Raw genomic sequence first — 135974 nt, forward strand, 5'->3', positions numbered from 1 at the left:
AGGCAAAACGCAAACACTGACGCATTAAGACAAGTATGGCGTCCTGCGGCAAATGTGGTGCATTCATATCTATATCTGCCGTATAAGCAGCCATCCCTTAATTACAGCGCATCCTAATCGTCCAATGTTCGACAAAGTTACGCACATTCTGCGCTTTGCGGCAAAAAATGGCGCTTTGAGACAAACGTGGCGCACTGCAACAAACATGGCGCATTCGTTCATGTCGCTTAACAATTCATCCACCCACTAAATTCTAGTCCAATCGGGCTTAAACTGACAAAGTTATGTACATTTGAATATTTTACTATAAAATATCTCCGCAACGGAGGTGCCCGGATTTGCACGTGTGCCACGTGACCACCGGTGGTGCAAGCAGGACTTGTCCCCTCACCGATTGCACCATTTCAGGCTTCCTGACTGGTGCTGTTTTCGTGCTATAGGGCCACATATCGGCAAACACACGATAATCTGGGAGGTACGCGACTCAAACACGTGGCCACGTGGCACGTGCCGGACCTTTGATAGCTTCACCGTTCACGCCACGTGATGACTCATCGACGTGGCCATCAGCATGTAAAAGATGACCCCGGCCGGTGTCACCGTCCCTGAACAGTGGACGGCTAAACTCGAAAAACGGGAAAATTTAGGGAAATTTCACCTTTCGAATATATAATTTCCCCAGAATTTTAAAATTTTTCATTTTACAAAAAATCCGAGATAGCAGTTTTTTAGCCCCCTTCATTCTATGCCTACACCCGTTTTCAGATCGACCCTATCATAAAACCTGACGGCCTGACGGCTATTTCTCCCATTCCTTGCATTTCACAATGCTAGTATATTTAAGCACCAAAATTGACCCCGTGCCACGGCACGTGCAATAGCACGTGCGCCACGTGACCACTAGTGCGACAAGCTGGACTCATCTGCTCACCGGCTGCGTTGATTTGGTGTCGCTAGGTGGAGTGGTTTCGGAGCCATAGGACCCCCAGTTGGCCAATGTCGGATTTTCCCGGAGGTTACCCCATCAAACACGTTTGCACGTGGCACGTGCTTTTCAATCGCCCCATATCTGACCCATACCACGTGGTAGCCGACACCCTGGGGCACAACATATTGGAACATTTTCAAAATCTAACGTGGAAATTTTTTGCAAAATCGATTTGAAAATAATTTTTCGAATTCGCCATAGGCTCAGCATGGGGTAACTGTTTGTGAAGATTACCCGAAATTTTGTCAATTATATTGTCAATAATTACCACCGTCAGTTGGGGTACCTGCCCGAGATCCGACCCTAAAAATATCAACAAATATAATTGACGAAATTTTTCGCAAATCGAATTTCCAATTTTTCCCCATGTTAACCCTATGGGAAAATGCACGTGCCGATTACCCCAAAACGTGTCAATTATATTTTTTGTAACTTTGCCACAAGGTAGCTCCCCGATACGGGACCAAACGCTGAAAATGGCAAGAAAATTAATGGAGCCGTTTCGGCGGCGATCAAAATGTCCTAAATCGCGGCCGAAACGCTAAACACCCCCCTAGAGAGGTAGCTCAGGTTGGGATTTTCAATAGAAAATCACAATTCTAAAGAATAGTGATTGTCTTATTGAAAAGTCCCAACCTTCGGATAAGCGCTTGTCGAACAGCACTGCGGATCCGAAGGTTGGGACTTTAATTGTGAAAACCGCCCGCCCGCCGCAAAACGAAAAACCGCAAAACGCGCAAAACGCACGCGCAAAACGCCAACGCAAACTTCGCGAAAAAACAATCGCCCGCCCGCTAAAAACCGCAGAAAAAAAAACTAAAAAAAACGCCCCCAAAAACGGCCCGTCCGCCGCAAAACGCAAACACCGCAAAAACGCAAACACCGCCGCCGCAAAAAGAAACCGCGTCGCCCGCCGCCAACCGCGAAACGTCGCAAAAAAACGGCCGCCCGCCGCAAACCGCAACACCGCAAATAACGGCCGGCCGCCGGCAACCGCAAAATGCCGCAAAAAACGGCCGCCCACCGCAAACCGCAAAACGCCGCAAAAAAACGACCGCCCGCCGCAAACCGCCGCAAAAAACGGCCGCCCGACGCCAAACGCAAACACTGCAAAAACACCCGCATCGCCCGCCCGCTCGCCGCCAAACACAAACACAGCAAAAAACGCAAATACCGCCGCAAAAAAAACGCCCGCATCGCACGCCCGCCCGCCTCCAACCGCAAACCACCGCAAAAAACGGCCGCCCGCCGCGAAACGCAAACACCACAAAAAAACGCAAAAACGGACGCCCGCCGCAAACGCAAACATAAAAAACGCAAACACCGCCGCAAAAAACGCACGCCGTCCGCAAAACGCAAACAGTGACGCATTAAGACAAATATGGCGCCTTGCGGCAAGTGTGGTGCATTCATATCTGCTGTTTAAGCAACCAACCCTCCATCAGCGCATCGTAATCGTCCCATGTTCGATAAAGTTACGCACATTCTGTGATTTTCGGCAAATATGGCGCTTTGAGACAAACGTGGCGCACTGCGACAAACGTAACGCATTCGTTCCTCTCGCTTAACAATTCATCCACCCACCAAAGTCTAGCCCAATCGGACTTAAACTGACAAAGTTATGTTCATTTGAATATTTCACTATAAAATATCTCCGCAACGGAGGTGCCCAGATTTGCACGTATGCCACGTGACCGCCGGTGGTGTAAGCAGGACTTGTCCCCTCACTGATTGCACCATTTCAGTGTTCCTGGCTTGTGCTGTTTTTGTGCTATAAGGCCACAAATCGGCAAACACACGATAATCTGGGAGGTACGCGACTCAAACACGTGGCCACGTGGCACGTGCCGGACCTCTGATAGCTTCACCGTTCACGCCACGTGATGACCCATCGACGTGGCCATCAGCATGTAAAAGATGACCCCGGCCGGTGTCACCGTCTCTGAACAGTGGACCGCTAAACTTGAAAAACGGGAAAATTTAGGGAAATTTCTCCTTTCGAATATATAATTTCCCCAGAATTTCGAAATTTTCAAAATATAAAAAATCCGAGATAGCAGTTTTCTAGCTCCCTTCATTCTGTGCCTATACCCGTTTTCAGATTGACCCTATCATAAAAAGTGACGGCCTGACGGCTATTTCCCCCATTCCTTGCATTTTACAATGTTGCAGCATTTAAGCACAAAAATTAACCCCGTGCCACGGCACGTGCAATAGCACGTGCGCCACGTGACCACCAGTGCTACAAGCTAGACTCATCTGCTCACCGGCTGCGCTGATTTGGTTTCGCTAGGTGCAGTCGTTTCTGAGCCATAGGACCCCCAGTTGGCCAATGTCTGATTTTACACGAGGTTCCCCTATCAAACACGTTTGCACGTGGCACGTGCTTTTCAATCGCCCCATATCTGACCCATACCATGTGGTAGCCGACACCCCGGGGCACAACATATTGGAACATTTTCAAAATCTAACGTGGAAATTTTTGGCAAAATCGATTTGAATATAATTCTTCGAATTCGCCATAGGCTCAACATGGGGTAACTGTCCGTCACGATTACCCGAAACTATACCCTATGATTTTTAAATAATTACCCCCAGAAGGTGAGGTGCCAGCCGAAGAACTGACCCTAAAAAAGTGGACAAATATTACTGAACAGATTTTGCTCAAATCGAATTTTAAATTTTTTCCCATGTTAACCCTATGGGAAAATGCACGTGCCGATTACCCCAAAACGTGTCAATTATATTTCTTGTAACTTTGCCAGCAGGTAGCTCCCCCATACGGGACCAAACGGTGAAAATGGCAAGAAAATCTAACTATCCGTTTTTGCGGGAGTCAAAATGACCCAAATCGCGGCCGAAACGCTAAACACCCCCCTAGAGAGGTAGCTCAGGTTGGGATTTTCAATAGAAAATCACAATTCTAAAGAATAGTGATTGTCTAATTGAAAAGTCCCAACCTTCGGATAGGCCCGGGCAGCGCTTGTCGAACAGCACTGCGGATCCGAAGGTTGGGACTTTAATTGTGAAAAACCGCCCGCCCGCCGCCAAACGCAAACACCGCAAAACGCATGCCTAAAACGCCAACGCAAACTTCGCAAAAAAACAATCGCCCGCCCGCCGAAAACCGCAGAAAAAACGCACAAAATGCCGCAAAAAACGCCCGTTCGCCGCAAAACGCAAACACCGTAAAAACCGCAAACACCGCCGCCACAAAAAACGCCCTCATCGCCCGCCGCCAACCGCCAAACGCCGCAAAAAAACGGCCGCACGCCGCAAACCGCAACAACGCAAATAACGCCCGGCCGCCGGTAACCGCAAAACGCCGCAAAAAACGGCCGCCCGCCACAAACCACAAAAAACGCCGCAAAAAACGGCCGCACGCCGCAAACCGTAAAAAGCCACAAAAAATGGCCGCAAACCGCAAAACGCCGCAAAAAAAACGGCCGCCCACCGCAAAACGCCGCTGAAACAGCCGCCCCCCGCCAAACGCAAACACCGCAAAAAACACCCGCATCGCCCGCCCGCCCGCCGCCAAACACAAAAACCGCAGAAAACGCAAACACCGCCGCAAAAAACGCCCGCAACGCACGCACGCCCGCCGCCAACCGCAAAACGCCGCAAAAAACGGCCGCCCGCCGCCAAACGCAAACACCGCAAAAAAACGCAAACACCGCCGCAAAAAACGCCCGCCGTAGGCAAAATGCAAACACTGACGCATTCAGACAAATATGGCGCCCTGCGGCAAATGTGGTGCATTCATATCTGCCGTTTAAGCATCCATCCATTAATTACAGCGCATCCTAATCGTCCAATGTTGGACAAAGGTACGCACATTCTGCGCTTTGCGGCAAAAATGGCGCTTTGAGACAAACGTGGCGCACTGCAACAAACATGGCGCATTCGTTCATGTCGCTTAACAATTCATCCACTCACCAAATTCTAGCCCAATCGGACTTAAACTTACAAAGTTATGTACATTTGAATATTTCACTATAAAATATCTCCGCAACGGAGGTGCCCAGATTTGCACGTGTGCCGCGTGACAACCGGTGGTGCAAGTAGGGCTTGTCCCCTCACCGATTGTTCCATTTCAGGCTTCCTGACTGGTGCTGCTTTCGTGCTATAAGGCCACTTTCGGCAAACACACGATAATCTGGGAGGTACTCGACTCAAACACGTGGCCACGTGGCACGTGCCGGACCTGTGACAGCTTCACCGTTTACGCCACGTAATGACCCATCGACGTAGCCGTCAGCATGTAAAAGATGACCCCAGCCGGTGCCACCGTCTCTGAACAGTGGACGGCTTAACTCGAAAAACGGGAAAATTTAGGGAAATTTCACCTTTCGAATATATAATTTCCCCAGAATTTTAAATCTTTCATTTTACAAAAAATCCGAGATAGCAGTTTTCTAGCCCCCTTCATTCTGTGTCCATACCCGTTTTCAGATCGACCCTATCATAAAAACTGACGGCCTGACGGCCATTTCCCCCATTCCTTGCATTTCACATTGTTGGTGTATTTAAGCACAAAAATTAACCCCGTGCCACGGCACGTGCAATAGCACGTGCGTCACGTGACCACTGGTGCGACCAGCTGGACTCATCTGCTCACCGGCTGCGCTGATTTGGTTTCGCTAGGTGCAGTCGTTTCTGAGCCATAGGACCCCCAGTTGGCCAATGTCGGATTTTCCCGGAGGTTACCCCATCAAACACGTTTGCACGTGGCACGTGCTTTTCAATCGCCCCATATCTGACCCATACCATGTGGTTGCCGACACCCCGGGGCACAACATATTGGAACATTTTCAAAATCTAACGTGGAAATTTTTGGCAAAATCGATTTGAAAATAATTTTTCGAAATCACCATAGGCTCAACATGGGGTAACTGTCCGTCACGATTACCCGAAACTGTACCCTATGATTTTTAAATAATTACCCCCAGAAGGTGAGGTGCCAGCCCAAAAACTGACCCTAAAAAAGTGGACAAATATTACTGAACAGATTTTGCGCAAATCGAATTTTAAATTTTTCCCCATGTTAACCCTATGGGAAAATTCACGTGCCGATTACCCCAAAACGTGTCAATTATATTTTTTGTAACTTTGCCAGCAGGTAGCTCCCCCACACGGGACCAAACGGTGAAAATGGCAAGAAAATCTAACTATCCGTTTTTGCGGGAGTCAAAATGACCAAAATCGCGGCAGAAACGCTAAACACCCCCCTAGAGAGGTAGCTCAGGTTGGGATTTTCAATAGAAAATCACAATTCTAAAGAATAGTGATTGTCTAATTGAAAAGTCCCAACCTTCGGATATTCTAAAGAATAGTGATTGTCTAATTGAAAAGTCCCAACCTTCGGATACCCGGGCAGCGCTTGTCGAACAGCACTGCGGATCCGAAGGTTGGGACTTTAATTGTGAAAAACCGCCCGCCCGCCGCCAAACGCAAACACCGCAAAACGCGCAAAACGCACGCCTAAAACGCCAACGCAAACCTCGCAAAAAACAATCGCCCGCCCGCCGAAAACCGCAGAAAAAACGCACAAAATGCCGCAAAAAAAACGCGCGTCCGCCGCAAAACACAAACACCGCAAAAAACGCAAACACTGCCGCCGCAAAAAAAACGCCCGCATCGCCCGCCGCCAACCGCGAAACGCCGCAAAAAACGGCCGCACGCCGCAAACTGCAAAACGCCGCAAAAACGGCCGCCCGTCGCAAACCGCTAAACGCCGCAAAAAACGACCGCCCGCCGCCCGCCGCTAACCGCAAATAACGGCCGGCCGCCGGCAACCGCAAAACGCCGTAAGAAACGGCCGCCCGCCGCAAACCACAAAACGCCGCAAAAAACGGCCGCCCGCCACAAACCGCAAAACGCTGCAAAAAACGGCCGCCCGCCGTAAACCGCCGCTAAAACGGCCGCCCGCCGCCAAACGCAAACAGCAAAAACACCCGCATCGCCCGCCCGCCCGCCGCCAAACACAAAAACCGCAAAAAACGCAAACACCGAAGAAAAAAAAAAACGCCCGCAACGCACGCACGCCCGCCGCCAACCGCAAAACGCCGCAAAAAAACGGCCGCCCGCCGCCAAACGCAAACACCGCCAAAAACGCAAAAAACGGCCGCCCGCTGTCAAACGCAAAACCCGAAAAAAACGCAAACACCGCCGCAAAAAACGCCCGCCGTAGGCAAAACGCTAACACTGACGCATTAAGACAAATATGGCGCCCTTCGGCAAATGTGGTGCATTCATATCTGCCGTTTAAGCAGCCATCCCTTAATTACAGCGCATCCTAATCGTCCAATGTTCGACAAAGTTACGCATATTCTGCGCTTTGCGGCAAAAATGGAGCTTTGAGACAAACGTGGCGCACTGGAACAAACATGGCGCATTCGTTCATGTCGCTTAACAATTTATCCACCCACCAAATTCTATCCCAATCGGACTTAAACTGAAAAAGTTATGTACATTTGAATATTTTACTATAAAATATCTCCGCAACGGAGGTGCCCAGATTTGCACGTGTGCCACGTGACCACCGGTGGTGCAAGCAGGACTTGTCCCCTCACTGATTGCACCATTTCAGTGTTCCTTGCTTGTGCTGTTTTCGTGCTATAAGGCCACAAATCGGCAAACACACGATAATCTGGGAGGTACGCGACTCAAACACGTGGCCACGTGGCACGTGCCGGACCTTTGATAGCTTCACCGTTCACGCCACGTGATGACCCATCGACGTGGCCATCAGCATATAAAAGATGACCCCGGCCGGTGTCACCGTCCCTGAACAGTGGACGGGTAAACTCGAAAAATGGGAAAATTTAGGGAAATTTCACCTTTCGAATATATAATTTCCCCAGAATTTTGAATTTTTCATTTTACAAAAAATCCGAGATAGCAGTTTTTTAGGCCCCTTCATTTTGTGCCTACACCCGTTTTCAGATCGACCCTATCATAAAATCTGACGGCCTGACGGCTATTTCCCCCATTCCTTGCATTTCACAATGCTAGTATATTTAAGCACCAAAATTGACCCCGTGCCACGGCACGTGCAATAGCACGTGCGCCACGTGACCACTAGTGCGACAAGCTGGACTCAACTGCTCACCGGCTGCGTTGATTTGGTGTCGCTAGGTGGAGTGGTTTCCACGCCATAGGACCCCCAGTTGGCCAATGTCGGATTTTCCCGGAGGTTACCCCATCAAACACGTTTGCACGTGGCACGTGCTTTTCAATCGCCCCATATCTGACCCATACCATGTGGTAGCCGACACCCCGGTGCACAACATATTGGAACATTTTCAAAATCTAACGTGGAAATTTTTTGCAAAATCGATTTGAAAATAATTTTTCGAAATCGCCATAGGCTCAACATGGGGTAACTGTCCGTCACGATTACCCGAAACTGTACCCTATGATTTTTAAATAATTACCCCCAGAAGGTGAGGTGCCAGCCCAAGAACTGACCCTAAAAAAGTGGACAAATATTACTGAACAGATTTTGCGCAAATCGCATTTTAAATTTTTCCCCATGTTAACCCTATGGGAAAATGCACGTGCCGATTACCCCAAAACGTGTCAATTATATTTTTTGTAACTTTGCCAGCAGGTAGCTCCCCCACACGGGACCAAACGGTGAAAATGGCAAGAAAATCTAACTATCCGTTTTTGCGGGAGTCAAAATGACCAAAATCGCGGCAGAAACGCTAAACACCCCCCTAGAGAGGTAGCTCAGGTTGGGATTTTCAATAGAAAATCACAATTCTAAAGAATAGTGATTGTCTAATTGAAAAGTCCCAACCTTCGGATACTTTAATTGTGAAAAACCGCCCGCCCGCCGCCAAACTCAAACACCGCAAAACGCACGCCCAAAACGCCAACGCAAACTCCGCAAAAAAAACAATCGCCCGCCCGCCGAAAACCGCAGAAAAAAACGCAAAAAAACGCCGCAAGAAACGCCCGTCCACCGCAAAACGCAAACACCGCAAAAAACGCAAACACCGCCGCCACAAAAAACACCCGCATCGCCCGCCGCCAACGGCGAAACGCCGCAAAAAACGACCGCCCGCCGCAAACCGCAACAACGCAAATAACGCCCGGCCGCCGGCAACCGCAAAAAAAAACGGCCGCCCGCCGCAAACCACAAAAAACGCCGCAAAACGGCCGCCCGCCGCAAACCGCAAAACGCCGCAAAAAACGGCCGCCCGCCGCAAACCGCAAAACGCCGCAAAAAAACGGCCGCCCGCCACAAACCGCAAAACGCCGCAAAAAACGGCCGCCCACCGCAAACCGCCGCTAAAACGGCCGGCCCCCGCCAAACGCAAACACCGCAAAAACACCCGCATCGCCCGCCCGCCCGCCGCCAAACACAAAAACCGCAAAAAACGCAAACACCGCCGCAAAAAAAACGCCCGCAACGCACGCACGCCCGCCGCCAACCGCAAAACGCCGCAAAAAACGGCCGCCCGCCGCCAAACGCAAACACCGCCAAAAACGCAAAAACGGCCGCCCGCCGTCAAATGCAAACACCGAAAAAACGCAAACACCACCGCAAAAAACGCCCGCCGTAGGCAAAACGCAAACACTGACGCATTAAGACAAAGATGGCGCCCTGCGGCAAATGTGGTGCATTCATATCTGCCGTTTAAGCAGCCATCCCTTAATTACAGCGCATCCTAATCGTCCAATGTTCGACAAAGTGTTACGCACATTCTGCGCTTTGCGGCAAAAATTGCGCTTTGAGACAAACGTGGCGCACTGCAACATGGCGCATTCGTTCATGTCGCTTAACAATTCATCCACCCACCAAATTCTAGCCCAATCGGACTTAAACTTACAAGGTTATGTACATTTGAATATTTCACTATAAAATATCTTCGCAACGGAGGTGCCCAGATTTGCACGTGTGCCACGTGACCACCGGTGGTGTAAGCAGGACTTGTCCTCTCACAGACTGAACCATTTCATTGTTCCTGGCTTGTGCTGTTTTCGTGCTATAAGGCCACAAGTTGGCTTACACACGATAATCTGGGAGGTACTCGAATCAAACACGTGGCCACGTGGCACGTGCCGGACCTCTGATAGCTTCACCGTTCACGCCACGTGATGATCCATCGACGTGGCCATCAGCATATAAAAGATGACCCCGGCCGGTGTCACCGTCCCTGAACAGTAGACGGCTAAACTCGAAAAACGGGAAAATTTAGGGAAATTTCACCTTTCGAATATATAATTTCCCCAGAAGTTTAAATTTTTCATTTTACAAAAAAATCCGAGATAGCAGTTTTTTAGCCCCCTTCATTCTGTGCCTATACCCGTTTTCAGATCGACCCTATCATAAAAACTGACGGCCTGACGGCTATTTCCCCCATCCCTTGCATTTCACAATGCTAGTATATTTAAGCACCAAAATTGACCACGTGCCACGGCACGTGCAATAGCACGTGCGCCACGTGACCACTGGTGCAATAAGCTGGACTCATCTGCTCACCGGCTGCACTGATTTGGTGTCGCTAGCTGAAGTCGTTTCCGCGCCATAGAACCCCAAATAGGCCAATGTCGGATTTTCCCGGAGGTTACCCCATCAAACACGTTTGCACGTGGCACGTGCTTTTCAATCGCCCCATATCTGACCCATACCATGTGGTAGCCGACACTCCGGGGCACAACATATTGGAACATTTTCAAAATCTAACGTGGAAATTTTTGGCAAAATCGATTTGAAAATAATTTTTCGAATTCGCCATAGGCTCAACATGGGGTAACTGTCCGTCACGATTACCCGAAATTGTAACCTATGATTTTTAAATAATTAACACCAAAAGTTGAGGTGCCAGCCCTAGATCCGACCCTAAAAATATCAGCAAATATAATTGACGAATTTTTTCGCAAATCGATTTTTAAATTTTTCCCCATGTTAACCCTATGGGAAAATGCACGTGCCTATTACCCCAAAACGTGTCAATTATATTTTTTGTAACTTTGCCAGCCGGTAGCTCCCCCACACGGGACCAAACGCTGAAAATGGCAAGAAATATAATGGAGCCGTTTTTCTCGGAATCAAAATGTCCTAAATCGCGGCAGAAACGCTAAACACCCCCCTAGAGAGGTAGCTCAGGTTGGGATTTTCAATAGAAAATCACAATTCTAAAGAATAGTGATTGTCTCTATTGAAAAGTCCCAACCTTCGGATATTCGGGATGCATTTTGTTTGTCCGTTTCAAAAATTATCGTAAAATCATTTCAGTTTCTTATGGTTCAATGAAATTCAGAATTCTCCTACTCCAGGCCTCTTCTCTGCAGTTCTCCAATGAGCTCGTGCGTGGCCCGAGCATCTATCCCGTGCTCCTATCCTCCGGCCGTAACGAGGCACTGCTCTTTTTCAGAGGCCGCATCTCAGATGCTCTGGAGGGTGCTTCGTCAGCATGGTTGGCACAAATTGGCCTGTGGCTCCCTACAGGGTCGGCCGGGGCGGCCAATCATCGGGTGCGGCCCTGTGGTTCACTTCTATAGGGACGAGGAGGTAGGACGAGGGGCGTGGAGACAGCGAGAGGAGGATGCCCGAAGCTGGCCCGAGGTTCTAAACCAATGACACGTTTCTTGATAGTATGTAGATGAATGTTGTTGCTGTGAGGGCAGTAGTTATTTCATCAAGGATATTTCGTAAAATGATACTGCTTCTTAAAAATAAATATGAAGTCGGCAAGCATTCAATGAAATCCATAAAAGTCGTTTGGCCCTTGAAGAGTTTTAATTGAAAACAAAACTCCAACAGAAATATATCTGCTTGCCTATTTTTTGTTATTTAGGGCAAACTCTACTCACACTAAGTATGACCCGACTTCTCACTTATCGCTCATACGATAGATATCTCCACAAACAAGCGCCTTGACAGCGCGGCACTTCAGCACTATTATTTACAGTCAGATGAGCTCAACATGGCTCGATAGTTGTCTATAAATCAGCTCAACATGGCTGATGGCTATTCATCCACCACTGCCACTGCCGGCGCCCCAAGAAAACAGCTGGACCTCACGTGTATCCTGTCCAAAACGTGCTCCAAAACGCCCCTGTGACGTCAGCAAACATGGCGGCATGCAGAGCGATCAGCGACTGACGTCTGTGGAACAGAAATGAACGTCAGGCATCACTGACGTTTGCTCAGGAGATACGAACGGCATTGGCTCGTGGCAGCGCAGAGAGACATCAGCTAACTCACGTCATTAGCATAGAAAACCATGAAAGAAAAAACACTGTGGGATACAAATTGCAAAATCAGTCGCACACTTTTAATGCCTAATGGGTATCCCATAGGCATCAGACAGGATGCCTAAAGCGCGTGGTATCTAAACATGGACTAACGTTGGAGAGCCTCAATGATAATCAGTGACGAAAATTTTCTAACATAAGACTTGTTATTAGGCCTACGTATAATTAACCAAGCCCGTAACAGCGGTAATAAAATTCTCTCTCTCTCTCTCTCTCTCTCTCTCTCTCTCTCTCTCTCTCTCTCTCTCTCTCTCTCTCTCTCTCTCTCTCTCCCTCTCTCTCTCTCCCTCTCTCTCTTTCCCTCACCCCCCCTCTCTCTCTCTCTTTCTCTCTCTCTCTCTCTCTCACTCTCTCTCTCTCTCTCTCTCTCTCTCTCTCTCTCTCTCTTCCGTTCAAGGCCACACACAGAGGCCCGCTAGATGACCCCTGTGTTTCATCCCGACTGACACCGGACCCGTTTGAGCCGATCTTCGAGACACGGCCGTCGTAAATCATGGTTTTCGCGCCAACAAAACAACGCGACCTGACAGGCGGCCGGCGAGGCGCGCTTTTGTTTCGCGCCAAATGTCGCCACCTATCCGGAGCGCGCCACAAATGCCGACGGCGGGAAGAGCTGGCACGCTGCCACCGCCTATGTGACATATGATAGGAACAGTGATTCACATTTGACAAAGAACGTCGATGCGTGTTGGAAAAATAAGGCCTAAGAAATATTGCGATTTTCAAGGTAAATGATTGGTGTCGCTTGAAAAAGTGTGATCATCATAGTAAGAAAGTTAGGGGGAATGTAGGAACAAATGAAGAACAGCGATATGGAGAGGCAAATTACCTATTTACTCGACTTTCACCGTGAAAGAATAAATCATGTTATAGCAATGTGCTTTCATCTGCAAAGGCTATTTTACCAAGACATCGGTATCCAGGGACCCATTCGCGCGATATTTACTGGACAGTAAAAATGGTTTCACATTCACATTGAGTGAGGCATTGACTAACGTATCAGAAGGGGGCGAAGGAAGCGCACACTGGACGGTACTGCGTGGCATCGCGTGGCTCGGGAGCTGATCTCACAGGTCGGAGCCTCAGGGGGCTATGTGGAAAAATGTTGTGGTCAGAAAAGCTCCATTCCCTCTTTATGCCTTTGGTTGAAGGAGCTCGATAAGCTCCATTTTTGTGGTCAGAAGAGCTCCATTGGCTCAATGGCTGGTCCGAGTAGATCCATTAGCCCTCCTTCTACATAACGGTAGTCATGGGAGCTTCATTAGCTCTCTTGTTCTGGCTGTCAGAGAAGCTCCAGTGACTCCCCATTTCGGTGGTCAAAAGTGCTCCATTATCTCTCTGTTCCGGTGGGCCAGCTCGGCATCAGTGATCCACCGAGCGTGAAAAAGCCGCACTGCTCACACACCATGTCAAGAATAGGGCCATTGAAACCGCAGGCACCACGTCAGAGAAGGGTCATGAAGTCAGAGACAGGAGGTCGATGAATATGCCGGGGACTTAGACTCGAGACGTGGGCTTTGGAAGTCATATGGAGTCATATGGATGACTCTGTCTGGAGTCATCCTTGCACTGGTTAGCATGGTTAAGGTCAATGGCGATTCGATAACGTTACAAAAATGCAGTCCTTTACACACCACGGTCGAACATAGGTTTTGAAAGTCAACTCCACTCTCCTCAATGAAGATTGAAGACTTGCAGAGTCAGTTGAAAATAATGACACATTTCGTCAGAATGTCTCCGCTTATGGCGCACTAGTCACGGTCCACCCGCCTCGACAGAATACGCCTGCCCACATCCGTTCCAGAACCGCCCTCAGACAATGCAGCTCAAACTGCGGCTCAAACTGCGGCTCAAACTCTGAGCCTCTGTGTGTCTTAGTTGGCGCGTGACGGACGGACGAACAACTTGGGTCAACAGGCGTCGAGAGTTCCAGAGGACCACCGCTAAGTTGCAGAAAACCAACAGCTACTCTTTTCTAACCGAAAGTTTTTGTTGTAAAAGGAAGCATCGAGGAACTGTTATCGTAGATCACCAGCAAATACGCAGTTGACAAGCAGGTTGCCCTGATGGATTCCGGGCGAATTCTGATTCATCAGGAAGCATTTAATCAATATTTTCTTCTCGTTGATGGACAGGTTCTGCACTTACACTTGCAACGCGTCACAAAAGTCGAATCGCAAAAAGCTGCAATTGTGTGTTCAGACCAAGGTTCATACTAGCAATCAGCTAAACCGCGCGTGGAAGGTTTCTTAACTGTCAAAACGTTTTGCTCTTTTCTCCTGTAAGCAAGGCTCTAATACAACCTTCTGGCCTCTAACCAAGATATATGGATGTTTGAAGTGTTGTATCTTTTTTTTTTTTTTAAATTTTAAATCGTTTATTCATTCAATCAGACGAGTCCCACAGGGAACACACATCTGACACATCAGCAAACAGTTCCCTGTCCTCACGACGCACAATGGAGGACAGAGGCGGGTAAAAAAAAAAAAACTCTCCCGGTGACACTTGAACGCTTGAACGCAGTCCCAGTTCTCATGACACGCGGAGTAAACACGAAAAACAAGAACGGTAAAAAGAACATTGCGCGATACAGCTCAAACCAGCACGGGCGGCGGCGGCGGCAGACGCGCCAGCGGGCGCCCCGCGAAGGGCGGCCGGGGCACACGGACCACCAGGCAGCGGCTGCCACCCAGCGCCAACCACCGGCCCCCGCCGACGACCCGCAGCGACCGAGACGTCCCGCGAGCGCAGGCCGACCAAAGAGTGCTGGAGAGATTGGCCGGCCAATAAGGATAGGTAAAGAAGTCTAGGATGTAGGTTGGTTGTGTGCGGAGGGAAGATTCTGTGACAGAATATTCGAGACGTTGCCCCACTTGGACAAAAACTTGTCAGTAGACTTATGCCTTAAAGAGAATTTACTTTCATTTTCAGCCTCTCTTTTAAGTATGTTATGAAAATGAGGTATGCTGGGAATCTGAGTGTTATGTCTTGCCCTAAATATTACTTGTTTTGCTAATGTGAATATTAATATATTTATTTCGCTTTCATCCGCTAGCCTTGGAAATATCCACGACTGCGCTGAGATATTTACTATAAAATTGTATTCTTTTCGAAAGTATGCTACTATATCTTTTATAAAGTCTTTTACTATTCTACATTCCCAAAGTATATGACATAACGTTTCATCGCGCTCGTTGCAAAAAGTACAAACTGCACTTTCTGCTTTTCCAATACGATACAAAAAGGTGTTGGTAGATATTATTCTATTTATTATACGATAATGGAACGTTTGTAAGTATGTGTTTCTTGTCGCATGGCGAATATCATACATCGTGCCCTCATGCGTACACCCTATATCTCTATTCCACTTACGCTTAATATGATTTTGCGTTGACTGGTTTGTTTCTCGTTTTAACAGGGCAGAAACGAATTCATTATATGCTAAGCGTGAAGTGTTTGTTTTCTGGGAGAGTAGCGCTATTTTATAAGGTATTATTGGGTAATATATAATACTGAACGAGGCCGGTGTAAATAAATTTTCAAGACCGAGGTCCTTACTGGATTTTTGAACGAGGCCGAAGGCCGAGTTCAAAAATCAGTAAGGACTGAGGTCTTGAAAATTTATCACCGGCCGAGTTTGGTATGTATTTTACTGTATGCCAACGATAAATTTATTTTCTGGACCGAAGCTCTTAGCCGACTTAGGAACGAGACCATCCCAAAATGTTGGCTTAAGTGCATTCTGGTAATGCATTTTTGACCGTGGTCAATTTGCTTACACCAGTTATTACCACACCCCTCTGGCTAATGTATTTGAATAGGCCAGGCATACAGTAAATGATTTTACAGGCAACAACAGTATTATCCACATGATGCGGTATACTTCTGGTTAAAGATTCATAGCATAGAAACGACATTTTGATGTTAAACGTTTCACTTAGAGTTCGTTTATCTAAAAATGATCCGCTATCCTTAGAATACAAATCTGCAACAAATCTCAAACCCTTTCCATCCCAATCTTTTACAATGCTCGTTTGGAATTTACTGTGATCTGAATACCACAGTTTGTCCGTCAGAACGTTTTCTGGTGTTGTTCGGAAGACCGCACAAAAATCCGCCCAGGCGTTCAGCACATCTTTCCAAAATGTATTACGTAATCTATGATTCGAGATGTTTCTCAACTTCTCCGTACCGTAGCAAACTAGTTCACAAATAGGAGGTAAAGTTTTCTTGATTATGTTAGCCCATACAACATCAGATGTTGACCAATATAGTCTTTTTATCCAGTTAACTTTTAGACTTTTTATAAACGACCTAATATCGACCATTTTCAAACCCCCGTGATCATAATCTTGTACCAACTTGTTTCTTTTAACTTTATCAGGACCATCGTTCCAGATATATTTGAACAATATATTATTAATGTAAGAAATGTCCTTTTCGTTTGGGGTTGGCAATGACGATACAATATGTACTAGTTTAGAAATAACCATTGATTTTACAACTGTTATCTTTCCTATCAGGGTGAGATTTCGTCGCCTCCATTGGGCTATTTCCTGTCTTACTTTAGGTAATACTTCAGACATATTTTTTTCCACGATGGTGTTGGTTGTATTGCAAAAGATTATTCCCAATACTTTCAGTTCGCTTACTTTCTGCAACCCTGACATATTCAAAAACGAACAGTCAACTGTTTTGCCGATTTGAAGACATTTTGTTTTATCTATATTAACACGTAATCCAGATACTTTATGAAAAATGTCTAGTTCATTTATTACCGCATTTATAGATTCCGGTTTTGCGCTTGAAAATACTATTAAATCGTCAGCGTATTGCGATAATCGTACTTCTAATCCTTCGCCTATAGGTATCCCCTTCATCTCCCTCGACTGCATTAGTTGATTTGTTAGGGGCTGCATTATCATATTAAATAAATATCCAGATACGGGGTCTCCTTGTCGTATACCTCTCTCCATGTTGATTTTGGGACCTAAATATCCATCCAAAAGAATCCTAGAAAAGTTGCGAGAGTTTAGGTAAAATGTTTGGATCATATGAGCAAAATGTGGCCCGAAATTATAATAATTGAGAGCTTCTGCTAGGAACTCCCACGACACCGTGTCGAAAGCGGCTTCGAAGTCAACTGCCATTATGATACCGGAGGAGGAAGAAGCATTCACGTGTTCAATTACATCGTACACTAGTCGCGTGTTTTCCCCGATATATCGTCCCTTAATGTATGCCGTCTGAGTTGGGGATATCAAGTGATTCATTATCTTTTTAAGTCTATTAGCGATGGCTCCAGATATAATTTTGAAGTCAACATTAAGTAAAGATATGGGCCTCCATCCTTTTACGGAATCCCTTGGCTTGCCCTGTTTCGGGATAAGAGTTACTACGCTTTCATGGTGAGTCATAATTGCACTGTTATTTACTAGACCTTCTTTAAACCCTCGATAGAGGAATATGCCTAACAGTTCCCAAAAATGTTTGAAAAAATCTGATGTAAAACCATTAGACCCCGGTGACCTGCCTTTTTTCATGCTCATTAAAGCTGTTTGTAGTTCTTGTAACGATATTGGAGTGTCTAGAGCGATCCTTTGTTCGTCGGATAGCACTCGCTCGATGTTTTTTTCAAGGTATTCTTTTATATTGTGCTTATTTATATTTTTTCGGTATTTCGTTTGCAAATGTTTTGAAAGATGTTCAAGAATATCTTTGTTGTTTGTTATTTGCTTATCACCGTCTTGAATGACAAGAATTGAATTTCTCATTGCGGTCCTCTTTTCTAAGGAGAGGAAATACTTCGAACATTTTTCTCCTTCTTCGAACCAGTTAACTCTGGACCGTGTTATTAATCCTTGTATTTTGGGCAATCGCATCTGCTCTAATTTAAGTTTCATCTCTTCTAATCGCTTTAAATTTTCTTCTGTTTCGTTAGTATTGAAACGAGCATTTAGTTCGTCTATTTCATTTAATATTATATTTTCCTCGCGTCTGTTTTTTCTCGCCTTTTGTTTTGAAAATCGTACGGTTTCCCCTCGTATCATCATCAGTAATGTCTCATAGAACAAGCCACAGGTCACTGTGAATTGAATATTGTCAAAATTGTTTGGGTCTGATATATATTCATTGTTATAAATTGGTAATGCATATTGCTTAACTATGTTTATTGTTACTTTTCTGATAAGTTCGTTATATTCTTGATCTTCAAGAAGTGCGGCATTAAACTTCCAAAGACCAGGGCCTCTTTTCATAAGTGGCTCTTTGACGTTTAATGATACTATGTTATGGTCTGACCTATAGCCAACGTGAATGTTGGCTGATGCAATTGTACTGACAAGGTGATTCTGAATATATATTCTATCTAATCTACCGTACTTTAATGGATTCTTCTTAGCCCAAGTATATCCGCTGCTCAATGGGTTCATCTCTCTCCACGAATCAATCAAGCTAAAGCGTTCAATGATATTTGAAAATGCACACTTTGCAGCCGGGTTGTTTTGACGAACATAGTTCGAATCACGCTGGAGATCTGCGACAAAGTTGAAATCTCCTGCGATAATCAAATTATTCGTTGGCAGCTCTTCAAGCTTATTGTATAATGTATGAAAAAAAGCTGGTCGATCATCGTTGGGTCCGTATATCGCGACGAGTATATAGGTGTTGAGAAATATAGTGCATTCAAGTATCACAAAGTTTCCTTCCGTGCAATATTCTTCATGAAGTATGCTGTGCTGTACCTTTGTCTTAAATATAATCGATACTCCTCGGCTGTTATTTGTACCAAAGGAATGATAACAGTTGCCACCCCAAACGGTATTGAAACATTGTGCTGTTTTTCTGGTGAGGTGTGTATCTTGAATAAAATATATGTCAAAATCAAGATTTTTAAGAAAGTTTATAACGTCTCTCCTTTTCTCCTGACTCCCAAGGCCCCTACAATTATATGTCATAAACTTAAGGTCTGCCATAGCTTAGCGACAAACTTAGAGTGAAGTGTGTACTTACTTGGGTGAACGGTGTGAACGGTGCTGTTACGCACGGGAGAGGGTAGTGAAGCGCTGGTTGAGAGGAGCAGGAATGCTGGATTGGTATGGAATGAGCGCGAGCCGGACGCCCCGGCCGCCGAGGCCGCCAGCAGGAACCACAGCGGCGAGCGCGGGCCGCAGGAGAGATGACGCCCAAGACGAGCACCACCGTCTCCACCGCCGTCCCAGCAGTCGCCGGCCCCGACGCAGAGCCCGCAGGAGCGCCCAGGAAGGCGCCGCCGCCGCGCGTCGCGCCGATCCGGCCTTGTCGCATACAGAAAGGACTTCCTGAGCCCGACTCGCGCTCCACGACAACACCTACCAACAACAGGGAGGCACAGACAGAAAACAGAAACACAATATAACATGCATGCACAAACATATGATTGGGACAACGACCATTTCTCAGTGTATCTGCTTGGCGCCAATCTGTTGTAAACTTCTTAAGCATTACAAAGCGAGGTGGCCGTAGACAAGACATAAACAGACTACAGACAAACAAACGACGGCTCAGAACTACTAGCAAAGTAGCCAAAGGTGGCACCATACGAGAAAAAAAACTCTAGAGCCTGCCTTCATTTAGAAATACTCTCTTATATCCTTACTGCTAGGGCGGTTCCGTGTCCCACCCGAGCTTCGGGAGCTCACCGAGGCACGGGCATCGCGCCCTCGAGAAGAGGTCCCCCCGGGTACCTCCCCACCACCCCTTCCCACGCCCCCCACCCTGCCCCCGCCCCGGTTCGGCGACACCTCAGAAAGGCTCACCCCATCACCAGGGCCATCAACCGCCGGCCGCAGCTCACCGAGCGACGACACCCCGCCCATCCCTCTCACCGCCTCATCCTGTTGACCGCTCCCGCCGGGCGCTCGAGCTGTCATCGGTGGCGGGGCAGCCCCTGACGTCACGTCCATGGGCGTCTCCAGATCATCAGTCCCGGCAGGGCGGGCGGCCGCGGGGCGGACACCAGGAGACACCGAACAATCCCGAGCCCCGGCGAGCCCGCGATCGCCGCCGCCCGCCGACCGGTCAGCCGCAGCGGCGGCGTCAGCCGGCGATACCGGCTCCAGGGGCGGCGAAAGCCGCACCAGACTGGTGGGCGTCACCCGGGCACAGTCCAGCAGCGATGATGAAGTCGAGCCGACTCTCCGATGGTTCGCCGCATCGTCCGATCCACCAGGTCCCGGATGGGAGTCCGGAACGGCTGATCTGGGTGCGCCGCTCGGGCTGGGAGCCCCCCGCTCCACGGCCCCACTGAGCCCGGACGTCATGCGCGCTCTCCCCAGTTCGGACCTCCATCCCTCTGTCCGCGGGCCAGGCGAGACGCCTCCTCCTGCGGCGGTCTGAGCGCGCCCCTGCGCGGCCGCGGGGTCGCGAGCCGCTCCCGCTCCCGCCAGCTGACGCACCGCCTCGGGGTCCGTGATCCGAATCGGGGCCGAGTCGCGAGACCGGCACGCGAGAATAAGTCCCGACCTTGTAAAAACGGAGAAAATGATGCCCTCCTTCTTCATCCTTAGCAGGTCGGAGAACATGGCCTGCCGCCGTGGAGTTAGAGACTCGGCCACAAACAGACCGGTACCCCTCAGCTTCGTCTTGTTCCTGAACAGGACGTCCCTGTCGGAGCCGGGCGCGGCCGTGGTGAAGTCTATGAGGACTCTCCCGTTTCTGAGCCGGATCATGGCCTTCACCTGTGCGCTGTCCAGGGCGTGCTCCATACGCTGCTGCACAAGTGACCGGATCAGGCGAGCGGCGTCCTCCCGGCTTGTCTTGGATTGCAGCGCCGGTCCGGAGAAAACGAGCGAAGTGAGACGCTTCTCTTGTTGCTCGCGGTCTTCGCTTAACTCCAGGTGCTGGAGCCGCCGCCGTAGCTCAGCCGTCTCTCGTTGCAGTTGCAGGATGTCTATGTCTGCTGAGCGCTGTCTCTCGGACATCGCAGTGAGCGAGTCCATCGCGAATGAGAGCGACTCCTCCACGGCCGCGATTCGTCTGTCGTTAGAGTCTCTTATCTCCTTCACGCACTTGGAGTTCTCAGACACGATGAACTCCTTTAGCTCTGCACATATGTCACCATCACTCGGTCCCTCCTGGGACGGGGAACACACCTTCCGCCTCTTCCCCATGGCTGTATAGCCCACTGTCACTGTTAGCCGGGCTCCCTCGCTCGTCCACCTGGCCGCGCACGCGGAGCACCGGCGCACGCGTCCGACCCGGCCGAGGTCAACCGGCCAACTGAAGTGTTGTATCTTGTGGTAATGAAATCATCGGAAGGCCTCGATTGTTTTGCCCCCTTTAAATTCATTTGGACTTGGGTGGCAAGTTTCCTTTTGCTCGAGCGCTTCCTTTTTGGGCTAAACCAATTACGTGTCTCTAACCAATGTGTTTACCACGCCTTCCATTCGCCACTGTATAGCAGCGCTGGTTCGATTGTAGTCAAACTAACAGCCTGTTTAAAATGCCACTGGCGGAACTCGTTCCAAACAGAACAATGACAGAAACTAAGAGCTGAGCCAAACATTCGTTTTGTTTTTAGTAGAGTACCATCAGTATACCATTCTGATCTCACTGTCGTTTCTGTCCTTTGTTATCAAATAAAAAGCAGGTAAAAAGGTCCAATTATTCAAATTCAGATATCGTAAGTTTCTTCATCCTATGCCATTTCCTGTTAAATGGAATTTTATCGAATTGGGCTTGTTTCCCATAGATACTTTTTCCCTTACGGACTACGACTCATTTAGGTAAAAGTAGGTATCTATATCTTTTTTATTTCTATCATACCTTTTAAACTAATAAGCTGAGTATGTTACAAGTATTACCGATCTGACAATTCTTTCAGTTGTTTATGTCAAGCTTCGACCCTACATCTTTTTCTTCCGATTCTTTCTTTCTCGCCAATCCGTAAATGGGGCCCAAGGGAGGCATTTCCATTCGGAGTCCACCCATCGCACCCATTCCACTTTCGCGCTGTATTTATAGTTACCGTTTCCCATTATCAACCAAAACGTTCCGCGTCCTTTGAATTTCGGCGGGCGCGTGCTGTGATTGTTTCTCGCATCCGTTCAGTAATTAATTCAGACGATCCTCGTGCGCCAGGCTAAATTCAGAGCCCTTCCGTTTAAACGGATACAGCGTAGTGGCGCCAACACGCGGGATTATCTCGGCATTTCTGGTTTCGACGGAGTGGAAGCCGGTCTCTGCTAGCGGGGGTGTTGCTGTGTGTTTGTGAAATGCAATCTGTTTGATGTACTGGCGACTATGTTGTGGTGGGACCAAATCAGAGCATGAATTAGCGACGGGGTTGAATAAAACGGTAGCAAGTCGGCGAGCAGCATATTACTGAAATAAGAACTTAGTTACCGATGAAATTCGTATGCAAAGAGTCGTTATGGTGGTTCACCACAAATAAATCGTGAACTTTTTTCGCTACCACTCCAGGTTTTTTTGTTTCCTACAAAACGAGATTTCTGAAGACTGAGAGTATAAGATAAGTATGCACAGCTTTGAGGTTGTACTGGCTTGTAAAATCATTTCAATTTCATTGTAACTTGAAGTCACATGTTTCAAACATTGATTTTGTTTTGAAAATGTCGTTGAATCAAAATGCCAAACCAAAATATGCTGCATGCTCTCACTGCAACCTAAATGAAACCGGACACAGGGGGAGGGCAAAATCCGCAGGCTCGTGGAAGTCCTGAAAACTCTCCTATAATAGCTGTGCTCCGAGTTGCCGGTTGATGTGTTTATCTCCCAGTCCACCTGAAGTAAACGATCTTTCCCTCGCTTCTCGACGCTAAAAATTCAGGCGTGCTCGACCATATCAACTTCCCAATGTCAGGGCCACCTAACGGTATCGTATATTTCGGAGACTGACGACACCTAAGGCCGAGCGTCGACCATCGCGGTCTCTTCAATATGGAGGCTCCCGTGCCGCTCGGTAGGCCGAGGCACTGCTTCGGGTCTCTTCAGCATGGAATATAAATTCTCCCTCTTGCTTCTAAGTCTCCGTCCCTGTCGCTATCTATTCAGTATGAGGTCGCGATCCTGCGACTTCACGTGGTAGCTATAAAATCCGTTCTGCCCTGAGGCAGTCGCAGCGTAGCCAATCAGAGAAGAGGATCACTCCATGGCCCGAGCGACCGACCAGTAAGGTGTCATGGCCCACGGACCCACCTGTGACGTAGATATGGATCGGCCAATCAGAGAACACCAGGAAAGGCATGAACACCAATCGTCTTCCTAGCTTTTAACCCGGCAGTTGCTGGGGTATTTCGCCACCCACCGTTTGCTGGGGGGGGGGGGCGTTAAACGCCCCCAGCCGATAACTCGAGAACCAATAGGCGCAGCGAAACGCACGAGGCGGCAAACGAAAGAACGCGACGAGACGCTTTAGATGAGTACTTTAAAGTTAAATTTTGAGGTCACAGGTCGGGTCAAGGTCAGGTCAAACACCTGAAATCGGGCTTTCAGTAGCATGGACTTCAGGACTTCGCAATGGGCGCCTCTCGTCATAAACTCTGTCAAAACGGTGCACAATCCATCATATAAGGCCTACAAGAGTGTCAGCTCCATGTAGGGGTCAGTCAAGCATAGGTCAGGGTCAAGGTCAGGTCAACCCGGTAGGCACATATCCTCGAAAATCAAAACTGATATTCGCAGCCTGTGACACATGTTTTATGGGTAATTTGGGGCGTAGAACACGATGGTGACATTCATATTATCATATGTGTACGTGTTTGGCTAAAAAAGTTCAATTTAAGAAATGCATGTATCATGGTCGTGAAGTAGGGGAGAGCGGGGCCAGTTGAAATACGGGGTCAGATGAAACATGGCTTTATTTTCAACAATATCCAACATATGGCGTTGCCGACACCACTGCGCATCCGCGCTCGACCACTTCCTTTGTCAACGGCGTTTGGGCGGCAAACGGACGGTAATTTTGATTTGACACTTGTTTTTGTGTTTTTGAGAGGCGTTTGGGAGAAATCGTTTTTATGAATATTTTGTGATATCTCATATACCTTTGTTTGCTGAAAGAAAAACTCCTGGCTCCGGAATAACACCATATTTGTCCCTTCATTCAGCATGATGCCGTCCCTCCAGCTCGTTTGACATGTGCTTTACGGCGCGTGCGAGATGGCGGGAGCGGATGGGGTCAATTGAAACGCTTCTCTGAGCGTCAGTTGAAACAGGGCCACAGGCCGTTTCAATGGACCCCGGTGACCTTTGCAATGGTTAGTGTTCAGGGGCTGTAAACATTAAAGGAAATAGTCCACCTTTGAAATGAGCTTTTAAACTGAAATAGTAGTTTAATAGAGCTCAATTTTTGACCCCTTTTTCTCCAGCCTTTTGCTTGAAAGCACACTATAGCCTGAGATATTTCTCATTTTTCTCATCCGCCCATTTTACCATAGTCTATGTACTTTATGTCACCTATTATGAGGAACTTTGCACTTTTAGCTTTCCAATGACCTATTGAATGTAGCATTTGGAAAAGTAAACCGGACAAAATATCTCCTTAAGAAAGTGGCCTAAAAGAGGAAAACATCCCATTGTTAAGGATAGGTGCAATTGACCCCATGGGCTGGTTCAATTGACCCTCGCATCGGGGTCATTTGAAACGCGCGTAGAGCTGTTTTATAAGCATGCGTTTGGCAGCAAAATATGTTTGAAACATAATTTTACATACCTTAAAATAACGCCAAAAGAGCATATTTTTTCATGGCATTGTGCATTTTTCGATATGACAACTAGATCTCGCTGTGCATGTCATGATATAAAAAGTGGTTCAACTGGCCCCGCTCTCCCCTAGTCACGAGAAATTGCCAAGATTCAGTTCAAGATTTTGGAAAATGCGGAACGATAATCAATAATCGAAGATAGCCATTTGATTGTTCATGGTATTGGCAGTCTAATGGCGTTTAAGGCATGTCTGTATGTCTATTTTGTGATTTTATATGTTTTTTTTAACATATGCCGTTTTTAGTCGAAAAGTCACAAACCATGACGTCACTAAAACCTCGATATCTCGAAAATTTTCTGACCGATTTTTTTGAAACTTTGTCACAATAAACTTCAATCAATTCCCTACAGGTACCCAAAATTTGAGGCGCGCCGTTTTTATGCTATGGCCCGGCGAAAAAAGTGGGGGCGTTTAACGCCCCCCCCCCCAGCAACTCGCGGGTTAAAGCAGATGCCTCCAATGCCTCAGGGTCGGGTGATTGGGCTGGGCTGTCACTCTCGAACAAATTGCTGTGTCATAAAATCATTTTAGGCATCAGGCTGCAGTGGCTACCAAGGTGGTCGACATTCAGTGAAACACAAGGGATCCGGTGAAACACGCACTTAACATGTACACGTGCCATTTTTGGGTGACAATGGATGGTCAAATTTTCCTTTTCTGCGACTTCTTGAATCGTCCAATACCAAACTATAAGCACAAAAAGTAACAAGCTCGGCGGCGTGTTCACAAAACTCGTAAGTCTAAATGTGCCTCTTTTTGACCCTACCCTCACCGAATTTATCGATTGTCTTCATGTCGAGGCTGAGGGGGAGAGTTGTTGGACCACTACCCGTTTTACCCCGAACCTCTTCAGAAGAAGCATGCAACGTTAAAAACGCAGCGAGTGTAGGTATCTGATTTTCAGATGTCACTTCAACCGGTGCCGTCTGAGGTCCGGTCAAATGCCCCAAAGGTGGGGTTTCGTGTTTTGGCGAATGCCCTTGCCAAACATGATCGCAGAGCCTATATTTGGGCCAAATCGTGTTCGTCATGCGCTCAGACGGATCGAATAATGTACTATTTGTTCGGAAGAGGTTAATTTAGAGTGCTGACATCAGGTCAAGGTCAGGTCGGAGCCACTCAGGTCACGAAGCTGATCCAAGGAGGTCTTTTCTTCCAACCTTTTCGATTTGGTCGCCGTCTTCCCGAGTCCGTCGGTGGCTTCCCCGACTGACTCGCTAGCTCAAGTATTGACGGAAACCTCCGATGACCTTGGTGCTACCATCACGCCATGGAAGCCCTGTCACCAGAATAATCGCAGTCAACTTTATCAACACAGTCTTCGCCGACTGCGTTTCGAGGCCAATAATGCCAAAAAACTTGCAGTTTTTTACCCTTGACCTGACGTTGACTTGGCTGTGACCTCCTAAAGATTGTTTTGCTCCAAAGCGTTCGTCTTGTTGAAAGCGTTCGACTGCCGTTTTCCTCGTCTTTCTACGACCATTGGTTTGGAAGTTGGACAACCGGTGGGCGAAACTTGCCCACCCGAGCAGGGCGCATATGACTGAATACTGAATAGCCCAGCGGGGTGCGAATTAGCGCTCCGTTGAGGGGGCTGGAACGCCACCCTCCCCACCTTTTTATGTCAATATTTTCTGAAGCATTGCAGATATCGTCATCAAGCTATTGAGGACCAATCCGGGCGTCAATTTTACACCTTGAGGCCAAAAAGATTTTAAGGAGGTTTGATAGGTTGGCCACAAATGACATCAGAATGACGCCATGCTGTCATTTTAGACCCCAAAAAGTTTTGCGGGAAGAGCTGTTTCTGTTATGCCTGTTATGTTCGCAATAAACCTGGTGTCAAAATAGCCATTTTCACGACGGGCTATCTGGCGAATGCACAAAAATTGACTGACTAACCCGATCTCTGAGACAGAAAATACAGGGCGTCCCAAAAATAATGTCACACCTTTCCAGCGTCATTTGCATGAAAATAACAAGCATGAGATGTGCGCTTTTTCTTACATATGCATCCCACCTTCTCCCTGATACGGGTAAGCAATAAGCATGCTGTCCGAGACATCAGACATCAACATGTCCAGCTTCTGTGGACTGATCCTGGACCAGACAAATCGAACGTTCCTGGTCAGCGTGCATTCAGGTTGTCCTGGCACCATTTTGTTCACCTCTTGAAGGACGATCGCCCTAAGATTTTCGATCGGCGACAGGTCATGGCTATTCCCCGGCCATTTGTCCTCCCAGAATGCTGGGAAGTGCGACCTGGACCAGTCCTGTGTCGTTCTAGCTCGATGAGCCGCGGCGCCGACCTGTTGAAAGATGGCCCTGGACATGTTTAACAGAAGTTTTCGACTGGAGACGTGATTTGGTGGGGTTCAGCTTTATAGACAACCTCAGTTACCGATGGATTATCGACTTGGAGACTGGATGACTGTTGGCAGTCAGCCTCCTTGCCAGTTTCCTTGTGGATTGGCCCATCTTTAGCACCGCGCTTCGCGATGACGATTTGCGCTACCCGGCTGGCGGAAGTCTTCCTGCCGCGACCTAGCTTGTTCTCAGGCATCTATCCGCTTCTGTCGCGTGACAATCAGCGCCAAATCGTGCAGGAGCTCATGCCCAGTGCCTCGGTGACCTGGCTGTGGGTCATGCCGCCGGTAACCATGCCGACTGCCCCGCTACGGGACGAGTTGCTCTGCAGTTTTGCCATCCTGGACACCTGGTCCGCGCGTGCTGGGTACTGCCCCGGAAATGACCTCCGTACACCCCTTGACCGGTCAGGCTCGTAAAAATTCGAAGTCACGTGACTAGAATGTAGCAAATATGGTCGGGAAGCCAGTAGCGGTGAAATTATATTGATATTGCGCCATAGAAGGCAAAATAAAGGTTGTGGGAGGGTGTGACATTAATTTTGGGACACCCTGTATTGATATATTCACAATTCACATGAATTTATTTCAATGTTGTATTGAAAAATAATGTTTGATAACTAGATAAATAAGGGAGGGGACATATCAGTCATACAGCGACCCAAGCTGAAAACTACTGAGAATGAGTTATGGACCTAAATTGAACAAATCGTACCAAACGAATACCTAACTGATAACAGTGCGAAGACGCGTGTTATTATGTGCGTTTTTGAGCGTATTACAGAAAAGAGGCACCACCGAGATTCGAACTCGGGATCTCCTGTTTACTAGACAGGCGCTTTAACCAACTAAGCCATGGCGCCGCCGCACATACGGAGGAAATCGTAAATTGTTAATTTAATGCAGCAACTTCAGCAGCAAAAAATAAAACATTTTACAATTTTTCATATTATCCAAATACATCCATGCAAATCCATCTTCTGATCCCCATGACCTTGCATCCAAGTGGAAATCAGTCCTATATGCACTGGACAGCTAAATAGCAGCTTTCCTCTGACGTTGCGCGACATCTATCTCCGAAACATTGCTGCACTAGCGCCACCTGCCCAGCAGCTTGAGCTCCAGCCTCCATAAAGTAATCCACCTCAGATTCGACTTTTGAGCAAACTTGAGGTGACCCTGCAACGCAAAATCAGAATAAATCACAGCTCAATGTGTGCGCCCTTGGTAGATAAAAGAGTTAAAAAGGTTGGTAAAACGATTATTCCGTAGCAAGATCTCGCCGGACGGCTGCAGCGCTTGGCGGCCCGTCGCCCTCCCTCCAAACCCTCCCAATGGCCGTGCACATCTCATGACGTCACAGTCGATGACGTAGCACCTAGCGCGGCGCTGATTGGGCTGAACGCTCCAGAGTTGACTGGCGACTTCGTGAGGTGGAGGGTTACGACGCGAGCCGCTCTGTGTTTTCTACCGGCCTGTGGAGGTGCGATCGGTGAGGTTTATCAACGTGTGCGAGCATGGACGGCCATAGTCGATCTGGTGCGTTCAGAGAGGAAGGTGGACAAGAGAGTGGCGATCCATTCGATCGGATGCGACATTTTGGGAGCATGGGAAGAGGAGCAGACATGTTTTCGCCGTGGGGAGGATTCGCACACGGCAACACCGGCGATTCTTGGTCCATGGTAAGTTCCATGTCCTGCTACTTTTGTCCTACTTCAATTTCAGTTTAACTTGGTTTATGTGGTTTCTAGGTTTGGGGTGGGTTGGCGGTCATGACGTCCTTGAAATGCCCCTGTAAAATCGATAAATTCTATCGATCGTAGACCGTAGTCGATGCACGGGTTTTGGGTCATTTGCTGGCCTCTGCTGGTGCCAGAAAATGTTAAATAGTTAGCTAGAGCTCGTCTCACTGCCCACCCATCGCTGGTTGATGCCCCACCTCGTTTCAGTCTGATTCAGATGAGCTTATTTACTGAAAGCGACTTTTGCGACCGGTATTTTGATTTGTTTCGACAGTACTTCAGAGTGTCAAAATTTCACTCAATATACCCTGGTCAAAATTGGGCATGAAATTTACCTTTCTTTAATTTCACGGTCTTGTGGCAGTGGGTAACTCAATGAATATCGTCGATTTTGGTTGTCTGGCCTCATAGGTAACTGGTTTAGCATCATGGACACGAGTACGTTTGCCACGTGCATTTTATGTGGTCACGAAAAGCGATCAGCATATTTAGGGACCCCGCCCGTTTTCCCTTGCACCTGTCGGCAATCGAACGCGGTGTTTGGCCGCCGGTTGACCCCGTTTGCAGTTCGCCCAATTTTCGCCCGGCCGCGGGCGTTGGTCGGTGGCCGCCGGCCGGCGTGCCTGTGACGTAACAGTGTGACGTCACGTTCACACAGCCGCCGGTGTTGATTGGCACCGTGCCAGCACCTGTTCGGCCGGTGCACTGGGGTGACAGAGCTCACTGTTTGCCGGCCAAAACTACCAGCCGGAATTAATCTTGGTTTAATCGGTGTAATTGAAAGCATTCGGCCAAAATTCAGCCACGGAGCGTATTCTGGGACTGTGAAAATGTCCAGAAATTCCTTGGCTTTCCTGGTAAACACTTGCCCATTTCTATCAGGCATTGCCCGCTCTACGAAGCCTGTTGTGCCCTAATTTGAACAACTGTCTCCCAGCCGTGGGCACGCCAGTCGTCTGTACTCTCCTTTACGCCCAAGATTCTTTCGGCACGCCCACAACCACTGACCGGAGAGGCTAGACGGTTCGGCTTTGTGACCCGCCGGGCCGAGTAACGGTCTCCCGCCTCTGCCTCCGCGTGCCACGGGATAGAGGACAGAGGCCGATAGGTGTGGTCGGTGTGGGCGGTCTATCATCAGTGATCAGAGTTAGAAATTCACTTGGCTAGAGCCCAGACGGATTGTCTTATTTGCCGGCGCAGGAGTGAACCGTGCTGCCGTGCAGTGACAGCGACTGGTTCGGGTAGTGAGACGAGTCTCTATGCACCAGCTAACACAGACCGGGGCAAAGGTGCGACTATAATATAAATTCCTGTCAAAAAGCAATTCATCTGCTAGGCACTAGGATTGGTTTTAGGGTTGATTGCTAGCAATGGGCCGTTTCCCAGTCGTCCACTTCCCTGACTGATCAATTCATACTCCTGTTAGTACTTCGACCCATGAGTCTGACCTCTCTTTTTTCTCTGTCCACAGGATGATCCGATGGAGGGCATGGAGTCGATGCGGCCCCGACAGCGGCCCAAGTTCAGCAGTGCCACCACCATGATGGGCCCTCGCCCGTTCCGGAGGGAGCGACGAGCCTCGGCGGGCACACCGGACCAGGCAGCTGCCGCGGCGGAGAGCGGCGGTATGGGCCGGGAGCGCATCATTCCTATCCAGGTGGAGCGGGATGAGGCGGATTCGAGGGCTCCCCAGCAGCAGCAGGTCCCTCAGCAGGCTCAGCAGCCCGCTCAGCCTCAGCAGCAGGCCTCGCCCCGCCAGCAGCGGCCTTACGTCCGACGGGGCACCCTCGACACTCCCGTCTCGTCGCTGCAGACGGAGGAACTCCAGCGGGACGCTCGCGCCCGCAGCGCTCCGCCAGAAGCCGAGCCGGCCGCCGCCGCCGCGCGCGTGCCTCCGCTCAACGTACAGGCCGCCGCGGCGGCTGCCACGCCGCACAAGCCAAACTACTTCAACTCGTCGCCAAAGCCGTTCTCGGCTCAGCAGAAGCCGTTCCAGTCGCCGACGTTTGGGGCGCAGGGACAGATTCCCATTCCTGTGCAGGTGGAGAGGGGACGGGGGCAGCAGCAGCATCAGCAGCATCCTCACCAGCAGCAGCAACATCCCCAGCAGCAGCAGCAGCAGCCTCAGCCGCCAGAGCAGCCCAAGCAGCCTCCGCCACCTCCGCCCAAACCAAAGTCGCCTAAAGAGCGGGCTATGGAGGCGATCAGTGCCGTACAGGAGCGTGTGGCTGAGCTCGGGGCTGAAGTCGAGGCCTTCAACGGCCAGCGCGGAGAGAAACAGCATCTCTATCTCGACGAGATGCTGACCCGGGAGCTGCTGAAGCTGGATAATGTGGAAGCCAATGGGGATGAGGAGATCCGCACTACGCGCAAGCAGACCATCATGAGCATCCAGAAGTGTCTGGCGCAGTTGGAAGCGAAGGTGACTACGCCGGAGGAGGCGGCTGCCAAGGCGGCGGCGGCGGCGGCAGAGGAGGAAGAGGGCGTGGAGGAGGGAGAGGCTCCGATGGAGGCAGAGGAGCAGCCGGTAGAGGGCGGAGAGGGCGCCGCTGAAGTGGAGATGAAACCCGCCGAGGAGGCTCCGTCCGCGCCGCCGGCAGCTCAGGAAGGCGAGGCGATGGAGGCAGCCCCCGAGTCCGCGGCAGCCGAGCAGCCCGAGCCTGCCGCTCCCGCTCAGGAAAACGTCCCGTCCCCCGCTGCAGGCCCAGAGGGGGAATCCCCGGCCGCTGTGACTGAGGCTCCCCCAGCCGCGGCCCCTGAGGCGCCCGCTCCGGCCGCTGATAGCGCCTCTGTGACTCCGGCTGCCCCGGACGCGGCGGCGGCCCCGGCTTCTCCGGCCGCGCAGAGCTAGCCTCCGGACCGCGCTAGGGAAGCTCTGTTGTATGACCGGGCGCGGGCTGGCGCCGGTTCGTTGGACGCCGGCCAGGCGGCGTATTTTTAGCGTCCCGGCCCGCCCGACCGACCCACTGAGGTCGGTTAGACCGGCGGCGAGGGAGGGATTCCCAGGCTGGGCGCTGTCAGCCGCCCACCGAGCCAGCTAGGCCCGTGTGTGGGCCCACGTAGGCCCCGGGTGTGGGCCCATGTAGGCCCCGCGTGGGCCCGGCCAGTGATGTCACCACCGTCAGAGGGCTGCCGATGCCGGCGTACGGCGTTCGTCTGCACAAAAGCGGCTATCTGTGTCTGCACAGTTAACTGTTATCTGGCGGACGGATGCTGCAATTCTAGTCGCGGGGCGACTTTGGTGCCCGCATAACTCTTCACAGGCTGTTAGCATTGAAGAAGACTAAGGAATGTGTGACTAGGGATGCCGTGAAGACTAAGGGATGAATAACTAGAGATTTTGAGGACTAAGGAGTGAGTGAATAGGAGTGGTGTGGGAAAGAATGAATGTGCTTTTGTATGATGTGTTGGTTGCGGTATGCGACTTATAGCCAGTAGGTATGTTGTCTCATGAATCAGAGAATTGAGCGATGGAGCGACTGTCTCTGTAAAGCCTGTGTTTTGCGTTGGAAAATGGTTGTGTTGTCCGTTTCGAGTCCTGTTTATGGGCTGTGCCTAACACAGGCGGTGATACATGTCTGAATTCACCTCGATTTTCCTATGTTATCGCTATCATATCGTGTGATGTTGATAATACGAATAAATGCTTCGCTACTCAAGAGCTTTATAGTTTTATGGGTGAGATTTTGCACTGGGAAAATCGATAGCGTCATCAGTCATACCCGATTGAACATAAAAGTATAACTGTTTACAACAGCTTTTCTAAAATAGACCCTAGCACCTTCGTTCTGCGGAGTATGGAGAAGAATTGGGGCGGGCGTCCAAGCACAGACCACATTTGCTAGAACATTCCAGTTTACAGTTCACTGCAAATGATCGGACGAACCCGCTGACCGTTCAAGACAAAAATACATTTTCCCGACCGTTCCAAGCTGCGCTGGCGTGCACAGAAAGCTGACGTGCACGACTAAGTGTTCCATAAATAAAGAACCCGTTCTGTCTTCAGTCTAGTACCAGGGTATGAGTCACTATCCATCACGTGGCTACTACACCCGAGACCGGCTCTGAAGCGATCCCATCTGTCTGTCTGTCTGTCTGTCTGGCGATCAGCTGACTGGGTACATCGGGTAGAGCTGCCGTTTTTGGGGCGTCGTACCCCCCGCCCTGCCCCTGGTGCGATCCGTTCGGCAGTGTCTGACGGTCGCACTGCTCCCAGCACGCGACCAAGGCCGAACCAAACCACGCCGATCACATCATCCTGTGACGTCACGTTACGTCACAGAACGATGACATCACGGGTCGGCGTTGGCTTATTTGGAGGTCGAGGATACACAGCTGCCTAAAATAGCGTCATGTCAATTGAGGGGTGGGTGAAACGGGTGAAACTGCGATGAGATCATCGTTATACAATGTAACCAACGATCGCTTCTCACATGTCTGTGACTATCGTTTCGAGGAGAATGTCTGGTGGTACTGCTTTCTAAATCGATGTGAGCATCCAATGCAGCTCGTTTTGGTGATTTTCCTCCAAACAAGAGGCGTTGAGTGAATCTGTAGGCGCGGCCATCCCACACACAGCTCCTCTGCAGTCAGCATATTGCATGATTGATTATGCAATCGTTCCCGAAATTGGCCCGATACTCAGCAATGCTCCATAAATGTCCCACCTCTACCGACACTGTCGTGACTTTTGGCTGTAGTACTCTCAGCACAGCGGATATGTGCAATCTATGGACATTGTCGGGCCTTTTCTGGAAGAGACGGGGTGAGTGGCAGTCGCTGAGTCACGGAGCGGTCGAGTATGACTCACACTATGACTCAGAAGTCCTGTAAGATCTCCGGGCTATATTGGGCTAAACATACAAAACAGGGTATTCGTTAAAAAAACTACGATGTTCAGTCGAGTGGTAACGTACCAGAACAGCGTCGAAGGCCACATTAGTTCAACGCAAAGTCTAAACAAACGGCGCGGTCGGGGAAATATTCAGTACCTACCGGCTACCATGCACTGTGAAACCGCCGAACTCAAAGAATCGAGAATGAGTCCACATTACATGTAAACGAATGGCTTCAGAATCGAGGTTAAGCAAACGTTTACACAATACACAATGGTTTACAGAACCATTCAATCAAATGTCTCGAGGGTTACCTCGCATCTCAGATACCGTTTTCTACTAGCAATCAAATGTCAAGAGGAACAGAGACGTAAGCATCAACAAACTCGAGCCCAGTTCATAGGGTTTAGGTAGACGACAGAACGATAAGCTATGCACAACCCTACCCTACCACCTTTTCTGAGGTCTTCTCACACAATGAAATTTCACAATCACGTCGAAATAGATCGAATTACTCAAACCATTGTAAGGGCTAAAACTGTATTTTGTTGGCATGTCTGTGAATGCTCTGAATTCTCCAACGATCAAAACAAATGTACGATTTCACCTCAATGTCGAGCATTGAATCAAAGCAAACACGAACAACAGAACGCATGCTCTGTCTTCACCGGCACGAAATCTGCGCCGAATCTCTCTGGAAACGGTGCCAGCGGGCGGCACAACACGACCGGGGCGGGGGCGGGGGCGGGGGCGGCCGGAGTCGATAGCCACGGCGCTCCGGGTAATGACATCAGGACCGGGCGTCACAATCGGGCCAAAGTCAGCACCGCTAAACGTGGCGGGCAAAGGGAGAGGGAGAGGGAAAGGGAGGGAGAGAGGGAGGAGGAGGAGGAGGAGGAGGAGGAGGAGGAGGAGGAGGAGGAGGAGGAGGAGGAGGAGGAGGAGGAGGAGGAGGAGGAGGAGGAGGAGGAGGAGGAGGAGGAGGAGGAGGAGGAGGAGGAGGAGGAGGAGGAGGAGGAGGATGCTACAAGCTATGGACGCAATCGCTTCAAGACGGAGAGACTCTTCGCGAGTGCAAACTAGAACGGCGTAAAAAAAGGAAAATCCCGTTAGAATGCAAATAATTTAAGCTCTCGACTCACGAGGGTTCGGAAAAGTCATTAACACATCGGTTGTTACATAGAGTAGAAACCACATGGACGCAGCACTAAAACCTGGAGCAGCCGGGCCCTGTTCGTCCATAGGCCGTATCGATTGGGGCAGGGTACTTTGATGGTTGGGGCCAACGCTTTGGCTACTGGTGGGTAAAAAAGGTCCTTCATAATGCAAATCCAATGCATAAGAACTCGTTACCCACGCAACACGCAAGGTTCCTCCCAAAATACAATACATCTGTATTGGTAAACGTGAACAAGAACTACCAAAACGATCACTCTATTACAGCATCCTCGTATTGAAAACACATCTTTATCAATTCCCTAATAAAAGCACACATGGATGCTGGTCCCTATGGTAACACAGCTCAAACATTGGTCCCGATCTAAACTATAAACGTCTGCCATACGGCCATCGGGCAGGGCTATCAGAAACAAAGTTGTATCACATGTCGCCTCTATCCGGCTCGTTTGGGCGGGAGCGCCATCAGATCTGCTGAAAGTTGGCAGTTGCAGAGAAGAGTTGCAGAAAAGATAACTACCTCCCCCACCGATGGAAGAGTTCATTTTACCGGAGGCTGTCAGGACGGCTCAGCTTGGACCGCAGATTCCTGGCCTCCCCCATTGCCGGGAGAGTTCATTTTTGAGGTCACTGATTGGTCGATCAGGCCGCTACTTATTTGCGCTGCCTACCAAGAGGAAAGAAATCGGTTAAAAATTTCCTCTGAGGACTGAATATGATCGCATATTGCATTAACAACAGCTAGAAGCCAACGTTGTAATGAAACGAGCCAGTACATTAATGCCTACAAACCTAACATATTCTTTCTTCCTGGACTGACCTATGGCAAAAAAAAACTGACACAGAGGCTTTTAACACCGGATACTTCGACATGTCAACCGGTCTTCGTTTTGCAGGGTTAGGCACTTTCGGTATAGGAAGTCGATTCCCGGGGCGTGGGATATAGTATAAGGTACGAGGAAGACGATGGGTTGAGTATAGCACGGGATGGTACGTCAAAAGCTGAGCCCATCCCGTATATGGCACAAGGGCGGCACGCAGCCGCCTGTAACCCCAGCGAGGCACGCGTCTCCTAGAACTGCCATTCCCTCCTGCTGCCTTGGTCAATCGGGCCCGTCGGCCCACACAGGAAACCAAGGATGGTAATGGACATTGGGTAAGTCATGTGGATAAAGGAGTGAGGATGTTACGATCTCAAATAAGCGCCCAGTGCCCTGACTCACCAAGCCAGCTTTGCCGGCCATCTCCAGCGACAGTAACGCCACCTGGGACTGCAGCAGCGCCATCTTTTCTTCGGCGGAGCGCGACTGTAGCGCCATCTGCTCACGGTGAGCCGTCTCCTCAGACTGCGGGATAAAGCTCAATCAGTAAAACACGCGCCAAAGCGCGGGCTGAGGCGAATGCCTGCCGTGCCTGTCTAGCGAGGAGGACAGTTTTCTGTTACCTTATAGCTTTCATATCTTGTAATAAATACAAACATTTTCAGATATAATACCAAACACGATGTGTGGTACAAAATGGCAAAGGAAGACCAAACACTTGTGAAACGCTTTCGACAAAGTTACGTAGATCTATAATTCGATAGACATGTATGAATTTTCTATATTCTGTTTCCGCTGAAAGACAGATATGTATTCCCTTTCAGAGGCATCTACATAACCCAACCCCGCTTCACACAACACGATCAGTCGCACACCTGTCTGACCTGCGCGTGAGCGGCGTGCTCGTTCAGCTGCTGCTCCAGTCGTCCCTCCCACTGTCTGCACTGCTCCGCCAGAGCGGCCGTCTCCGCCTCGTCTCGGCTCTGCAGCTGTTCTCGCAGCTGTGCGGCCAGCTGGTGGGCAGCCGCCAGCTGCAGCTGCAGGCCACTGAGGTCGGCTGAGGCGGGCGGGGCGGTCGCAGAGGCGGCTCCAGGGGCTCCAGGAGCGGCGGTCGCAGAGGCGGCTGCAGGGGCGGCGGTGGGGGAGGTTCCTGAGACAGCGGCGGTGCCAGGACCAGAGGTAGGGGTAGATCCAGAGACAGCGGCGGCTTCAGGGGCGGCAGCCGGGGAGGCCTCAGGAGCCGCGGTGGCGGGGGAGGCGGCCAGTCTACCAGTCCTCGAACTGGTAGAGGCAGCGGTAGAGCTGTCTGGCGGCGCAGAGTCCGATCTATAAAAGGTAAACAGCGTGTCTTAGGTTAAAGCATTGTAATCGCGTCGCACATCAGTGATACAAAGTGAACGGAGTCAATGAGTGAAGCTACTTAAATGAATGAAAAGAAGCGAGTCAATGAAAGATGACTGCAGGCATGCCACAAGATATAGAGCACAGGATATTATAGAATAATGAAAAAAGAACGAGACACCAAACGGCAAACACAAATAAATTGTTATACATCTCTCACAGATGACTGAATGAAATCACAAGGCTAGAGTGAGCTGTTTATCTGAGTAAAACTACAAGCCAACCCCTTAAACAAGCGGCAGAGCCCTTGTTGGAGGGCCAGCCCAGTATCTCACCGCATTTGAGTGCCGACGGAGCGTCGGGAGGTCCTTCTCTTCTGCAGGAGTCTCTCCAGCTCAGCACTCCTGGAGCGTACCGCCTCCAGTTGCTCCTGACGACGGTCCAACTCCAGCTCTAGGGACTGGAGACGCAGGGGAAGAGTGGAGAGAGTCAGAGAGGGAGAGGTGGAGAGAGTGTGAGAGGCCTGAGGCGAGCGAGAGAGGGCGGCGAGAGTCGGGGGTGGGCAGCGGTAGGAGAGAGTAGGCAACTGGCTTGCTACATGTAATGTGGCGCATGCGACATCTCGTATGACGGTAGATAGCGCAAATGAGGTAAAATATTACAGACATTGCAACATCAAAACAGCGCACTGTGTTACAAAGTTACAGCATTTCTTAGCATATAATAAGGAGAATAAAACTTCTGAAAAGCAAGCACACAAAGTCGAAGCGTCAGGCCATGTCAAAAGCTCATCATAACACTTTTAGGCGCCCCCACCACAGCTGCCCTCACGGTAGACCGTTCCTCTGGAATATTTTCCCACTACCCGTATGCTGTACTGACAGACTGCCCCTAGTTCCCCGCAGTTATACCCTGACGCCCCTCAGCCGCCCGCCCCATCTGACCTTGACAGTGACCAGCAGATGCTGTGTGGCCAGCTGCTGCTGCTGCGCCGAGTCGGCCAGCCGGGCAGCTGCTGACTGGCTGAGAGTCAGCAGCTGCCGGCCATGGCGGCGGCGCAGCGCCGAACGCTCCTGTTCCAACGACCGCGACAGCTCCGACACCTGGCGGGCGGAGGGGGAAATAAAGGTGACGATAGCTGCACACAGGTGGGGTAAGTGGGTAAAGTCTGACAGCAAACAGAAGAGAATTTTGGCGATGTGTTGGACGCACAAAGCATGAGCGGAATGAGACGTTGTCCACTGTCTAACTGTAGTCGGTCACCATCTTTCCACTTCCCACATAATTCTCATTTTCAAACAGTCCGTTGCAGCTAGCAGTTCGACCAAAATCCTGCGCTCTTCAGAGCATGTCAAGTTGTCAACCCTACCGACCACCCCTGCCCGCCGTTTCGAGACGTGCTGGGACACTGTTTGGCCCTGATGGGGACCTGCATGCATATCCTTGTTCAGGCCAAAATCCATCCCCAACGGAACGACCTGAGAGACGTCGATGTGGTGGCAGCTCTGGCGGCCGTGGCTAGGTCCCTCCAGAGCCATGCGGCTTCTCTCGGCTCCGACCAGATGGAGAAAGTGGAGGGAGGGAGAAATAAATATCCAGCTGAGTGGAGGAAGGAGCAGCGATCGACAACCATCAAACCTCGTGGGGATAACCAACACCCCAAGCTCACCAGTCTCTGTCTGTCCAGCTGATGCTGCTGCCGGGTGTGAGTGAGCTCCTCCCTGAGCGCCGTCAGCTGACTGTCCCTGGCCGCCAGCTGACGGCTGTGCTCCCGACTGGCCTGCTGCAGCGTCCGCTCCGCCACCGCCACCTGGTGGATGATAGGGGAACTATTAGGTACTCGACCGGACACAGTTCAATGCAAGCGGAATGTGCCTTTCTGACTAGAGATCATCATTTGTTGACCACAAACCCGCTAAAACACATCGACCAGTGAACTGATGACACATGTGTGACCTAACAGCGACACCCAACGACGAGCAAGTATCCAGTGTGAAATATGCGACATGTTGACTGTTTAATGTTTGTGAGGATAATTTCGTCGTCACATTAGCTCAAAAATGCTTCTTGCCCCAGCCCCAGGCTAGTGACAGCCTGACATTTAGACCGGCTTGCTGCCGTAGCTCCTGGCGGTCCGTCCGTTCTCTTTTGGTCGCCCTCTCCCTTAGCTGGCCCATCTCACACCCACCAGTCCCATCCCTCTCACCACCAGTCCGCCCTTCTCACCTGCTCTCTCAGCTGGTCCGTCTCCAGCTGCCGCTCGCACTGCAGCTGCTCCAGCTCGGCGCGCAGCTGCTGCAGCTGCTGCCGGTGCAGCCGCCGCAGCCGGTCGGCTTCGTCCTCCAGCTGGCAGCTCAGCGCCCCGCTGACCGCGTCCAGCAGCTGACGGCGCTCGGCGGACGGGCCGGCCGCCGCTGACGTCATCGGAGGCAGAAACGCACACGTCATCAGAAGGCCCGAGGCATACGTAGCCGGTAACAGACGATACTGAGACGTCACAAACATGACGTGGAGGAAATCATAATTAGATGATTACAAATGTCAGTAGGGAAAGAACAGCGATGAATGGTCGTAAGTTGATAAGAAGTCGGTCAAAAAACGCTTGCAATCTTTGGGAGGCTCAGCAAGAGAATGTTGTACCGGTCTGGTTGAACTAAGTAAAACGGGGAAATTTGTTTACATCCACTTAACGTCTCTGGGGAACCCTAACTAGTACGCAAAGCACCAACTAACCACATTGCACAGGATCCTCCTAAAATCCGAACCCACTTTTCTGTTGACTTCACTTACCTTCCCCTTCCTCTCCCTCTGCCGTCGCTCCATCGTGCGCCGCTGGTGTCGCTGCGGTGGCCGACCGACCCGCCACCGTATGTTCCAGCAGATACCTCACACTGCCAGCCACAGGGCTGGGCCGGGAGACGGCGGACCACGCGGGGGTCTCCCATACAGACGGACCCACCGACCGACCCCCACCGTCAGTCCTCTGGGAGCCGGGACCGGGGGTCTCCCTAAACTCCCGGTCCCGAGGGGGCTCCCAGAAGGGAAGGGAAGGGTCGGGAGTCGGTCCGGTATGTGTGGTGTGTGGCTCCCAGCCGCGGGAGACCTGAGGTAGGTTCTCCGGGTGTCGGTTTCCTCGAGATGGGCGTGTCTCCTGGTCCCGGTGGGGCCTCTGGGACGCTTCCGGGTAGTGTGCCTCCTGTTGTGAGGTCTCCTGATAGCGCACTGCTTGCTCAGAGCTTCCCTGGTCCTGGTATATCACACCTTGCTGAGGAGTCTCCTGGTCCTGATAGCCAACGCCCTGGTGCGCGGTCTCTTGGTGCTTTATTTCCGCAGCCGCCCTCCCGGCTCGCTTCTCCTGACGCGTTCGTCGACTACCTCTTCCTTCTTTGTATTGCCTGGAGTCGCCTCCATCACCCCTCCCATCCAGCCGTCTATCTCCCGAGTCCCGGCGGCGCAGGGATGCCTCAGGTCGCTGTCTTGTACCCCGCACCACCGCCGCCCGCCGCCTTCTCGTGTCCCCCGCTGCGTCCAGGCGCTCCTCACTGCCTCTCTCCTCCTCTTGGCCTCTCTCCGTCCGATTGGTTGGCCCTCTCGCCTCTCGCTGCGCCTTCGCTCTGTCTTTTCCCACTCTCTCCTTCCGGCTGTCCGTCATTCCAACCACATCTACCTCTTGAGCTGCATCCACCGGGCCCCACTCCGGCATCGACCTGGATGAGATGGTGCTAACTCCACTAATACCCCCCTCCGACGAATGTCTCCGCCGCGCCGTCAGCCGCGCTGCGCCACTTTCGCCGCTGTCAGTGCCATCCCCACAGCTCTGCATGAGGTCTGACGAGGACGCGGCCGGTGGCGAGGTCGACCGTCGGCGACGGGGAGAGGGCGAGCGCCGGAGAGAGGGCGAGGGGCGCCGGAGAGCGGGAGAGCCCAGCGCAGAGACCATTGAGGTGGTGAGGTCGGCTGGTACGGGTCGCCGAGGCGGCCAGCGGCCCGCAAAGTCGCCGCCACCACGCTCCGTGGACGCTGAAAGAGATTAGACGAGTTAGATGGTAAGAGATGGTAGGGGAACCAGCACAGAACAAAGAATAGGGGTGAAAATAGAGTAGGGAATGAGAAGAGGCATGAGAAGGAGGACACATTGTGATAGGACAGGAAGATAGATAATAGAGAGCAAAACAGACAAATGTTCTGCAGGGTAGAATTATTGATGAGGGGGAGCCAACAGCATCTTAAAACACATTGTGACTCATCAAACATTAACAACTGGTCACAACATGAACAAATGAACATTGCTGTAAATTATTCCAGATATGTACCAGAGCCAAAACCTAAATAAAAACAAGGCAGGGCTGGACCCTGGTACGTGTCAAACTCAACATCTTGATTAGTTGACAGTCCCAGCACCAAAGCTCATCCATCATCTACCACAACCAGAACCACTTCTTATTCTCCTAATGCAGTGGCACTTTAATCCCACCCTGTCCCACACCACCTGCCTCTTTAGTCTTTACTCACCTATGGCCTCCTTGGTCAGCTCATCGGCCAGTCTCCGCCGCACCCTGGCTGACTCCTGCAGTGCCACCCTCAGACCTGGGGTCAGACCCGCTGCTGATGGCGTCGACACAGCCTTCAGGCCAGCAGCTGGGGTTGCCGTCAGAGGAGTTGATGTGGCCAGCTGACCGCCATATGATGACAGGTAATTGGATGACGTCATTCCCAGCCGGGCGCTGGATAGACCGGAATCTGAACGTGTCCGGGCCATAGTGTGCAGCAGTTCATAGACGTCCTTAATCGGTCTCAGTCTGTAAAAAGGGGGTCCAGTGACATGGTTCAGATTTGACATCCAACATTAAAAAGTTTGCAACAAAAGATAGGTTTATATACCTATTACCTATAAGGTTCAGGTGTGTCAGTACCACAGAAATATATATTCTGCAATGAATAACAGTTATCTTTCAGAATCTAATATAAGTAAGTATCTCCTAAAGCCCAAAATGGATTGCAAATTGCTATGACCCTTGACTATAACTCAAAGGATAAATTGCAGTTCAACTAAATGAAAAAGACCACCCACATCATTCACTGAAAAGTCTGACGTGACACAAAACAATAAAAAATACATTTGCTAAAGCGTCCCTGAAGCAACATTACAAGCACAACCCCCTATCATCTGTGTATTTCAATTTAGGGCCTTGCCATCAGCAACCAAAACATACAATATTTGTATTTACCGCGACACAAATTGCGCGCCTTTACCGCCGCGCGGGCGTATATTCGAATCCAGTATGAGTAGAGCATGGGTCCCGAAAAATTCTTCAGAAACTAGAGAAATTCTCGCGGGGCAAGACGACTGTCAAACTAGCAGCGAGCAGCGAGCAGCGAGTCCAGCAGCGAGAAACGGGCCATCCCGATTTAGCTGAAAATTTCCTCACAGAGCCTTCTCAGCACGCTGATTCCGAAAATCATGGTCTCTAGGGTGGGAATCTTTACCGTTCTCGAGATAGAACCCTCTAAAGTTTTCGACACCCATGACCGGGCCATCCCGATTTGTCTAAAAATTGGCTCACAGAGCCTTCTCAGCACGCTGATTCCGAAAATCATGGTCTGTAGGGTGGGAATCTTTACCGTTCTCGAGATAGAACCCTCTAAAGTTTTCGACACCCATGACCGGGCCATCCCGATTTGGCTAAAAATTGGGTCACAGAGCCTTCTCAGCACGCTGATTCCGAAAATCATGGTCTGTAGGGTGGGAATCTTTACCGTTCTCGAGATAGAACCCTCTAAAGTTTTCGGCACCAAAGACCGGGCCATCCCGATTTGACTGAAAATTGGCTCACAGAGCCTTCTCAGCACACTGATTCCGAAAATCATGGTCTGTCAAATCGACCGGGCCATCCCAGTGAAATCGGGATGGCCCGGTCATGGGTGGTAACCCAGCAAACATGCCGACGTCGGCCCGACGTCGGCCGACGTCGGGGTGACGTCGGCAACTCGGCATCGGCATGCCGACGTCGGCCCGACGTCGGTCCAACCTCGGCACGACGTCGGCTGGATGTCGGATATGCCCGCATGTTCCGACGTCCAGCCGAGGTCCAGCCGACGTCGGGCCGACGTCGGACCGAGATCAATTGCTGAGGTCCAGCCGACGTCGGGCCGACGTCGGGGCGACGTCGGACCGACATCGGCCGCTGTTTTGACCGTTAAAATAATATAAAATACATGTTTCATGTTTCATAAAGAGCTTCTGTATTCAAAATATCCTCAGGAAACTCAAATCATCCTCCACGCCGCAACCCCCTGATCCGGACTGGACGGGAAACTTTATCCCATTTGGGATTGCCTGTAAGCCGAGCTCGCCCGTAGCCGGGTGCGGTGAGTGCTTGGGGGCTGCTCGGCCTATCCTTTGGTCAGGCTCAGCCCCGGCAACTCACCAGGGCCGGGCCCAGTTCATATAGAAAGGCCAGTCAGCAAGTGTCACTTTGCCAAAGTGCCACTTATCAAAGGGACACTTTGGGAAACGTTGGTGCAGGTGTGTAAGAGTGGCTATATGAATCCATTGTGGGGTCGCCCTTTCCAATAAGTGTCACGTAACAGCAATGGGACCAGGGACTCTATATGAACTGGACCCAGGGTGCTCGCCAAGAAGACCAATGTCTCCATCCTATGATCCTTCCGGCTCTGAAATGGTCTTGTCAGACCGAAAGGGCATAACCCAACAAAACAAACCAATTTCGTCAGCTGGCTGCGTGGTGTAGTGGTTAGCGCACTAACCTCGCGTTAGAATGACACGCGGTTCGAATCCCACCGCCGGCTGATGCTTTTGGCGTGTTGTCCCAGTAAACATGCCGACGTCGGCGACTGGGGGCTCGAATCCCCCCGCCGGTTGATATTTTTGACGCGTTGTCCCAATAAACATGCCGACGTCGGCCCCGTCGGTCCAACGACAAACGATCTCGTCAACCTCGGCAAACGATATCGGCCCGACGTCGGCTCGACGTCGGCTGGACTTCGGCTGGACGTCGGAACATGCGGGCATATCCGACGTCCAGCTGATGTCGGGCCGAGGTTGAACCGACGTTGGGCCGACGTCGGGCCGAGCCTCGGCCCGACGTCGGGCCGACGTCGGCATGTTTACTGGGTAATAGCTTTAGAGGGTTCTATCTCGAGAACGGTAAAGATTCCCACCCTAGAGACCATGATTTTCGGAATCAGCGTGCTGAGAAGGCTCTGTGAGCAAATTTTCAGCCAAATCGGGATGGCCCGGTCATGGGTGGTAAGAACTTAAGAGGGTTCTATCTCGAGAACGGTTAAGATTTCCACCCTAGAAACCACGATTTTCGGAATCAGCGTGCTGAGAAGGCTCTGTGAGCCAATTTTCAGCCAAATCGGGATGGCCCGGTCATGGGTGTCGAAAATTTTAGAGGTTTCTATCTCGAGAACGGTTAACCCGGCACCGCCTGGGCTATTTCCGTACCCACGACAGCCTGGGGGGGGTCGGATCCAACCCCCCCCTGTTATCTCGAGAACCAATGGTCGTATCGAGCCCAGCGAGGCGGCGTTCGAAAGGTCTCTACGAGACCTTCCCAAAGCACTCTTAAGATTTTAAAATTGAGGTCAACTTTTGGGTCAAGGTCAGGTCAAAGGTCAAACTCAGGGGTTTTGCATGAATCGGCTTACGGACAGCGGAATCGATAGCTGCTGCTCGAAACTCACCAAAAATGACTTCAAAGGCCTAGTGAAGGTACCATGTGCGTATAGAGGTCATACTAAGTACAGGTCAAGGTCAGGTCAGGTCACGAAAGGTCGCGGTTTTCACTTTCTGCTACATGAGCGTGCGACACATGTTTTATGGCTTATTTTTCACGCCGAATCCCTTGGTAATGGGTATATGTGACCCCAACTCACTGTGCTGGTGATAAGTGTGCATTGAAAGCATAAAAAATCGTTTATACTATACATAACTAAACGAGGGCTAAGAAAAAAAGTCAATTTTTCAACTTTTTATTTTTGACATAAAAATGCATTTTTCTAGACGAGCTTTGTCCCAGGAATCTAGTGATGCTATTTGTTTTCACATGCGATGTTCAGAAGTGCCTCTAATTCACGAAAATGCTTATGACGTCACCATGCCCTATGCATGTTGGAGCTATTTTTTACAATTTGGGGGTCAAAAATCAAGATAGAAAGTTGAAATTTGGGGTATCTATTGTTCTAATAGAGCTCTACAACATATATTCCGGGTTTTTGGAAATTCCCAAAATTTTGGATTTTATTAGCTGTTTTCCAAAAAATATAGTTTTTTGAATTTTTAGGGGTGAAAAACGCATTTTATGGAAAATCCGAGATAGCCATTTTAAAGAACTCGTTGAGCTGCGTCTTTTCATGTCCTTAATTTGCAATTTGCTTCAAACCCTGATTTTTGGCAATTTTTTAAACATTTACCACTTTTTGACTAAAAATGCCATGTAGTTACATCACTAAAATCGATATATCTCAAAATTTTTTAGAAATTTTTTTCTTAAAAATTGCACAGGAGACGTCAAATTGATGGGGGAGAAGGTATGCTAAGTTTCAAGTAGATAGCGAAAGTGGTTCATGAGTTATTCAAGAAAAACGGAGGGGGGGGGGTCGGATCCGACCCCCCCCCCCAGGCGGTCGCGGGTTAAGATTCCAACCCTAGAGACCATGATTTTCGGAATCAGCGTGCTGAAAAGGCTCTGTGAGCCAATTTTTAGCCACATCGAGATGGCCCAGTCATGGGTCGTAAGAGCTTTAGAGGGTTCTATCTCGAGAACGGTAAAGATCCCCACCCTAGGGACCATGATATTCGGAATCAGCGTGCTGAGAAGGCTCTGTGAGCCAATTTTCAGCCAAATCGGGTGGCCCGGTCTTTGGTGTCGAAAACTTAAGAGGGTTCTATCTCGAGAACGGTAAAGATTCCCACCCTAGAGACCATGATTTTCGGAATCAGCGTGCTGAGAAGGCTCTGTGAGGAAATTTTCAGCTAAATCGGGATGGCCCGTTTCTAGCTGCTGGACTCGCTGCTCGCTGCTCGCTGCTAGTTTGACAGACGTCTTGCCCCGCGAGAATTTCTCTAGTTTCTGAAGAATTTTTCGGGACCCATGCTCTACTCATACTGGATTCGAATATACGCGCCGCGCGGGAATCATTTTTGTCTAGCGAGTAGACTTTGGGGACCATACTCAATTACGTCATAGGCCCTAAGAAATGAACTAGTTGAAAGATGTAATGGTTTCACAACGTAAAAGACACTACTTATTTCTTTTTCATGTATTTTACGTATATAATTATGAAATCGAGTCTATGTCAGATACATCAACTGCCACATGCACTTTGGGAAGGTTATCAAATGTTCTGGGCTTACATTCAAGGCATATTCCAGAAATCCGTATGCTTTTTTTATACAAAAGTACGACTTAGAAATTCATTCACTTATTGACAGCAATCACACAGCAATGCAATCGCCATTCATTACCTTCAAATAGCAACACGGCAGTGTCGGTTACTTAGTGGACGCCGTTTATTCCGAAATTTACGTCCCACGACTCGAATAAAACGCTCAAGACGGTTCCAACTTTGTATATTTGCTCTCTGAAACACTTTCAAATGCCTTGAGCCACAACATAACAATGGCCACTGAGAACAATAGCTATTGAACTGCTCCTTTAGCATGGTTTCCAGTCACTCCCAGCCTCATCACGTGGTTAACGGTGTAACCCGACCGAAACATTGGCAGACACTGCATCTCAATAACCTGCACTCAAAAGTCAAACACCGTTACACCACCCATCTCGAACACAAGCTGCATCCAAAAACGTCACACCGTTGACGTCCTGAGCGACGGTTCTGATCACTGTTCCGGTTGAAAGGGTCACGACAAACAGCCGTTATAAACACGACTTGTAAGCCTGGTGACCTCCCTGGATCACTTCCTGGCGCATACTGTCCCTAGCCGAGGCAGCATCGCTATCAAATGATGGCCCTCCTTCAGTGTATCACACCCAACACTGCTCCCGTAACGAAGGTGCGTTTGGAGACACTAGCAACGAATGACGTCACACCAGCGGACGAATGAGGGAGGGACATCACACCAAGAATGGGTGACGTTGGACCGATGGACAGTGACGTTACAAGGCAGTGAATGACGTCACATTAGCGGGAAGTGACGTTACAGCCTGGGCACGTCACGCCAGGTGAGGTCACCCTGGCCTGTAAGAATCTGTAAGAATCTTGACCCTGGCAGCAACTAACGTTACACATGTAACATCCCACCGACGAGTCCTTGACAACGACAACGAGTGTATCCACTGTCTTATCTCCCACAGTTTCTCTCCTCTACCCCCACTCCGCACGGCTAGCTCTTGCTCTCTGGCGGCTCCACCTTAACCTTGACCGTCCCGGTAGCGGAGCCGGAGGCGCGCCGGTGTTTGCCCCGCGATCCTCCCTCCCCGGAGGATTCGTTATCAGACGAGGCGCTGACAGAGTCACGGTGGGAGCGCTGGCGACGTCGGCGGCTCTTGGACGGACTGCCGCCCGCTCCCTGCGGGTAAACGGGGGGGGGGGGTGTCAGAAGGTGCATAGAAGGGTCGGGTCAAACTGCTGGTCGTATGAAAGATCGACAACACGGGATAATCACACTTCCCTTCAGCTAGCTGCGATATCAGGCTGATTAGCGTACATCAATTTTACTGAGCCTGACTGAATATATTACGTGGTTATTATTAATCAACATTGCATAATGATCAATTAAACAATGAAAACGAGAGATGTTCTAAATGTGTGTCGGGCATACACTAGCTAGCCAACACTCGTAAACCCCCATATGGGTCGCTGGACAAGCATGCAATCTGTCTCCATAAATTGTGTTTTATAAGCCGGTCCCTCCCAACAGGTCCTTCGAAGTCACCGTCACAGACTCACCCCCTCCTTGAAGGCCTTCATCAGCTGCTGGTGCTTGGCCTCCCACAGCATGTGCTGGCGCTGGGCGATCTCCGGGTAGCTGCCGGCACAGGGAGCATCGATACACGTCAGAAGGGCCATTGAAGACACGGCATTATGACATCTCTCAGTTATTAAATTCGGGGACGTGGCTTTTAGTCAAAAAATTGATACGTTCTAATATATATTCGTAAACTTAGGAAGCAAGTTGTTTTCGATGCAGATCTGGTTAAATGTAACAGCAGCATTTGTCCTGATTAAGTCTTTTCCAATGGATTCTAGTTTTCTTATCGCCTTCTTTTCTTGGATCGATACTCTACTGAAGATAGAATTCATGATAGCAAGTAAAAACACATTCCAAGTTACATACATTTTTTTCGGACCGGTTTCGATATACTCCCTATATCATCCTCAGCGAGACTATGTTGCGCAAGATACAATAGTTAGGACATTGCAACATGACAAAGACGTTAAATATTAGGTCACCATATTGGTAGATATAACAGTGCAAAATTATAGAATACCAGTGAAACAATTATACACTACAGATGACGAAATTCGATTCAAACTTTAAGTGACACAGCGACACAAAAATAACAATGGTACACGTGAAAGACGAAACATGGTGACTTTTGGAAAAGGATCACACAGAATCTAGCACTAGCTATTTTACACAAGTCTGGGGCCATCAAACAAACTAAGGTATACTTTAAATTTGTACTGGCGGTTGATGTCTGGGTTCCTGTGTCTGATGTAGGCTCCTTCTAGCGCACCCAGACGTCTCCGGTTGGTCGTTGAGCAGAGGATAGTGGTGCTCTCTTCTGTTTTTTAGTCAAGGGATCCGCGTGGTGTTCATCGTTATGCTGTTCTGGTGCTCCTTTGTATTTGTGTCCTTGTAGTCGGTGATCTAGAGTATCCACTGTTTTGCCGATGTAAGCGTTACCAGGCTGGAGTGCGCATCCCTCCTTGTTACATTTATACTGGTAAACAACATTGGTCTGTGACAGTGGAGCCTTGTCTCTTGTTAGGTTGTTGGTCATGACTAGTTAGGTTTGACTAGCATGACTAGCATGGACCGCATTTTGCGGCCCATGGCGGTTTGTTTATTTTGCGTCGGTGCGGATCACTGGACGTACCTGACATGGTCGTTTATTTCACATAAACGACCTCACCAGCCGTAAAATACAGGCAACGTAACTGGTCCTATGGCGTCAATAGTCATGTCGCATCTGTGACAACACTAATCATATCACGTAAGCACATAATCATAACACTGATTGATCCTACCTATGCCGTCCCCGATTTCGCCCACCTGCGCTCGTGCTGCGGGTCGGGTTTGAGCCTGAGTCGCCAGCCGCGGTCAGCCACCAGCTCGGCCACCTGCTGCAGCAGCTCTGTGACGTCATCATTGGGCAGCCGGGTGGCCTCTGCCAGCTCCGAGCGGCTCAGGAACGACTTCTGCGTGAACTGGTACAGCTGGGGAAAGGACAGACGATTCGAGTCATTTGTGGACAGAGCAGGTCACATACAAATTTCAAAGCACACGACAGAGCCCAAGCTTGGCGAAAAAAATAGTCCACAATATTTAGCAGTATTTCTCCCCTCCTCTCCCTCTTATCCACAACCTGAGTGCACTTGGGTCTGCGGCCACCGTTTCTTTTATCCGGATGTTACTGTTTTTGCCATATACATAAAGAGGTTTCTTGCTCGCGTTTATCAACCTCTCATTGGTGCGTCACACACCCGATGTGAATTACACCTAAGAGAGGCAAAAAATTAAGAAACACCAGGAACCCCGCATCATACTGATAAAAATAGAGATCGAACTGCACCCTAACACCCAAACTCCCTCGATGTCCGATAGCCGCCGTTCAAAGCTCACCATCCAGTCCCGTGCGCGTGCCAGCAGTTCCCCCGACACTCCGGTGCGCGGCGCCTGGCTGCCTTTGGGATATAGCACATCGCTCCTGACAACCCACAGACCGCGCACCAGCTGTGCGGTCTGCTGGAGCACGCGCGCCACGTCTGCCGCCGGCGTGGCGCGGGGCAGGAGGGGTAGCAGAGAGCTAAACTGGCTGATCTTCACTGTGGGTAACGGGAGACGGGGGTTAATACAACTTCGCCGCAGGAACGGGAGACAGTACCATGGCAATGCCACGTGTTCGTAAGTCCAAGAAGTAACAAAACGCAAAGTGACCGCCAACGTAACCAGCTCCACAAACATAGGAAAATCCTTGCATGGTGATCATAGACCAGCCAGTACAACCATTTGTCAAGATGAAACTACATAAGCGAAAACTACATCCCCACTCCCAAGTTACCACTATCCTCACAGCCTAACACATGCCCTTCCCTACTCACATCTGATCATCAGCGCCCGGATCTGGTCGGCCAGCGGCAGCGTCCGGAGAGCCCGGAGCGCCATCCGGAGCTCGTCCCGGCTCCCGGAGGAGGTGGCATCCTCCGGCTCCGGCTCCGGCAGCAGCCGGTGTCGGTAGGTGTTCAGGTCGACCGTGGCGGATAGAGAGAGGTCCTCGGTGCGCGTGCAGAGCAGCTTCTGCCACTCAGACTGTGTGGGAGAGAGAAAGGTAGACAAGAGGTTTACAGGCAATACGCTAAACGATATTCGGGCTATTTTAACCACAAGCCAGCAGGATTTTATCAGATATGAGACACGTCATCACAAAATGAGCAATTAATCTATTAAGGGAACTGCGTACAGTTTGCAAAGTTGTCACTAATTTGTTATAGATGTTAAATAATTGACTTGCAGTTGCGATAGGTAATTTGTTGATTTCTGCATAGCATGCGGAGACGACAACGGCTTCATATGCCACATCAGCCCCAGCATCCCAGCCAAGGACCCCAAACTGTCCGCCGTATTTGGTAGCTGCATCTCTCCTATTGACTTCCCACTATACACTCATCCGGCATCCCCCACTACCACTCTTCTCCTCATAAAAACTTAACCCTCCCTTCCTACAGATCCAGAACTAACCTCACTACTAGCGCTGTTGCGCTTATGAACGGTGGTCGGCAGCCAGGGCAACTCATCCTGCCGCTTCTTCAGGTAGTGGTAGGACTTTTCTCGCGCCTGTTTGGCTTTGTCCGACTCTGGTCGGGCGAATTTGACGGTGACACGCTCCTGGCTGGGCGCGTCCGGCTCGTCCTCGTCACCAGAGACGTCTGTGGAGGGGGTACAGAGACGGGTACAGTAAGGGGTACAGAAGGGCACGTATAACGAGATACAGACAGGTTTGGCAGTGGTACAGGGGTACGGACGGGTGCACACGGAGGAACAGACAGGAAATACCCACAGATGTAGATACACAGAGGGAAAATTGCAAAGGGTGCAAAAACTGCAAAAACTGAATTATAGAGTACACACAGGTAGATACAGGCATAGATGGGTAGAGACACGAAACACAGAGGTGCGTACAGAATGCGTAGGGGGCTCACCGAAACATCAACTCTCAAATTGCCAATCTTCACCATCAACTTCAAAACTCTACACTAAACGTAAGAATGAAACTGAAAAAGGCGAACAGAATGCATGGAATAATGTTCAGCTACAAACGAACAAGCAAACTGATGCCGATACGTTGAGTTTTGGCTTCCAGAACTCAGTGGCCATAAGCGCCCAACATCACTGATCACACTACAACCCTATCTCAGTTTCCCGTATCCCATCCTCACCTTCTCCTAGTTCCCTGGCCTCCTGTCGTCCCTTCTTATCTCCCCGGTCCAGGTAGTCAAAGCTGGGTCGGAGCGCCACTACTGCGTCCACTGGAGAGAGGTGTAGCTCTCCATCTGATACAACGCCGACACAGTAGCGGCGCGAGCTGGGCGTGACGAGAGTGGAGCGCAGCTTCTGTCGGTCCATCACGGAGCTGTGAGAGGGCAGAGGGGAGGGTAAGAGAGAGTGTAGCCCGGTTTCCATGGGCACCTGTGATCCGGATCAGCAAAAGTGGATTAGCTAATCTATAATAGTACATATATGAAAATTAGAATAAGGGATTAACTGATTATACCAGTATAACGCCTTTTGGGGCGACCAACGGAGCGAGCGAGAGGGTGGGCCTTGCACGTGTGATATTGCGAGGGGTACCCCCAAATGACTTGTGCACGGCACCCTACTAACCGGTCTCTAGCGATGCGCCAAATTTGAGCACAATCGGCTCAGCCGTTCTCGAGATTTGGGAGCGGCGCCCTGCACGTGCGCACGTGCAAAATGAGTCCCAACTGACTTGTGCACGGCACCCTACTAACTGGTCCCTAACCGTGTACCAAATTTGAGCGCAATCGGTCCAGCCGTTCTCGAGATCTGGAATTGACCCCTGCACGTGCGCACGTGCAGCAGCACCCCAACTCTGGCACATGGATATGTATGGCCTAGTGGGTGCCTACCTACATGCCAACTTTCAGCGCAATCGGCCCAGTAGTTACCGAGATATTGCAACTATTACAAAAGTGACACCTCTTCGTTTTGCACGTGGCACGTGCATAAGGGGTCACCCACATGCATCGGGAATAGTCCAATACTTGGTAGAAGGAATGAAGCTACCCTACAAAAATTACCGCATGTAAATCGGTCAAGTGGTTGCTGAGATATAAGCGTCGCAGAATCGTGACCACGGCCGGCCGGCCGGCCGCTCATACTCAGAAATTTCCGTTATTCTACGTAAGACTCCGCTCGCTTCGCTCGCTCCGTAATAAGCCTAATCCGCTCTGAATCATAACCTGTAACGAAGAGTTCGAGGAATATTTTACGATATAAATTTGCTGATCCGGGTCACGAGTGCCAATGGAAACGCGGTCAGAGAGAGAGAGAGAGAGAGGGGGGAGAGGAGGGAGAGAGAGAGAGAGAGAGAGAGAGGAGAGAGAGAGAGAGAGAGAGAGAGAGAGAGAGAGAGAGAGAGAGAGAGAGAGAGAGAGAGAGAGAGAGAGAGAGAGAGAGAGAGAGAGAGAGAGAGAGAGATGACAATGCCATTGATAGCGTGACTGGCGTGACTAGCGTGACTTCGATGCCGGATCAGACCAAAGACGGGCGCGGGCGTTTGAGGGTGACGACCTAGAGACACAAGACCCATATGTCATTTCGAGATCTGATAAAGGCCAGAGCAGAGCAAGGTCAATGCCAAAAGTTGAGCTGTTACAAAACCTGTAACATGCCCAGTCACAGCATAGGCGCGGGAACCGGGGGGGGGGGGGGCAGTGGGGGCAGCTTGCCCTCCCCCACTCTGGGGCCGTGGGGGCGGTGCCCCCACAACTTTAAGACGGAATATCGCATTTTTTTGCAAATGTTTTTTGTTGTTGTTAAAAAGCCAAGGGATGATAAATACGTGGCCTAAAACCGGTGAGAAAACTAGATTTGGGGGTACCCTAGGTTGATCTCTATTATGGTGTGCCCCCCCCCCCAGTCTGAAAGTACATAGTTCCCGCGCCTATGGTCCACAGCCATCAACTCCTACCATCTCTTTGCAGCCAGGTGAATACGCGGTACAACTGCATGTGTTGTAAGGAAGCATCTACCCTCCCATGTAAAAAACAAACAAACAACAGTTGTTCTTTGTTGTGGTTTTGTTAGTAGACCAGTCAGTTAGTTAGGGACTACCGGACTACATGGGAGCGCATTTATAGCGCATTCGTAATGCGTCCTATAATCTAGACAAACAATTCACCTTCGCTAACTATACATACATCATCTCTTACTACCTATACGTAAACAGTGTCCTGATGAGCGGTTATTTCGCCGTTACTTCAGAAACAAAATGGAACAGGTTGAGGATTTCTGTTGCGGTAGAGCCTCCATGCAGTCAGTCGCCTACACTCCAGCATGCCACTCATCAGGTTGTCTTTAGTCTCGGCCCTGGTCCGTGGACACGCCACTCGGACGTTCTGGATGAAGGTCTTGGCCCTTGGGTGAGGTCGCCGGCGTCATCTTGTTCAGCTCCTCTTTGACGATCGCCTAGAGATTATCAATTGGCGAGGGGTCGGGTTTGTACGTGCCCTTCTCCCAGAAGCCAGGGAGTTTGCACGCGGCATTTGTCTTCCTGGTGTGATGAACTGGAGCGCCGTTCTGTTGGAACATCGCCCTGGACATCCCTAGATGAAAGACATTCATGGCACAGACCTTGGTCGGTGGGCTGGAGGACATCCATGGATGAAGGGCATTCATGGCACAGACCTTGGTCAATTGTCCATTTTCCTCCCTCCGCTGCATCACCGAGGCTGCAGTCTTCATCACCACTTCGACAGTAGTCGGCCGTGACGGTTTGGCCGGGGGGATGGTGTGCAGGTCAGAGAGGCCTCCGTAGTTCATCATGCCCCAGGCGAGGATCTTCAGGGGCTGCTTCACTGTCTCAGCCAGCCAGCATCCCAAACTTTGTTGACTTAGATGGGAAACGACATCCAAATGAAAACAATTCTCCACTATCACCTCCATTTTTAAATACATTTTTTCACTCCTGGTTTTACTGAAACAATTGCACGGATGGTCTTTTTCATCCCACAATCTACCGCACTTGTAGGTATATAAAATCCTACTTTTGGCCGTTTTCCACCTTTCATGGGCCCTGCCTAACTCGCAATTTTTACTCTCATGTTCTCTTGGGTAAATCATTTTCCCTCTGACACCCATGTAAAAATACATTTTTGGGACACTCTGCAGGCGGCACCTGCAAACTGCTGCGGACCAGACGCGGTCGTTCTGGAGGTTAGATATTTGGGAAATCCCGGAGGGTGACACGTCACTAAAGAAGTACGCTTCCAATCTTGGACAGATCAGTGCTTGCGGGCTTTGACGAGTTCCAGCCAGCTGCCCTTCTGATCTTCGGTCAGCCTGGGCTGCAGCTTGAGCTTGAGCTGCGTCAGTTGGAGGCAGGTCTTCAATAGCAGTGGATGGCCCACTTGGAGGCCGGGCGCTTCTTCGTCGCCAGTTTCTCAGCCAGGGTTCTCGTGGTTTGGTGTCTTTTGAAAGCCAACTTCGCCACGGCAATCGTGTCCGCTCGGCTCATACCTGATTTCTGCCCTCGATCTGGCGATTTTCCAGCGTCTCTCCTTGGCGACCATGGGTCTGCCAGCGTCTGACCGCAGGTACGCCGACGCACATGTCTATGGAAAACTTCCCCTAGGTCATACCGCCCTCAATCATCCCAACTGCGTGGTGTCGGGTCGATAGCGTGAGCCTCTTCACGTTCGGTGATATGCGGTCAAGACCCGTAGGATGCTTTGAGAGGAATGACCTCCCCAATCCCCATCCACCAAGCCAAGGTACCGACCGAGGTAAGGGATCATGCCATCACGTAACACAGTCAGATGTCCTGGGGCAGGACCCCGGTAAATTTTACTTTGCCCGGCGGTCGCAGTCGAGGAAACGACCGCTGGCACCAGCCGCTCGATCTCGGGACACACTGTACCAAGACTGGTTACTACCCCTGTACAGCTCCAACCGTCAGCGGCGATCGAACCTTGGGTACTTTGAAAACCAACACCGCGATAAAAAAGTTTTGCCCTCCAAGCATCATAAGCGTCCACCAGAAATTCAAAGTTATATTTCCAATATTACACAAGAGTAATACAAAACATATCAGCCTACAATTTACAGAGAGCATATTGCGCGAAGAAGATCAACCATGACCAAAGCACTCTTTAAACACGCAGCAGGTCAGCCTCTGCCAAACCGGCGCAAAACCATAGAAAAATGAAATTAAAAAGAGTACCAGAAAAGCGGTCTCAAGCGCTGCAGCATCTACAGGAATTAGATACTGCAATACCTAGAAGACCCGGACACTCTAGCAACGGCGTTATGCAGCCTAAGGCCCTTCAGCACTTGGCCTCAGGCGCTGCAGTAGTTGGTCTCAGGCCGTGCAGTACTGGGCGTCAGCCGTGTTCGACTGAATCCAAGTCAGCGCCTCGGTGACGCGGGCGAACACGTCGGGCCAGTTGGCCACGGCGCACGGCCGGCCGAACGAGACGACGCCGATCAGACGGAACCGTCCCGAGACCTCGGTCACCAGCGGGCCGCCGCTGTCGCCCATGCAGACCGACCTGCCGCCCTCTGCGTAGCCACCGGCGCAGATCATGTTGCTCTTGAGCGTGGTGCCCCAGACACCCTGGCAGCGGCTCTGGCTCCAGACGGGCAGCTGAACATGCTGTAGCGTGGTGGCCTGAGGTTCTTCGGCGCCCACACGGCCGTAGCCGCTGGCGATGGCCGTGACGTCGGCGTACGTCTGGCCGGCCTCGGCCAGGCAGACGGGCGAGATGGTGTTGCTGAAGGTGATCTCGCGGTCCAACTTCAGCAGCGAGAAGTCCCAGCCGCTGCCCGAGGCGCTCGTGTACTGCGGGTGGTTGATGATCTGCTGGACCGAGAAGCGCTGCTCGCCGGTGTCGGTAGTGCCAATGCGCAGGTCGCCCAGCATCACCTGGATCTGGCTGGCGTCTTTGCCGTCGGTGCAGTGGGCCGCCGTCAGCACGTAGCGGTTGTTGATGACGCTGCCGCCGCACCAGGAGCGGGTGTTGCCGGTGCTGACGATGCCGGCCTGCCACGGGAACTGGCCGGCGGTGGCGTCCGTGCCGCCCACCACGCGGGTCTGACGGACGCCGCACTGGCAGTCGGTGCTGGGGCTCGGGGTCGTCTGAGTGCCAGGCTCGGGCACCACGATGCGACAGTAGAAGCCCTTGTCAGTCACCGAGTAGTCTGTGTGGAAGTCGATGGTCAGCAACGTGCCTTTGATGGAAGGCACCGTTCTAGTGCCACAAAACTTCTGGCCGTTGATGGACAGATAGTCCCAATAGCAGCTGCTGTGGGACTCGAGTTGGAACGGGTCACAGCTGATGCTGATCTCCTGGCCAGAACTGCCCCTTACTTTCAGACTTTCGTCGTAGTTGTTTGGGTAGTTGGCATTGTTCTGATAGCCGGGAGAATAATAGGGGTGTGTGCCGGGCTCCAGTGTCCTTTCAGTCGCGGCGCGACCATAGTCGGGTTTCCGAGGCAGCGGCTGGGGGTCATCGTTCTTCACACCGTTTTCATCAAACGGTACAGCGGTAATAGTCGTGTCATCGAAGTCAACCGGCTTGGGTTCCTTCCCCGCTGACTTGGCCTGTGGCTTGGCCAGCGCGGCGGTGGCCAGCAGGCAGCAGCAGGCGATCTGCAGGCGGAGCATGGTGCCGAGTGCTGGGAGCTGAGGTGCCGAGGTACCGGCGCCGCGGGCTCTTATACCGGTCCTTTGGTGCGCAAGTGTGCTCACCATGCAGTTGATGCCGTGACGCGGGGCGTGACGCTGCAGTCTGTCACAGACAAAAGTCGGCCACTGTCCCCATGCATCATGTCACAGGGCTGCTTCCCGTCTGGCTGCCACCGTCACCCGGCTGTGGGCCATCAATAAGCACCATCTATCTCTGTAGACGCTCCTCGTGCAAGGTGCCGTCGTGTCGAAACACCCACCACTGTGACTCTAACACTGGCGGATTCTGGAGGACATTTGAAGGATTTGTGCATCACACAGCGGTGCAAAATTAATAAAATGTCTTTGCATTCTCACATAAAAAGAAAACGTGACTTTCTTCCTAGTGATGGTGCCGGGGGTGGAGGGGGACTTTTGCGTGGATTGAGGAAACTGTGTAGTGCGGAGCGCATTGCCACGATACTCGGCATAGCTTACAACACTTCAATTTTGCACCCCATGTTGAAATTTGGACCACAGTCCACAGGTTATTCAAGGTCAGGGAGATGATGACAAAAGGTAGATGCTGCTTTTCCGTAAGAACTTAACTCACACGAAGAACTTTTTTTGGTTCATGATCATGCCAATTTTTATCTATTCATGTTTTGGGTCATGATCAATAAAGCCACCAGTTTTAACCCGCGACCTGGTGGGGGGGGGGGGCTTTTTTTTGCCCCCCCCCCCCCTCCAGACTTTTCAATATATCTCCAGAACCGATGCGCCGATCGTCACCAAACTTTCAGTACCCTCCCGGACATCAATTTTACACATTGTGACCAAAAATTTTTCCAAAAAGCTATGATAGGTTGGCCGGAAATGACGTCAGAGTGACGTCATGTTCTGCCGTTTTCGACCCAAAAAAGGGTTTCGCGGGAAGAGCTGTCAGGCCTATAGCTTTGCAAATACAGAAAAATGATAAGGACATAAAAGCTGTAGAATTGACAGGGCTACAAAACTGCTATCTCGGATTTTTGCATTTTTTTATTTTAACCCCCAAAAATCAAAAAATAGATTTTTTGGATATAATAGTCGAAAAATCCAAAACGTTTTTTGAATTTCGCAAAAACCGGAATATATGTGATAGTCCTTACCGCCTTCCATCCACATACCAAATTTTAGATTGATACCTCTTTTTTTGGCGAAGTTATAGCGAAAAAACTGTTCAAAATTGATGACATCAAATTTTCAAACTCAATTTTTAGCAATTCTAGACGCCGTATCGCAAAACAAAGACCACCATTAGACTCCCCGTGACGAGTTGCATCGAATCGATACCCATTTTATGCAAAACTATTAACTTTAAAATTTGACCTTTTTTGGCCTGACCTTGACCTGACGTTGACCTGACCTTCACCAGAAAGTAACCTAAGCCGTACCTGATAGTCTCATAACCAACACCATTGAGTTGGAAATGAAAAATTGGCCATAAAACATGCATCACACAACCTTAGTAAAGTTGGGCTCATGTGACCTGACCTGTGACCCCTGGTGACCTGACCTGTGACCTGACCTGGTATTGTCAGTGACCTCTAATAGCAACATATCTACTAGGCAACTGACGCCCTATCGCTGATTCTCGACAAAATGCGTTTTCCTCGGTGTTATAGCGCATTCCCTAGTAGACCCGTGAACGGTGAAACATTTCATCTTTGACCTGACCTGTGACGTCATCGGTGACCCCGAGGTCAATGAAATTTGGTTTCCTTCAATAAATTTGACAGGCCTTTCGAACGCCGTTTGAATTTTGCGGATCCGTCCAGTAGTTTCGGAGATACGAGGGGGGGGGGGGGGCAAAAAATAGCCCCCCCCCCCACCAGGTCGCGTTATAAACAGACCCCACCAGGGCGCGGGTTAAAAACATAAATATCATGTGACTTATATTTAGTAACCAGCTTGGTCAGATAGCTTGAAAAACTTCCTGTCTGTGAGTTGTCTGTGTCGTAAGAGGCTAATTTAACGGGAAAAGGTAAAGGTCGGACGCCGGTTCAAGGTGGAATCGAAACAAAAGAAGGTAAAATTTCGACGAATATGAATACAAATGTGACTTTCAGATGAACATCAAGTTCAGAAGTAAAATGGTGCCATTCATTTTCCTGTAACATGTCAATCATTTCAAACAGACATTCGAAACAAGGATGCCATTTTTGGGAACCTTCGTATATATCATATTGGGAGGAAGAACGTTCCAACTTAATAGCCAAATTTTAAAAAGGGTAGGGAGAGGTGACTTCATGAAATCCTGAACTTCGTGATTCGCAATTTCTCAGAAATCTGAAAATTTGTTGCGCTGTCAACTACCTCTTTCTGTGGGGCTCGCGCAGTCGGTGGAGTGACACTTTGGTAAGCAGCTGCCCCTCCTTCGGTTTATATGGGATAACCTGATGTCTTTTCTCGATTTACTTAACCCTATTAGTGGCAGGGGGGGGGGGGTTGTTTTTATCCACCCCTCAGGTTTTTCGGGAATATCTCCGAAACCGCTGAAGCTACGATGCTGAAATTTTCTGACTTTTCCTAAAACTAAATTGGGCACATTCCCTGAAAATTTCAAGTTCATAACTTTACCAGGGGCGGCTCCAGAGCACTGGGAATTGGGGGGTCCTATTCGTGAAGCGAGTCATTTGGGCGAAGATCACGATGCTGCACCAGTTTTACGAACAGTGAATGAAAGGTATCATGTGATAACATATACAAAGTTATTGTGCATCCTCTTTTGACGTTTTTGCTATAATAGGCGGATCCAGGCGTCCAAAAAGGGGGGTTATTTTTTACCTCCCAACATAGGTGCCCTGACACCGCCTATGCATGACCAATACAATTTTAGTCGTTCTCTCATAAGAAAATTGTAACATAACAAGACCATTGCCACCCTTTTTAGAAACAGTACCAACAAAAACCTTATTTACTATACTTTTTGTGTACCCCCAATCTCAATGATCTGTATCCGCCTATGATTTTTGAAAATGCATATTTTTAGGATCCATGTGAATTCCTGGTTCATTCTCTATCGATCGGCAAAAGTTGCGTTAAGATTGGTTCAGAAACCTGGCCGTGATAAACAGTCTAAAATGTATCTGCAATTTGCCCTTTTTTACCCCCCTCTACCCCCCTATTGACATTTTTTTTTTTTTTTTTTTTTAGAAATGTAGATCTCGTTGAGCCAAATCCAATGCCGTTTGAATTTTGAAAATCGGCCGGTTAGATCTCGAGATATCAAGGGGGGGTCGTAAACAGCCCCCCCCCCCTGCCACTAATATGGGGTAGCCAGGAGCCTGCCACTAATAGGGACTAGAGTACCTTTCTCAACTTACCGAATTGAGAATTAACAAGTGGTGTTTGGTTTGCTAGGTCTATGCCATGTATGTCAGTGGACGACCTTTTTGTCCCGCTTTCCCTGAACCTTTGTAGTGCTGCCAAATGAGAAATATGGTCGAGTTGCTCAACTTCGTGAACCCTAATTTCATGATGAAAAAGTAAAGCAACCATTTTCTGAACAGCCACCCAGGTTCTATTAATACTCTTTCCTAAAAGATATATCCTTTCCATTGCCAGCTATTTACCTTTACGCTGCCCACTGCTATTTTATGCTTAGCCACGGGCAAGGAGGGAAACCATCAATTATGGTCTGAAGACAACATGCGAGATGCGCTGACGGGTGTTGAAAAAGGCTAAATTCAGAAAAGCTTCTCGTTTTTACGGCATCTCAAGACAAACGTTCGTTTATTATCATCGAAAGATAATTCACGAAGTTATGACTCTACTTACGAGGTTAGGAGCAAAAACTTCTTTTTCTTAAATGCAATTTGCGAAAAATCCACAGACGATAATAAAACGAACTAAGAAGAACCATAGCGTGTGCAATGAAATAATCGTGAAGACATGCTTCAACTTTTGCACACCAACGCAAAATGTTGGCTCTGGAGGAAGATTTGTATTTTTTCACGAAGTTATCTTTCCTTACCCTACCTTGCTTAAATCTGAATGATCGATGTATCATAGCCTTGTGATATATTGCCCTTTTTTTAACATGTGGAATTTTCAATTTTCTGCACCAAACGCTTTGAAAAAATATAAAACTTTTACCAGTTTTTGGTTGAAAATGGCGTGATGTCATTTGACGTAATTATACCTCTCGATCACACAAAGTTAACCCGCGCGGGGCTGGGGGTAAATTTCCCCCCCCCTCGCGAATTTTTGCTATATCTCAAAAACGGCGGCGCGTAGCGCCGCCAAACTTTCAGTACCTTTTCTTACATCAATTTGACACGTTCCCTGAAAATTTGAGCGAAATCCTTCGGATTTTTTGTTTTTGAGAAAATGACGTTTTAGTGACGTCATGTTCGCCATTTCCGCCTCAAAAACGGCAAAATTTCAAACGCCGCTAACATCTTCATTTTTAAGGGAATCAAGACGTAACAAAAAAGGTTATACGTGAATCTACTTTGTCTATCAAATTGCTATCATGGTTTTTTTTGAAAAATTTTTGATTTTGGCCCAATTTTTTTTCTAAAAAAACTGACTTTTTTGGGAAAATAATTATAAAATCAAAAATTTTGCGTGTATCGAAATAAACCGGAATATATGTCAGAGAAGTGGTCCATGTGCACCTACATACCAATTTTTAGAAATATCGGTTCAAAAATGTGGGAGTTATTCAAAATTTTATGTCGTCACGGTGAGTCACGACAAACAAATTTTTTGAAAAATGATTTTTTTGGAAGTTCTAGACCTCATACGGAAACAAAAATAGCACCATTCGCTTCGCCCTGAAAAACTGCATCAGATAGACACCTTTTTAGGCCTTAACAACCAACTTCAAAATTTGACCTCACTTGACCTGACCTTGACCTGACCTCGACCTGAAATTCATCCAGATGTGGTCCATATCACCTATTGAATGTGCCTATTGAATTATATGAATAAAATGACCCATAAAACATGTGTCGCACATGCCCTTTTCTATATTTTGTTTTTGGTGACCTGACCTGACCTGACCTTGACCTTGACCTCTGAATGATATTGTATGCAACGAATATTGTCTTGGTAGCCTAAGAACACGTTTTGGGCAATCAGTCTCAGTCCATTCTTCGGCAACTACGGTGCAAGGCCGATACTGTAAAAACTTGCAATTTGTACCCTTGACCTGACCTTGACCTTGACCTCAAACTTTAAATTAAGTACATGTTTTTAGTTGTTCGTGATGAGATCTTTCGATTGGCGTTTGAATTTTCCAAATCGGACCATTAGTTCGGGAGATAACAGGGCCCTCCAGCCCCACCCGACGGGGGGGGGGGGGCGGATATCCGCCCCCTGAGGTTGTTCGTAAATAGCGGAAAAACCACGGCGCGTAGCGGCACGAAATTTGACATGATTATTCCCCCGTCAATTTCACACATTGTGTGCAAGTTTGAACCACCTTTTAAGGTCAGGTCACCACTCACCAGGTCACTTTGAATGACCCATCCTCAAATCACTTTTTGCAACTTTGTCACCGTGTCAGAGCTACAGTAGATGACGCAGTCCTTTGAAACTTGCAGGATGTTATAAGGTCATTGGTAGCTACAATTTGTATATCTTGGGATTTCGATATCGATGACCTCGGGTCAGGTCAATACCTGACCACCCCATTACCCAATGGGGGAAAATCAACTATCTTATTTTTACACTAAATCACGTCGGAATGGCCTAATATACCATGAATGACTTCATATACGAGCAACCTTGACTACCTCGAGGCCTTTTTTGCTCTTGGGCAACTGTAAGGTCATACGACGTCATCAAAGGTCACCCAAGGTTTTTTTTTTTGCTAATAACTCCTTACAGGAACGAGATACAGCCATGCGGATGGCTCATTGTGTTCAGCTCGTCAAGGCACATCGAATGATAGGGTCCCCTGTGACGTCATCTTTGACCTCCGTAAAAATTGTACCTTGCGTCATTAAATGAAGGATCATGATGTTTTTCATCATTTGTTCTTATATTTCACATACAGGGTGTCCCGAAATTGATGCGCGGTTGTTTTATCCTCAATAACTTATTAAGTGCTCGAATTTATTTCACGGCTTATATGTTATCCTAGTCCCCATTCAGTTGCATACACGGCCTATTGCACTCAAGCGTGTCACGTTTCAGGTTGTCAAGAGTCTATCCTTTGAAACAACGCCATGCCGTTTATATCTTCTGAAACAGCCTCTTCTCTGAGCTAGCCCATGGAAGCTTGCTGAGCTCTTTTTTGACGATCGTCCAGATAATTTGGATCGGCGACAGGTCCAGACTGTTGCCAGACCATGTCCCCTTCTCCCAGAGGCCTGGGAGCCTCGCTCGGCACCAGTCCTGGGTCTTCCTGGCGTGATAAGCTGGAGCCCTTTCTTGCTGGAAAATGGCCCTGGACATGTCCGACAAAAGTTTGACTCTGGTTTTTGAACCATTTACCTTTTCCCTCAGCATCTTTGTGGCATCAGTCTTCTTCAGCATCTCGCTGACATAGTAATAAGCAGTCACGGTCTGTCCCCGAGGCACCTCGTGAAGCTCAGAGCGCCTCTGTAGCTCATCATACTCCAAATGAGATTCTTCAGCAGACGTTTCACCGTCTCGACAGCGGACTCCTCAGAGCTGCCGTTGGCCCACATTTCGATCGTTCTGGCAGTTAGGGGCTTAGAAACCACAAAAGACACCTTGTCACTGAAAAGGACGCATCTCCAGTCCTGAATGGTCCAGTTTTTGTGGGTCTTGGCGAAATCCAGCTGCCTGCACTTCTGGACCACGGTAGGCCAAGTCTGCATCCTGAAGCTGAGCAGCTTCAGCTTCAAGATAGTCTTCAAATACTGGTGGAGGGTCGATTTGGATGCTGGGACATGCATCTTATTCAGTTTTCTTGTCAGCGATGTTGAATGGTGCTTTTTAAAGGTCGACTTTGCAATCACGATTTTCGCCACTCGGCTCAAGGCAGTCTTCCGCCCTCGAACTGTGCTGTTCTTGAGTGTCTCTCCTGATCGTTTGCGGTCCATCCAAAGTTTAATTGTCGCAGAGTTGACGCCCAATTCTCTGGCATCCGGAACCTGGGTCACACCGTCCTTGATCATCCCCACCGCGCGGTAGCGGATCGGTAGTTTGTGCCTTTTCACTTTTGGTGATATGCAGTTTCTCCACGTTGCCTGTCTGGACAAGAGTGGGCTCCCGCGCCCACATCCGGCCGCGGTCGCGTTAGCCGCTTGGTTCACGTGATCGTGTGACCAGCAAGATGTCAGTGGTGCCAGAGCCGGTAAAATTGCAGTTGTTCAGCACTCGGGAGGGGCAACATAACATGCCGCACCAGCCGCGCATCAATTTCGGGACACCCTGTATAACAGGTAGTTTACTGGTACCATCGGGCGCACAAGGAAATGGCCAAAAGTTAAAATACCAAACACTGCATCAATATTCGTTGCCACATGAAGCATAGTAGCTCATTATAGGAGATGCTCAACATGAGCTCCACCGCGCTGCGTACCTAATTATTGATAGCCTGACTTGCTGCAGGTTTCGTTGGCGTCGGGTTTCGTCCAGAGATTTTGTCAAAATGTAGGCCTCTACGGAAAACGACCTCTCTTCATTTGTCCACATCGTAGAATAAACTTCTGAAGTATCCCAGCTAGGAACAAACTAATAGCACCATCGTGATCCGGGTGTCGGGTCCGGGTGTCATTAAATGGAGGATCATAAAATATTCTTATCTCATTTTTGTCCCGCACGCGCGAATATTTTAATTTTTTATGATGTGATACAGTAGATCTTGGCACGGAAAAACTGGTTATATCTAGCGCCTCTATTTTGACTTTTTTGACCCCTGTGACGTCATCGTTGACCTGACCTGAAAACGACCTGAGTAAAAATCGTAGACTTTGTCCGTGTGTACTCTATGTCGTTTACCGCGTGTCGCTATCTTGCTTCGTTCTCGAGATCTCAGGGGGGAGGGCAGGTGTCCGCCCCCCCCCCGTCGGTTGTAAGTTGGCGCGGACCCCCGTCGGTGCGCAGGTTAAAGAAGTTTCAATGCCATCACAGAAGCAGTTTTGAATAATCAAAAATAGTCGGCAGGGGGCGTTGAAGCCCTGCCCCTTAGTTAATGCTGGAGTGATAATGACTCGAACTGTCCCTTGCCTGAGACTTTGTGGGATGTTCCTCCCCATCACAAAAACAAAGTATGTCAACGACCGTTGGGGGGAACTGGAGTTCTAAGCGCATCAAAGCGCGACAGCAACATCTGGCCCTTTATCATATGGAAAGTCACCCGAAGGCCGTGGGCGGCGCACATGGCACGGCGGTGGAGCGGGTGGGGCGACCTGTGTCAGATGACACCAAGGCGGGGTTGACAAATGGCCCACAGCGGTGCAGGAAGGGTTAGGGATGGGGTCAAAGGTCACATGGCTAAAAGGCCCAGTCACTGAAGACGAAAGGCATCGCCACGCGCCGCGGCAAGGCGCTGACGTACTTGAGCACACCTGCGCACCAAAGGACGGGTATAAGAGCCCGCGCCGCCGGTACCTCGGCACCTCAGCTCCCAGCACTCGGCACCATGCTCCGCCTGCAGACCGCCTGCTGCTGCCTGCTGGCCGCCGCCGCGCTGGCCAAGCCACAAGCCAAGCCAGCGAGGAAGGAACCCAAGCCGGTTGACTTCGATGACAACGCTGCTACCGGTGTACCGTACAGTGGAAATGATGTGATGTCCGATAGCGCCGAGCCGCTGCCTATGTTCGAAACGTCAAACGGCTTCACTCGTGCTGTGCATGACATCACCCTCAACCCCAACCATTACTACTGGATTTCAGAAAACTATCCGAACAACTACACAAACAATATTGACGTCGGTCTGAGGCTGCGAGGCAGTGATGGCCAGGAGATCAGCATCAGCTGTGACCCGTTCAAACTCGAGTACCACCCAAGCTGTGACTGGGACTATCTGTCCATCAACGGCCAGAAGTTTTGTGGCACTAGAACGGTGCCTTCCATCAAAGGCACGCTGCTGACCATCGACTTCCACACAGACTACTCGGTGACTGACAAGGGCTTCTACTGTCGCATCGTGGTGCCGGAGCCTGGCACTCAGACGACCCCGAGCCCCAGCACCGACTGCCAGTGCGGCGTCCGTCAGACCCGCGTGGTGGGCGGCACAGACGCCACCGCCGGCCAGTTCCCGTGGCAGGCCGGCATCGTCAGCACCGGCAACACCCGCTCCTGGTGCGGCGGCAGCGTCATCAACAACCGCTACGTGCTGACGGCGGCCCACTGCACCGACGGCAAAGACGCCAGCCAGATCCAGGTGATGCTGGGCGACCTGCGAATTGGCACTACCGACGCCGGCGAGCAGCGCTACTCGGTCGTCCAGATCATCGAACACCCGCAGTACACGAGCGCCTCGGGCAGCGGCTGGGACTTCTCGCTGCTGAAGTTGGACCGCGAGATCACCTTCAGCAGCACCATCTCGCCCGTCTGCCTGGCCGAGGCCGGCCAGACGTACGCCGACGTCACGGCCATCGCCAGCGGCTACGGCCGTGTAGGCGCCGAAGAACCTCAGGCTACCACGCTACAGCATGTTCAGCTGCCCGTCTGGAGCCAGAGCCGCTGCCAGGGCAACTGGGGCACCACGCTCAAGAGCAACATGATCTGCGCCGGAGGCTACCCAGAGGGAGGCAGGTCGGTCTGCATGGGCGACAGCGGCGGCCCGCTGGTGACCGAGGTCTCCGGCCGGTTCCGTCTGATCGGCGTCGTCTCGTTCGGCCGGCCGTGTGCCTTGGCCAACAGCCCCGACGTGTTCGCCCGCGTCACCGAGGCGCTGACTTGGATTCAGTCGAACACGGCTGACGCCCAGTACTGCACGGCCTGAGACCAACTACTGCAGTGCCTGAGGCCCAGTACTGTAGCGTCTGAGGCAGATTCGAACAATTGCACTATTGAACTGACAAGACCTGATGTTCCTACAATCTTTGCTATCTGCTTTTGGTCTAGACCCACTTTTTCTACTCAACTATAAGGGGAAATACATCGTCGCAAATCTCCGGTCTTTCTGAGGTACAAGCCAGTAAAACGACTTTAGGGCGAAGAACGAGCGAGCGAGATAGTGAGCCCTGCACGTGCGGAAGGGCGAAAGGGTACTTCAAACGGGCTCTTGCACGGCACCCTATAAACTGGTCACTATCTGTGTGCCAAATTTCGAGGCAATTGGTCAAGCCGTCTCCGAGATCTGGAAGCGACACCCTGCACGTGCGCACGTGCCAACCGGGTCCAAATTGACTTTTGCATGGCACCCTTCCAACTGATCCCTAGCCGCGTACCAAATTTGAGCGCAATCGAACCAGCCGTTCTAAAGATCTGGAAGCGACCCCTGCACAAGCGCACGTGCAGTAGCACCCTAACCGTAATACATAGGAATGCATTGCCTGGTGGGTGCCCACCTATATGCCAAGTTTCGCCGAAATTGCCCCAGTAATTACAGTCATTGTAATGGAAACAATCTCTTCTTTTTGTATTTTGAACGTGCAGGGGGGCGGGGGGTGACCCACATGCATCAAGAGTATCCGGTGCTTGGAAGAAGGATGCAACTACCCTACAAAAATTAACGTAAGTCAATCACCCAAGCGGTGGCCGAGATATGGGATGGGTCTCTCAAAAGCGCTGATTCAGCAAAAACAGCTTGAACGCCCTCGACTTTTCACGTGGCACGTGCCACGATGGTCACCTAATAGCATCAATAACAGTCTATTACGGGGTAGAAGGGATGGGGCCACCCAACAAAAAACGTAGTGTATCAATCGGTCCAGCGTTTGCTGAGTAATAAGCCTGTCAAAAGCTTTACAGGCCGGGTCGGGCCGGGTCGGGCAGCCATACTGAGGGTTTTCCGTAATAAGACTCGCCTCGCACTCCCTCGCAATAAGCACGTTGTATGGCGATCAGCACGTTGCATTATGTGAAATAGTTTCGCCACCCAGCAATTTTAGAGCATCTAAACAGTCTGGACCTTAACCCGCGCACCGACGGGGGGGGCGGATATCCGCCCCCCCCCTGAGGTTTTTCGCGGATAGCGTTAAAACCGCGGCGCGTAGCGCCGCGAAATTTGGTATGACTATTCTCTCATCAATTTTACACATGGTGTGCAAGTTTGAACCTCCTAACTTTTAAGGTCAGGTCACCAGGTCACTTTGAATGACCCAACCTCAAGTCACTTTTTTGCAACTTTGTCACCGTGCCAGAGCTACAGTAGATGTCGGAGGCCTTTGAAAGTCGCAGGATGTTATTAGGTCATTAGTAGCTACAATTTGTATATCTCGGAATTTTGATGTCGGTGACCTAAGGTCAGGTCAAATTCGCGACCTCCCCATTATAAGTCAATGGGGGAAAAATCAACTCCCTGTTTTTACCACTAAAACGGGTCGGAATGGCCCCATATACCATACATGACTTCACATACGATCAACCTTCACTACCTTGAGGTCTGTTTTGCTGTTGGGCAGCTGTAAGGTCATGTGACGTCATCAAAGGTCACCAAAGGTTTTTTGCCAATAACTCCTTACAGGAACAAGATACAGCCGCGCGGATGGTCTCATTGTGTTCAGCTCGTCAAGACGCATCGAATGATATACATGATGACCTCGAGGTCACGTGACCTGAGGTCAACCTTTGACCTTGACCTTTCGAGGTCAACATATATATCATTCGATGCGGATTGACGAGAGGATCACGATGATGCCCTTAGTTTGTTCCTATCTTGACTACTTCGAAAGTTATTCGAGAAAAACCCTCTCCATATCTAGCGCCGCCATTTTGACTTTTTCGACCCCTGTGACGTCATCTTTGACCTGACCTGAAAATGACCTTAGTAAAAATTGTAGACCTTGTCCGTGCGTATCCGATGCCGTTTACGGCTTGTCGCTATCTTGCTTCGTTCTCGAGATCTCAGGGGGGGGGGCGGTCATCCGCCCCCCCCCCCGTCGGTACTAAGTTGGCGCAGACCCCCGTCGGTGCGCGGGTTAAGTCTCCTCACTCGGTGGCAGCGAGTTCGCGCCCAGAACACATCACGGCGTGTGACCCGCGTATCGCCAGCTAACCGGGAATTGTTTGTTCAGCTCATTAACGAGAGAGTGAGCGAGTTTATCTGTGGCTTAACAAGAGAAATCCATCAGCAGCAGCCCGACCCGGCCACATGACGCTTTTTCAGTCTTTGTTCTGGGTGTCCACTAGACCGATTGGTAAACGGTCTTTAGATCCTTGTTTAATTACGAACTAAAATACCTCTGATACGTCTGGACCGAGCCCCTGGTCCGCCCTCCCACGAGCGTGCCGGGAAACAGTCGGGTAAGGTCAGTGGGACCGCCCCGGTCCTTCCCACGGGCGCTGAACGGGCGGCCGGTAACGCCTCGCACTAGATAGCTGTGGAACCTAAACGGGACGGCAACCGCTCACTGCAACGAAACCGGCGTTGTTGCAAGGTACTGCCGGCAAGGTACTCGGACAGCAGGTGAGCCTCATCGATCACGACAGGATATATCGAAAACTGGCGCCCCGGGGTGACTAGTGGAAGCTCAATACGCCACGGAATCCCCCTGCTGGCGGCGTCTTGGGGAGCAGCATCGGGATCGCGAAAGAAACCCCCGACAGTCTACTGAAGGAGCAGTCGCCGAGTTGGGAAGAGCTGGTGACATTTCTGGCAGAGGTAAAGTGTATTACGAACTCCACACCTATCACCGATGCGCCGCTGGATTCAGCCGATGACGACCCACTCACTCCGCACCACCTCCTAATCAGTGGGGCCTCAGCTGGTCAGTAGAGTGGTGGAGTTGAGCCTTCATCTTCTCTTAACCCGCGCGGGGCTGGGGTCTCCAGCCGAACGCGCGGGGCTGGGGGGGGGGGTAAATTTTACCCCCCCCCCCCTGTTATCTCCCGAACTAATGGTCCGATTTGGAAAAATCAAACGCCAATCGAAAGATCTCATCACGAACAACTACAAACATGTACTTAATTTAAATTTTGAGGTCAAGGTCAAGGTCAGGTCAAGGGTACAAATTGCAAGTTTCTACAGTATCGGCCTTGCACCGTAGTTGCCGAAGAATGGAGTCATTGACTGAGACTGATTGCCCAAAACGTGTTCTTAGGCTACCAAGACAATATTCGTTGCATACAATATCATTCAGAGGTCAAAGTCAAGGTCAGGTCAGGTCAGGTCACCAAAAAAACAAAATATAGAAAAGGGCATGTGCGACACATGTTTTATGGGTCATTTTACTCATAGAATTCAATAGGCACACTCAATAAGTGATATGGACCACCTCTGGATGAATTTCAGGTCGAGGTCAGGTCAAGGTCAGGTCAAGTGAGGTCAAATTTCAAAGTTGGTTGTTAAGGCCTACAAAGGTGTCTATCTGATGCAGTTTTTCACGGCGAATCGAATGGTGCTATTTTTGTTTCCGTACAAGGTCTAGAACTTCCAAAAAAATCATTTTTCAAAATTTTTGTGCGTCGTGACGTCATAAAATCTTGAATAACTCCCACATTTTTGAACCGATTCTTCTAAAAATTGGTATGTAGGTGCACATAGACCACTTCTCTGACATATATTCCGGTTTTTTCGATACACTCAAAATTTCGGATTTTACAATTATTTTCCCAAAAAAGTCAGTTTTTTGAAAAAAATTTGGGCCAAAATCCAAACTTTTCAAAAAACCGAGATAGCCATTTGATAGACAAAGTAGAATTACGTATAACCTTTTTTGTTACGTCTTGATTCCTTTAAAAATGAAGATGTTAGCGGCGTTTGAAATTTTGCCGTTTTTAAGGCGAAAATGGCGAACATGACGTCACTAAAACGTCAATTTCTCAAAAAATTTCCGACGGATTTCGCTCAAATTTTCAGGGAACGTGTCAAATTGATGTAAGAAAAGGTACTGAAAGTTTGGCGGCGCTGCGCGCCGCCGTTTTTGAGATATTGCAAAAATTCGCGAGGGGGGGTAAAATTTACCCCCCCAGCCCCGCGCGGGTTAAAAGACGCCGGCGGAGCTCTTTAGAGTGTACCTGTAGAGTGAAAAGTATAGGACCATTTCTGGAGACGTTGGACGCACGAGTACCTGCCTCGTCTCGCCACTCGTTCCAAATAGCGGTAGGAGAAGTGCAGGAAGGGAGCATCGTAATCGTGACAGACATCCAAGAAACGTGTGGCTCAAAGGCCGGGCCCCCTCCTTCCAGCGCGCCCCAGACGGGCGCGAGCGGTCTGCCACAATCCGGACAAAGCTTGGTGTCCTCCTACGTCCCGCCAGGAAACTGATCTGCCAGACCGTGCAGACTGAAGCAGGCAGCAGGGTCAACGTCGGCTCACATCAAAAGAAAGAAATCCTCAAGACGTCTCAGCCGGAGATCTGCCGCTGAGAGAAGCCCCTACGTGGAGGATTGAACTGGTGTGGTGGTTCAACTTATGATTCTTGCGCATATCCAATTTGAGTTTTTATCGCTCCATTTTTCGTACTAATGAAGAAAATTGTGATTACACCATTTTTATCTCAACTAACCCGTAACAATGGGAATTTCCTTCCTTCACAAAACGGTTTTGATGGATACAGGAGTTTTGTAAAATTTTCGTTTGGACATGGCGTGATGTGGCGGAAATAACTAACAAATAGTTATAGAAAGTTTCAAGGCGATCGCAGAGTCAGTTTCCGAGTTATTGCGAATAGTCGGCAAAGGGCATTCAATGTCCTGAGCCAATGAGGAGTTGATGATGAATCAAACTCTCCTTCGCAGATTTTCTGGAAGTTTGGAACATTGCGCACTCCATCCCCCATCACAAATTAACAAATGCAATTAAACGAAATTAAAATAAGTGTGTCAGCGACCGTTAGGAAAGCGTCCCGGGCGCATCAGACCGCGAGAGTAGCACCTGACCCTTCATCATCTGGACAACCATGGTAGTTTAAGGGCAGTGCACGTGACGCAATGGGAGCGGCATGGGCCAGGCGGCGGCAGGGCAGCGTTGACAAACAGCCCACAGCCGTGCACCGGTGTCGACAGGGAGGTCAGAGATCACGTAGCCAGAGAGCCCAGTCACTGAAAATGGAGGAAGCCGTCACACCCCACGGCAAAGTGCGACGCAGTTGAGCACACTTGCGCACCAAAGGACGGGTATAAGAGCCCGCGCCGCCGGTACCTCGGCAACTCAGTCCCCAGCACTCGGCACCATGCTCCGTCTGCAGATCGCCTGCTGCTGCCTGCTGGCCGCCGCCGCGCTGGCCAAGCCACAGGCCAAACAAGCGTGGAAGAAACCCAATTCGATTGACTTCGATGACACGACTATTACCGCTGTACCGTTTGATGAAAACGGTGTGAAGAACGATGACCCCGAGCCGCTGCCTATGGAAAGGGAAAACGGATTTGCTCGTGAAGTGTATGAGATCACTCTAGAGCCTGCAAATTACTACTGGATTTCAGAAAACTATCCGAACAACTACCCAAACAATATTGACGTCGGTCTGAGGCTGCGAGGCAGTGCTAACCAGGAGATCAGCATCAGCTGTGACCCGTTCCAACTCGAGTACCACCCAAGCTGCGATTGGGACTATCTGTCCATCAACGGCCAGAAGTTTTGTGGCACTAGAACGGTGCCTTCCATCAAGAGCACGTTGCTGACCATCGACTTCCACACAGACTACTCGGTGACTGACAAGGGCTTCTACTGTCGCATCGTGGTGCCGGAGCCTGGCACTCAGACGACCCCGAGCCCCAGCACCGACTGCCAGTGCGGCGTCCGTCAGACCCGCGTGGTGGGCGGCACGGACGCCACCGCCGGCCAGTTCCCGTGGCAGGCCGGCATCGTCAGCACCGGCAACACCCGCTCCTGGTGCGGCGGCAGCGTCATCAACAACCGCTACGTGCTGACGGCGGCCCACTGCACCGACGGCAAAGACGCCAGCCAGATCCAGGTGATGCTGGGCGACCTGCGCATTGGCACTACCGACGCCGGCGAGCAGCGCTTCTCGGTCGTCCAGATCATCGAACACCCGCAGTACACGAGCGCTACGGGCAGCGGCTGGGACTTCTCGCTGCTGAAGTTGGATCGCGAGATCACCTTCAGCAACACCATCTCGCCCGTCTGCCTGGCCGAGGCCGGCCAGACGTACGCCGACGTCACGGCCATCGCCAGCGGCTACGGCCGTGTGGGCGCCGATGAACCTCAGGCTACCACGCTACAGCATGTTCAGCTGCCCGTCTGGAGCCAGAGCCGCTGCCAGGGCAACTGGGGCACCACGCTCAAGAGCAACATGATCTGCGCCGGAGGCTACCCAGAGGGAGGCAGGTCGGTCTGCATGGGCGACAGCGGCGGCCCGCTGGTGACCGAGGTCTCCGGCCGGTTCCGTCTGATCGGCGTCGTCTCGTTCGGCCGGCCGTGTGCCTTGGCCAACAGCCCCGACGTGTTCGCCCGCGTCACCGAGGCGCTGACTTGGATTCAGTCGAACACGGCTGACGCCCAGTACTGCACGGCCTGAGACCAACTACTGCAGTGCCTGAGGCCCAGTACTGTAGCGTCTGAGGCAGATTCGAACAATTGAACTATTGAACTGACAGGACCTGATGTTCCTACAATCTTTGCTATCTGCTTTTGGTCTAGACCCACTTTTCTACTCAACTATAAGGGGAAATACATCGTCGCAACTCTCCGGTCTTTCTGAGGTACAAGCCAGTAAAACGACTTTAGGGCGAAGAACGAGCGAGCGAGATAGTGAGCCCTGCACGTGCGGAAGGGCGAGAGGGTACTTCAAACGGGCTCTTGCACAGCACCCCATAAACTGGTCACTATCTGCGTGCCAAATTTCGGGGCAATTGGTCAAGCCGTCTCCGAGATCTGGAAGCGACACCCTGCACGTGCGCACGTGCCAACCGGGTCCAAATTGACTTTTGCATGGCACCCTTCCAACTGATCCCTAGCTGCGTACCAAATTTGAGCGCAATCGAACCAGCCGTTCTAAAGATCTGGAAGCGACCCCTGCACAAGCGCACGTGCAAGTAGCACTCTAACCGTAATACATAGGAATGCACTGCCTGGTGGGTGCCCACTGCCCACCTATATGCCAAGTTTCGGCGAAATTGCCCCATTAATTGCAGTCATTGTAATGGAAACAATCTCTTCTTTTTTTATTTTGAGCGTGCAGGGGGTGGGGTGACTCACACGCATCAAGAGTATCCGATGCTCGGAAGAAGCATGCAACTACCCTACAAAAAGGTAGTGTGCCACCTTCGAAAGATTTCCAATTTCATTTTTCCTAGGATAAGAAGCTTCTGTTTTTACCTAATATCGCAAAGAAAATCAAAAATGGGCCTGGAATAGTGCCTTTTTCGCTTAAAGTTTATCGGTTTTTCGATATGTATAACAACTGTAGTGGGCTGACCTGCAAACAGGCGTCGGCAACAACCGCGAATGCGGCGCACATGTGACAATAAGCAAAGGTCATTATAGAGTTACGACGTACGGGAATGAGTTATCAGCTGTCTAATCGTAGACAACACAATGTCGAGCCTTAAACTGTAAGCCTGTATTGGTATTGTTTCTTTTATTTGGCTGTCGAACATTATTTATGGTTTGAAATATGATTTTATGTAAAATAATTGATATGAAAAAGCCGTCTCTTAAGTTATGACCCCATTCCACCACACGCAAGTGGCAGAAATGACAATGATCAGCTGACGCATTTTTCTTGGCCGAAGTCAGAGCGCGCGGCCCGACGCACCACCACCGCACCACAAAGTATGAGCAGAAGCCACGCCCAAAGCCAGGGCCCCGGTAACGTGAGGTAGCCGAGTCGGGGCAGCGTGCGCTGACCCAAGCCGGGGCCGCAGCTTTGGGCGCGGTCTACCGCATCCCCGCGGGCAGCCCCGGGCTATCACATGACACCGGGAGGACGCGCGGCCCCGGCTTGGGTCAGCGCACGCTGCCCCGACTCGGCTAACTCGCGTTACCGGGGCCCTGGCTTTGGGCGCGGTCTACCGCACCACCTAACAGGCGTGTTCGAAACCGCAGGAGATGATGATGAACGGGTTTATCGAAACTTGATTGGATGAGCATATCGGTAATAGCGATTTCAGTGTGTGCATTTATTGTTCATAGTGGTGTGAAATGTGGTTGGGGTACGACCGACAACCCGTCGGGGCGAATTTCGCACTGGGGTACTCAAAATTTGAAGAATTTAAGACGTTTCCATGAGTTTTGAAGGTATGGATAAGTTCTAAAAATCCGGTTCTCCTTATCTGGGCCATTAACTCCATACGGTCCAGGAAAGCTGGCACACTACCTTTAACGCAAGTCAATCACCCAAGCGGTGGCCGAGATATGGGATGGGCCTCTCAAAAGCCCTGATTCAGCAAAAACAGCTTGAACGCCCTCGACTTTTCACGTGGCACGTGCCACGATGGTTACCTAGAAGCATCAAGGATAGTCAATTACGGGGTAGAAGGGATGGGGCCACCCAACAAAAAAGGCCGTATATCAATCGGTCCACCGGTTGCTGAGTCGCTCTGGCAGGGCATTTTTCATAACATGGCCTGGCAGGGGGGGGGGGTCGATGCGACCCCCCCCCCCTCGCGATTGGTTCTTATGACACCTAGAAACACCAAATTTGGTAGGTAGGTGCCCTTGAGTTCTCACCCCTGTGCTAATTTGGTTGCACTAGGTCAATATTTAGGGGGGGGGGTTGGGGAGTATAATTTTAAAAATTTCGCTAAAAACAGGTCAAAAGTTTTTCGCTTATAACCTTTGATCTAATTAAGATAGAGCAAAAGAAAAGCATCAGTGAACTCAGCACGTCAAGGCGCGTCGAATGATATACTTTTTTGTTTTATTTTCCAAATTGAATATTTTCCCATAGGCTTAACATTACAACCTAATAACCTCTGACTGACCTCAGGTCAGTGACACAAAAAAAAACTTATGTTATACAACTCGGTGAACTTAACTTAAAATATGAACATAGCAGAATGAATGAATAGCAGAACTTCAGGATGAACTTAGCACATCCTGAAAGTTTGAAAGAAATCAGTCCAAAACCGTGAGTAGGACAGGTGCATCAAGAAAATTGAAATTTGTCCATGACCTTGTACCGGTTTTTCTGACCTGGTGACCTGACCCAAGGTTACCAGGAACTGAAATTTTCAGGTCATATGTAAAAAGGTTGCCTCATAGGCTGTGTTAATTTTGCCGCCGTTTTTACGATATCTTCAAAAAACCTTAGGGGAGGGGTCGCATCAACCCCCCCCCCCTGCCAGGGCGACTGGCGAGGGTTAACCCGCGCCCCACTGGGGTCTGCGTCTAACACGCCCTACTGGGGGGGGGGGGGCTCTCCATAGCCCCTCCTAACTTCAAAACTACTGGGCCGATCGTCAAAATTCAAACGGCGTCTGATAGCCCCAGAAAAACTGTCGAACGAAACCTAATTTCATTGACCTTGAGGTCACCGATGACGTCACAGGTCAGGTCAAAGTAAAAATTATTAGCATTTCGGCTTTTTCAAATTTTGGGCTCTGGCCGCCGTCTTACAAGTCAGATCAGGCTCATTTTTGGTGTACACACTCGTGAACAGATGCTCTAGATACCTTGATGGTACCAAACTTGTACTTTGATTTTCAGGTCAGGGTCAGGTCATCACAGGTCACGGAAATATTATATCATGTGTCGGTCACGTGACACGTGTTTTATGGTCCATTTAGGCCAGAAATTTCGAAATTGATGTCGTCTGTGTCATTCGAGGTCATTTTGAGTCGAAATTAGCTTAGGTCAGGTCACTTTCAGGTCAAGAAAGGTCAAATTTTGAAGTTAAAATTTTTCATCAAAAAAGTTGTCTATAGGATGCAGTTTGAGCTCAGGAACACGATGGTGCTATTTATATTGGTGTACGATGTCAAATACGTACTGAAAAATTGATTTGAAAAATTAATAATTGTGAATTTTTTTGCAATAATGCGTATAACTTGTCATTTTTGAAGATATTTAGCTAAAACTTGCTAGAGTTAGTCATAAGCATGCGTTCTGTCACATATATTCCGTTTTTTTCGAAAAGTCAAAAACTTTTTGAAAAAATATAAAAATATAAATTTTGAATATTTTTATATAAAATTTTCAAAATTTTCAAAATTTTGAAAAACCGAGATAGCAGTTTGATAGCGCAGTCAATTCTGAGTCCTTTCATGCAAAGAAATTGGTTCTAGCTTAAAAACTGAGCTCTTGGGAGCGATTGCCGTGGTTCAATGTTTTGCGTCGGCCGAACATGACGTCACTCTGACGTCATTTCCGGCCGACCTATGGTAGCTACGAAGTTCAAATTTTGACACAAGGTGTCAAATTGATGCAGCCGAAGGTACTGAAAGTTTGGCGTCGATACGTCAAGTGGTTTGGAAGTTATTGCAGAAAAACTGGAGAGGGGGCTATGAATAGCCCCCCCCCCCCCCAGTGGGGCGCGGGTTAAAGTTGATACACCTTTTTGGATCGGCAAGAACAGCCCGCAAAAGTCAATTGAAGGTCTCCTCGTGCACAAGACACGCCATTTCGTTCGCTTTATTCGAACACTGGCGGATCTACGGCGCCTTTGGGGCTTATCTCTCCCCCCCCCCCCGTGGGCGCCCAAAATCGATAAAGTTTGTTGTTGTTGTTTTTTTTTAGAATAAAAAAGAAAACTTAGCGACTGTTGTCGAGAAAAGTTTGCTTTAAATTGCACAAGGGTGTGTTAGGAATCGAAATGCAAGGAGTTTTCGGATTATTGAGAAACATATTTGGCGTATGCACTATGCACTATGCTCCCCCTCCCATGAAAGCATCTTGAATACCGCCTAGGGCACGTAAGCCAAAGAGCTATTAAATGCACTTTCACGCAATGTTGTAGCTGTTTAGTTCACAAATAACTCGAGCAAATAAGACAAATAATCCAAAAACTTCAAAATCAGGATGACTGAACTGCCGCCTATGTCTGTGACTGTTAAAATTTTGTCTGTGACATATAGCATCTTCTGTGACAAAGTAGCGCGTGCTCGCATGTCTGAGCAGCGAGGACAGGTATTCTCACAACACACATTCTGACAAAGCGCTGAAACGGCCTAGATGTGGTCCCTGTTGACGAAAAAAAAAACATCCCTAAGGGTGCAAACTATGCCTCAGATGAATTTAGAGCCTTGACATCGTAATTCGTAATGTTGAACGTCGTAAATCGTAATGGTTACTCATTCCATTATCGGTTCAACTGATCGCAGCCAAAAATTTTTCATATATTCTTCTAGAAATAGTATTTTTATTGCCTCTGCTCCAAGTAGCACACAGTTGTGTTCAGTGACCGATGGATTGCTCTCAATGAATCAAAAACTGACATTGCGCCGCTGTGGCAGCCAGGTGTCGATCCTCCCTCCCTCGTAAATGTACTGCGAGGCCATCACTCACAGCAGTCCGCCCAGTGTCGGCGAGCGCAGATGGCTGGCTGGGCCATCAGTCATCGTTCCCACACAGTTCAAGACAGAGAGGGAGGGAATAAATGGCAGGCCATACAGACGGGAGGGGACAGACCAGACTTTTTGAATGCAGACGGTAGACGGTAGGGCAGACAGACTACAGACGCTATGCTACAGACTTAGCAGACACTAGGGCAGAGAGACTACAGACGTTCTACTACAGACTTTTAGACTGCAGACGGTAGACAGTAGGGCAGAGAGACTACAGATGCTTTACCACAGACCGCAGAGGATAGACGACAGACTGCAGACAGACTGCAGACAGTAGGACAGACAGACTATAGACGCTCTACTACAGACTTGCAGAGTGCAGACGGCAGACAGATCGACTACCGACGGCAGACTGCACGTGGCTCAATGACGAGGCTCAATGACGAGGTGGGGCAGACACATTGCAGACAGACACAGTCCAAACGGCAGACGATACACTACCAAACGAAGGTAGACGAAACACAGCAAGCGGCAGGCTAGAAGTTACAGAATGACACACGGCATGAGACAGATGGCAGACGTGTTTGGCCCAATCTCACCAAGTGCGGTAAACTCAATTTTGGGGTGTTTTTTTTGTAGTTACGTAGTGGGGTAGTTAAGTAGTTTACCCCAAATTGCGTTTGCCGCACTTGGTGAAACTGGGCTGTAGGCTGCACACCGATGACTGTGGAGGATGAACAAACAGGTGGTAAACGGATAAACCACGTATAACAGACGGAACACCGCAGGCAACAGACTGCAGCCCAAAAGACTACAGACTGTAGAAAAAAATCAGGAAAACCAGCGGAAATTTTCCTATGCGCGGAAAACTGAAGAGATTAGAAGACATGTTGCAGTCTGCACAACACATACAACATATCCCAACAACAAACAGCACTAGGGCTGCCCGACAACACGCCGCCACTGCAGGACATACCTGGAGTAGTAGAGGTCGTTTTGGTCGCGCGTCAGCCGGCTTCCATCCACGTTGAGGGCAATTTGTTCGCCCTTGCTGGAGTCGTAGCTGGAGCTGTTGGTGTCCACTTCCAGCGAGAGCTGCAGCTGGTGCTGCGTCGGCTTCAGCTGAGCCTGGAAGGGACACGTGAAATGTCATGGACTGGAGGTCAGCTCACTTGTCAATGGTATAAGCGCAGAGGGATACAATTAATTACAGCTGAAAGAAAAGTTTTCTTTTAACTTTTAGCATTGATTTTCCTAGCATTTTGAAAGAATTGTGTAAATGGCATGGTATTTAGTGTAAGCATGTATTATGAAAATGATCCAAGCCAAAACTCTCAAGGTTCACATAGCCATTGACATTCCATTTTGACAAGAAGATGTTATTTTGTGTTCGTGGGTAAATCCCAGTGTCTTTACCACAGTAAAGTGGGCATGGTCTTAGGTCGCCTAGCCGTGGTCGTGATATATGTAGGAGCGACTTTAGGTCATGCGGGCGTGTCCTTACCTCTAGGAAGTGGGCGTGGTCGTATGTCATGTGTGCCGGCCGCACTGGGTACTGCAGAACCCAGAGCTTGTCCTGCAGACCCTTGGACAGGAAAACCGGCAACTGGCAAACAAACAGTGTGATATCCTTAGCGGTCTTGACATCTTAGCATTCCTGGCATCTCAAACCATTATTTGTTTTCCATGTGCATTAATTTCAGCACAATGAAATTTTGTTACCATTATGACACCAGTGACTATTTGCATAAACCATCCCCTCCAGAGCTTTACTGGGATCCTTTCAAATGTTGTATTGGCAGAGATGGTAAAGTGACAATTAATCACACCTGATCTCCACCAGTGCCTAGCTGGCACTTCTTACCTCTGAAACAACCTCATCGTCTTCATCTGCATCCTTCTCCTTTTTGATGAGTGGAGCCTGCATTCCCCTGCCTTTTCAATGTCTGTGGCAAAGGAAACATATGAAAGAAAAGCAAATAAATGCTCACCATAGTACATAGATGCTCAACATAGTAGATAGGAAAGAGGCATAGGAAGCTGATGCTCATAGGATGCTGCCTCTTCTCAATGTCATATGACGGTCGCATCTGTATCTGTTTTTGAATGCGTTGATGCTTGGACTCAGTACAATGTACAGATAGTCTCCCTGACTTTACCAATAGGGTACAATCCCACAATCCACATCCTCCCACTTTGACCTAATCGTAAGAGCAGGGGCTCTCCGCGGCCCGCCACCCAGTGCACGGTGCATGGCGGATTTACTGTGCGGAATTTGCGTGGAGTGGTAGGGGTAGGTGGGAGTGGTACGGGGACCCGCAGTTGCTACTGTACACGAACCCCAACTCTAGCCGTCTGTCCTGTCCAGTAACAACCGATAACATTGATATCGACCGCCGGTACCTGTACAAGAGCAGCTGAGGTTTTCTCTGCGTATCCTCTGACAGCTTATCGTTGTTTCCTGTGAGGGTGCTGGGACAATTTACTCAGGGTCGCTGTACAGTAGCAACTGCGGGTCCCCGTACCTACTGTGCTGAACCGTGTGCTGCACATTATTGTCTGAGAATATGATGCACAGGAGACTCAATGGCCCATTACATTGGCCAGGGAGGAACAGACCTTTTATTGCAGTTGCTACTTTTCACAAGTGTATATTCTAAGCTCTGTACACCACAAATGCGAACATTCCTGGTTCATACATACCTGTAATAGTCATCCGTTCTGTACGAAAAATTCAACATTTGGTTTTGTTGGGATTCATAATGATGCGAGTCTGTCACCCTTGCTGATGCGTCTTTTCATCTAAGTACCCAATTGCAACACTTTGCAGTCTCGAGGTGGAGATAAGTAATGAGAAGAGTTTATAACTGTGTGAATTATAAGATTTTAACTTCTTGCAATACAATACTCAGACTTAGATGATTAACCATCGTCGGCCGAGGGGAGGGGGGCGGGTGCCGCCCCCCCCCCCCCTCCCCAATAGTTTTTTTCGCGCTAGCTCCGAACACGCCGGCGATAGAGAGCTGAAACTTTGCATACCTGACCTTTGATTCAAGCCGGACCTTTTGACACCAACCGCATTTTCAGGTCAGGTCAGGTCACTGACCTTTGGCGTCATAAGTGAACTTCTGCAGTCTTCACGGTCTTCAGATGTCGCAACTTCGCAACACCCTCACTGCCAGAGGAGCTTTCACAGGGAAATGAAACTTGCAGGACCTAGTATGCATTAGGAGTCTAACTTAACAACTTATATATCTCGGATTTTTCCTAAAGGTCATACTGGTCATACGAGGTCAGGTCATTTTAATGACCTCACCATTATAAGTCAATGGGGGAAAAATAAAACTGCTATTCTGGCGCCAGGAACGATCTCCAACTATCTAAAGCACACAGAATCGTGATTTCATGCACTCCTTGCAATATCTGATGCGTCACTTTTGCAATGTTAACCTTGTGTGACGTCATTTATGACGTCATTAGGGTCATATTAGTTTTCCGTCAATAGCTCCCTATCAAATTAAGGTAACGAGTCGGGAAAGCAACCAATGGACTCAGGAAGACCTGCCAAATCAAATGCTATGCGACATGACCTCCTTAGACCAATTTCGTGACCTGACTGGGACCCTAGGTCAACACCATAAGCTGACCTCACCCAAACAAAAAGTAGGCATATCATTTGACGCGCCCGAGCAAGGCGAACACGATGCTGCCAAAATCGTGGCTCTGCAGCAGTTTTTGGCGAGGTTATTCACCAAAAACGGAGCCGTACCTTGGGGCACTTGACGGTATCGGTAAAGCTGGCGTCACCGTCGGCGGTAGGTAGTTTTGATTGTAGGTTGGTAGGTTGTAGGTTTGTAGGTTGGTGGGCTGTAGGTTAGTTACAGGTAAGGTTAGGTCAGGTTAGATTGTATATTACTCTAACTTTATCTACACATATACTGGTTAGTGGCGACGGTCACACCAGCTTGCGCCAGCTTTACCATTACCCACTTGACCTGACCTCAGAAGTCACCACTTGACCTAGGACCTTAAAATCGGGCACTAATATCTGCGCCTCCTAACAGCGCACATACTGGCTTTTCCACAGCGCGCTAGCTAAACCGCAAAGTACGGCTCGCAGGTCGACGAGGTGCACCGGCCCACGTTCAAAATCCGCACCAATCCTTACAGAGCCGGAAAATCCGCACCAAAGAGTACAGTCTGAGAGTACAAAAAGATCTGCACTGGACCCGCTACATGAATCGGGCGCATCTCGTTTACGAAAGCTGCCGAATGCAGAACGCAACAAACTCAGATTCTTTCAACGCAACCCGTTAGCTGCGTCGAACGTACCCGATAAATTGTTTGCATTTGACTGCTTGGAGCGGCAGAGCGGTGATTTTCTGGCCCTCTCATCGGTCGTACAAATCTTGAATCCCTCTCATCGGCCGTGCTCAGCTCATCTCTCTCACTATACCGCCGTCCGCCAGCGCCTCGCAGAGACGTGCAACAGTGCAAAGAGGGCGAGCTTATGGGCATCCCACGTGATTAATGGGACCACCAGCACTGCCAGTCCGCTCTGACCACCACACACTCATTTAGACCTGAGAGCACACTGAATTACGAGAGCACACTGAATTACGAGAGCACACTGAATTACGTGATGTTGAAGCTCCAACAATGTTTTTTCTCTCGATTTTCCTCATCTATCTCGTCTGGTCTGTCATGTCCTTCACCAAGTCAATTCCGCACCGCACTTCACTAAATCCGCACCACATCAAGCCAAATCTGCACCGTACGGCCAGACTGCAAAATAGGGCAATTTCGATGAGATCTCGTCGGTGCGGGCTTGTTCGGCTGGTGCGGATTTTGGAGTGGTGCGGTGCAGATCTGGCCTGGTGCGGTGCGGATTTGGCTTGGACCAACGCTTGGACCTTGGTGCGGTGCGGACTGCAGACTTCGCGTGGTCTTCTTACCCGGCCGGGTTCCCTTGTTGACTGTTCTTTGGAAAGCCCTACAAATGCGTGTCAGCCACGGTCAGTGGTGGTGACTGGTATGTCACATTAGTGAGCAGCTGGTTTGGATTGCCAATCAGCACGCTACTTGGGAATGACGTCATTGGTTTCACTCATACAAATTACGAAAGTTTGTTAGGGCTATTTGATCAAGGCTCGTGAAATTCACATGTGACATTTAGCATGTAGAAGGCCCACAGAGGGGGAGAAGTTCCGAATGTCACACGACCCAATATGCCCTCCGGCGCCCTATTTTCACCGGCGTCCGTCTATTTGCTCTATTTCAAACTTACGGTACAAGTGCGCGGCGCGATCCTGTGGTGAGCGTTGCTCAAGCGGTAAGTGAAACTGAAATTGGATGGGAAATAATTATAGTGAGATGAATAAAGTCCCTTGCCGTAATGACATGATGTGGAGATGGAATTAAATTGATGAAATACTAGGACTTACTCCACAAGGAGATCGAATGGGTCGGAGCGCTTTCAATATGGTATAATCCAGGGATGCGGAGCCGTGGAAATTTCAGACGGCTCCGGCTCCGGCTCCGGCTCCGGAGAAAAAATCGGCTCCGGCTCCAGCTCCGGCTCCGGGTGAAATGTTATGGCGGCTCCGGCTCCGGCTCCGGCTCCGAGTAAAATGGTCCGGCTCCGGCGGCTCCGGCTCCGACTCAGTACATCCCCTACGCAATCAATTAAATACGGGTGGAAGAAAAATTGGATTGGTTATACGCGTTACTCTTTGCCATGACCGGCTCACCGCGTCCCCGCGCAAACGCACCTCGGAGAGAACTGGCAGAACAAAGGGCTAGGAAGCGATGGCATTGGAAACGCAGTCGCCGCGAATCGGAGTTCAGTGAACCATCGTAAGCTGACACCCGTCTCGGCTGCATTGGGGGGTGAGGGGTGGGGGGTGTGTGGGATGAGACGGTGCTGGGAGTCGCAGTCCACTGCACTGGTTTGAAAACAATGGCCGTCACCTGATGACTGGTCCTCATGTTCTGGGGATGCAGTAGACGTGGGGGGGGGGGGGGGGAAGAGCAAACAGGAAGTTGTTTGCGTACTGTGGGATACTGGGGATATTCGGATTTTTTCATTCACTTGATGGCCCATGACGTAAGTACCATATGTTTTACTGCCTTGTACTGTCAAACCGAACTAGGTCAATTATTTTTTTTCCTCTTCAAAAAATAAAAAGGAGCCGGAGTCGCCCCCTTTTTTGGCGGCTCCGGCTCCGGCTCCGGCTCCGGGCTATATTGTTTCACGGCTCCGGCTCCGGCTCCGGCTCCGGGCAAAATATGCCGGCTCCGGCGGCTCCGGCTCCGACTCCGGCTCCGGCTCCGCATCCCTGTATTATACATATCGTCGTCAGCGAATCAATAACGGGTCGAATCGAGTCGGGTATCGAAGGATATATATGTATAATATGATATGATATATATAGATAAGGATATAATATGTATAATACATATTGAAAGCGCTCCGACCCATTCGATCTTCTTGTGGAGTAAGTCCTAGTATTTCATCAAAGTCCCTTGCATTATAATTGCCTGTGGGTTCGGTGCTGGTGCGGATTTTTTGGGCTCTCAGCCCGCTTTGGTGCGGATTTTCCGGCTCAGTTTGAAAGGTTGGTGCGGATTTTGAACTTGGGCCGGTGTGCCTCGTCAACCTGCGTGCCATACTTTGCAGTCTGACCGTAATGGCGCACCGCACCAAACCCGCACCAGCCGAACAAGCCCGCACAGACGAGATCTCGTCGAAATTGCCATACTTTGCAGACTGGGCTCAACCAGGGGCAAAAGGGCAAGGGGGTAGGGTCATACCCGCCCCCCCCCCCCCCCAGCCCCCTCGGCCGTCGCATATGCAGAAAACCAATAGGTCATTCCACCTACCGCTCCACGCAAATTCTGCACAGCACCGCAGTAAATCTGCATCTGCACCACTGCATGGTGCAGTTGGTGCACTGGTTCAGGTTGGCGCCTAGCCCCTGAGGTCCGGCGAGCAACACCACGTGACACGTGACATGTGGTCGTGCAATTGTGGAGCAGCTCAACCGTGGTGCCTACAGCTATTGATTCACTCTCTGAGGATTCCGAGCAAAAGTTCATGCTAATCTTACGTCTATTTTCAGCAGGATCAGGGAAACGTTGATACCGAATGCAATGCAGTAGTGCAAGCAAAGTTGAAGTGGTCTGGGAACGCACCATTCAGGAACAACCACTGCACTCTATTGTGGCGTATTGTGGCGGAGTTCCCTGTGGCTGTGGGACATCAACACAACGCAAACGATCATGCTTGCGACAGTATTGGCGCTGCTGTTTCAATCGAAGCCTAAAAACGAAACTTTTGCTCTAAAATGAGATAGCTAGAAAATGAGATAGCTTTCTTCACAAACTAGCAAATCAAGAATTTATTCATGCGTTTCTAAGTGCTTACTTGTGCAGATAATTTTACTTAATTTCAAAAAAAAATTATGATTTGTATTTGACGTTTATTCGTGACAGGTATTATGCAAAATATGTAGGCAATGCTTAAGTTCTTATGACGTCATTTACAAAATCTGACTGTTAGACTAGCTAGGCAGTGATATAAACACTGAACTCTATAATGTGGAATGCGCATCGGCCGCCAGATGGTGTCCAACGGTGCCGCCATGTTGCGCAGACCAGGAAGCGGCCGCCGCCTGTGTTGGGGAATAGGGAATTCGGGACCTCGATTTACGTTTGCGGTCGCTGCATCCGTTACGTTCAAGCTATGTGGCCACGGAACCCGGAATCTTACGCAGAATTGAGTGGATAATAAGATGAAATCCTAAAAACTTCTCAGATACAAGGAACTAATACGTTAAGCCCTTATAAGTCAATGGGAAAATATGAAAATTGCTATTTTGGCGCCGAGAATGATCTGAAACTATCTCAAGCATATAAAATCATGATTTCATGCACTCCTTGCAAGGTTCTATGCTTCATATTTGCATTGTTGCCCTTGCGTGACGTCATTTGTGACGTCACAAGGGTCACAGTTTTTCTTCAATAACTCCCGATCAAATTGAGCTAGCGAGTCGGGAAAGCCACCAATGGACTCAGGAAGACCTGCCAAATCGAATGATATGCGACATGACCTCTTTCGACCAACTTCGTGACCTGGCGGTGCTGACCTGACCTTGACCTGAGGTCAACACCCTAACTTGACCTGACCCGAACAAAAAGTATATCACTCGATGCGCCTGAGCTAGCTGAACACAATGATGCCAAAATCGCGGCTCTACGGCCATTTTTGGCGAAGTTATTTACCAAAAACCGAACCCGTGCCTTAGATCACTTGACCTGACCTCAGAGGTCACCGGTTGACCCGGGACCTTTACAGTGGGTTCCTACCAGTCACTCTGCATTATCCTTTGTCGCAAACGACCAATTTGACGCTTAATTCTAGTTTAATTAGCGGCGCATTAGCGAGGTGGGTTCAATCAACCCCTCGGCCGGGGCAAATGTAGGTCCGGCGAGTAAATTTGAGGAATTCTGAAGATACGATCGTGTTCCCCACTCAATTCTGCGTAAGATGCCGGGTTCCGTATCTACATAACTTGAACGTAACGGATGCGGCGGCCGCAAACGTAAATCGAGGTCCCGAATTCCCTATTCCTCAACACAGGCGGCAGCCGTTTCTTGGTCTGCGCAATATGGCCGCCACCGTAAGACACTACGGCCAATAGGGTTCAAGCGGCATTGCTCCCCTGTGGATATAAATCATCCAACTTTCATCGTAACATCGTAACCATTCACAACAATTAAGGCCATATAACCAAAATATATATTGCCAAAATATATATTGCCAGATTCAAAAACTTCCTCCTTCCCTCCCCTCACAAACATCAATTTAACGGCATGGATTGGTATACTTCATCCATGTTAACGGTAAGTTTCACTGTCATTTATGTGTCTTAACGTAAATTCATGGGTTTTTCCCCATATTCATGGCATAGTACATGGATATGGGTTTTCCCATGTTGTCTTGCAGTAAAAGTGGCCACCGGTCTTAGTTAGGACGGCCTGTTTCTTTTGCGCGGCGTAGTTAGGTCGCCGCCCTCCTCGCGAGGCCGGTAACGTAAGTTAGGGCCACCAAAAAAAAATCCCATATTGAAGCAAGATTGAAGTCTCTAGTTTGAAGCGTTTGAAGTTGAAGCCCTCAAATGGAATAGTTAGACCACTGAGCTAGTATCTATGACCGTGCCACTGAGCATTGAGTTGGAATTGATTGAGATATTCTTCTTTTCGCTGTGTAGATGTTAAATATTTTTCAGTGAGAATTAGCGTCTAGTAGCCAGGGGTCGGAGAGGGATTATTTGTGTTAATATCATTCATTCTATTTTTTCTGCCTACTTGGAGGTTATTAGAATATTTGATCAATGGGTTTGTCATACTCATAGCCTTATGTCAATGTGGCCTCTGTCTGTGAGCTTGGACGCTTACCTTTTTAACTTAACCCGCACCCCACTGGGGGGCTATTTATAGCCCCCCTCCCGTTTTTCTGCAATAACTTCCAAACCGCTTGACGTATCGACGCCAAACTTACAGTACCTTAGGCTGCATCAATTTGACACCTTGTGTCAAAATTTGAACTTCGTATATACTATAGGTCGGCCGGAAATGACGTCAGAGTGACGTCATGTTCGGCCGATTTCGACGCAAAACATTGAACCACGGCAATCGCTCCCAAGAGCTCAGTTTTTAAGCTAGATCCAATTTCTTTGCATGAGAGGACTCTGAATAGACTGCGCTATCAAACTGCTATCTCGGATTTTCGAAATTTTGAAAATTTGGAAAATTAAATATAATAAAATCCAAATTTTATATTTTTACATTTTTTTTCAAAAAGTTTTTGACTTTTCGAAAAAAAAACGGAAATATGTGATAGAACGCATTATTATGACTAACTCTAGCAAGTTTTAGCTAAATATCTTCCAAAATGGCCAAGTTTTACGCATTATTGCAAAAAATTCTCAATTATTAATTTTTCAAATCAATTTTTCAGCACGTATTTGACATCGTACACCAATATAAATAGCAGCATCGTGTTCCTGAGCTCAAACTGCATCCAATAGACACCTTTTTTGTTGAAAAATTTCAACTTCAAAATTTGACCTTTTTTGACCTTAAAGTGACCTGACCTAAGCTAAATTCGACTCAAAATGACCTCCAATGACACAGACGACATCAAATTCGAAATCTTGGACCTAAATGGACCATAAAACATGTGTCACGTGGCCGACTCATGATATAATATTTTCTTGCATGGGTGAAGAACCTGCCCCGGCCACCCCGGCCGTGGCCGGGGTAACTTTCAGCCGACCCCGGCGCGGCCGGGGTAATTTTTTCCACTTTTGTAAATCCTAAAAGCTGTCTCCATAGTCCATACGAAAAAAACTGTCATCTATAAAAGCGTCTCTCATTATTCTTATTTACCTTGAAAAGTTCTTGAAAATTTACTTTATTTTCATTTTGGAGCTTCTATGTTTTTAAGTCTTTTCGTCGTGGAGCCCGACATGTTTCATCAAACAGAAGTAAATCATATTTAAGGGCCGTTATCGTAAGATGGCACTGTAATAACATCACAAGACAGGACGAGGGTAATATCAGTGAGATAGAAGGACGAGCTGCTGGGGCTCAAGGCTCCCCCAACTTAACCCGCGTCAGGGTGGTGGCCTTATCGTAACACGTTGAGTCGAGAGGTGGGCTTTTCACGCTCCTTCTAACTCGGCTACTGGGCTACGAGGCGAGAAGCGGAACGACGTTTGAAAGAGCGACAATCGTGACCAGAGAAATCTGGTCATGTTTTAGGCAAGCTCAATAATAAAATCACCATAGATCATCAAAAGCCAAATTTATCTAGCGTTCTCCGACAACTTTTCTCACAGTTCATGAACATAACGGAGCTTAAACACTGCAAACAAAACATTCGATTACTTGTTTAAGGCTCGGTCGCGAATAATATTTCAGGTGCGAGCTCAAATCAATAAGAGGGTCAAAACGGTCAAATTTGACATTTTGTTTTGTGTGGGAAGGTTGCAACTTACGCGGAATAAGCTTTGCAAAGGGCATGATGGCATTTTTAGCACGATCATCCAGTAAATTTGACTTGATGACCTGACCTAGCACTAGGTGACATGCGTCCGAAATTTTAAGGCGTGTTGCAAAATTGTTGTTACAATTACGAAATCTTCCGCACCTGCGTGCAGCAGTTTTCCCTAAAAACGTACAAACGGCAGACATCCATTATTCTATGCCACAGAATAGGGGTTTGTTGATAACCGTTGACAAATATTTGAGCATCATCGTCTTTCTGACTTTCGGTCGCCGGCCGGGGTAACTTTTTCAAACATTCTCCACCCGTGTTTTCGTGACCTGTGATGACCTGACCTTGACCTGAAAATCAAAGTAGGTACAAGTTTGGTACCCTCAGGGTATCTAGAGCATCTGTTCACGAGTGTGTGATCCAAAAATGAGCCTGATCTGACTTGTAAGACGGCGGCCAGAGCCCAAAACGTGGACAAGCTAAAATGCTAATAATTTTTACTTTGACCTGACCTGTGACGTCATCGGTGACCTCGAGGTCAATGAAATTAGGTTTCATTCGACAGTTTTTCCGGGGCTATCAGACGCCGTTTGAATTTTGACGATCGGCCCAGTAGTTTCGGAGTTAGGAGGGGGGGCTATGAATAGCCCCCCCCCCCCCCCAGTAGGGCGTGTTATACGCAGACCCCAGTGGGGCGCGGGTTAATTATTTTCAAAGTGTGCCACTTAATCAACGGTACCTAGTAATCTCATGTTTAGTTTGACAAAACTGTTAAAATTGGATTTGGGCCTTGGGTAATGGGTAAGCATATCACATTTTGAAGTCTTTGTCTATGAATTCCCATGAATTCTGACACAGGTGATACTACTCCAGTAATCAAAAAGCCATTCACACTCTGTTTGTATCTGAATTGTTGCTAAGTTTTATTCTTATGTTTGCCTTTCATCATCATACCTATAAGAGGCAACTGTAGATAACTCGTGTGAATTAGTATATGCAAAGGTGCCATAGTAAGAACAAAGTGGTTTTATGTTAATTTGCTGTGAATTTTTGTTTCAGAATTAAGATGAGTCTGTTTCCAGCTTATTCAGCAGATGTACAAGAAAAAGATGAAAGTAAGGAAAAAGATGACCAAGCATGGCTGGCAAATGGAAGCTTTCAACCAGGGGAATCTCACATTACTAGTGCTGCATCTGTTACAAAATACTCAGGCAGTCAGGGGTCTCCTGTGTGTTCAGATCTCATCCCGGATACAACCTGTGCGACTTCACAAGTGCCTGATGACAGTACAGCAAAACGATCTCCACCAAGAGCTGAAAAACACCGCCGAAAACACAAACGGCAACGTTCCCGCAGTCGCAGCCGCTCACCGTCAAAATCTCGGCACAAACGTCACAAGAAGAGCCGCCGTCGAGAGGAGCACAGCTCTCCTCCACCGGCTCCCGCCGAGTCGCCTCCACTGAAAGGCGTCTTTCTGGAGGACGCTGGTGTTCGTCCGGAGTTGGCGTTCTCCGTGGATCGTCGGCCGGACCGCGCCGCGCGCGCTTTTCCGGAGATGTACCATCACCATGTGGCGCGCTATGTTCGTCGTTTGGCGGGAGTTCTAGGCCGACCTAGAAGGGACCGACGCTCCGTCGCCTCCGTCGCGAGATATCACGACCGCCACTGGAGACGTCGTTTGCGACGCGTCGCTTCCAACACCTTACCACTCGCGACGCTTCCGATGGGTCATTCCTTCGTGACGCTATCCGTCCGTGCGGTCTCTCCCCCGCCGGAGTCTGCCTCCGACGGCTCTGACTACCTGCGCTCGGTGCGTGCCGAGTGTCCTCTGGGTCCGCCGGACCGCGACACCGCAGAGCTGAACCGGCTGGTCTCAGAGCGGCCGGGGGACGCATCTCTCTGGCTGCGACTGCTGGAGGCCCGCCGGCGCCGGCTGGCCGGCTGCGTCACCTCTCAGCAGCTGCTGGACGGCCAGCTGGCGGTGCTGGAGCGCGCGCTGCGGCACTGCGCGGGGAGCGTGGAGCTGCGACTGAGGAGGCTGGAGCTGCGCCAGCCCGACCAGCCGCCCGAGGAGGCCCGGACAGAGTGGAGACAGCTGCTGTTCAGCCATCCGGCCGAGCTGGGAGTTTGGCGGAGGTGAGCGGGGTGGTCAGAGGGAGTGCGGGGTGTAATAGACAAACCTCGTCCGTTATTGGGTTGTTTCTGGTTGAAGCTGATTATGGAAATGGTAGCCTGTCGTTCGGTTAGCCCGTCAGTTCATCGTTCGTTATACGCAAACAAAGAATTAATTATGGCCGAGCGCGAAGGGTGCTACAAAACTCTTCCCTCATAGTACAAACAAGTCAGCTTGTGCAACCTTCCCTAGCCTGACAAATGTAGTTATAATGGACAGGTACGTAGTAAAGAGCCAGTAGTCTACGAATATAATTGTTTTTTAATGTATTCGTAGACAACTGGCTCTTTACCACTCCCCTAGCCCGTAACGTATTAAAGATTGAGACTTCCGGTGAATACCTACTGCTAACTTTGACCATTACCCGTTGCAAATATTTCGATGTCACCGATTTTCTGTTCTAGTAGGGTTAATAAATCTGTTATAAATACCACCACATCGTCAATGGTTTACCCGTCGGAAGTCGGAAGTATGGTTGCTGTTGATGATTAACCGTATCACCGTAATGTTGGCACTGTTGCGCAGTAATAGAGATGTCAATCGGATACCAACTTTTTGGTATACCGATACCAAACCGATACCAACTTGGTATTTGGTATTTCAATCCTAATGTGTTTGGTATTTTGTTGGTTTTATGAACCCTTACTAATGTGTAAGAGGCTAAGAAATTGGTAAAAAGTTCCTTATCTTTCAAAGTTGCTTCGGTTTGGTATTTCCCCACGGTTTTGGTTGGTATTTGGTTTGGTATCGGCATGGTATTCCGATTTTCTGTATTTGACATCACTACGCAGTAACCTTCCCTTCTTATCCCGCCCGCCGCTGACCGCTCTCAGAACTAACCCAAATTTTCTGCCCGATCTCAGGTATCTGGCGTCTCAGCAGCACTGCCCGGGTTTCACCGTGTCCGGCCTGGTCTCGGCACACGCCCGATGTCTGGAGAAGATGCGCCAGTTTCAGGCAGACGCGGCCCGGCCCCACCGGCCGCCCCAGGGACTGGAGGAGCTCATGCTGGAGGTGGTCGGACACCTCTGTAGGGTGAGAGTCCAGGGGGGAACTACGGGACGGGACTATTGGGTGCGACTGCAGGGTTGGATTTGGAATTGAAGGACGGGACACCGCGACGATGAACGTTAGGGTGGGCTAGGCTAGAGTCAGGATGAGAACTGAAAGTGGCTGACAGACAAGCTGGTGTTGTAGGCTTTCCGTGGCCACAAACTGTTGTATTATGGTCCAACCCCCGCACGGCTGCTGGCCGCGCCTGCGCGCGCCCCTGCCGCCGCCACCGCTGGCCGCCCCGGCTCCGTGCCTGTGAGCGCCTCTGCCGCCGCCAGCTGACTGTGCGCGCCGAGCGGCAGGACTGGCGCGGGCGACTAGGCGCGGCGCTCGCCATACTTGTTATCTTTTTGGACATTCTTTCGGCTTAACGTATCGCAGTAAATAAATCGCGTTTTCCATTGAGTGTGTGCTCTTTCACTCAAACGAACCAAAACATAACACAAACCACGTCCACAAACATTCAAGTCCGTATATCAATCACATCTGACGATGTTTTGTTTCTGAGCCATCGATGAAGCTGTCTGTACCTACTGATTTTAATCGAGCTTTCATCGCTATCATTGGTGGTACCTATATAGTCCTACAGATGGCTGGTACTGAGTAGTTTAGCACCTACTGATTGATTTATTTACCTGCCATTGAAGTCACTTGTTCTGTCGGCAGATATTACGCCAAGCCGGCTACACGGAGCGCGCCATTGCCATCTACCAGGCTCTGCTGGAACTAAACCTGTTCTCCCCGCCACTGGAGGGCGCTGCTGGCACACCTGCCTCCTTCGAGCCCTTCTGGGACTCTCGTCTGCCGCGCGTCGGTGAGCCAAACGCGCGCGGCTGGCCCACGGAGCTAGCTACGCGTACCGACCGGCCGGGAGCTGAGGTCGAAGAGCCGGATGATGAAACCGAACTGGAACTTCTGTCTTCCGGGAAACCTCGAGCTGAAGTCTGGCGTGCGGCGGAGGCGGGTCGCGCGGCGCGGCACTGGCTACCCTGGGATCGGCCGGGTCAGGAGGATGACTGTGAGGATACAGACAGGATCGTCCTCTTTGAGGATGTGAGAGGGTTTTTGTTCAAAATGGCGCCTGAGAGGCGAGTGCGACTTGTTGAGGACTTTGTGGCGTTTTTGTGTGGTGATGAGAGCCACTCAGTGGCCAATGAAGATGATGATACCCTCCGAATGCTTGCCGCTGGAGTGGAAAAGCTTCTTCCTTCACCAGAGCTACCTCCCCTTTCGGAGAAAATGGACTCGCCCGAAGAACCGCTCACCATGCCTCCCCTCGGCCCGAACTTGGACTCGCCCGAGTACGCGGCGTTCGTGGACAGAGTGCTGGAGCAGACAGCGGCGGCCATGTCGGGAGAGCACCGGACGAGGCTGCTTCAGCACAGACTGCGGATAATCGCCCGACGCGCGGCTCGAATTTCCGCCAAAATCACCGCCACTACCTCCACGACCACCGCTGGCGCAGCAAAGGAAGCTCGAAAGAAAATGAAGGCCATCCTCAAATCCGAGCGCCACAGCGTGCCTCTATTCATCGAGTACGCTCGATTTGAGCAGTCAATCGGTGCAGTGGAGTCTTCCGCTCGGGTTCTACAAACCGCTCTATCCCAGTGTGGTGCTGACGACCCAATCCGGTTTGAACTAGTTAACCGATGGTGTTTGGTGTTATCCACCGGTCCGAGCCCATCTGACGGCTGCCGTGCCGCGCTCAGTGCTCTGTTTAGTGGTGAGGTGACCTCGCTTCCGCCCGGTGTCACCCCTCCCGCTCACCATCTAGCCCGGACTGTGTCTCGTCTGAGGCGCCTACTACCGGAGTTGACTAGCCTGGCTGCCGGGGGTAGGCCGCCTCCTACCGTCGTGTTCGTGACGTGCTGCCTGGCATGGAGTCTACTGGTCACGGCCGGGATAGAGGAGGCTGCTGAGGTGTTCATGGCGGTGATGGAAGACCTCGGAAAGAACAGGAGCAGCGAGACGAATAGGTGAGGATTGGGATGGATGGGAAAGGGATGGGGACGGAACGGGATAGGAAGAATCAGGTAGGGCGGGGAGGGACAGGAAGAGCGGATGTTCGTTAATGAATGGGAGGAAATTGGTTAGGGATGTGGAGAAAGAATTAGATTGGACAGAAAATTACTTATTCGTGGAAAGTGGCTTTACATAAGTGTGCCATAGGGCCCTGACTCATTATTAAGTAATTCCTTGTTCCAAAGCCTGTCCAAGGGACTAGAAAAAAAGGAGTGGAGTTACAGTGATAGATTACTACTCATATGCCTTCGATCTGTCCGTCCGCTGTCCGTCCCATCAGTCTATCTATCCATGACTGTCTGACGGTTCGTGTTTCCCCCAGGGTGACCGCCGACCTGCACCGCGCCTGCTGCCGGCTACTGGCCGCCGCCCGGCCTCTGGCGGACCCCCTGAACTGGCAGAGCCACCTACAGAGGGCTCTGCGGTCGGCCCTGGCGCGGCTATCTCTGGATGTCGAACTGACGGCTCTGGCCGCCCGCTACTGCCCCGTACCCTGGCGTCAGAGACTCAGGTGGGTGAAATGGGAAAGTCGATATTGAGTTGAATTACAGGTTTTCGTTGGACGGTATATTTTGGAGTGATTTTTGTAGGCGAGAAAGAAGACCCGTGCATCTGTTGTCACTTTTACTGTGTGCTAGATAAATAGATAGTTCCCGACAGACTTGTGTGAAAAGAGATAACAGGAAGAGCTGTTTTCTTATACCTGATTGTCGTATGAACTGCTCGCTCAGCCTACACTCGGCTCGTATAGGCTCGGTATCGCTTATTCAATCAGTGACTTTTTGGTATTCACACATTTAACTTATATTGCCACCGATGTCCCATCCCCATTCCCCCTGATTCTTCCAACTCACGGTCTGACTTCTTACCTCATCTCTCCACAGCGCGTCGGCGGACTCCGACCCTCCCCTGCTCTCCCTTCTCCGGGCGGCGGGTGAGGTGGCCCACCTCTCCTCCAACGCTCCCCCGCCGGAGCCCCCCGCCCCAGCCTCCCCCATGCCGGCGGCGGTGGCGGCGCGGCTGAGACGCCGACTGGCGCGGCTGGTGGAGCAGCCCCGCCTCCAGCACTGGCTGCCGCTGTGGCTGCTGTACCTGGAGCTGGAACTGAGGACCGATGGGAAGGTAAGGGACGGGCGGAATGGGGTGGATGGGTATTTTGTTTAACCTGGCAGTATGAGCAAATATATGTAGACTCTAGACCAAGGCTGTAGAATTCCAGGTAAGGACACCAGCCGTTTGACCTTGAACGCCGCCGGCCGGCCGGTGACGTCATTGGAGGCAAGCCGGCTCGGCGGACACACAAGGCGAATGCATAACGGAGTGGCGTTGGAACGCTGCGGGAGCGGGGGAGATATTTTAATGTGGTTGCATACCACCATTGTTATGTTGATTGATCTACAGACTGCATTCTTTTAGACCTCGATGCATCCTAGGCCCATGGATGGTGCGCACTGAAACACAACGAGGTCTCGGTCTAGACTCACTGTATTCAGACGGGACGGGTCCCTCGCCGGTGCCCAGTCACGTGACCGTCCCGGCCTCAGGCACGGTCAGCTGGCGCCGGTGGCCCGGCGGCCGGCACGCGACAACCCACAACGCCACATTCCTCCCCACCAGATCTTGACATAAAACAATGCACGATATATACACGAATTAAAACCTATCATACAAAGCGAACACGACCATGAATCGACAAAGCATAGGACGGTGCGTACGATCTTACGCATAACTCAATCGGTCCGGTCCGGGAAGCGGCCTGGGACGGAGCACCCGGTCGGACACTGCCGGCGCCGCTACGGCCGCCGGCGGAGCGCCCAACTCAGGGGAGACCGGCCCGGCCAGCGAGCCAGGCGGCCCGGCGTCAGCCAGCGGCGACGCCAGATCCGCCGGATCCGGACCCCAGTCCGGACTCTGCGCCACCGGAACACCGCGGCAGGGACGCACCCGATCGACATGTCGCACCAATACACGGCCATCATTCAAACGGACAGTGAGTTTCACACCGCGTCGTCCAATCAATACCCCCTGAAGCCAGTTTCTTCCCCTCGAGCCCTGCAACTGTCCGACAGCCGAGACATAAACTGGTTCGCCTATATTCACAGAGTGTGAGTCTGCCTGTCGACACCCTCGGTCCTTACACCGTTTCTGTCGGTCCTGTTCCCGTCGGACAGTTTCCTCCAGGTCGGGTCGCAGCATATCGACCGGCGTGCGTAACTGACGGCCAAACATCAGCTCTGCTGGTGACGTATGTGTCGTGCTATGGCTGACTGTGCGATAGTTGAATAAAAATCGAGACACTTTAGTGTTGACCGAGCCTCTACCCTGCTTATTGAGGCTTCGCTTAAACGTCTGAACAGCCCGCTCTACAAGCCCATTGGATTTCGGAGAGAACGGAGGTGAGGTCAGATGACAAATGCCGTTCACCCGACAAAACGCTTCGAACTCTGGAGAGACAAAACACTGGGCGTTGTCAGAGACTAGGGTTCTGGGGACTCCCCAGCACGCGAATGAGCTTCTCAGCTTTTCCAGGGTGGTTTCAGTAGTAGCCTGTCTGCAGGGGAAAACATCCATCCACTTCGAATAGGCATCGACTATAATCAAAAACATACTACCTTGAAACGGACCGCAAAAATCAATGTGCACTCGCTGCCAGCATCCAGACGGCCACTCCCAGGGATGGATTGGCGTCTCTGGTAGACTGGAGCGCCATTCCTGACATGTGGAGCATTTACTGACCATCTCAGAAATATCACGGTCCATGTTTGGCCACCAAACATAACGTCTGGCGAATGACTTGGTCCTGCCCTCCCCACAGTGTCCACTATGCAGGAGCCGCAGTACCGCTGCGCGACCTTGGGGCGGAACGATCACCCGTGCTCCCCAAAGTACGCAGCCACCCTGTGAGCTGAGCTCAGACTCCCGACATTTATATGGCCCAAATTCAGGAGAAAGCGGTACACCACACGAAGGCCAGCCGTCCTGAACATATCGATAGACAGCAGACACGACTGGATCACGCGCAGTCCACTGACGAATCTGCTGTGCTGTTATTGGACTGGAGTCCAAAACCTCCATCATGTGGACCAGCTCCGCTGGCACCGGACTGCTGGCGTCCGCCGGTACGTCGGGCAGTGGCAGCCGGCTCAGTGCATCACAATGGCCCTGTAACCTGCCAGCACGGTACTCTAACCGATAATCGTAGGCCGACAACATCATGGCCCAGCGCACGACTCTCGGCGACGCCATGAGCGGCAGAGGCTTCTGCTCACCGAGTAAGCCCAGCAGGGGCTTATGATCAGTCTGAACTCTGAACGATCTACCAGCCAGAAAATAGTGGAACTTCTTGACGCCTGCCACCAGGGATAGTGCCTCCCGATCAGTTTGCGAATATCTACGCTCAGTGTCGTTTAGGGTACGAGAATAGAAGGCCACCGGCCTCTCGCCGCCTGGCGTCAAAATACTAAGCACGCACCCGAGACCAATAGGGCTCGCATCAGCGGACAAAATCACATCATATTTCGGATCGAAATGGGCTAACACAGGCGGGCTTAGCAGCAGCTTTTTGCCAGCCTCGAACGCGGAGCGCTCAGTGTCACCCCAGCGCCACGGCTGGTTCTGGCGAAGCAGGATATACAATGGCGCCAAGACTGTAGAGAGACCCTTCAGGAACTTCCCGTAATAATTAATACCACCCAGCCAGGACCTCAGCTGACCCACTGACGCTGGCTCGGGTGCCCGGAGAATGGCACGGACTTTCTCCTCAGTGGCCTCCACACCCCTGGCGCTCACCCTGTGACCAAGGTACGTTACCTCGGCCAGCCCAAACTGGCACTTCTCACGGTTGACTCGCAGGCCGGAGTCCTGCAGGCGGCCGAGGACGGCCCTCAGCGCGGCGTTGTGAGAGGCAATGTCTGCCCCAGACACGACCACGTCATCCAGAAAAACCCCGATACCGGGAATGCCCGCTAGGAGCGTTTCGAGGGTTTTCTGGAACAACGCCGGCGCTGAACTGTACCCAAAACTGAGACGAGTCGGTCTCAACAGCCCACGGTGGGTATTCACCGTGAGATACTGTCTGGAGCTCTCATCTAATGGCAGCTGGTTATAAGCACACTTCAAATCTATCTTACTGAACACGGTCGCTCCCGCCAGCTTGGGTAGAAGCTCTTCCACCCGCGGCAACGGATACTGATACGGCGTGGCCACTTTATTAGCTGTCAAACGATAGTCTCCACAGATACGCAGTGAACCGTTTGCTTTCGGTGCGATCACTAGTGGTGCGGCCCATCTACTGTTAGAGACCGGCTCCCAGAGACCCTCGCTGATTTGTTTGTCAAGCTCAGAATCAACCTGCTCTCTATATGCCAGAGGAACGGTTCTGGCTTTAAAGAACCGGGGCTGAACGTTACCGTCCACACCAATATGAACAGGGTCACCGCGGTAGCAGCCCAGGCCGTCCCGGAATACTTCCGGAAACTCCGCCAGAATAGGCTCGACCTGGGGATGAGCTGTCAACCGACCTATGGCTGGCCAATCCAGCTTAATGGCCTCTAACCAGTTACGACCGAACAGGCAGGGTCCCTCCCCTTTCACAATCACCAATGGCAACCGGACCACCTGCTGCCCATACTGAACCCGCACAGTCGCCTCCCCACACACAGGTAACACTTCCCCGCTGTATGTCCTGAGACGGTACGAACAGCTACCCAGGACGGGCGGGTTATCAGGCCAAATCTGTCTGAAAACACTCTCACCACATACAGACAGCGCAGCGCCAGTGTCTAGCTCCATGGAGACGGGCCGATCATCCAGCATCACGTTCAGCTTGATCGGGGCGCGCCGGTCGCCCGAACACCGGAACAGCGAGTACAGCTCCTCTTCCTCCACCGCCGCGCTCACCGACCCGCTGGCAGAGGCCGCTGCCCCTTCCGGACGTCCCGAAGCACTGGCCGACGATGGCACTATCGCCGGCTGAGAGCCGTCAGCCCCCACATCAACCGCGTCACACTGCACTTGGTCAATGCCCGCACGTCGAGTAGCCGCACACGCGGCTCGGGTATGTCCAAGCTTTCCACACGAGAAACACACTCGCTTGCGGAACGGACACTTCTCCGATGAGTGACCCCGCCCCAGACAGCGAGGGCAGCGAGGGCAGGGACCGGCCCGACCACCCCGGGCAGGCGCATGAAGCCGGCCGACCGCCACTGGCCGCTCCCCACCGGACACGTGGTGCACAGCTGACTCGCCAGACGGGCCCGTCTGACTCTGGGCGATCTCGCCGGCCTGGCGGGCGGCCGCCTCATGCGCTGTCGCAATCGCTGTAGCCGACTGTAGAGTGAGGTTCTTCTCGCTGAGCAGCCGGGACTGCAGGCGCTCATTCCGGATACCGCTGACGAAACGATCGCGCAGCATCTCCTCCAGTATCCCGGCACAGCAGGTGAACTGGCACGGCCGAGCCAGGTGACGCAGCCGGGACAGGAAAGCTGACACCGTCTCGGTATCCTCCCGGCTGCAGGTGTGAAATCGGTGCCGAGACAGGATCACCGATTCCTCCGGCTCGAAGTGAGACGTGAGCACCTCGATGATTCTGGCACAGGTCACCTCAGCTACCCCCGCCGGGGCAAGCAGGTCCTCCAGGAGCGAGAATGTGTCCGGCTCCAGAGCAGTCAGGAGCACAGCACGCCGCTTAGCGTCCACTGAAACCGCGGCCTTCTTGTCGTCGGGAATAAGCAAATCGTTCACGACAAAAAACTGTTCTAGCCTCCTGGCATAGGCACCAAAGCTCTCCTCGTTCCGCTTAAACACGGGCGGCACCCCAAGCCACGCCATGGCTGGTTCCGCACTCGTCGCCAATGAAACACAACGAGGTCTCGGTCTAGACTCACTGTATTCAGACGGGACGGGTCCCTCGCCGGTGCCCAGTCACGTGACCGTCCCGGCCTCAGGCACGGTCAGCTGGCGCCGGTGGCCCGGCGGCCGGCACGCGACAACCCACAACGCCACACGCACATTGTAGAAAGATCACCCCGTCCGAACACATGTTGTACTCATGGGCGTATAACCATCAGAGGTAATGCCTGAACGTAGGCAAGCATAATTGGTCTGTCATATTGTTTGGGAATATAAATTCCCATACGCCGAGATATCCCTTTAGCATTATCCTAGCCGTGCGGGAAACATTTGCACGTGATCTTTCCTGCACTGTTTTCCGGCACGGGTTGATGACCTACAGTTCTGGTGATTTTTTGATAAAACTCTTAAAAAAGGTGATTTCAATAATTAAATTGTGAGTTTCTGAATAGATATTAAACGACGTATGGGAAATATCTTACTGAACTTGCTCTGGGAAGAAAAATGGAAACCTCGGTCTTCAAAAAATCTCCGGCACTCGGCTACGCCTCGTGCCTACAATTTTTTAAAGACCTCGGTTTCCATTTTTCTTTCCCAGAGCCGTTCAGTAATATATAATCTTAATGGAGATTATTGAGGATATGATCTCTACATTACGGGAATTCACTAATTACTACGGCCCATAGGGGCACCACCGGAGCTGTTGTTTTACCATCGGTCTCAGGCAACTCCAGGGAGCTGCAGTACCCGGCGGCCAAAGCAGCCACCTCGTCGACTCGCAGGTCCTATGGGATTCCGTGATGCTTCAGTGCTTCACCCACAGAAGCACGGGTATAGCAGTAGGATGTGGGGTTAGGTGTCTGTCCACCTCTTCCTTGTAGGTACAACGTAATACAGCGCCTGGTCCCGCCGAAGCTCGGTATCGACCGTGACTTATTCATAACTGGCGGATCCAGGAAGCGGTCTTGGACACTGCGGAGGCTTACCCCAAAAAGGTTTCTCCGAATTAGTTTAAAAATTCGGATTTCGATTCCTTGCGTACTGCTGTGCAGTGTGATTAACCAACATTTCCTGAGAAAAGTTGTGAAGTTTTCTTTTATTCTCGAAAAGCGATTTCGGGCGCTGCCCCGGTTGTGGGGGAAGACATTTGCCCCAAATGCCTTCCCCTGGATCCGCCAGTGGGTTGCCACACCCCGTGCTTAACTAAAAACGTCTTTAAACCCCACCAGAAACCGATGGTAAGGTGAATTTAAATCCAATATCTCATCTCTGTCTGCCCGCCTAAATATACTACACTTTGTACGGCACCCGGCCCTGACGCAGCTTTGAGCCGATCGTGACATTTTCGGCTTTCCCGGCCCAAGCTCGATTAGAAACGTTCTCCTTTCCCACCAGATTTCTGATGTCAATTAAAATTCAATACCTCATCTCTGTCTGCCCGCCCATAACCCATTCATTGCACACCGTTCAGCGCCCGGCCCCGCCAGAAGTATCCTAGCGCGCTGAGCAGTTGCCTCCAGCCGCGTCATCCCGAGGCCCCGCGCGGTCCATAACTGAATACATTGCGCGAATAGCCGTGTCGCCCCCCTGCTCTAGACAGTATGAGTTATCCTTGTTACAGTGTAAAATTTTCATCGGTTCTTAGCACGCTAGCTGTTGATTTGCGTAACATATTGTGTTCTATTTCGGCAATTTATGTGGTTTGTCCCCAGAGATCTGGTACAATTTCTTCGAATCTTGCGCTCTGTTCTGCACAGTGTGGCCAAATTGGTGATGTTGCGGGGAAAGTCACCCCCAATGAAAATTATAATGGCATCCTCACAAATTTTAAAATTACATCACCATCATCACGACGTTTTTGTCGTGAAAGCATACCTAGTGTAGGAATAAAGACTAAAAATGTTCCAATGTACGATTCGCACCGTCATACTCGTGCTGTTGCGCTTGCAATGTTGTTATTTTACATCTTTAATGACAATATTTGGAGTTTTTTTATACTTTCCACCAGAACTTGACGTCAGGTATAGTTTTCAACAGTACCTGTAAAAACTGCACCTAAAATGAGGCTGAAGACGAGTTTTTTTTTAATAGTGACATCCTCATACAACTTTTTTATACATCCTCCCCCTAACTCAAAACCAATTTGGCCACACTGGTTCTGCATGGAATTTGCATTAACCCTTGTGCCCTGTTTGGTTGACGTCAGACAAGTGATCAACATTCTCCCACGAATTCATAGACTACCAACGTAACCCTGAGCTCCGTGAGTCCGCACTTTTCGACTTAGTCCCATGTCACTGGCCCAGTCCCGTCTACCTTAACTTGTCTTCCAATAAATCCGTTTTGCATCTCCCATCCAGGCCCTCATCTTCTTGAGAATTACCTCTCCCATCTCCCTGAACGTGTTTCAGTCTCGCATTTAACCATTATGTATATGTATCCAATAGAACCGGTCCATCCTAATCCTCCCTTACTCAACCCTCGCACTGTCTCCTTGACCGTTTTCTGACCCATCAGCATCCTTTCATCAACCCCAGTGCCTTCCCCCTCGCCCAGTATATACCGTCTCCCGGTCTCTCAGACACACCAATGTCTTCCCATTGACTCAATATTCATCTCCCCAACACACCTTCTGCCTTACTAACCATCTCCCCCTCCGTCTCCGACAGGATCTGGAAGCGGTGTGTTACCGTGCCATCCAGGCCTGTCCGTGGTCCAAACAGGTCCATCTCTACCTTTCCCGTACACACCTGAGGCGCGCCTGTGACCTCATGGCACGCTCCGGAATCCGGCTGAGGCTTCCGCTGGAGGAACTGGATGTACTGCTGGAGGAGGAGCCCGAGATGAAGGAAGAGGAAGAGGAGGAGGAGGAAAGGAGAGAGGAAGGCAAGAGGGAGAGGGAGAGTGGCACGGACTCGGGGACGGGGTCGGAGTCAGAGTCGGAGTCAGGAGAGGAGGGGGAGGGATCGGAAGGGGAGGATTCGGGGCCGGGCACTCCGTCGCCCCCTCCTCCCTAGCGATGGGTGTCTGTTTGAGTGTCCGAGTGTCTGCGTTTCCCTGTGTATGAGCGCCAGTGCGTGAGTGCATGAGCTCAGTTTGTCTAACTCTTTGAGATAAGAGTATAAGACTGACGTCTAAATGTTTGACTGCCTCGCTGGGAGTTGGTTGCCGTTACGCCTGTGGTAGAGCTACTGTAGCTGACGAGATCAGTATCCAGTGATAGTCGCAATGTGTGTGCTGCGTATGGTGATGTCTTCATTATTGAGGCTGTGCTATTACTTCATGTCTCGCCAGTACTGTACGAACTTTCACGAGTATTTGTGTATAAGGTGAATTATTTTTGTGTTGTGCGTGTACCTCAGATAACCGTAACTTATTTGGGACATAAATCATACCTGTCACGTGTACGATATGAATACATCGTGCCACTCAGCGTATCAAACGTTCTGAACCGCCGTGAAAAGCGGTAACTCGTGTCGAATCGCCCACAGGTTAACTCGGCAGTTGCTGGGGTATTTCGCCACCCACCGTTTGCTGGGGGGGGGGGGCGTTAAACGCCCCCAGCCGATAACTCGAGAACCAATAGGCGCAGCGAAACGCACGAGGCGGCAAACGAAAGAGCGCGACGAGACGCTTCAGATGAGTACTTTAAAGTTGAATTTTGAGGTCACAGGTCGGGTCAAGGTCAGGTCAAACACCTGAAATCGGGCTTTCAGTAGCATGGACTTCAGGACTTCGCAATGGGCGCCTCTCGTCATAAACTCTGTCCAAACGGTGCACAATCCATCATATAAGGCCTACAAGAGTGTCAGCTCCATGTAGGGGTCAGTCAAGCATAGGTCAGGGTCAAGGTCAGGTCAACCGGGTAGGCACATATACCCGAAAATCAAAACTGATATTCGCAGCCTGTGACACATGTTTTATAGGTAATTTGGGGCGTAGAACACGATGATGACATTCATTTTATCATATGTGTACGTGTTTGGCTCAAAAAGTTCAATTTAAGAAATGCAAGTATCATGGTCGTGAAGTAGTCACGAAAAATTGCCAAGATTCAGTTCAAGATTATGGAAAATGCGGAGCGATAATCAATAATCGAAGATAGCCATTTGATTGGTCATGGTATTGGCAGTCTAATGGCGTTTACGGCATGTCTGTATGTCTATTCTGTGATTTTATATGATTTTTTGAACATATGCCGTTTTTGGTCGAAAACTCAGAAATCATGACGTCACTAAAACCTCGATATCTCAATAATTTTCCGACCGATTTTTTTGAAACTTTGTCACAATAAACTTCGATCAATTTCCTACAGGTACCCAAAAGTTGGCGCGCCTGCGGCGCGCCGTTTTTATGCTATGGCCCGGCGAAAAAAGTGGGGGCGTTTAACGCCCCCCCCCCCCCAGCAACTCGCGGGTTAACATATTCAATACGATACTATTCAACCCAGGATGACGTTTAACTACACCGCATAGACAAATAAATACTAATTCACTTCGAAAGTTCCGGCGAGAATACCTCAGCAAAAATGCGTCATCGAAAACGCTTTAGGGTTCGTCTGGCGCGTGTACCCCCCCCCCCCCCCCAATAAAACCTTATCGTTACAAAATAACATGTATTATCACAAGCATCCAGCCATTGTAAGGCACGTCAGTTAGCATCACAAATCACGATGGAAAGAGACAGTTTTCCAAACAGGTTCATGCCATATCCACGTTAAAAGGTGTTTATAAAAACGACCAATTGCACAGGCCATCTCAATGTCGCAGATCACCCTGCAATATCAACATTCCTCGCAAGAGTTCATCCTTTCCTAAATGTCATCTCTCGCCTTAGATGTGATTATTTGGCCTATCGGTGACGTCACAGCACTGCCGTCGGACGGCTATGGAGCTTAGACTCGCGCATTTGTGACGTCAATGGAGCAATGATAGCGACGCACAGTGGATGGGAGCATCAGATCGGTGGCTAAAACATTGCACGAGAGGGATTGCAAACAAGATAGCACGGCCATGCACAGTGGAACGGAGTAGCCTCGATATCAGGAAAAAACACCAGCTCACATAACATAACGCGAAAATATGACGGTCAGGGGTTACAATGTAAAAGGAACGAATATTGACACACGAGTGCCCGAGGATTCGCCCTTCGCGTCTGGTAGAATTTGGCACACTGGATTGTATGGTTCCTTAGTGGGGTAATACTGAAAGAACCTTGAAGCGCCTACTCGGTGAAAAACGCAGGAGTCAACAGCTTGCATTACATAAATTGCTCGCTATTTCTGGCTGAATGTTTATCGTAATGGGTTTATCTAGGCTTTCAATCTCACCGTTCGTCTCAAGATGCTCAGTACAGGAGATAAATATTATGAGCGTTCGACATCCTTATATGTTAAGGCAGTGATTATGCTTGTTGAATTTGCCAGACACGATGCAAGGGTGACTGTAATCGTTTCAGGGCCTCGGCATCAGGGCTGCGGAGTCGATGGATTTTAGGGTGACTCCGACTCCGACTCCGACTCCGGCTTCAAAAATCGACTCCGACTCCGACTCCAACTCCGACTCCGACTCCGGACGGTTCCATGAATACCCATACATGATATTGAAATTCATAATGGAGATATTTTGATCTTGCCTGAAACGATCCCATGTGCGTTCCAAAGACTCTGCGTTGCAAATATGCATAAAAAATAACATGCAGATTTAAAAAGCAGGCTCTGGGGCATTCACCGTCTTCTGCTTCTTTCGCTGAAAACGTTTGTCCAAAACAGAAAAATGACCTATTTTCGACAAAATCTAATTCAGGGTTTGGTGTTTGTTTAATTTTTCAAATAAACAAACATAAACAAACTGTTCACGAACAAATGTGTTCGCGAACAAGTGACGTCATCGGTCAAATTTTGGTAAACAAACAACGAACAGTTCGCGAACGTTCATGAACTGTTCGCGAACACGGTAAAGAGGGGGTAGAGAAGACCTCTCCCTAGCCATTTCGCTCCCAATTGAGATAGAACCTTGCGGAAAAAGCAAGCGTGTGCGTCTTTACGAACCACAGCGACTGGTATCCGATTTCAAGGTCTTACACCAACCGGTGACCGCTGAGGTCAGGTCAAGTGCCATAAAGTAGGGGTTTGGTTTTTGGTACATAACTTCACCACAAATGGTGGCAGAGCCGCGATTGTGGCACCATCGTGCTCGTCGTGGCCAGGTGCGACGAATGATATGCTTTTTGTTTGGATTAGATCTTTTTAGTATGTTGACCTCAGGTCAAGGTCAGGTCAAAGCCACTCGGGTCACAAAGCAGCATGGAGGATGTTATGCTGCATATCATTCGATGTGGCAGTTCTTTCTGAGTCGATTGATGGCTCAACCGACTCGCTAGCTCAATTTGATCGGAAGTTATTAGCGAAAAGCTCCTACTGCACCAAACAACCTTAGTGGCGTCTTACATGACGTCATGCAAGGTCTTAAATGCACAATTTAAGCCCCAGCGTTGGAAGAATAATTATGAATCATGATTCCATGTGCTTGATATATGACTGGTGCATTTTGTCACATGTAAAACATGTCTGCAGTCATGTCGGCACCGTATGATAACAGTTGCTCCAAAGATATAAGAAATGATGACTTGTTCATGAACGTTCATGAACGTTCACGAACTGTTCGTGAACAGAGAATCGTTGGTGAACATGTGACCTTGAATGCCAAAATTCGTAAACTATCAAATAAACAAACAAACAAACATTGTTCACGAACAGTTCATGAACAAATATACAAACACCAAACCCTGATCTAATTTCGAGTACAGTATCGATAATCAAACAGGTGCAGTGCATGACGTTGAGCCATACAGCGTTTACTCTGACTCCGGAGTCGGAGTCGGTAAGATTTTAGCGACTCCGACTCCGACTCCGACTCCGGGCAGAACTGTCGACTCCGACCGACTCCAACTCCGACTCCAACTCCGACTCCGCAGCCCTGCTCGGCATACCAGCGCTTTGAGCAGAATTCTGTCAAACAAACGCCTCATGTTGGACTGTGGGACTGTGGGACTGTGGGACTGTGGGAGGGGGCACTCCTGGTTACCTGATCATGGGTAACGGACTATCTTAGAAAAAAAAAATGTTTCTATGGCGCAGTTTGAAAGAGCATGACCTTATCCACGGGCCGCCTGTTGTCATTACTCATTGATCATTACCGACCATCGCCCAATAAATATTTAGGTAGGCTTCTCCAATGAGCACGTAAGCGTAAAAACATCGTAAGACAGTAAACCATTGGTACCACGACCTAACCGCGAAACTCTTCTCAGCTGATAGCAATAGCACACGAAACGTCTAATCTCTGCTCAGATAGCACAAAGAACATCTTTTCTCACCGCTATCATATGTGAAAAGTCACAGCTGATGTCAGATACCATCCATAGCTTCACTAACCAACCTCGCCCTTCTCGTTCCCTCCCAGTTCATGACTTTGATGTGCTCGTATGTCCTGAACCCTGCCACTTAGTTCCAATCAGACTAATCACGCAATGAATTGAATATCGAAGACCGTCCTCTCTCTTATCGCATGACTCAAAGGAAAGCGCACCACCCGGGAAGTGACGTCACATTAGTCCGGGCTGCTTCCTTCTCCCTAGACCAGACCTGCGCCGTTCAGTCCTATGACGTCACTCTGACGTCACAAGTAGTCTGCGATGCCGTCGCCGAGTTGGTGCTCGCTGACCAGCCGGTGAAGGGCGAGCACGCTGCGTTTGATTCGCTGTCTGTGTCTGTCAGACAAGGGTGACTGCGGTCCTGTGCTGTTGGCGCGAGTCCGCCGCTGCATGTTACCGCGAGGGTACCTGAGGGAGGGGTCAGAGGTTAGGTTCCAAGGGTCAGAAGTCAGGTCCCTGGGGTCAGAGGTCAGGGTTTAGAGAAGTCAAGGAGGTCAACTCGCAGGGCAGGGAAAGGACAAGAGATCAGAATGCAGAGGGTAAAAAAGGTAAGAACATGAAGATCAATCCCTAGGAAGATCAAACAAGGGTTAATTAATACTAGGATGTCTGGGATCCGTCTGGGAGGCAAGATATCTGGGGCGTGGAAACTCAGGATGTCAGACACCATCGATGTCGCAGGCCATATACCTATCAGAGGAAAAGATCAGCGAGCTGTCAGGTCAGAGGTAAGAGAAAATTGATTTCAAAGGCCGTTGGTCCGAAGGCAGGGTCGATGAAGTCGGGTCTGTCAAGTGTCAGAGCAGAGATCAGTGAGGTCCTCACTGAGGTGAGTTAACTGGGTGAGTTAGGTAAGTCAGGTGTCAGATCAGGATTCAGAGAGATCAGAAGATCGGGAGATCGTGGTTTAGGGTCTAAAAACATATCACATACAAACCAGCACGTATGCCGCGTCGATCGTCCTCCATTCTAACATTATTCACCGTCCCTCACCTCTCGATACATTTCATCCTCTCTGGGTCGGGCTGGACCCCGAGGAAGCGCAGCACCCTCTCCAGCTCTGTGTTCAGCTGGCTCTTCAGCTTCTCATACTGCACGACCAGCAGCTGTTCGGGAGGACACTGATCTATCCAGGCGGCGTACAGACTGTACCAGAACTCTGCCTTCTGGTCCACAAACTTATCCCAGCCTGTGAGAGAAGCCAGAAAGGAGTGATGAAGTTGCAGCACACGTAATATTCATGCATGCGTCACATACGCGTTTGGTATTGGTATTCTCTTGTTCAAGACTTTGTCTCGACCATGTCAAATCAGAAGTCCATGACCTCTTCCACTATTCCTCTTAGCTCTTGCCTTCCCTCTCCCTCTCCGTCTCCCTCTCCATCTCCCTTTCATTCCCTCCCTCGCTCCCTTCCAGTGTAGTGTCCACCGTTCCCATTTCTTCCCTTTCAGTCCTGTCTCCTTCCCTGTCCCTTCGGCCTTCGCTGACAGTCTACGTCCGTTTGCTCCCTTTGTCATCCCTCTCCTTTCCTCCCTCTTTCTGTCATTCTACCCACGGTGATTCTACCGTCCCTCTCCCGTCCCTCTTCCCTACACTCACCCTCTCCCTCGAAGTGGCTCTGCGGCGCGAAACCCAGATGCCCCGCCGCATCCAGGTGCCTATGACTGACTATAGCAGCCGCCGGGTCCCGAACCAGCAGGATCGCCCGACACCCCAGCTCTTGTACGTGCGCAAACCGCCGCCGCTGCTCGCTGGGACTGGCTGTGACTCCCTCCAGAGTGGTGAAGCCGTGCGTTTTCTGAGCGATCGTGGTGCCGGAGTCGTGGGGGACCAGCTCGCCGTACATTCCTGCGGGGAAATGGGAGAGGTCCAGTCAGACCGAAGCCAAGCAGTGCGTGTGATGATGCAAACGGAGACCAAAGATCTTGGTTCGTCAATGGCCGCTCGACCTGGCTCAAGGGTCAAGACGAACTTAAATGAGCGCGGTTAGCGTCGATGAATTTAATTTGCCTCTTCAATATCGCTATGCGTATAGCAGCCATGTCATTCTTCCTGCACAATCCAGTCAACTTGAATTCCAGTACGGTAGCCGGCAGGCAATATGACACTCCGGGACTATTTTTATCAAAAAAATCATTTGTTGACCTGTGACCACCTTTCCGAGTCCCACTGCAGGTCACTGGCCCTGAACTCTTGTCATGTCAGTGACATGCTTGACAATGGTCAAGTCGCTTGCGCTGACATCTGTCGGATCACAAGCCCATACCATTCCGGTCCTTTCCTTTCGGGTCGCTGACCTGCCCTGACCTCTCCTTACATTGGTCGTCACCCACCCCGACCTCTCAGGTCACTGACCTGCTTTGACGATGGTCAGGTCGCTGTAGAGGCTGCCGGTGAACACGCCGGACCCTCCCTCGATGAGGAACCTCATCCACGTGTTACCGCTGCTGGGGAGGCTGACCAGTGCCACGGTGGGCAGGTGGCGGCCGAACCCGGTGCTGAGCCGGGAACAGTCGGAGCGGGTCGACAGCCACGGCCGGAACGTCCTGGGGGCGGGGAAAAGGGGTAAATGGGGGTGACCTTTTTCATTGCTGGATATTAATGATGCCTGATGACTCGAGCCGCATTTATTGGCATACTTACATTGGTCATAGTCATTTGGAGGCTATGTAAAAAGATCTTGGGAAATCTGAGACAACTTTGGTAGAAGTTATGCACTGCGGTGAGCAGTCATATAAAAAAAACATCTGGAAAAGTGCAGGCGTATAGTCGACTACAGAATGATGTTCCACTCCTCAGAAGCTATCAGTTGACCGGAGCGCTAAGTTGTGCCGTTTATCACGCAATTAAGCGTGTCGATTGTGAGCATTGGGACAAAGCTATAATTTGTGAACTCAGCCCGTGTGATGCGGCACAGCCTACCACTCCAGGTAAATAATTGCCTGTGAAAAGTGGAACATCATTCTGTAGTCGACTATACAAATATTTGAGATCGGACAAGTTGTAATAAAGACTAGACTCACTTCATGAAACTGGATGACAGAACGTCTTAAGCACACTTATTATGCATTTTAAACCGTGTTGTACGAATAAAGTAGAGAAACGGTAGGTACACTCATACCGCAACGTTTAGGCTTTTTTCATTCAGTTGAACGTATTCTGGCTAACCTAATTAGGCCACACAATGACCCTAAACAGCGCTCATCACCTCGTCCATCCCCGACCTACATGTTGAGCAGCTTCCTCTGCTCGTGGCTCCATTTTTCCAGCGGGCTGGCCTTCAGGGTCTCCACCTCGGCTATCCTGATGGGCAGCACGCCCTGCCGCGTCCTGATCGCCACATTGAGACGCGCCGCGCCGCGCCCCGTTCGTAGCCGGGCTTCACGTATGTGCGCGAACCGGACGATGGCGGCAATGAAGACGACCCAGGCTAGGGAGACGGCCAGGAGGGTCAAGTAGTAGCGGCGGTGACGACACCGCCACATGGAGCTGTGGGGCCAGCCGCGCGGGCCGACCGGTACCTGAGGGGAGGGGCATAGAGGGGGAGAGGTTACAACACTGGCACCGAGTTGTAATGACTCATGTGTTGTTGTTGTTTTTAATCGTCGAGCATCGCATTTAACTCATTACGGAGCGAGCGAAGCGAGCGGAGTCTTTCCTTATTACCGAGCGAGCGAAGCGAGCGGCGTCTTTCCTTAGATTAACGGAAATTTCTGAGTATGAGCGGCCGGCCGGCCGGCCGGCCGTGCGGACGCTTTTGCGAGGCTTATATCTCAGCAACCACTTGACCGATTTACATGCGGTAATTTTTGTAGGGTAGCTTCATTCCTTCTACCAAGTATTGGACTATCCCCGATGCATGTGGGTGACCGCTTATGCACGTGCCACGTGCAAAACGAAGAGGTGTCAGTTTTGTAATTGTTGCAATATCTCGGTAACTACTCGGCCGATTGCGCTAAAAGTTGGCATGTAGGTAGGCACCCACTAGGCACTGCATATCCATGTGCCAGAGTTGGGGTGCTGCTGCACGTGCGCACGTGCAGGGGTCGTTTCCAGATCTCGAGAACGGCTGGACCGATGGCGCTCAAATTTGGTACACGGTTAGGGACCAGTTAGTAGGGTGCCGTGCACAAGTCAGTTGGTACCCATTTTGCACGTGCGCACGTGCAGGGTGCCGCTTCCAGATCTCGAGAACGGCTGGGCCGATTGTGCTCAAATTTGGCACATCGCTAGAGACCGGTCAGTAAGGTGCCGTGCACAAGTCAGTTGGAGGTACCCCCTCGAAATTTCGCACGTGCAAGGCCCACCCTCTCGCTCGCTCCGTTAGTCGCCCCAAAAGGCGTTATACTGGTTTTACAATGATGTAAACTAAACACACGCACGCAAGTGGGGAAAATAATGTATATGACTTGTACGGCTTGATACTAACAGGTGGAGCAATGAACATTCCAGATTACCAAAATAAACAAGTACCCTTAGGTATTTAGGTAGGCCGTAGTATTAGTAAAGTAATCTTGAACCGTATTAGTAAAATAATCTTGGGCCGTAGGACACATGTCATAGGACACACATGCAAATGCCACAAAAGGGTTCCTATAGGCACGTCTCTCATGTTGATACATTGTTCTCGTTGGTGTCGGCGTCGGTTTCGTCTATTCAAAACATCTGGTCAGGGCCTTATAACCGCCGCCCGTCGCTTGTCCCATGCAGACCGAGATGTGTCGTGCGGTGCAGCATCAGGGCGCTGGCAGGCGCTAGACGGTGGTGCCATCTATGGACTAAAATATAACCAGCGCGCCCGTTATCTCCTCACTGGCTTCCAAGTCTGTTAGACAAGGCCAGAGCACAAAGTTTGATCTAAACACGTCTATCGTTCTTTAACAGATTATCTGTATAATGAAAGTGCTATTCAAGCTGAAAAAAGACCCTTTTAGAAATCTAACACGAGCTACCAACAGTGCATTGTAGATGGGACACCTAAAATTGCTTTAGGTAACCGTGTGTCTTTGACATTTCGTATGGACGTTTCGACGCTTTTATCTGTTTCACTTTTTAATTGTGAGAAAGGGCATGCAGTTGAGCCAGATTTACTGTTAGGTACATTTGTACTCAATAAGCCAAAGAGGAATCCCTTCAAAACGATTGCCCGTCTAGAGGGTAGAGGCAACGAGAAACCCAAGAGATATCAAACATCATAAACATGATGAAAACGGGAAGAAGTAAGAAACTGGCAGGTAAAAACTTATAGCGAAACTTACATACACTGTGAGTGAATCATTGATCACCTCGGGACCATTATGCACAATATCTATCGCCGTAAGGTATGGAACTCAAGGCGTCCCTGATGTCCTGCATGCCCACCCAAACACTAGCGCGACTGATGAGAAGTACCACAGCTGAGCCTGACACACTCGAAGGGCCACCGATGTCAAACATACGCTCAGACGTGACGCACTCATGCCCCCCCCCCCCCCTCCGGGGTGGGTGTATATTTACAAACGGTGGCGCAGGTTATAACAAACGGTGTCAGACCTCAGTTACGCTTCTCGGCGTAGTGACATACGTTGTTGAGTGCCTGCTACGCTTACAGTCTGGCAGTGACTATGCCTAATTATGGACTCATTCTTATGAGTGCCGTTAATTGTTTGAACTGTCACTATAATAATATGTGAACGTGAAGCCTGCTTTCCTAACACGCAATCCTGTGACACCCAACAGGTTACCCGGTGTGATTTAGAGGAAATTACCTTATACGCGTATTGGTTTATGCTTACTTATATGCTTTTATGACCGATTCAGCCCTGAGATCTAAATGGCTGTATCTAAAAAATCATTTCTCCCATCGGAAAAAAGTTAAGTAGTCATGCACACAATCACCTAGTAGAAGTAAAAAAACATGCAATTAAAAACCAGCTAAATTGCCATTATTATAAGCATGTAAACCTATGCATAACTTTGCAGCAAAACAAATAAAAATGATGGTTTTGTATAAATAAAAAATGGACCAAATGATCACGGGAAGCTGCAGGGTCTTTTGTCAACACGTTACTGGATCAATTACTGGATCGTTACAAGGGAAATGGAGAAAATTCGGACCTCATCACCGTGATAATTAACCCGGCACCGCCTGGGCTATTTCCGTACCCACGACAGCCTGGGGGGGTCGGATCCGACCCCCCCTGTTGTCTCGAGAACCAATGGTTGTATCGAGCCCCGCGAGGCGGCGTTCGAAAGGTCTCTACGAGACCTTCCCAAAGCACTCTTAAGATTTTAAGATTGAGGTCAAGTTTCGGGTCAAGGTCAGGTCAAAAGTCAAATTCTGGGGTTTTGCATGATTAGGCTTACGGACAGCGGAATCGATAGCTGCTGCTCGAAACTCACCAAAAATGGCCTCAAAGACCTAGTGAAGGTACCATGTGCGTATAGGGGTCATACTAAGTACGGGTCAAGGTCAGGCCAGGTCACGAAAGGTCACGGTTTTCACTTTCTGCTACATGGGCGTGCGACACATGTTTTATGGCTTATTTTTCGCGCCGAATCCGATGGTAATGGTTAGATGTGACCTCAAGTCACTGTGCTGGTGATAAGTGTGCATTGCAAGCATAAAAAATGGTTTATACCATACATAACTCAACGAGGGCTAAGAAAAAAAGTGAAATTTTCAACTTTTTATTTTTGACATAAAAATGCACTTTTCTAGACGAACTTTGTCCCAGAAATCTAGTGGTGCCATTTGTTTTTACGTGCGATGTTCAGAAGGACCACTAATTCACGAAAATGCTTATGACGTCACCATGCCCTATGCATGTTGGAGCTATTTTTTACAATATGGGGGTCAAAAATAAAGATAGAAAGTTGAAATTTGGGGCATCTAATGTTCTAATAGAGCTCTATAACATATAATCCGTTTTTTGGAAATTCCCAAAATTTTGGAATTTATTAGTTGTTTTCCAAAAAATATAGTTTTTTGAATTTTAGGGGTGAAAAACGCATTTTATAGAACATCCGAGATAGGCATTTTAAAGAACTTGTTGAGCTGCGTTTATTAATGTCCTTAATTTGCAATTAGCTTAAAACTTTGATTTTTGGCGATTTTTTAAACATTTACCACTTTTTGACTGAAAACGCCATGTAGGTACTTACATCACTAAAATCGATATATCTAAAAAAAATTGGGAAAATTTTCTTAAAAATTACACAGGAGACATCAATTTGATGGGGGAGAAGATATGCCAAGTTTCAGGTTGATAGCGTAAGCGGTTCATGAGTTATTCAAGAAAAACGGAGGGGGGTCGGATCCGACCCCCCCCCCCCAGGCGGTCGCGGGTTAATGACCGACAGCCGTGCAGCCTCTCAGGTAGTATGCAGAGCCAAGAGAAACAACGGACAGCGGATGAGAAACAGCAGCCTTTCGTCTAATAAAGCAGATCAATGGGCTCCATGCATCCGTTAATGACAGGGTTTACTTTAGGTCGGGGTATGAAATTATCTCAAGGGATGTCTTTCCTAAATTCAGTCCGAATGGTTGAAAGCTGTGCTACTGGAGCCGGGGCCAACACCTTACAAATTAATCATTCGTAAGCACGACCATAGACGTATCTCGGGCCCGCCTACGAACTCCTAAGCATCTTGTTACATGATACATCCTTCGATGTTCATTTATCAACAAATACTACACTCCCCAGTCATTCTTCGGACGACGGTGAAAACAGGGCGCCTGGGGCGATTTGATCAAGGTTCGTGAAATTCACACGTGACACTTAGCATGTAGAAGGCCCACGGAGGGGGAAGTTCCAAATGTCACGTGACTAATATGCCCTCCGGCGCCCTGTTTTCACCGGCGTCCCATTCTTCGACGGATCAAGTAGCTCTCGAAGGTATGCGCATTGGCAGACATCGGGTGGGCTACGAATGCACCCTCCCTCCCCCTGCTCCCTCCCCCTACCCTGAAGGGGGGATGGAGTTATGGATGTCGACGGTCGCCGGGCCAAGGCGACTGTCTAGTCGTGAAGGGGATCGTCTACCGTCTCCCCGGGACCAGCTTTAGCTGGTAGTAGCCGGTTTGGTTCGCTTCGAATATTAAGGTGCGGGTTGTTTCCAATGCTAATCATATGCAATTGCATAACTGTGGGAGCCAACAGGCATGCTCGCTCTGTCGTGACTATGCATCTCAAATGCAATGAAGATAAAGAAAAAGACTTATGCCTATGTGTGGGGCTCGTGCAGTGCACAAACATTTTACCAACATGTGATATCGGGAACTACAATGCGGCCGATGTAACGGCACAATATGCTAACTATTGCGAATGCAGGGTTGCGATTGTTAAATGGCAAGTGGCTTATGCCTAACCCTTGAGTAGGTTCTGATTTACAATGCACAAAAAGCGCATTGGAACCTTGTTCGCCTCGCGTCACCTGTTGTCTTTTGTCATTGCACGGTTTCTGAATTCACAGGTAAATGTTGAACAATGCAACACAGCTAACCTGCAATAACGCGTTGCGACGCAGCTGCTTACCTTTGCAAGATCCGAGTCTGACTGTCCTCTCCTGAAGCTTTCTTGCAACACCAAAGCTGCCTCCCACACTCGCTGGATTCTCTCCTCACTCTACCCACACTCCCTCCTCTCCCACACTAGCGATGCGACTGCCAGCTCTGCTAGGAGCGGCCGGCCGCCGCCCCCCTCTCTGCCAAAACGGCACCGCACAGGATGGCTGACGGCGGGCACCGCGCGGCGCCGAGCCAAAACCGGTCGCGTCGCGCCGGCTATCCTGTGTCGGCGGCTAGGCGACGGGCAGTGAAAGTTGCTTACGTCACCGACCAGCCGGCACGGGAGGGCTCTCAGCTGGGCTGGGTGATCGTTCCAAGACGGTCCGACCTAGTGATGTCAATTACGGAAAATCGGAATACCTATACCAAACCAAATACCAACCAAAACCACGGGGAAATACCGAAACCAAACCAACTTGGGAAAATGAGGGAAATACCAACTTTTTACCGATTTCTTAGCCTCTTATGTATTAGTGAGGGTTCATGATGCCAACAAGATACCAAACACAATACGATTGGAATACCAAATACCAAGTTGGTATCGGTAGACCAAAAAGTTGGTATCCGATTGACATCTCTAGTCCGACCCCATCCCCCTCCCTCTCCTCCCAACTGGGAGGAGAGGGAGGGAGGCACGTGTCGTGCGTTTGAGGCGTTGCAAATGTGATATGTAAAGATTGGGGCGTTTTGTTACGAACGGTGAAGAGGGGCAGGGCAACTACATACATATTCCTTGAACGTTTAGGGAAGGGTTATTTTAGCTCCTCTTCTGTAATGAACGGTAGCCGTTACTTTATTTTCTGTTGCATTATACGACCATCCTGCATGCATCGATGCCTACCGCCCAACCGAGGTCAAATTTTTATCGCATGACCGATCAGCACCTCCTGTATTATTTTCATCCACAGATCATCAACGGGCAAATCACAACCACACACGCACAAACGGGCACAAAATCTCTACAACAATTCAGACAGACGCCAGCCTACCATACAGTCCTCCGCTGGCATCAGAGAATTGGACTTGACCGGGGCAAGTGGCAGCTTCTCCAAAAAGAGGGCAGTGTGCTTACATGACGTCATAACATGCTGCCATATTGGGCGGCTTACAAAATGCCGCCATATTTGGTGGCGGAATAACAGAGCACTATCGCCACCAGATAACCATTGACAACCGACCAGAAGAGACAGAGTCATGGGGCGCAGAAGTGCACTTGTTACAAACCTGACTACGACAACGCGTAAGTTTCTCATGACGTCATTTAGTTGTGACGTCACCGATTAGTTCAATGTCTTATCCTGCAACCACGGTTGCACTGTTCCCGTACACTGGTATCCAGCCACCACCTGTCAACACGCCCTCGCAGTGGTCACAAACTCCATCAATCCCGTAGACTCGAAACATTCCGCAGAAGTTCCAAACTTAAAGATCATCACAATGAATGGTCTGATGAGGTCTGCTGGCCTGCCAGGGCTCCGCTGAGCGGATTCATGATGCTCTATTGCCTTCCTGCTTCACTGTTATATATGTGGTACATTGATGTGTGTTTTTATTTTACGGGAACCGAAGTTCTTTCACGTCCCACAAGCCGTTGTTAACCCGCGCCCCAGTAGTGGTCTCAGCCAACTTCGCCCTAGTGGGGGGGGGGGGGGGATGGGGCATATGTTACCACCCACCTTTAACTCAAAAACTAAGAGGGCTAGAAAGACGCAGTAAAAAGCAGTCGATAGCTCTCAATGCGTACGTTAGAAAGTATTTCGGTCATTTTTCATCTTAGAGCAATATTGGGGTCACCAGAGGTCATCAAAGGTCAAAATTTGCCAATGGTCATTATATTTTTCAGAAAACATGCCGTTATCTCAGGAACTATGGTAGCTAGAAAAACGCATGAAAAGCAATCGATGGCTTTTGAACTCTTCTTTTGATAAGGTCATTATCAAAATTGACCTCAGGTCAACGGTTTAGCCTCCAGAGGCCAAAAACTCCAAAAATAGCTGTTTTTACGAAAAGTGTTTTTCGACAATAACTTTCGACTACAAAAAGTCACGACATTTCTATTGCCAGAATCGTGTTCCTCTCGCCGAGACGCGTCGAATGAACTATAATTTGACCTTGAAAGGTCAACTTGAAAATTTGACCTCAGGTCAAGGTCATGACCTGACCGGAAAAGGTCATGTTGTATATCAGTCGATGCGTCTCAACAAGACAAACACAATGAGACCATTCCCAGCGTTCTAGCTCTTTCCAATCGCGAGTTATTGGCAAAAAGCTGTTTGTAGCCTCAAATGACCTCGGATGACCTTTCTAGAGGCTATCAGCAAAAATGACACCTTGGTCATCACGGGTGGTCCAAATCATTGTGATTCTGAAATATTTGGACTGTTCCTATGCGTACACACGGATCTAGAGGCATTCTCATTTTTCTCCATTGACTTGTAATGGAAAGGTCACGCCACTGACCTGACCTTAGGTCACGGATATAAAAAATCCGAGATATACAAATTGTAGGCGCCCATAACATCATGCAATCCATTAAGTTTAAAACCTTTCTGACAAACACTGCAGGCTGGACATGATTGAAAACTTTTTTTTAGGCATGGTCAGTTAACTTGACCTGGTGACCTGACCTGACATGACCTGGGGTCAAAAATTTCACACATTGTCTAAAATTGATGTACCAAAAGCTACCCCAAGCGGCGCGGCGCTACGCGCCGCTTTTTTTTTATTCACACGCAAAAAACGCGACAGGGTGGTAACATATGCCCCCCCCCCTACTGGGGCGAAGGTTAATACATCGAGATGTCACACATGATGCCCTCCATTTCGCCAGTAGATGACATAAAATGATACACAGGAACACGATGAATTAGTTGGCATTTGAGCTCATTAAGACGATCAATGTATTTAGAAACACTCTCCAGTCGACCAGACCGTACTAATTAATTACACATTCTTGGTGAAAACTCTAACGTAACGTCTCACTCCCTAGTTCACCGCTCCAGCATGCACTCAAGCACCACACATTGAGCATGTTGTACGCACTACATGTTGTAGGAATCCCGCACCGTCGACGTTGGCCCGACCCGTCCAACTCCACCACGTTGTTGACCGCCCGCGGTTACCAGGCGTGGTTGTGTGAAACCCGCACCAGCCAGCGTTGACGCGACCCAAGCCGGGCTTCCGCGAGATGTAGTTGTGGGAATCCCGGACCAGCTGGCCTGACCCGATCTGGTAGTTGTAGTAACCCCGCACTGACCTGATCTGCCGAGGCTACCACAAATTGTAGTTGCAAGAGCCCCGAGCCAGACGGCGCCAATCTGACCCGATAGTTGCACGAATCCCACACCGACTTGACACGCCCGAGACACCACGGACAGTAGTTAGTTGTATGAATCCCGCACCGACCCGACAAGCCCGAGGCTACCACGGTCTGTAGGCGTAGTCCTCATCATCAATGTCTCGCGGGGGAGGCGGCGTGGTAGACGGCGGATCCCGCAGGTCCTCAGCAGACACATGGCGCCAATACACGTAGCCAATGCGCCACATTGTGCTCTCGCGCCAGTCGAGCTGCTCGTTGGTTTGCGCCTCGTACGGCACGTAACCGCGGTGCGCTAGGAAGATGGTCATCCGTTCGATACTCCTGTGAGATTAGAAAGGTATGTTAGGCATCAAGGGCAGGTGCCAGGCCACCAAACACAGCGAAGAAAAGGCATGAAACACATCCGCTCGAAAAGAGCAAAAATGGGGGCCTGGTGACCAAGGCGACAAAGGTCTTCGCGACATTGGTAGGCCTCTGTAGCCCCAGACACTTTGACGCACAAACGTTGCAAGAACTGACAAAACTGGCAAAACATATATCGCACATTATTGAAAACTCATAGTGTTCCTAATTGGCCAATATTTGCCTGTTCCCAGTAAAGCTAAGCATAGGCGTCGCCAGAGATTTTCGGTTGGCGGGCAAAATCAACTTTTGTGTTAAACTTGCCTTTCCCGAGTCTTTACTCACTCGTTTTACATATCATTCGACGCGCAATGGTGCGAGGAATCCGATGGTGACAACGGTTTCCTTCTAGCTATGACATGTAATTTTTTTACAGAAAAATTCGAAATTTTGAAATTTCATGACAAAAACGACTGGTAGAATTAAAGTATATAGTGGCTGCGATTGCCGACGCAGCAGAGGGCCCCTGTGCAGACGCTCGACGCTCATGATCATTACCCAGAAAAAGGTGAAAAACGCCCCATTTAATCGGATCACCCTGCTAAAACCTCCATTCACGCATGCATGCAAAGGTTTTACGTGAAATGCATAGGACTTATCTCAGCCGCCGGTCATAGCTAAGTTGGGCATTCGGCGGAGAGTGAATGTCGGAAGTGTGAATCGGTAGTAATTCATCTTTGCTCCAATGAGAGGAAGTGTTTCGTTCACTCGAGTGTTAACAAAAGTTTCTCGTTTTTCGTGTGAAGGGAAGCGCTGCAAACGCGAACAAAAACTGTTAAACGGAACCAAAAGTTACGCACGGCATAGCGGCAAGGGATCCCTTAGAGATAGGTTTGGGAGTTCCAGGCCATTTCAGGCCACTCAGGGTCAGTGCTGACTCTCAGAAGCATGCTTAGGATCCCGGAGACCGGCGTGGGTCACCTCAAATATTTACGTGTACGTGGTGCTTTAGGGCTTTCCGAGCCCAAGGTGGGGCCCTCAGAAGCCAGTGTGGGCGGCGGGCGCTAAGAGACTAGGCCCAGGGTGAGCCTGGAGCCCTCGGATAACAGTGTGAACCCTCGGGGTCTGTGTCGAATCCCTAAGGACCCTACGTAGGGACATAATAAACATGTGTTGCGGACCTCAGAGGGACACGTGAGCTGTGTCCCCTCAGATGCCGGCTTGGGGTTAGCAAAGTCTGTCGCCTCAAAAGTTTGGCTGAACTATCAGAGGCCAGTTAAGGTTCTCAGAAATGTTCAAAGGCTCAAATATCCCTGTATGGGCCCTCAGAGAACATGAACACCAGTGGGACTTTCAGAGGCCGGTTTGGGCCCTCTGAAGGCTTCTTTAGGGCTCAGTGGAACTCCTTAGGAGCCTTTGTTTAAAGCAAGCTCATCAGCCCTGCGACACTCGTACGGTACCTGAGCCTGTCGCAGAAATTTGACGAGAGTTGAGAAAGGCCCCGAAGAGTTCGTTTCACGCTTTGAACGAAAATTGTGTCAGCACTCCAAAAGTTATGAAAATCAGCTGTAAAATGTAATAAAGAACGAACTAGGAACATGGAATGAATCACAGCATTGACATTTCCGAGTCTGGACTCGGAGTCTTGAAGATTTTGGCGACTGCGAGTCAGACTCTGGTTTGAACTGCTTGCTGCAACCGAGTCTGACCTCACAGGCATTCTCAGAAAGGTACCCCTATTTTTCCCCGACTCCAAAATCTCATCGGATCTGTATCGATCTCAGGGGGTGCCCGGTCCGAGGTTGGGGGGGCAAGCTGCCCCGCTTGCCCCCCGTGGCGACGCTAATGAAGCTAAGCATACTAAAAGAACGGAAGTCATGGACCTTCGTCTCCGTCCCCCTTGCTCCCACACCCTTCGCCACGCCCCACGCCCTCGTTGCGCCACTGACTCTGGCGAGCAGACGGTGTCTGGCCTCCGTTGGTGGAGGAACATGATGGACCAGTCCATGAAGATGTACGGGATGTGCACCCCGCTGAACATCTGCGTGGCTGATGAGATGGCGCGACATTCGCAGCCCTCTGTCGGCACATGGGGGAAACACAAGTTATCAAGGTCTCCACAAGGTTAAAAAATAGCGCGACATTCGCAGCCCTCTGTCGGCACATGGGGAAAACATAATAAGTTATCAAGGTCTCCACAGGGCGATGAGAACTGAAGGGGCAGGATGCTAGAGAAGATATCATCACGTCAGTAATAAGGATCAATAACTTACCTCCGCAGGCTGATGTCTACACAGGAATGCGTCGACATAGCACGACATTTACACTCAACACGTTGTGACGCTCACAAAGAATGTCGCTTACGCTGACAGTTTCGTCTAAACAGCATGGCAAAACGTTCCTTGCGTGGGATCCTCACAATTGATGTTGCCTACACGGAATGCTGTTTACACAGGATATCGTTCACATTGGGTACTACGTACACAACATGTGCCGTCAACGACACAATGTCGTTTACCACAGGATGTCGTTTTCAATCAAGGTCATCAGCCATGACATGTCACAACCGAAACGTGCATTAGTGATGGGGACGAGCTAGGATTCTTTATCCCAAGGGGACGCAGATTTGGAAACCATCTAACTCAAATGCGAGAACCGATAAACATCACACTCATGGGGTCCAGCCATCCACAGCACATCTTTCCCTCCACATAGCACGAAGTCTAATTTCACCCTGTCTTCGTCTGCACCACTGTCGCACTGTGGCCCTCAAATGCGGCTGTTTCACGTACCAATGTCCATTTTGATGAGGGCGATTCTTCGCTGAAGAAACGGAAACAAATCATCGGTGAGAATTGTCCGCACCGCAGTCTTTTCGTTGGTCTCTGAAGTAGGATCTGCTATCACGATACTAGTGCCACCTATATTTCCATGCGGCTGCCGTAGCCACGCGTAAGTCCGCTCGTTATAGATTGCATTGTGAAAGAGCGTGATGTTCTTGCGCACACCCGACAGCAGCGCTGCATGGTGGATTCGCCGCAAACTAGAGCTCACTGGCTCCACCGCCAGGACTCGGTGGCCGAGTTTCGCTGCCAGCAGCGTGTGAAAGCCGATATGGGCACCCAGATCGATGACGTCAGAAAATGGGTAGTTCCTCAGAGCTTTCTGAAACAAACAGAGCATGCTGTGGTCAATACACAGGAACTGTTAACAATCACAGCATGTGTGATATGATATCATCCAATGAGATTAGGTAGGTAACTAACGTCGATTTCGGCACAAAAAACGAGGTCTTCTGTCTAGCGATTTGACACCATCTCAGATTAGATTTAACATATCCTTCCGAGATGTCGGCATCGATGAAATTTAGCAGCAATACTCCTTCTCTTTGATTTCATTTCACTTCACTTAAATCACTTCTCATTTGATTTATGATAAACTTGTCGGTAACTATTTACTTATTGCACGTAGGTAAACCAAAATGGTCCGAATAACTCAAGCATCCTACTGAAAACCACGTCCGTTACATACCTCATAAACCCTGAGGAACTTGGGTTCCCAGACGCCGTCTTTGAGCAGCTGCGCAGAGACGTAGCGGTCTTCGGCCGCGCTGTACACGCACACATCCACCCGTGGTTCCGTCACAGTCTGTGGGGAAGAGGTCACAGAGGTCATTCGAGGTCAATGTGGCAATGTGGCAGTGGGGGCACAGAAGTCATCATAGGTCACAAGCGGCATCAGTCTGTGGAAGAGGTCACCATAGGTCACAAACACAGCCTATGGGAGCGGTCACGTCACAGTAGGGTCACCATTTATGAAAGAGGTCACAAACGGACCATTCAAGATCACCGTCAGTTTTGGGGAGAGGCCAAGGGGGTCCACGGTATCACAGAATGAGGAAGAGTCACATGGGTCACCGATACCATAGGTCACCGTCAAAATCTATAGTGTTCTATAGTGGAGTAAAATTTTGTGGAGAGAGTGGAAGTCACCTTAGGCCATCCGGTCAAAATCTGTGAAAGTAGCGAAGGAGTATCAGATGGCACCGTCACGCAGACAGCGGACGCGGGTTCACAGTTTCGGAGACAGCCTCGACCTGGGTAAGGTAACTCGTCACAAATGCCCAAAATCCAGCAAATCTCGGAGGTCTCACGCTGCACTGTGCCCTCTCCCTCTCCTTTTCATCCTACCTCCCCCTTCCTCCCTCCATCTGGCATCTTTCCATCTCTCTCTCTCTCCCTCTCCATCTTGCTTCTCTCTCTCTCTCTCTCTCTCTCTCCTCTCCCTTTCCCTTTCCCTATCCCTCTCCCTATTTGTCCTCTCCTTTTCCCTCTTCCTCTTCATCTCTCTCCCTTCCCTCCCTCTCTCCTCCTTCCTCTCCCTCTCCCACTCTTCCTCTCTCTCTCCTCCCCGTCTCCACTCCCTCTCTCCCTCTCTCTTTCCCTCTTTCCCTCTCTTCCTCTCCCTCCTCCCTCCCTCCCTCTCCCTCCCCTCCCTCTCCCTCTCCCTCTCTCTCTCCCTCTCCCTCTCCCTCTCTTCCTCTCCCTCCTCCCTCCCTCTCTCCTCTTTCTCCGCCCTCCCCCTCCCTCTCTCTCTCCCTCCCTCCCTCTCCCTCACCTGAATACACCTGAGCTCCCTGTCAGTGTTGTTAGCGTTCGCGTAGTTGTAGAGGGAGACGTAGCGGGAGATGATGTCATCGTCGCCCTGACCCGCCGCCGTCACCGCCGCGTAGATGATGGCGCCGATGACTGCCAGCAGCGTCAGCAGACCTGTCGGAGGTCAGAGGTCAAAGGTCAGAGGTCAAAGGTCAGAGGTCAAAGGTCAGAGGTCAAAGGTCAGAGGTCAAAGGTCAGAGGTCAAAGGTCAGAGGTCAAAGGTCAGAGGTCAAAGGTCAGAGTTCAAAGGTCAGAGGTCAAAGGTCAAAGGTCAAAGGTCAAAGGTCAAAGGTCATATGTCACCAAACCTGCAGGGATGTCAGATGAGGTTAGCGAAAGTGTCGAAAGGTCACGCTAAGGTCAATAGTCAAGTCAGGTCACGCTGACAATTTACTTGATGTGGAGGACAGAGACTACGCCAAGCTTAGAGGTTACGCCAAGGCAGGTGGTCACCCTAAAGCAGGAAAGTCAGGGCCAGACAGAGCATAGCCAACATCTGGGAGGCCACAAAACCATTAGAGACTGTAATGAGGCCTCGAAACATAGTGAACACCACTTAACAGAGTCACGTTTTTCAATACCCGTAAGTAAATTTTGGAACATAAAATCATAACAAATATGTTCGATAACCGAGCGATATGGGTTGTGAAGTTTAATGCGATCTTCTCCACTCGGCTTTCCGCTCAGCCTCCACTTAGAATTGCGATGGTGAGAAATCTCAGCTGAAGTGATAGTCTCCCCAGCTGTGCATTATTTCTCCTGTCGGCCGTCTTTGACGGTCTCCCACGGAAGAAATAAGACTGGAGAGGCCGTTTTACGAGCTCTGAGATTGCGGCGTTAGCCATTAACGATAGCTGTTACGGAGGCCGTTGGTCGACTCTCGGAGGTCCTAGGGATCAATTGAGAACAGACCCCTCATTCATCTGTAATTAGAGAAAGGTTCTGACAAAACGTCGCTGGGCTGTTGATCTTAAAACGTGCTGCGGACGGATGTCACCTCTGCGACTCAATGTGACTGCCGATATGAGGATTATCAGGGAGAGAGAGAGAGAGAGAGAGAGAGGGGGGGATAGAGGAAAAAAGAAAGAGAGAGGGGGAGACAGAAAGACAGACAGAAAGACAGACAGACAGAGACTCTAAATGCTCTGTAAGCAATGTTTCTACGGCCTGTCTATCGAATAGACTCCTTCCAGGATTTCAAGAAAAACATTTCATTTCAGTTCTCAGTGCTCGCTGTTACTTTCATACGAAACCATCACATTGACCGAAATAAAAAAGAAGCTTGAAATGCCTTTGGTCCAGATGACTGAGCGTAATGGCGTCGTATGATCGTTCTAAAATGCTGGGCTGAGTGGAACACTGACTCTGTCGTTGTAGTGAGCTCCCATTTGGTATCGATTATCGAACATCGAAGTCGATATGGTTCGTGGATTTCAATTGGGTGGGTACTAGAATTTAACATGCAACCAGAAGTGTTGAGTGTGGGCTGTTACATACCTTAAGACCTTAAGAATTCATTGTACAGCTTTATTGGATAAGTCTAACAGCTTTCAGCAGACTGTAATGCTAAACATTTCGTGCGATACTGCTAACACTGGGTCTGTTCATTAGGCAGAAGATCGGCCGTAACAAGCTCCGTTCTGCTGTCGACAGCTGCTGACGGTCGCTCACAGTTGCTGACGCTGCTGATGGTCGAACACGCCATTGGTATGCGGTCGGCGCGCGGTCCGCGGTTCTGTTTGAACTGAGGGCACCAGACCGGCATTCAGCTGCCACTGGTAGGTGTCCGGGGACCACTGCAGACGCGCTACAACCTCAAAGAGCATCGAACGACAGTAGAACGGCACAGATACGACTCTGCCGGCGCGGCGCGGTTCGAGAGCGGCGATAAATTCTCACAGAAACCGAGCTCCAGTGTCAGGAACGGGCGTTAGGGAGCATTGAGGAGATACCAATACCGTGGCGAAAATCGGTTTCCGTTTCTGGTCGTTCAAGTCGTTTATGGTCGATCTAGGTCGACCTTGATTACGCCTGGACGGTCATGGTCGCGGAACACTTGCCTTTAGGCGTTCTGAGACCGTAAAAATGTTCAATCTGATCGAGTATTGACCGTTTTGTTCTAAAGATGCTCAACTAAAGGGTTCAAGACTATTTGACTACGATCGCAAGCATTGCTGACGTCAAATAAATGTCTACTGTCTACATAGTTATTGCGCCAATAGGAGAGTTCGCATATGATGATGATCTTCATGTGTGCATAACATTATTGATCAACGTTGAAAGCCGCTTCTACCAACCAACATTTATTTTATTAAACGCTTCGCTTGACAGTAATATGTTTAAAATACGTCTGTTTCTCACTCCACTGGATAAAATATGCATGTCTCATCATGCCTCGATAAAGGCCCATGACACCAGTATTGTCTAAGACATAATCTGACAGGGATAAGCAGCTCAACGCGCCCAACAATATCCCTGCTAACATTCCATTTTTTGATGCGCTTGCTTTATCTTAATTGTTTGCTGAAAGTTTATACCCCTGGTTAGCTGCTTCCTTGATTAGATGAAAGCATTCCCTCGAATTCCGCTTGGCCACTCAGCTGTTTTGCATAACCGCGGGCGTGCCGCTAAGTCCCGGGAATTATCTGGCTATTAGAGGAGACCCGAAGTGCCGCGGGAGGGCGGGAGTCTGAGCTTAGAGCTGAGCTGACCCAGCAAGGTGGTGGTGGTATTGGGGGGGGGGGGGAGGGGGAGGCCGGGCCCAGCGGCGTAGTGACCGAGCTAGACTCAGCAGAGCGGTGTACGGGTCACAGCTCCGTACGGGTGGTTGGTAGCAGTTTCGTTACGGGCAGATGGCCTTGAAACAAGCCTTTATGTACGGACAGCTATTTCCGGATACAAATACGGACGACTTGTCTCTTTTTTATTACATACATGAAATTTTTCTCTTTTTTACATTCCGGAACAAAATATTTTGCCGACATCGTGTAGAGGTAAGGTGGGTACAGAAATATTTTTTTTTTAGCGGGATAAGTGCCATTTGGATAACATGACACAGTCAACCAACGCTCGCTTACGTAAAAGTCGAGAGCTTTTTACATTACATAAATAACACTGATGGAAGTGAATACCTAAGCTGGATGTAATGATAGCAACGGCCACAAGCAATAGTACCCTTTTAGTTTTCATGCCAACCTAGCCTGAGACATACCAAATTAGCCTCAATCGACCACAAAGAAGAGCCAATGACGTCAACCCAAATCATCTGTCTGAGAAACACGTCTGAGAAGCATCAGATTCAGCCTTCAATGCTACGCATCGGTGCATTACCTGAAATAAAGGATACCGTAGTGATTTCCTAAAGAAGCTGGGTCTTGCAGTGCTTGGAAATCACTCAATATTATTCCATCGTTGGTTCCTATCAACCATTGTAACAAATGTCCTTTCACTCGTAATTCGTTTGCCAAGTCGCCGCGGTCAATCTGCTCTTCGGTAACTTTTGGAAGGTTGTTGATTTGCTATCAAATCTAATTTGGAACGACATGTTAGACGAATGAGAAACGATCAGAAGTTAGCCTTACTGCATTTATTGGCCATCGACTATCCATAATATGTTAACATGAGTCAGTATTTAACAATTTGATAGCGCTGTCGTGGTCTTCTGGATGGGATAGAAAGGTTCTGTGCTCTGTCTACCAGATAGATGAAAAGGGAATACAACCATAGTTGTATGACAAGATACGGTAAAGTTCGCCAAACAGTTCTGGAAATGGGACAAAGAGTAGCATGGTGAACAAAAACAACAAAATCTTTAAAAGGCAGCATTGTTAAATGGTGATATTCGGCTCTATCAAATATCAGTCATTATTTAGCTGTAGTTTATGCTAAAGTGACGATAAAAATATCATTTCACGTAAAACGATCCCCAGATGTCTACGAACACTTGTGAGGAAAGATATAACTTATAACGATCGTAAAAGCAAGCAAGACGTCAGTGGCGAAACAGTCCACTTAACCAAGCACTGTATCAACTCTTCACACGGGCCGGGAGAACAAAGGATAAGGATGATCGCCGTCGGCGGCTATATGTTTTACCGGTTAAAACACACCGCTCCTACGGCAGAAAACTCAGCTCCGACAGCGCTGGAGAATTTCTTATCAAAACTGTTGGCGCCGAAAAGAGAAGGGCCATTTCGTCTGCAGTTCTGGATGAAATGAAAGACCATTCCGAGGCCCGTCCAGTCAAAGCGGTGTTTCATTCTCTGCGACCGGAAGTGAAAGTGGACCTTTCCGTCACCTAGCGCTCGCTGATACTGGCCAAAGGTCACCTTTTCAAAATAGTAAAACAAAGTAAATATTTTGTATAACATACATTTTTCAGCTCGTTATTCGAAAAGTCATGTAAATTCTGTGATAAAGCTCCCCACGCACACATTGCTATTGATAATTATTACCTGCGCTTTACCGATAAATTATTCATCGATTTCAAAAAATTGTATCTTCAGGCGAGCCTTAACCCTAGAACGCCTAGGGGGGGGGGGGGGTTGTATCAACTGCTATCCCTGAGGTTTTTTCGAAGTGCACGCTAAACGGCTTGTCGTAGCGGGCTGAAATTTTCAATACCCTCTGGGGCAACCTTTGCGCATCTTTTGCCGAAAAAAAATTGATCGGGTCATGTCAGGTCACGGAGTTATGACGTCATAAGAGGTACAGCCTCCGGCCGACAGTTACCAAACGTGTGCGCCGAATCCCTAGGTTTTCTGCCGGTGATACCCACATTGTTTGATGGATCATGATGAAACTTCCCATGCATGTTGGGGCAAGCATTGGCTATCGTGTGGTGCAAGAAAATTGACCGGGTCAGGTCAGGTCACGGAGTTATGACGTCATAAGAGGTACAGCCTCCGGCCGGATTTTCACGAAGTGTGTACCGAGTCCCGAGGTTTTCTGCTGATGCTATCCACATTGTTTGATGGATCGTCATGAAACTTCCCATGCATGTTGGGGCAAGTATTGGCCATCGTGTGGTGCAAGAAACTTGACCGGGTCAGGTCAGGTCACGGAGTTATGACGTCATATGTGGTACAGCGTACGCCGCCATTTCTGAGAAGTGAGTGTCTGATAAATGCGCCCCCAGCTTTTTTACGATTGCATGTGGAGTAGTGCATGTATGCTAATAGAACTTTCCAGACATGTTGGGACATCTATTGACTAACTTTTGAAATAAACAAAATGGCCGGGTCATGTCAGATTAGAGAGGTATGACGTCATGAGTGGTCCAACATCCCGTCCGGTTATGTGCAGCCGTAAATTATTTGTTTTACAACGATTATATGAGCAATTATCGTTTGCTGTGAATTGATTGTTGGAAGTTGGAAATACACTTTTCTGAGTCGTTACCTACAGTATTTATAGCGGAGCAGTGGTCAACAGCCGACGAATCGGGACAAACACCGGAGGGTGATGTGACACCATATCACTCATCAGCAATAGGCCTCTTACTTTTATAGGGTAAATACACCAAAAACACCATATATGATGCAGAATTGAGTGGGGAATACGTTGTTGAAGGTTTGAAGTTAATATCTCTCACCGTTTTGCCGCAATCGTTGCGCAAAGTTGAAAAAGTTTGATTTTTTCGGAAAATTTGACCTTTGACCGGTCATAAGTAGGTCAAATGTTGACCTAGGACCAAAAAATATACCACCAATCGCGAGATCTCGTTGAGAGCAATCCGTTGGTTTTTTCCGCTAAGCTCTACGACCTTCCGTTTCGAAACGCCAGGGGGGGTCGTAACAACCCCCCCCCCCCCCCTGGTCGTTCGTGTTATGAGAAATGGCCTGGTCGTGCGAGGGTTAAAAAGACTATCATGATGGACAGTGGACAATTACCAAATTTGTTGGATGTGATAATATTTCTGTGTGCAACTCAAAAGAATTTAAGTTGACCTGGATAATACATGGTAAAAACTGTCTGCTTCAAGAATGCAGGTCAGAGCAGCGACAATTCAACTGGGCCAATGTCCTGATACCGGGCTTCTCACAAAAGTCGGACGAATTTCTTTTGCGGATAGTGGACTGGAAACAATATTTAAACGAAACAAATGCACGTGAAAAGAAAACAAATTTTTAGGATATTTATATGATACCATACTTGTTGAGTTTAAAAAATGAGACAGTGGTCTTAAGACGCAAAAGCAAACTCATAGAAATTCTACTTTCAGAATAAGTCGGTCGTTTCAACACAACGGAACTTCCGCAATCTTTTTTTTTGTGCAAAGTAAGCACCATCTTGAAATGCTATTTTCCACGTTGTTGAAAGTTTCTGGCTCGAGGAAATGTTAACTGCAGGTTCAAAGAACATAGCGGCGGCCGTAAACCCAATCAAAGAAGCCCGGCGAACGTCGCTCGTGTGAGAGATGCGCTATACCCAGGCTGTCAACGGTCAACGATACCAGATGACCCTGACAAATTTTTGGAGTGTCCTGCAGACCACAATGGGCAGCGATCCTGAACCACTCAAATGCCAATAGTTCCAGCTAGACGTTTCCACGGCCAATACCGCTAAAGAAAACCGGGAGTGGCTGCAGGAGCGCTCCGGGCAGCGTGTGATCTCGAGGTTTGAGACACATCCGTGACCAGCGAGCTCCCCGGACTTGACCCCACCGGACTTTTTCCTGTAGGACCACCTCAAGTCCCAGATGTACCGAAACCACCCAAGAAGTCCCAAAGACCTGAAGGGTGCAATGAGGTCGGCGGTGCGCAGCCTGCCACCTTGCGTGTGCCGTGCTGCAACAGAGGCCGCGCTGCGCGGGGCTTAACTGTGCATCGAGCGAAACGGGGGTCATCTCGAACAGGTCCGGCGCAGCTCAGTAAGGCGATCGCCGACGGTCGAAATCCCCTGAAAGAAAATATTTTTAACCAGGCTTTCAGATGATACCTGATTTATTTTTGTAACACTGACACAATCTAAAATATATTAATTATAAATTCGTCCGACTTTTGTGAGAAGCCCGGTAAGCCATCGATCAGAATATGGCCTGAAATTATAAAGTGATTTCGATAAAACCCAGCTATTCAGCTGACTCTGATTTACTTTCATATTAGGAGCAGGTGGGCAAGCCATTATGTAAAGCTGTTTCAGCACCATCCGTTCATTTAGACAATGAAATCCAAACGGTGATGAGAATTGACAGTGAAAACCATTAGATAGGTCACCTACTATTTCCCGCCTATGAGGCATTGCGATAAGTTCTCATACTACATATATTTGTGTGTTCGCTCTCTTGTGTCTCATATCGCCGCATTTCCTCTATCCTGCTCTTCCTCCCCATCTCTCTCTCTCTCTCTCTCTCTCTCTCTCTCTCTCTCTCTCTTTCTCTCTCTCTCTCTCTCTCTCTCTCTCTCTCTCTCTCTCTCTCTCTCTCTCTCTCTCTCTCTCTCTCTCTCTCTCTCCCCTCATCTGTTGCATCTGTCTAAAATGCTTGTAGCCATATACCTATCTCAATTTTGTGTGTCTATATTTAACAAATATTAAAACATAACTTTTACCCATAAAACCTTTCTTTCAACCAATAACAATGCAATACTTTCTCGTTTCCCTTCTCTTTTTCCGCTCTGAAAGCCAGACAGCACAAAACACATCTAACTTGCGCGAGTACGCATCCTTTCTTTCCGAAAACACTCCCATACTCACACAGAGACACGCACTCATGCGGGCTCTTACCAGGGTCAATATTAGCCCAACTGCCGCAGAGTGCGCCCGCATGGGTCGAAGCTCGCTAGGCAGTACCATCCGGAGCCAAAGACTCTATCTCCCTCCTTACCGACAACAGTAACATCCAAAGGTTTGGACAAAGATAAGCGCCGTAAGGGACTACTTGAAGCATCAACACAAAGCTTCTCAGTCACGTCTTGGAGAGACCTCAAAGTGCTGTTGAAATGACTTGAAACCGGGAGCTGATACTGCAGGTGCTTTCAACTCAACAACAGGTGAACTAATTACGAGTATCAACTTCGAGAGCGGGATTGCACAATCGGTTAGTGCCACTCCTTACTCTGTCCATTGCATATAAAAATCCTTTCTGTTGCGATAAAATCACATGGGCGAAACCGTATCTTTCTTGTAGCGCGAAAGTTCTATGAAACCTTGTCTTGAGTCGCATTGTTGGAGTAACTTTTATAAATGACCACGAAGGTATTCGTTTAGGAACTCCTCGATCGACCGACTGTTGCGATTATTGTTTCGCTTTGGTCATTATATGCGCAGAGCAAGCGCTGGAGATGGACGTTTTTAGCTGTCGAGTGAGCTGAGTCTTGTGTCTTTTTACATTTAATAATTTTAATTTGTCGATAGGGACGCTATTTCGGGGAGTTCTACAGACACATGTCTGAAAGGGAAGGGCTGTTTCGTGAAATTTAAATATCCTCGTTTGTAACCGCCACAATGGATCAGCACATCGCCATTTCACGGCACGTTTCCGCGGCACAATATAAATGCTTCCATTATGCTTTTCACATTCATTTGGCTTTATCATTCATTTCACTTCACATTTTCTTGATCCAACAGCCCTGTGGCGACGGCACATGTAATTTTCGGCGGCATTTCATGCCATTCCTTAGCGGAGAGCGCTCACTTAGTGCCCTTCCCCGCGGCCGGCGCTCGGCTATGACACAAAATGGAGCACGTTATCATATCCCCCAGATCCTCGCGGCTCATTCTCGTTACCACTGCGCCACTTTACACCCAAACGTTCCGCGCCTCGCCGCGGTCGGTATAAAATCAACTACCGCACAGACCGAGAGCGCCTAATTAAATTCCGTTCATTGCCGCCGCGAACGCTGATTACATTAAAACAACCACCGGAAAAGTCCATCCAGACCGCGTAAAATCCTGGGCTTCACCCCGTCGCCGCTTCCTAACGTTCGTAAAGGCCCGGTTTACACAGTAGCCGGGTTCCGGCGACCGGCGGATTTCTGTGGCTCGTTTCGCCCGTCGGAGGCTGTTAGAGGGCGGTTTACACAGACCGAGGCTGGCTGGTGGAGAACTGGAGAGTAGGCAGCTGACGGGCGAGTCAACAGTTAACGTCAGTCAGTTGCCAGAGGAACGGCGGAGCGCTGTGGGAGGGAGGGAGAGGGAGAGAGAGGGAGAGAGAGAGAGAGAGAGAGAAAGAGAGAGAGAGGGAGAGGGAGAGAGGGAGGGAGGGAGAGGGAGAGAGAGAGAGAGAGAGGGAGGGAGAGAGAGAGTCGGCTCTGAGGGAGGGAGGTTCAGGGAGTGTCAGCCCCAGTGGTAGAGTGGTGCTTGCTGGACTTTTGCCAGACAGATGCCTGCGGTCCGCGCCGCTGGAAAACGCAAACGTGTATGGAGGGGAGAGAGAACGAAAGGGCTGTGTTTCTGTTTCTCTCGCGATCTTTAATTGACCAGCCTCAAGCTCATCGAATAAACGAGCATCCATGTGACCAATGCGAGATCACAAACTAGTAACTACATACACCCCGACACTACGCTTATCCAATATCCTTCAACTGCACCAGGTGGGATGTCGACCAGTATTCTGCAGCGGTACTAAATGGACCGTCTAAATTACTGAATAACTCTGAACACGATATTCTCGTCAGCGACAGGATATTCTTAGCTTCTGTGCCCGCCTACTTCTCCAATCTGACGGTGAATTATATTTCCTCAGTGACCGCACTTTGGCACGTACCGTCAGAACAGCCCTTCAACGTCACTACCTCTCACTTCTGGAGTCAAATGAGACGCTCCCGAACAGCTCGAGCTCATGATGAATGCATGGCAAGGGTGGGATTCTTCCTGAATAAATTTTTCAACCTGAAGCATCCTCCGGGGTGAGCGATTGAACAACTGCGTGGCCTGTTTCACCGAAGAACGGCAGTCAAAATGGTATGGTCTTTCAGTCGCAGCGCAGCGTCTCGTTATGGTGTTTGGGATTTGGTCTCACTAGCGGGTGGTCGAATTCCTCTCATCTCGCTGTTTTGAATCGGACCATAGACCAAAAAAGTCACGCAAAAAATATTGACCTAAAGCCTTTTCTGTGCATACTATGCGTGAGAAAGAGGCAAGAGTTGCGTTATGAAATTAGTCAGGATAGGATTGCCAAACTGGCACCATCCATTTATTCTATATTTACCCACTGTTCCTGGGAATGTCTAAATTACCACCGAGCGGAGTCAGAAGACTGACACAAAATGCTGACGTCAGGATCCAGCAGAACGAGCTACTCTCGTTATGACCTCAGTCTGCGTTGGCTAAGCGTTCAGTCAGGTTTACATTTAGTTACTTATTTATTCTCCCTTGGCCAACAGGCCATGGAAGTCTACTTGGAGAAAGGCAGTCGTCTTACTCTTTACAGTTTTGTGGTGAGGCTTATGTGAGAGAACGGCTGCACTGGTGAGCAGCATGCAGGGAACGACACTTCCCAAAGCGAGCGTCGCGCAGCACTGGGAATCGAACCCGGGATTGAATTGAACCAGGAATCTCACGACCCACTGACTGAAGCACGTTGAGCTGAGTAGTGGTCAATCAGGCCAATATTTTGAATCTTTAAATAAGACGAGCCTGCCTTTTATCCAATTTTCATTCTGATT

The 135974-nt window shown here is 49.6% G+C and overlaps 7 protein-coding genes and 1 non-coding gene across 17 annotated transcripts; 3 read left to right on the forward strand and 5 right to left on the reverse strand.

Annotated features, from left to right (window-relative positions):
• Window positions 1-28180: 28180 nt before the first annotated feature.
• Window positions 28181-28254, reverse strand: Trnat-agu. The gene has a single exon. It is a non-coding gene; the product is annotated as a tRNA-Thr (tRNA).
• Window positions 28255-28795: 541 nt separating this feature from the next.
• LOC122365158 (BAG domain-containing protein Samui-like) lies at window positions 28796-32794 on the forward strand. The gene is made up of 2 exons (XM_043336125.1): window positions 28796-29073; window positions 30605-32794. The coding sequence occupies exons 1-2, from the start codon at window positions 28909-28911 to the stop codon at window positions 31982-31984; spliced, it is 1545 nt and encodes a 514-aa protein (XP_043192060.1). The 5' UTR covers window positions 28796-28908; the 3' UTR covers window positions 31985-32794.
• Window positions 32795-35386: 2592 nt separating this feature from the next.
• LOC122365159 (zinc finger CCCH domain-containing protein 13-like) lies at window positions 35387-42491 on the reverse strand. 2 transcript variants are annotated; one of them, XM_043336127.1, is made up of 10 exons: window positions 42455-42491; window positions 41819-42105; window positions 40097-41326; window positions 39533-39720; window positions 38976-39116; window positions 38251-38409; window positions 37642-37766; window positions 36850-37291; window positions 36368-36490; window positions 35387-35811 (listed from the first exon to the last, which is right to left on the reverse strand). In XM_043336127.1, exons 2-10 carry the CDS (start codon window positions 42063-42065, stop codon window positions 35704-35706), a joined length of 2763 nt encoding a protein of 920 aa, XP_043192062.1. In that variant the 5' UTR covers window positions 42066-42105; window positions 42455-42491; the 3' UTR covers window positions 35387-35703. The 2 variants fall into 2 exon arrangements, with proteins under 2 accessions (XP_043192062.1, XP_043192061.1); XM_043336126.1 differs by lacking the exon at window positions 42455-42491 and having other exon boundaries at window positions 41819-42215.
• Window positions 42492-46887: 4396 nt separating this feature from the next.
• LOC122365161 (DNA-directed RNA polymerase III subunit RPC5-like) lies at window positions 46888-86208 on the reverse strand. Of its 7 annotated transcripts, none has more exons than XM_043336139.1 (12): window positions 86104-86166; window positions 84197-84251; window positions 80774-80855; window positions 80414-80515; window positions 79886-80037; window positions 51959-52152; window positions 51261-51448; window positions 50624-50831; window positions 50145-50347; window positions 49575-49738; window positions 48245-48323; window positions 46888-47864 (listed from the first exon to the last, which is right to left on the reverse strand). In XM_043336139.1, the coding sequence occupies exons 3-12, from the start codon at window positions 80834-80836 to the stop codon at window positions 47679-47681; spliced, it is 1539 nt and encodes a 512-aa protein (XP_043192074.1). In that variant the 5' UTR covers window positions 80837-80855; window positions 84197-84251; window positions 86104-86166; the 3' UTR covers window positions 46888-47678. The 7 variants fall into 7 exon arrangements, with proteins under 7 accessions (XP_043192074.1, XP_043192071.1, XP_043192072.1 ...); XM_043336136.1 differs by lacking the exon at window positions 84197-84251 and adding an exon at window positions 82016-82125 and having other exon boundaries at window positions 86104-86158; XM_043336137.1 differs by lacking the exon at window positions 84197-84251 and adding an exon at window positions 82016-82176 and having other exon boundaries at window positions 86104-86146.
• LOC122365162 (chymotrypsinogen A-like) lies at window positions 55797-57450 on the reverse strand. Its single transcript, XM_043336140.1, has one exon. The coding sequence runs from the start codon at window positions 57424-57426 to the stop codon at window positions 56122-56124; it is 1305 nt and encodes a 434-aa protein (XP_043192075.1). The 5' UTR covers window positions 57427-57450; the 3' UTR covers window positions 55797-56121.
• On the forward strand, window positions 67886-104506 carry LOC122365160 (nuclear exosome regulator NRDE2-like). Of its 3 annotated transcripts, none has more exons than XM_043336130.1 (7): window positions 67886-68076; window positions 91031-92107; window positions 93008-93179; window positions 93864-95173; window positions 95542-95730; window positions 96104-96341; window positions 103739-104506. In XM_043336130.1, the coding sequence occupies exons 2-7, from the start codon at window positions 91038-91040 to the stop codon at window positions 104084-104086; spliced, it is 3327 nt and encodes a 1108-aa protein (XP_043192065.1). In that variant the 5' UTR covers window positions 67886-68076; window positions 91031-91037; the 3' UTR covers window positions 104087-104506. The 3 variants fall into 3 exon arrangements, with proteins under 3 accessions (XP_043192065.1, XP_043192063.1, XP_043192064.1); XM_043336128.1 differs by lacking the exon at window positions 67886-68076 and adding an exon at window positions 70083-70165; XM_043336129.1 differs by lacking the exon at window positions 67886-68076 and adding an exon at window positions 87588-87813.
• Window positions 72654-74151, forward strand: LOC122365163 (chymotrypsinogen A-like). The gene has a single exon (XM_043336141.1). The coding sequence runs from the start codon at window positions 72678-72680 to the stop codon at window positions 73980-73982; it is 1305 nt and encodes a 434-aa protein (XP_043192076.1). The 5' UTR covers window positions 72654-72677; the 3' UTR covers window positions 73983-74151.
• A 1160-nt stretch (window positions 104507-105666) lies between the features above and the next one.
• Window positions 105667-117160, reverse strand: LOC122365164 (WSC domain-containing protein 1-like). Its single transcript, XM_043336143.1, has 6 exons — window positions 117020-117160; window positions 111732-112024; window positions 110859-111049; window positions 110103-110351; window positions 109497-109692; window positions 105667-108911 (listed from the first exon to the last, which is right to left on the reverse strand). Exons 2-6 carry the CDS (start codon window positions 111986-111988, stop codon window positions 108749-108751), a joined length of 1056 nt encoding a protein of 351 aa, XP_043192078.1. The 5' UTR covers window positions 111989-112024; window positions 117020-117160; the 3' UTR covers window positions 105667-108748.
• Between the last annotated feature and the right edge of the window lie 18814 nt (window positions 117161-135974).

The sequence above is a fragment of the Amphibalanus amphitrite genome, unplaced genomic scaffold (genome assembly GCF_019059575.1).
Source record: "Amphibalanus amphitrite isolate SeventyFive unplaced genomic scaffold, NRLGWU_Aamphi_draft 000719F_arrow, whole genome shotgun sequence".
NCBI classification, from domain to species: Eukaryota; Metazoa; Arthropoda; class Thecostraca; order Balanomorpha; family Balanidae; genus Amphibalanus; species Amphibalanus amphitrite.

Bases quoted from the DNA above. Each gene is read 5' to 3' on its own strand.
- LOC122365158 (XM_043336125.1), top strand. From the start codon at position 28,909: ATGGACGGCCATAGTCGATCTGGTGCGTTCAGAGAGGAAGGTGGACAA. The intron at 29,074-30,604 runs GTAAGTTCCATG...CTCTGTCCACAG, and splicing joins CCGGCGATTCTTGGTCCATG to GATGATCCGATGGAGGGCAT.
- LOC122365159 (XM_043336126.1), bottom strand. From the start codon at position 42,146: ATGTCAAATCTGAACCATGTCACTGGACCCCCTTTTTACAGACTGAGA. The intron at 37,292-37,641 runs GTGAGATACTGG...TACCTTTTATAG, and splicing joins TCCGTCGGCACTCAAATGCG to ATCGGACTCTGCGCCGCCAG. The intron at 35,812-36,367 runs GTGAGTCAGGGC...TCCTCTTGGTAG, and splicing joins TGGCCGGCAAAGCTGGCTTG to GCAGCGCAAATAAGTAGCGG.
- LOC122365162 (XM_043336140.1), bottom strand. From the start codon at position 57,426: ATGCTCCGCCTGCAGATCGCCTGCTGCTGCCTGCTGGCCACCGCCGCG.
- LOC122365163 (XM_043336141.1), top strand. From the start codon at position 72,678: ATGCTCCGTCTGCAGATCGCCTGCTGCTGCCTGCTGGCCGCCGCCGCG.
- LOC122365161 (XM_043336134.1), bottom strand. From the start codon at position 80,836: ATGCAGGCTCCACTCATCAAAAAGGAGAAGGATGCAGATGAAGACGAT. The intron at 51,449-51,958 runs GTGAGGATGGGA...CCCCCTCCACAG, and splicing joins GGCCAGGGAACTAGGAGAAG to ACGTCTCTGGTGACGAGGAC. The intron at 47,865-48,244 runs GTGAGTCTGTGA...GTTTACCCGCAG, and splicing joins TGAAGGCCTTCAAGGAGGGG to GGAGCGGGCGGCAGTCCGTC.
- LOC122365160 (XM_043336130.1), top strand. From the start codon at position 91,038: ATGAGTCTGTTTCCAGCTTATTCAGCAGATGTACAAGAAAAAGATGAA. The intron at 92,108-93,007 runs GTGAGCGGGGTG...GCCCGATCTCAG, and splicing joins GAGCTGGGAGTTTGGCGGAG to GTATCTGGCGTCTCAGCAGC. The intron at 96,342-103,738 runs GTAAGGGACGGG...CGTCTCCGACAG, and splicing joins AACTGAGGACCGATGGGAAG to GATCTGGAAGCGGTGTGTTA.
- LOC122365164 (XM_043336143.1), bottom strand. From the start codon at position 111,988: ATGTGGCGGTGTCGTCACCGCCGCTACTACTTGACCCTCCTGGCCGTC. The intron at 111,050-111,731 runs GTAGGTCGGGGA...CCCCGCCCCCAG, and splicing joins CAGAGGAAGCTGCTCAACAT to GACGTTCCGGCCGTGGCTGT. The intron at 108,912-109,496 runs GTGAGGGACGGT...CCCCTCCCTCAG, and splicing joins AGGATGAAATGTATCGAGAG to GTACCCTCGCGGTAACATGC.